The sequence below is a fragment of the Pezoporus occidentalis genome, unplaced genomic scaffold, assembly GCF_034315485.1.
Source record: "Pezoporus occidentalis ecotype Australia unplaced genomic scaffold, CSIRO_AGI_Poc_V1 ctg14, whole genome shotgun sequence".
Taxonomy (NCBI): Eukaryota; Metazoa; Chordata; class Aves; order Psittaciformes; family Psittacidae; genus Pezoporus; species Pezoporus occidentalis.
Window position 1 is genome coordinate 1897001 of NW_026913209.1, and position 144179 is coordinate 2041179.

General features: G+C 41.0%; 2 protein-coding genes across 9 annotated transcripts; both read right to left on the bottom strand.

Moving 5' to 3' along the window:
• Positions 1 to 517: 517 nt before the first annotated feature.
• On the bottom strand, positions 518 to 67840 carry GPR85 (G protein-coupled receptor 85). Of its 8 annotated transcripts, XR_009963021.1 has the most exons (4): positions 66775 to 67840; positions 8673 to 8814; positions 5938 to 6000; positions 518 to 664 (listed from the first exon to the last, which is right to left on the bottom strand). XR_009963021.1 is itself a non-coding variant. In XM_062609575.1 (3 exons), the coding sequence occupies exon 3, from the start codon at positions 64956 to 64958 to the stop codon at positions 63846 to 63848; it is 1113 nt and encodes a 370-aa protein (XP_062465559.1). In that variant the 5' UTR covers positions 64959 to 65133; positions 65313 to 65482; positions 66775 to 67522; the 3' UTR covers positions 62489 to 63845. The 8 variants fall into 8 exon arrangements, 5 of the variants coding, with proteins under 5 accessions (XP_062465559.1, XP_062465560.1, XP_062465556.1 ...); XR_009963019.1 differs by lacking the exon at positions 66775 to 67840 and having other exon boundaries at positions 518 to 1107; positions 8673 to 12625; XR_009963020.1 differs by lacking the exons at positions 518 to 664; positions 66775 to 67840 and adding an exon at positions 2296 to 2381 and having other exon boundaries at positions 8673 to 12625.
• Positions 67841 to 86340: 18500 nt separating this feature from the next.
• On the bottom strand, positions 86341 to 90034 carry SMIM30 (small integral membrane protein 30). Its single transcript, XM_062609558.1, has 2 exons — positions 89879 to 90034; positions 86341 to 89079 (listed from the first exon to the last, which is right to left on the bottom strand). Exon 2 carries the CDS (start codon positions 88998 to 89000, stop codon positions 88815 to 88817), a length of 186 nt encoding a protein of 61 aa, XP_062465542.1. The 5' UTR covers positions 89001 to 89079; positions 89879 to 90034; the 3' UTR covers positions 86341 to 88814.
• Positions 90035 to 144179: the final 54145 nt, after the last annotated feature.

Here is a 144179-nt window from a genome sequence, read left to right on the forward strand (position 1 = left end):
TCAGCTAAAGGGACCAGGAGGTGAATGGAAGCTGGGACAGAGGTGATGTGGAAGGGATAGGAGATGTGGAAGAGCCAGCTGATTTTGCACTGACTCAGCTGTATTTGTAATCAATTCCTCATTACTGCATGTAATTCTGTTCTCTTTCTGTATTTTCATCCCAGTTTCATATGATGCTTTCTGTTTACCTCATCTCCCCTTGAACAGCTTTTGATCTGTTTGACCACCATTAGACACACCTGGCAAGGCAGTCAGTTTAATGATCTTCAAGGATGTTGAGTTTCTACAAGGGGCCAGCACACAGCATGTGGTGCTCACAAAGCTGCCTCCTCCCTGAGATGAGCAGAGCAGTTCTCCCTGGCTCACACAGTCATGCAGGGGCAGAAGGTCCTCAGTGTGTTGGTCCCATTCCCATTCCCAGCCCCCTGTATCAGTGTGTGACAAGTGAGAGATTTAAGAAGTAACAGAAAGAAGGTGAGGCTAATGCAATTCAATTGTGAGAAAGAAAGAAGAAAAGTAATATCAAACACAGCCATTTATTCTGCTGCTCATAAATGGTTTCTTTTCCTTTTCCTTTATAAGAGGAAATCTTGCTTCATTTTTTTATTGTCTTCCCTGGCTCCATGTGAAATCCACAGACGCAGTAATCGCTCCTTGTTTCCTCCTGTCAAACAGAAGGTGACATCCTGAACAATTAAAGTTTTTTGTTCATAATACGCTGCAATGCCTAAAAGAAGAGAAAAAGGCTCAACTTTAAAATAGTCTGGAGAATGACAGGACAGTCTGCTGTCTCATAGAAAACAGGTCTTAATTTGTAGTAAAGTAGAAGCCTTTTCTTCTTGAAGACTATGAAATAAATTTTACCAGTCACCGCTTTTGATTTCCAGCATTAACACTTGCTGGGGGAGTTAATCTACTTTCTATTGTCCCAGCCTCAGATGATTAGTGGAATATCATTAGCTAAGACATTTTTTTGCTATTAGAAATCCTGTCCTCAATGAATACAACCCTTTCTCAATGAAGCTGGTCTCAGTTGTGCCCTGGTTCAGGCTGCCTGTTCCGTGTGTCACTCCAAAACCAATTATGAAGCTGTCATCAGGAGGCAGGCTGTGAAACAAAACCACACATACGCTGGTTACTCTCTGCACCTCAGTGCCCTTTGCATGGCTGGCTGCTCCAAAGCCACCTGACACGTAACCTGAAAGGCCAATTTTACTTATTGTTCAGTTATTTGACGTCTCAAACAGCTGAACACAGTTGTAACAATGAAGCTGTAATGTATGACATATAGAAAATAACAGCCCAGTGAGCAGATTAGTCCAACTCGGTTATGAACATTTGGAGACAAGCTTTCCTCTCAATTTGAGCATGAAAAGGGGAAAAATTGAAGTAACCTTGTATGAATGGCAGATGAGATGCAAGTGAAACATGTCGCAATAAATAAATATGCAGTTTGGGTTCTATAATTTTCCATTGCATTAATTTGTCTGCATATGTTTAGATCAGTAATTTAGACTGGAAATTAAGGCTGTTTATGGCAACTGCTGTATGTTGATGGAAATATCGTTTGATGTGCTGGATTTTAAAACCATGTCATTGCCTTTTTAAAAGTGCTTCAAAGTTAAATGAACAAAATTACTTTAACAAAATCATGTTTTACCACACAATTAAAACATAGAAGATGAAAAGTTAAAGGTCCTGCATATTTTATGCATAAAATTTAAATTTTGTAAGAGCAATTTAACTGACCCGGAATTGCTTTTATAGAAAGACACTGCCTGATGTAGTTGGAATGTTTTAGCCAAAATTGTGCTTTCTTACCATTCTCTCTAGTTTTTAATTCTACATTTATTAATATATGCACTAACTTAATATTTGGCATTTTAATTTTTCAGAGCCCAATTGAATCCGATGGTTACAGAATAAAAGCAGGAAACTCTGTGGGAGCCCTGAACTAATGTTCCTTTCTTACATACTGAACATACTGAAATTACAGATTTTCCTTTGTAGCACCCATGGACCTCTTCTGAATGAGAGCATCCTTTGCCTTGCACCTGCATCTGGGTGACCTTCTTTCTACCAACTGGCTGTCCATTTTGTCATGAGTGACCCCAAAACCTTCAGAAAACCTTTACTTCTTGGAGTGGCCACTGTTGTTCCAGTTCTATCCACGCCAAGGGTGGAGAGCACCTAAGTGAGTCAAGCTTTCTGAATGTCTTGGGTGTCCAAAGCAATCAGTGGAAATAAATAATCACGTCCTGCCAGGATATTCTACCTCAAGAGTGTTGCTCAGCCAAAACAGATATGTTTTGCTTGCTCCTAGAGATGAGTAGTAGTGGGAGGGCAGGTAACAGGAATACTTATTCCTGCAGTTCCTGGTGCTGTAAACCAACAGACTCCAAATGTTGCCCATGGTGGCATAGGGGGAATTCTGTCAGAGAGGGTGGGATTGTCTTCAAAGAGACGAGCAAGAGGGTGGATATTTGAGGGTAGAGAAGGAAACTTAGCACAGATATTTGAGGAAGAAAGCTAATAATAGGAATAATAGAACTATTAGAATGAAACTTCAATAGCTGTACAATTGAATGCTGTTTTTAAAGTAACAAGTAAGGCTTTGGAATGCTTACAATTTTATTTCTCCAGGAAAGAAGAGTAGAATGGAGAAAGTAAATTCTCATTAAATACAGAGAGAGCTCTCACCCTATGTTTTCAATTGCTGACTCTGAAGGGGTGCTTGGAAGAAAATGAAAACCTGAGTAACTATGGGGACACTTCCTGAATCCACATCTCCTCTTTCTAATTGAAAATCGTGCATGGCAAAGCCCTTGGCTGACAGGCAATGCTTGGAGAAGTAGCCACTGATTCTGACTGTCTCTGCTCTTGATTGCCTCTTCTGATATGCCTTACACTGTGCAATAAAACTAAACACATAAATAGGCAGGACTGCTAACTGGCCTGTAGATCCGCAGGCTGCGATTGCATGACTATTGCATGGTTTGTAAAGACACTATTTGCAATTGTTATCTATTACAGTGGGCACTGCAGTATTTATGAAGAGGAAACTGCAGAGATTCCTGTAGGCAATTAAGAGATATGACACTTTCAGTATTTCTGTCCAAAATTAGCAGACATTACTCCTCATCCTAAAGATTTGCTCCTTTATCTTTTTGTTTGTTTTACAGTGAGAAGTCATCTGTATATTTTCCCCTCTTTTTACACTTGAAGGCTCTTAAAAAATATCTGAACCTGTTTAAAATGTGGCTTGAGTATAAAGATAGGAAGAACTTGCATCAGTGCTTTGAAAATGCTTAGGGATGAAAGATTGTTTTCTAATGGATTAAACTGTCAGATTCTGGCCCCTACACTTAAAAGAAGCCGTATGATACACTTCCTTCCATAAACTACATTTTAAAAGCACTTGGAGCTCCCTTAAGCCATGATATTCCACAGCTTGTTCCAAAAGTTCAGTTTTGTTCAGATCTTCTTTCTAGTCCTGTGTTTAGATCTTCCTCCTAATTTCTAGGAAGTGAGCAATTAATAATCACTTGTTTTTGTGTCAGTTTGTTTTGTGACTCGGTAGTTCTTCACCCTTCCTGTTGTTTATCACTGAGTCACATCCTCTCTAAGCCTTTGGTCTAATTACCCAACCATTTTTTTTTCTGGTATGATAACCTGGGCTTCCCTAGTCATGCAAGCCATTTCCTCTGCATCCACCTGGTTCAAAAGTGGTGGTGCTGAGGACACAGTGCACACATGTAAGGAGGTTTCCATTTTGGATTTCATTTAGTCTCTTTCGATGAGCTGAATTCCCATTAGCAGTCGGTGCACTCTGGAGTCTATCTTCCAGTTTAGTTTCTCCTGAATGAATCTTGTTCATGTGCTGTATATCTGCTCTGTGATGTGAACCAAGGCACTATCAGCACTGATTCTCTTAAAAACCAGACTTAAATGCTGCTGTGGACAATCCCCAATAACACCACAGGGCTTCCTTGAGGAATAGGGATTTATTCCAGTGCCCTTTTCCAAAACTGCTTCCATTCTGTACTCTGATGGTCACATGTGATAATTGGTTGTCACCCTCCACTGCTATCTGTTATAATGAGCTCTATGGGTTTTTATAGAGAGGAAAATGCACCAATCACTGTAGGCAGTTAACAAATATGCCACTTCTTCCTACCCCAAAGGTCTCAATATTAGGTTTTTTCCTCATAAGGCAGTTAAAACTAAATCCATTTTTGATAGGAAATAACTTTAAAGCACAAGTACTAAAAGGAGAGATCATTTATACACTTGAAATAAATGTGCTTCTGAGGTTTTGTTTTAATGGTTTCTTTGTATTTTTTGGCTATTCCAAAATGGCGTTATTTTACTAGGATCTAAATATGTTGAAAGGCACATTAACCAAGAGAGGGGGAAAAAAGGAGCTATATATAGTTTTACTGTCCCTTTAGGGAACCATTGCTTGAGCTTCATTAATATGCATTTTAGCACAATCTAATTTACTCATATGGCTGGCCCCAGGTGTTTGGAAAGGCAACCAGAGGAAAATCAGATCATACTAAAATTAGAGACAAGAAATATTGAATGCCTTCGCTTTTAGGCCCTTGAAAGGCACATATTAATTATAACCGGATGAATTTATGAAAACTAATATTGTGAACAGCTCCAATAGTAATTATTTTTGAAAAATGATCTCTACCAATGAGTTTATTCTGATGAAAGTGCACAGAAAATGTTCTGTTAAAGAAAATATGTATATATTGCCTCCCCAAAACATTACATTTTTAGTGCAGTGCCCCTGTGGCACCCTTCTGATGCATATTTATTCACTGAAAATCACAATACAAAGCCTCATTTCATAATTGCTCTTTCTTGAATGGCTTCAAATGGGTCAGAGCACTAGATTTTCATGGATTTGTCTCATCCTTCTAAGGAGAGTGCATGTTTGCTGGGTTATGAAAAGCCAAGGCCAGCAGCACTGGGGAGGGAAAAGTGAGAAGGAATGGGGAAAAAAAAGGTTAAAAACCTGTCTCTGTAGAGTCTGATAAAGCGCTCCATGCTTTCATGAAGTCAGTAAGAAGCTTTGGCAAGCAAGTGCTCACAGCTGGTCTCTGAACTGCTAACGGGATGTGGTGGTGCAATAAAGAAGCTTTATATATTAATTTCCTAAGTGTCATCTTGATTCGCAGCAGGAAGCATAAGCAAAACAATGTCAAACACATTAGCCCTGAAGGTGCCTTTGGAGCAGCTCTCCGTGGTCTGCCCTTGCCGGGGTGCTCTGAACTCTTCAACTGGGGAGGTGCTTGCCTGGGGAAGAGACTATTTCAGAGCTAGTCTTTAGGGCTGGAACAGCCCGAGTTACAGCGGTAGCTGCCTGCTGAGGGATGATGCGTCATGGGAACACTCAGTCATCTCTGGTGAGGTTCTAATCTGAAATATCTGACCTGCTGATGATTCACAAGTAGTGAAACACCAGCAGAGAGGACAGTGACCACACAAATAGTAGTGCAGGGGCCCATATGACCTATTCTTGGAGAAGTAGTGCCAAATAACACGGCTGCTTCAGAGAGCCATTCCTACCCAGGAGACAGGCTAGAAGGCTTCGGAGGAGCTCAGCTCTCTCCAGGCTTCATGTATCTGAAGAGTTTTAGTCCTCCTGCTAGAAATGTGGTAAGAGACCCTGTTATTTCAGCTTGGAACCAAGTTTGCTTATTTGTAAAAAAGCAAAGGTACAATCTGTTTTGGACAGTGTGTGATTTCAGGAGAAACCACACTGAAGCACACTCACATGGAAATCATTGGGTATTTGTCAGATATACTGCTCATTACACCTCAGTGAAGCACTATGGACAAACGTTGCTTTGAGGTGACAAGCAGGGTGACACTGAAGGCGAATACAGGAGTGTGTTATTAAGATGGAGTTTAAAACGTACTTACGGAAAAGAATAGAGTCTTCACAGAGGGTGCCATTTAAGAACAGTCCATCTAAAGAACCTTCCCCTAAAGCAAAACATCAAAGAGAGGATAGGAAATACGTTTTAGGCTATGATTCTGGAAAGAAATTAAAGTCATATGAATTTCATTAAATCACCAAGGAGTTTAAGAAGAAATAGATTGAGAATGCACATGAAAAATATTGCAGTAAGAGAAAAAATAAAATACCCAGTGACTGAAGAAAAACAGAGAAATGAAGATGGTGAATAAAGGATAATTCATGAGTACCTCAGAGAAAGAGGTTACATTGGTAGATGGAAAAGCATACATATGGGAAGCAGATTTTGTTCCTATCTGACTGCAAAACCAAGTAAAGAGTATTCCCAGAACCACCAACCTGTGCATAAATACGATCCTTCAACCCTGGCAAACTAATATGGGAGCTTTTATGGAAAAAACATGGTTAAAGTCTTCTCTTTGTACACTTTGTTTTTGCGAGACTGAGCCAGTGAGCAAGTTTAGAGGAATGAAACAACTGCCTTTTAATCATTTAACTACCTGTTAGCAGCAGTACATGCTTTTGCAGAATGTCACCAAGAGCCCTTTCTCCAGGTGTCTCAGAAATGTTGCTACATTGGCAGGAATGTCCATGGAACTCCATGAGAAGTTCTGGCACTTCAGCACTCACCCATGTGCGACTGTAACCTATAGCCACGTGTGCAGGATGAGCCACAGCTCATGGGGTTAAAACCCCAGCAGTGAAGAGAACCCGGGAGGTGGAGCAGCATCCTGGTGCCAGCTGGCAGTGGGACCAGAGACCAGGCTCTCAGCAAAAGGAACTGAACAAAGCCAGAGCCTTGGTAAGTACCTCTCTATCCACTGCCTGCAAACCCTCAGCAAGACCCTTCACCTTGGCTGGCTGCAGTCATGCCTCTGTGGCCAGGCTGCAGGTTGGGGCTGAAGGAGCAGTAAGGAAAGGGAAAGAGGAGTGGTGTGAGGGTGAGAAGACACAGACCTGGGGCTAGGAATAGTGGCTGGGGTGTAACATGGCAAGGTTAGTGCTTTAATCCCAGGGAGAAATAAACTACATGAACAATGTTAATTATATATATTCCACGACTTTTAGATGAACTCACAGAAAGACAAGGGTATCATGAAAGCAACATTCTGCGTGTCTTCATTACAGTTGGTGATATGGTGCTGCTGATATAAGTGTTTCTGTACAAAAAATTAGTTTCACTAATCAGTACTTTTACCCAAGAGTGTGTCAACAGCTAATGGCTCAGGGAATTGTGTACATAAAACCCCAGATGAATCCGACCATGAATCTATGCTTACCCTACCCTTTGATAACTGCTTAAATGTATGTAATTCTGGATACTGTAGTTTTAGCTAAAGATGCACCACTAACATATACAGTACTTAAAACCAGGGATATTCAAGGCAGTCATGGTATGAACAATAAAAAATGATGGTTTCTGTTCGTTCAGACAGTTGAACTCAGGGAGAATTTATAAGAGCTGCCTCTACAACACACAGGGTGAATGCTGGAGTGGCTACTAAGGAAGAGGAGCATGAAGAAATGGTGGAACAGATAGGCTGTGGATACTTTGTCTTACACAGGTATGGAAAAGTTTGTACCTAAATTATACCATATTTAAACCTGAGTTGTACACATTTACTACTTGGGTAAGACATTATATGTCTAAAGTTAACTGCATATCTTGTGTACGTAACTGCATGATTTTGTCACAGATCTGGGAAAATTTGTTGGGTTCTTGACCTCACTAGTCCTGAGGAACCTATGCAAATTTACATCCATAAATAAACTATGCAGTTGTTATTATTAGCTAGTCATGCTTCACCAAAGTCTAAAACTCCCTGCTTGTCACATGCCAATATGCTGTGAATGGGTATTACCATGCTCAGCTGTAAACTTGGTGTCAAATGCATCTTTGCAGAGAGCATCTTTGTCCTTGCCTTACCCTAGAGATGTTTACAAGGTCAGTCTGAAAGCTCTCCAGGCACCTAAATAGAAGCACCTACTTCATTCAGGAACATGCAGAACCTACTTCCTGACAAAAGCCTATTGCAATCCAGAGTTTGGATGCCTTTCCACTCCAGAAGTTCACCCCTTACATGTGCTCTGAGAATCCTAACACCTAGAAAAATAGCACTGAAAATTGGAGCTGGAGGTCATCTAACCCTCTGCTAGCCCAAGGCTGGATGAGTTTATATCTGCATCTAGCCTGTTGCTTAAGGCTTCTGGTGATGGAGAATCTACTGCTTCCCCTGCTGAGCTGTTCTAGTGCATAATTACTTTGCTGCAAGAAAATGTGCATTAATATGTAGTCTATCTACCCTTTCTTTGATCAAAGGCTACTATTTCTTGTCTTGTCAGCACAGATGTGGGTAACAGATCCTTCTTACTTAGCAGCAGTCTCTGAGCTACCCAAGTTTCTGATCATGACCTCCAACAACCCTAAGTCTTCCTTAACCTCCCTTGCAAGTTCTGGATTTTAGCCCTTGTGTCATTCTCATTGCTGTCATGTTTTCTGTTTAGTTTATGTCATTCACAGAGCATGGTGCCCAAAACTCAACGCTACACAGAGCACTTCAGCTTAGGGCTCCCCAGTATTGAATGGTGGAGACAAAATCCAGAGGCTTTGCAGGCAGTATTGTTGTTTCATTCATCACTTGAATGACTGTACTTATGCCTGACTTTTGGGAGCACTTACCCAGGAATAGGAAACTCCAATTTCTACCCATTCCTGAGCATGTAGGTGTTTGGATCAATTCTGTTCCTGTACCAGGAGAATGCTTTGGCTTTTAGCTGGTTTAGGCAGCTCTGCTTTCAGCTGTAGTTGATCCGCTCTGCAGCTAGAAAACAAAGATTCACTGGGCAGAGGAAAAAACTCAGGAAGGAGAAACACAACAAAATGGTTATGATACTGGGATGGGAATGGCCTCTGGTGTTGATGAATTTGTATAGGTGGCAGTCCTCATACTCCTGTATTATCATTGTCAATCTACTCTTAGAAGTTATAAGACAGGGCAAACCTGAACAGGGAAAAAAATGTTGCAAGGGTTTACTCTTCTCTGTCAGACAGGGGCAGGACCGATGTGTTCAGGTTCCATCATTCTGATCCCACATCAACAGTGCCAGGTATGCCTCAACTTCATGGCAGCTGCAATAGGTATGATTTATATAGAGAAATAAAATTCAAGCATAAAAAGACTATACTTAAATACTTACAGGACAAAGACCAGAGCCTTAGTCATAATAAATTTACTAGGATCACATAACTGGACCTACCTTTCTTCAGAACAGCCTCGGAATAAGAAATTACTGAGTAAAAAATTTCCATTTGAGGCAACAGAAAATTATGTCACATATATCGTGTACGTATATATAGGCAGTGACACGTGTGTGTCTGGAAGAGAGACCTGAATTCTAACCTGAATTCAAATGCTAAAAATAGTAGGATCCTGCTTAGCAGAGGTGACATAAGAGACCTCCTTAATTTCCCATCTCCCTGCAATGCATGCTCTGTTTTGATCACCGGGACATCATCATGCATTAAAGTGTTTCCTATTTTGTTCTGCAGACATATCCCTATATCATTCTACCTTTTGGGCTAGTTGTGATCCTTTTGCACATCATCCTTATGTACTCAGCTAAGAAGGTTTATTCATGACAAGAGGAGGAATTACATGCTCGGTGTGGGCATGGGGTATGACTTACCAACATAGCGCCTTTGTGGAAAGCAGTGTTACTAATCTGAACAACGTAACAAATAAAACACAGTTGATTTGACAGCAGGATAAACAGAAATATTTTCATCCTCCAGCTATTGAGTTAAGAGGATGATTCCTTTTTCTCTAAAATCTGTAATTTCTCTTGATATTTCAGTGCCAATGGCATTGCTTGATGAAAGTGAGGTCAGATGTGCACAAAAAGGACAAGTCTGAAGCAAAAAATAAGTTGCAAAGCAATGTTTATAAAGGAGTTTAGCTCTCATTAAAGTGACTTAATTATGTAACGTAATTTTGGTACCAATCAGTTTCATAAAGTTGGATGAGCAGGCCATGATGGGTCTTCTCTCATCAAATTCCTACCACATTTGCCAGGATTCTGGACACACAGAGACTGTCAGGGTCCGCTGCTTCATGTCTAGGCAGCAGGCAGGTAGTGAGGGATGGTCTGGCAAGGACGGCAGCTGGTAGGCAGTGCTGTCTCCAATGGTGGGGAAAGAAAAACCTTGAACATAAAAGTGAATTAGTAGATGTTATAGTCCCTTTATACAACTGGGTGGGGTATGCTGCCCCAGGTAAGACGAAACTCCAGGTTTTCCCAGCATGGCACTGGCTCTGCATGTGAAACTGGGAAAATCACTTGCCTCCTCCAGGCTGCAGCTCCCTGTTGTGATGCTGCTCTTTGCCTCATCAGCCTGGCCTAAGACAAATCAGGACCATTTGTGAGGTGTTTGTATAGTGATGGGCGACATGAAAGGGAAGAATGTAAACCAGAGATATTATTTGTTTTACAAAATATTATTAAACAAACATTTTCTGCAGTGTTTTCAATATTAGGCAGGTTTAACAGTAGTTTGATAACTCAAACTGTTAGATATATAACTAAAAGTAAGAAAAAGACACAACTTGAACAGAAATTTTAACAGCATTTCCACTGCTGGAATGAGCTGAGAATCGATCAAAATGCCTGTAGCCCATGTGTAGCATCAATCAAAAACAGAGGGATGTTACCCAGCACCTGGGATGGACAAGTTTGCCACCAGAGGGAGTCGTGGGAATACAGTACAAGTGGTTGTATTGGCACAGGAAAGGTCATATGATATTTCAGCGATAAGGCTCAGCAAGCAAAGTTTTCTCTTTGCCCACAGATACTTTTCTACCAATTCAAGATGTAATCAAAATCAGCTTAATAGTTTGGCTTTTGGCTACATGCCTGGCTGCAAAATTTGGTTCCTAAAAATGCTACCTTGATGTTTCATACTCAACCTTCTTAATTTGTGCAAAGTATGCACTAGCTCAATAAAACAAATTTGCTAGGCTTGAATTTTAGGCTTGAAAATCATAGAATCACAGAAGAGTTAGGGTTGGAAAGGACCTAAAGATCCTCTAGTTCCAACACCCCTGCCATGAGCAGGGACACCCCACACTAGACCATGCCACCCAAGGCTTTGTCCAACCTGGCCTTGAACACCACCAGGGATGGAGCATTCACAGCCTCCCTGGGCAACCCATTCCAGTGCCTCACCACCCTAACAGGAAAGAATTTCTTCCTTATATCCAATCTAAACTTCCCTTGTTTAAGTTTTAACCAGTTACTCCTTGTCCTATCTCTACAGTCCCTAAAATACAACTCCAGAACTCAAAATCAAGATGTGCTTTAAACACCATGTACACTTTCACTGAATTAGTATAAAAAAATGTGGTAATCCTGGCAACTGCTTTGGTGGTGATAAAGCATATTACATCAGATTGCTGTAATGCCTCTGCGCTGCTGATAGGAGAATGAACTAAAGAGCATCGTGCAACAAATACTTTGGCTCTAGAGATCAGTAGAGGGTGGAAGAAATACAGCGTTGTTGTTACAGAATTATTCTTTGACTAGATCCAACTTTTAAAGAGGTATGGGATCTATTCCAAATAATACTGAAGTGCTTTATACTGCAAATATGGTTTAAAGGTGCCCTACAAGAAGTAAGAACAGAAGCTGGTAGGATCTGATGCTTCAGCAAGCAAAAGAAGTCCTTTAGAGAAGTCTGTCCACTTAGTGCCTTCTTTGGTTTTCCATGCTAACTTTAAGTCCCAGTACTTCTGGTATGTCCTTCAACATGGAAATGCATACACATCCGTCCCTGAAGTAACAAACCTATTACAATTTTAGGAACCTGTTCATGCTCATTAAAACCCAGGTTCCCATAGGGTTAAACTCTATGTCAGGAATATGAAGAATCAGCATACTGAGAAAAGCATCAAACAGCTGAGAAATAGCAATTTCAATCCCCGAGGGTGCCCACAGATTTCCTGCATTGCTATCTGGCAGGTAAGGAGTGGCATTTTGCATACATTATATATCATTTATATATGTTATATATATATTAATTGTTATTTTTATTATCTAAATATAATAAACCTATTTGCCTGTTTTTTTCCTGCCTGCTGCCCATTCCCCTTTCCTATTAACCCACTCACTGCTGCTTCTCTGTAGCACTTACAAATTTTTTCTGCAACTCTCTGCTAAACCAAGTTCCGTTTAAGGCTAGAGTATGTCACAGAAGAGGTACTGATGAGTCTTTCTGTGTTCTTCTTTTTCAGTATGAGTGAATGAATAAGCTTACAGATTTTCTGCGTTCCAGGAACTGTGACCTTTTTCATTCAACAGACCAAACATCCTTATGATCTTTGCAATTGCCATCCTCCTTTTCTCTTAAACTTACAATAAATGTGATGTTTAGAACTTGCAAAGCACAAACCAAACAATGAGGATCTTGGTTTCTGTTTTCCTTTTCATACCTAGCAGAATGGAGCTGATCTGGTAGCAACCTAATAACTTGTTAAATATGGCACATATAGAATGCCACCTATTCATAAACACAAATATAACAAGTAAAAAATATTTATAACATTTTTACTTTTACAACCTTTATACTTGCAAGAAATTTAAAAATAATTAGAAAATTTTGAAAGGAAAAAATAAAATGGAATGTATAATTTGGCTCAGTTAGGCTATTGATAATATTTGAGACTATTTGAGACTATATTGGTATTATCCTCATTCATTTTTCTGGGGAGTGAGCATGGAATTTCTTATAAGGATCCACAGAGGGAATTTCATTGCCGTTTGCAGAAGTAGTAGTGAAACTATTTTGCTGGTGATCATGCACTATAACTCAAGCAACTTTTGTAGGTGTTGGTTTTCTTGCATTTTGTACTGGAGAATAGCAGAATCTGCAAAGATGCATTGATCCTGCTGCACATTCACCAAACTTCACTCCAATAAACTGCTATGGGATGCATTTATATACATCACAGCTACTGTGCTTAGCATCCGTGGGGGCTTTTATAGGACATATGTAATGGAGATGTAGTGTTTTGACCTCCAGAGCTCTAGAAGGCAGATATACTTGTGGAGGCAAGGAAAATAACTTGGCTTTTCTTTAATATCAGTCAAAATCAATTCAACACATTCATCAGTGCTTACATGGCTCCATAAAGCAATGTTAAATACGATTATTGTCCTTACCTGCTGTCGTGGTTTAAACCCAGTCAGGTAATTCGTTCGCTCACTTCCCCCACTTTCTTGCCCTCCCCCTGCTCTCGGAGGGACGGAGAGGAGAATCGAAAAGAATGCAACTCCCACGGGTTGAGATAAGAACAGTTTAGTAACTAAGGTATGACACAAATCACTACTGCTACCACCAATAATAACAATGATAAAGGAAATAACAAGGGAAGAGAATACATCATCTCACCACCAGCCGACCGATCACTCGCCCCACCAGCCGACCGATCACTCGCCCCCCCAGCCCGACCAAGCTCCGACCGATACCTCCTCCAACCCTGCAGTCTCCCAGCCCTTCCGGCTCACTCCCAGTTACATCCTGGCCATGACGTGCTGTGGTATGGAATACCTCTTTGGTCAGTTTGGGTCAGGTGTCCTGTCTCTGCTTCCTCCTGGCTTCCCCTCCTCCCTGGCAGAGCATGAGGCTCACAAAGTCCTTGGCCAAACCAAAACATCCTTGTTATCAGCTCTGTTCCCGAGCTGAAAGTCAAAACACTGCACTGCACCAGCTACCAAGAAGGAGAAAAATGACTGCTACTGCTGAACCCAGGACACCTGCTCCTCTGGAAATGGAGAGGTATAGTCGCACCATTTTAAATTGTCCACATGGAAAACTGTGGCCTGTTTTAATTCACAGGATCAAAACAGCTGTTGAAACTTGCAACTGAGCAGGTATTTTGATGATTATTTTACTTTAGAACTGATCAGATAGGTTTTCGGTTAACAACTTTTGACTATAGGTTTATTCATTTTTAAGTGTTAGTAAAACATGGTTTTCCATTTTTAACAGAATTTATTTAAACTGGTTAAATATAATTAAGTACAAGTGGAGAAAAATGGCTCATTTTTATGAGATAAAGTTCTTACCTCAACTATCATTTTCATTCACTCAACTTTCATGCTAGAGGATCTGAATATATTTCTTCATACCAAATACTTTATAATATCCTTACATAAAAGATTACATGTTCCAACATTAAAAAATCATAGTACTTCAGTATAAACACAATTCCAATTTACATTTCTATCCCTGTTTGGAGTGAAACAGTGTGAAATATTACATTTTCCACAGGAATGAACATCCTGTTTTTTGCTTGTTTGAAAAATCACACTAAAACCAGTTTAAGCCTGAAAATGTTCCATATCCTGAACAAGGAGTTTATAAAGACATGTTTGGTGCCTTGTTAGCTTGAAGATAGTGAATTAGATTCTGTAAAACTCTTAGTTTAGCAAGTAGCTCTTAAAAACATGACTAGCCCAAATCCTTTCTCTTTAGTAAAATTTTAGGCAACAGAAGAACCTCAGGAACTGATATGTTGCTCCCAAAGCTAGCTATTTCCATAAGTTAAATGGGAAATATACAGATTAGGGATTTTTTGTGTGTGTGTGTTTCCTTCTAAGTCAGCAAGAAAAAGATGAGGAAGATGGGCCATCTCCAGAGCTGGTTAAAGAACCTCAGATGTCAGCGAATACATAGCTCTTTAAAGAAAAGAAGAATATTAAATAGCCTTTGAGCAGTGCTGCAATGTGACATTTTTACAGGGATCTCATTTTGAAAAAACTAAAGAGCACATACGCAGAAAAGACCAAGAAGAGTCCAGCTATTACTCTTTCCTGTCATCTGGAAAAGGTGATGACTTGTTAGTCAGATCCACAAGGAAAGCATGCCTCAGTAGACCCAAATCCCAGCAAAAGAGATATTGTCTGCTGGGCCTGTCTTCTTAAGTCTCCCCCTTTATTTTCAGTAGCATTTATCATTTGTAAGGCCTTGCTTCTATCTCCTTGGAAAATTAACCAAGATGTTAACAGATGAGAGAAGAATGAAAGCTCATGGGAGGAGATAGGAACACAGTCATAGATCTGCTCATGAACAGCTCTTGGACACTAAAAAGTAATTCCCACAGGCCATGAAGTGAATAGCAGTACATCAAACATTTAATGCAGGAAAAGTATTTCAGAAGTATTTCTACCCAAAAAGCTCCCTGGAAAAAAACCTCCATAAAGATATTTTCAAGGCATTCACTGTTGGTGTTTTCCGCAGGAGCCCTGAGCATACACAGGAGCCACTCTCAATTCTGGCAGACATCCATGGAGAGCCAGTGGCTTTCCTAGGACCCTGCACTGCTGCACTGAAATACTGCTGTCACACTGAGAGAGGCTCAGCTGGAGGCCACCTCCTATAAGAAGGACCTAAGAGAAGGGCAGGCTGGGCCTGCATCACTGCTTAGTCCCCAGCCTGGTGGAGCAGCGGAAGGTGAGCTTGCATTTGTGGTACAATTCATGTCTCTTAGAAGCACCACCCATTATAATACCATCCCTTACACTGATTGAACTCACATGGATGTATAATGCGCATATGGCAGATGCATGGATGCCCTAAAAATGTGTGCCCATTTTTGACACTGTTGAAAAGCAGACCAGCTTATTTGGATTCATTGCTGCTGTGTGAAACCATGGGTTTTGATTCTCATTCAGGGTGCTGTAAGGAGAAATCACACTGGAATTCATCTGAAAAGTGAGTAAATATGAGAAGAATCAGGCTCATTTTATGCAGTTATTTCCTGAATGTAGATAAATGCAGATCACCTCATGCTCTTTATAAATTGCATTATTCAGCTGATGTATAACTCCCTTGTGGAAAGCCGCAGTCTGCTGAAGTGAGTCTGGATACAGTCTCAGCTGTTTTAATTTGCCTTGCATCTGTTCACTCACAAAGATATTAAAGGACAAAGTTTTACAAAATTAAGCCTCTTGATGGCTTAAGGAAGAAAACAGTCCCTGGGTCTATTTGCTTAACTGAAGTGGCAACATCTTGTCTGTACACCTGGAGAGCTCTGTATCAGGGAGACTGCCATCCCTACTTAGAATGCAAACCCTTTTCTGGTTAGGTACCACCAGGGTTACTAATAGCTACATTTCTTCCCTTTGTTTGCTTGTTTTTGTCCTCTCCATTGTGCACTGTCTGAGCAATGATCTGTGAAGCTGCATTTGTTCACAAAATGAAACTCAAGTGATTTGGTTCCAATACAGCAGAAATTCTGACACCTTTACCTGCAAAAGAAGCGCTGTCCCAAGAGTTACAAAGCTGTATGTGGTTTCTGTGGCAAAGCTTGAGGCTTCTCAAGAAGAAGCTAGAAGCTTCCCTGTGTCTGATAAAGCCAATGCAGCCAGCTCTAAGATAGACCCACCACAGGCCAACACTAAGCTCATCAGCAATAGTGGTAATGCCTCTGCGATAACATAGTTAAGAAGGGGAAAAAGTTACTGTGCAGGAGCAATTACAGCCAGAGAGAGGAGTGAGAATCTGTGAGAGAAACAGCTCTGCAGACACCCAGGTCAGTGCAGAAGGAGGGCAGGAAATTCCCCTGCAGCCCATGGTGCAGCCCATGGTGAGGCAGCTCTGCCCCTGCAGCACATGGAGGTCCATAGTGGGGCAAATCTCCACCTGCAGCCCATGGAGGACCCCACACCAGAGCAGGGAGATGCCTAAAGGAGGCCGTGACCCCATGGGAATCCCACGCTGGAGCAGGGTCCTGGCAGGGCCTGTGGCCCTGTGGAGAGAGAAGCTCACACTGGAGCAGGACTGATGATCCCACAGGGGACCCACACTGTAGTGGGGGAAGAGTATGAGGAGCCTTCCTCTGAGGAGGAAGGAGCTACAGAGGCAACGTGTGGTGAACTGACCATAACCCCTATTGCCCTTCCCCCTGCACAACTGTGAAGGGAGGAGGTAGAGAAACTGGGAGTAATGTTAAGCCCAGGCAGAACAGAGGGGTGCGGGGAAGGCGTTTTTAAGTTTTGGAGTTTGTTTTCTCATTATCCTACTCTGATTTAGTTGGTAATAAATTAAGCTGATTTCCTCAAGTCGAGTCTGTTTTGCCTGTGACAGTAATTGCTGAGTGATCTCTCCATGTCCTTATTTCAACCCATGAGCCTTTGGTTATATTTTCCCTCCCCTGGCCAGCTGAGGAGGGCAGTGATAGAGCAGCTCTGGTTGGCACCACCACAAAAGCAAGTTAAAAATAAACAGAAAATGCTAAATATCTGGATTCTCAGTGTGGCTGGCAGTAGGGATTTGTAAAGCTTTATTTGTTCAAAAAAGCAAACAAACCAAGAGAAGATAGGCCCTAAATTTTGTGGTGTACTTCTAAGAGCAATCAACAAAACCCTTTCCACAGATATTGTCATATAGCTACAACTGGAAATCCACAAACAGCTTGCTGACCACATTAGGAAAAAAGAATATGACAGAACCCCATTAACAAAGCCTAGGAGTAGAACTGGTCAGTTTGTGTAATTTTCTACATTTAGAAAATTCTAAAGTAAAAATTTCATTGAGGTGAGCACACCAACGCATCAGAAGCCTTTCAGGATTGGCATAATGCAGACTATAAACTACAGCCAGTTAACTTTCCAAGAACCTAACTGGAGGAGACACCAAATACCAGGATTTGAAAACAAATCTCCTGGCATCTTTGTAGGACAAGTCTTTACTTACAGTCTCGCTTTCCAACCCAGCAACTTCCAGGGGTTCCCTCTCTATGCACTTCCCTAGGAAGATTCCTGCTTCTCACTACCCGTGAGCTTGACATGGTTTCTGTGTCCTGCTCCTTCCAAGTATCTCCTGGATTGTGCTGACTCCCTCCTACCTGCCCCATCCTGCAAACCCAAAGCTTCCTCCAACTGAACACACACAGCTATGCTCAAGCAAAGCAGTTTCTTTCCATCTTTTCTTCCCTTCCTCTGGTTTCACCTCACCGTCTGTGAGGTTAAACCTCTCTGCCATACAGCCACTGGATTATTTTACATAAAATTTACACTATACTGAACCATAAACTGTAAACAAACACAGATCAAACACCACAGATGGCAGAAAACAGGACAGGGAAGCCCTGTGCACAGCTGTGAACAGCCAAATATGCAGCTTCCATGGAGGAAGTACAGAGGCAGTTAAAACGAACTGGCATTTGAAGAAAAACTTCTATTTTCCTCCCCCAGAGCTCCCCATTGCCCAGCCACATTCCTCAGCTGGATGCACGAAATATTTAGCCTGAGGAAGACAAAAAAAAAAGAAGCATGATTATGGAGACACCACACTGAGAGAATATAAAGGTTAAGACAGAAATAGCTTTATAATCCAAAAACTTAGATGTTTTAATTTCCTGCGAAAACTTTGTATTTTAGTCTGAGTGTGCTTCAGGGCAAGCCAAACAAGTTTTTCATATATGTCGTGGTTTAAACCCTAGCCAGACAGCTTGTTCACTCACTCCCAGGGAGTGGTGCCGGGCTGAGAGCAATCGAGCCCCACTCCCCCTGGCGCTCTCCCTTTCCCTGCTCCCGGAGGAACGGGGAGGAGGATCGAAAGAAAGAGTGCAACTCCCATGGGTTGAGACAAGAACAGTCCAGCAACCAATGTACAGCACAAATCACCACCGCTACCACCACCGACAACAATGATAAGGGAAAATAACAAGGGAAGAGAATACAACACCTCACCCCCAGCCAACCAATAACTCACTCCCCCAGCCCGACCAAGCACTGACCCATACCTCCTCCAACCCCGCAGTCTACCAGCCCTTCCAGCTAACTCCCAGTTACCCCCCACCCCGGGCATGACGTGCTGTGGTATGGAATACCTCTTTGGCTAGCTTGGGTCAGGTGTCCTGTCTCTGCTTCCTCCCGGCTTCCCCTCCTCCCTGGAAGAGCGTGAGTCTCACAAAGTCCTTGGTCAGGGTAAACATCACTTAGCAACAACCGAAAACATCGGTATCACCAGCACTGTTCCCAAGCTGGAAGTCAAAACACAGCACTGCACCAGCTACCACAAAGGAGAAACATGACTGCTACTGCTGAACCCAGGACAATCTACAAATACATAGCCTAAGGCATACAAAAGCCTCTAGTGCCCTCTCAGATATCCACCAAACACTGTGCTCTTCCAGGATCGCCAAGCAAAGGCACATGGTAGTTGTGGCAATCTGACACGTATGTCTCACTGCCATGCACACTGCTCCTGCATCTTCATTGGAGAGTAGATGGGAACTCTTCCAGAAATAGAACTGTGTCTTGGCCTAAGGCTAGTTGGCAACCTACCCTTCATATACATTTTGTGAATGAAGAGGGGCCCAAGGCTCTATTTGAAAAGTTAGGTATCAAAACCCAGGATCTCTGAGTAAAAATTATGTGAATGACCCAGTTTTTCTAACCACCGGGAACCTACACTTCTGATTGCCTCTGGTGTATTATCTAGTAAACAATCCATGGGAAAAGCGCTTCACCAGTGCCTTAATTAGACCCCTTGCATTTAGGTGAGTTTTGGCAGGCATCCAGCTAGAATAAATTTTTTGCAAAGTTCTGATATTGCCAAGGTGGAATTTAGTTAGGAACATTTCATCAGCTCTAACATGTTTTAAACTCTCAGAGAAGTTTCTTCTCTATTTTGTTGGAAGCTGCCTTGGGTAGAGCAGAACAGAGGATAAGATGTTAGTGCAGTTAGCTTGAGACCCAGGAGAACCAAGTTCAATTTTCAGCTCCACCATAATCTTCCCATATGACAGCTCATTGTTTCTGCTTCAGTTCATCATTATTATTACTTTTGAAACAGAGTTGAATAACCTTATAGATTTCTTTTCAGACCATGAGTTGTTCAGGTTGGTATAGGAGTCACTAAATGAGACTGAATGGCCTAAAAATATGGCAGGCTAGAATGGGAAGATTATGTGTCTCTGGGAAATAGCGATCACACTGTTTCCTTAGGCAGAGCTGTAAAACATACTGAGGTATCAGTAGCTTGGCAGCTAAAGTACAATGGCTGGAGTGTTTAGTTAAATATCTGATAGAACCACAACAAAAAAAAAATCTTTAAATTCTTCTATATTTGCTATAGAAGAAAGTATCCAATTTTTGAAAGTACAATGTCAATGGCAATAGAGTATATAAGACATCTGAGTACATTATTATGTAAAAGTACATATAGTGAACCATTGCAGAAGCTTGGTCCAGATTTTATTGCAAGAAAACTCTCATTTTTAATATACTTACATGGACTTAACATGAATTTTCCAGCATAACCAGGTAACTAAGAAAAGCTGAAGCAGAAAAAAATCCAAAGACTCTGTGATCTTAGTGAATCAATGCCAGATCAGTGGGGCCTGAATTTCACTCACAATGTTGTAATTCTCTGGTCTCTTAAGTTGTTAGTGATAATGAAAGTGTATCAGACATGGATAATGTATTGGAAGGGTTTTCATTTACTCGTATCAGTGACCATAAAAATGTAGACTGAGGTTCAAAGTTCTGGGGTTTTTGGAAGGGCATAAAATGTTTCAAAGCCTTTAACATCTAACATTCCCAGGGTTAATGAATTTAACAATCCACTGTATTTTCCCTTACATCAGAGAAATGTTGCCAGTGTGTTTAAAAATTATTAAAAGTTATGTCTGAAACATGATTACTCAAAGAAGATATCAATTAGAATTTATCTTATTAACGTGTGAGAAAGGGCTGCAAAACCGAGTTTATTACAATGCAATTCACAATAAATAGATTGGTTTGGATTAGAACTGAAAAATGGTGATTGGAGATCCCATTCTAACATTATTTTTGGAAGAACACTTAACATAAAGGTGCTTGTCACTTATCAGTTGGAAAGAAATTTATTCTTAATTTTGAGGTGAAGGAACATAGGTAATGTTTCCTAGGGCAAATACTAATAACTGTCTCCTTGCCTTGTTAGTAACAACTGAACAGGTGAAGGTGCAGAAGTCAGCTTCCTTCCCCTCTCAGCTGTCCTTTGGCCAGTAGCGTTGTTCAAACTCTTGTTTGGAGAGCTTTCGGTGATGTAAAATGTGTGTCAGTGCTCTCTCCATGTCATTTAAAAGAGAGCTTTCCAAAAGTATTAGGCCTATTCAAGGATCAGACCCCAGATTTGTAGCTGATGCCAGATATTTTACATGATGCAACTTTGATATTTTGGGGAAAAGGATTTGTAGAAATCTATCTGTATATCCATGCATCCATCCATTCATCCTTCCATCCATCTCCTAGTTTAAAAATAAGGCTGACATTTCTTATGGGAGAATTATGGGCTGCAAATGAATCATATGGATGACATTTTTGTGCAGGAAAATGGAGGTCTAAAGCACTCTGAGACATAGTCTTTGGTCATTTGCATCATTTTAATGACTTTGCATGAATGTATATATTTTTATGCAAATTTAGTAAAAATAACAAACTTGTAACAAGTTTTGACCGTTTGCAGTTTGGCAATTAATTAATTTGTGAATTAATCTGCAGTTTTGATCTGTCCAATTACACTGCAATGGAACAGCATTATGTAATAATAAATTATGCCAGAGACCAACCTCTGGGACTAGTCTGACATTTCCATAGTTTGAGCATGGCTGAAGTTTTCTGTCTTACCTTGCATCATCAACAATGTAACTCTTCAAGGAACAATCTCAAGAGGAAATTGAGTTATATTTCTTCATTAACACCTCTCTCACCTTGTGGGGGATGGAATTAAAACCCATTCCATCCTTTTTTGGAGTTTAGATTACGTCTGAGAAGATTCTGCATTCCTTATTCTGCACCGGTGTCCTTCTGAGCCACATCTCGCAAGTTAATTTCTCACTGGGGAGTGGAAATGAAATTTCATATTTATATTCCAGTATTTCTGGTTTTGTCCTAGGAACCAGTCAACAATGATCTGCAACACTTACGGAAAATAAACCAAATCAAACAAACCAAACCATACAACATGATTTAGTTAAACAAATTTGACTCATCAAAAACCATGAGGTACTTACTTGAAGCTGGAGAAAATTGTTAGAGTAAGTTTCATAGGTGTAACTCTGTTCAGAAGATAGGTTAACAGTTACATACAATAATGTAGACAAGAGATACAGGAGAAATGCCTACTCTGCTGAATCAAAATAACAGGGCTTTTTTTTCTCAATATTTTACATGTTAAGATATAAATCATTCCACTCATCACCTAATAACAAAATTCTACAGAATTTGATTTGGAGCATATTTACAGATCTTTTTTTAACCACATGTATGGAATTTTTAATAATTTATTTCATTGCATTCCAAAAGTTTTTAGAATCATTTCAGTTGGACCATATTGATTATAAATGGTTCTCTTGGCCCAAAATTATACAGTTCTACAAGACTTGACAGCCTTATCAGTGACAAAAACACAGCCTTATTGACACTGAAAATGGGACACTCTTTGTGAAGTAACATGGTTTCATTAATGTTTGCTCCAGAAGAGCATTCATATGCTGTCCTTAGTCATGACTGACTTTCATTTACAGTGAAATGAAGAAACATAATATGGTGCCAAGAAAAACAGTAAAATTCATCTTTTCTTTGGCAAAATTGTCATTTTACTTACAGCTTTCATCACAATATACTTACAATTGAACTTGAGCTTACCAAGTTATCTCCAGGCTTTTGCAGAGTCCCACCAAGCACAGGTATTATGACCCTACACAGGTATTTCTACAGCAGGTAGCAGTACAAGGTGTAAGACAAAATAATGCAATAGAATGTAACTAGCAAAATGATGTAATTGTCCATAAACTCTTAAATAACAGTTGTTCTTAAATTTATATTAAAAATATTATAAGGTGCATAAATCCATCTCTTTGTAGGTGAATGCTCATACGTATGCTTTAATTTCAGCTTGTGTTTAAATCCTGTTGAGTCCAATAGAATTTATTACATGATTTCCTGGGCAGGAACCTGTAAGACGTGTGTGAGGGAAGATATGCTGCTATTGGAATTTAAGTTTTATTTCAATGGCAAAATATTATCAAGCAAATAAAACAAGTAGACAGCTGTAATGCTTATTGCTTTTCCTGCATAACCAATATCATGCATTATTTTTTCTTTTTCTGCCCAAAGACAAATTAATTAATATTGTTAATAAAAGCGGTGATGCATGCACACAGAACTTTTCATCTTCAAAACAGTTTTATGAGCATGAATTAAACTAAAAAGAAATGTGCTCCTTGAAAATATCACAAAACTTGTCCTTTGCCTTTTTGACATATTTTTTCAGACTGTCACATCTTGTGGAGTGTGGTAAATTGTTGGCATTAGCATCTTGACAAAGCACTCATCTGTAGAAATTTAATTCACTTTGGATAAGGATAAAAGAGAACTGGATTTTCCTGAGTTTTTCCAACCTCCATCCTAACCTGCAATACAGGAGTTTTGCACCTGAAAATCTTAGTGAAAATTGAGACAAATGATACCATTAACACTAACACGTATTTATTTTGTTACTATAATAGTAATTTCTGAAGATCATGCTAATAATTTTTTAGCTTGACTTTCAACCACCCAGGCAATTTTACAAGTCTTAAGTTACACTTAATAGGAGTTTTATTGAGTGAAACAAAGGTTGTTCCCCTCCTCTTAACATTTAAGAGAAGTTAACAGTTAAAATCAACACATTTAAGAAAAAGTTGCTCTCTTTCAACACTGGGAAAATGCTAAACAGTGAGGGAAATAGATGGAGTGTGGTGCCTAGGACTTCCAAGTATACACGGCCATGCTTTCCATTTTATAAGCAAGAGAAAACACATGGATGGAGGACTTGAACGTGGAGAGCGGCTCAAGGAACAAACTAGATTTCACGTGTCCGAGCTGCGCAACCAGAATATGACAGTCAGAACTAGAGGCTCTTCCTGAAAATGTTGACTCATTTTCAGAAGTGTGTGTTTTCCTCCTCTATACAGAGCATACTGTAAGATGATTCTATTTCCAGACAAACAGATGCCAGTAACTTAATTTATTCTTCTTAGATTTCACATCTTATACTGTGTTTGTGAAAGTTGTGCCCAGTTCTCTGTGCTGTTTTTGCTACTGCTATAGATACTCTAAAAATAACATATGTGAGAGTGATATTTTTAGTGATCATTTTAAAATACCTTGTCACTGGTTGCAATCACAGTAATAATGTTTTGGAGTGTTCAGATAAATGTAGATACCTTCGTGGGAGCACTGTTATCATTTAATAACAACATCCTTATAATAGAGGCTTTACATTTAGTGAGAGAAATGTAACATGCCAGATGTGAGAATGAGGTGAATTTTGGAAAATATTAACTTCCATTATTTTTCCCAAAAGAGGATGATAAACAATAATATGAAACTGAAATAGTCTACAGAAAGACAAAAAATGTCTGCTGCGGACAAAAGCACTGGCAAGAACTACAAATCTTAGACTCTGAAACCATTGTCTGTATTTCCTATCTTCTTCTCTACCAGGAACTGGCCATTTTAGGAGGGACGGAGGTTGGGAGATGTTCTGTGTTATTGGCAGGGCTCCTACAAAACCTTGATAAAACGTAGCTTTTGTCCCCCAGTGGAAGCCTACAGAGATTAGTGACACAGCTGCTGCCTGCCATTGCTTGGAGAATCAATCTCCCACCAAGGAGAACTACTAACATGCGGATGCAACTTGTATGTAAGCGCTGCTCCCAAGGGTAAATTGCTGTTATGTAAAATAAACCTTAACAAAGGTCTCCCTTGTGTGTTCTCCATCATAGCACAGTGTGTATTAACAGATCCTCTCTTTTTAACAAAGGGATGTCTGTAGCCCAGCTCTTTGCTTTATTGCCACGAGCTTCTAAATTAATTGAAGATTCCTCAATTCTCAGTATTTTCTTACTTAACAAAAAAGTGGTCATTTTCTGTCTTGAAAATGTCTGACATTAAATTCCTTTCCCATCAGTTGAGAGATACTTTTTGACATCTTTAAGCTATTGATATAATAATTTCTGACAGCATCAGTGTGCTTTAGCCATGGCATCCTGGAATGCCACTACTTCTAAAAATGTATGAGAATATGGCCATGATTTTTATAGTGCATTGGAGGCAAATAAGCACATGTATTTATTTTAAAGACATTTTAAATGAGTTTAGAAAATGCTGGTTGTACTTCATTTATTAGGAGAAAGCAAGCTGTTATTTCATAGAATAATAGAATCAGAATCATTTGGAAAAGACCATTAACATCATCAAGTCCAGCCATTAACCTAGCCATCACTAAACCGTGTCCCATGTGTAGGTGCCACACCTACACATCTTTTAAATACCTGCGGGGATGGTGACTCAACCACTTCCCTGGGCAGCCTGTTCCAAGGCTTGACAACCATTTCAGTAAAGAAATTTTTCCTAGTATCTAACATAAACCACCCCTGTCACAACTTGAGGCCATTTCCTCTTGTCCTGTCACTTGTTACCTGGGATAAGAGACCAACACCCACCTCTCTTCATCCTCCTTTCAGGTAGTTGTAGAGAGCGATAAGGTCCCCCCTGAGCCTCCTTTTCTCCAGACTAAACAACTCCAGTTCCCTCAGCTGCTCCTCATAGGATTTGTACTCCAGACTCTTCATCAGCTTCATTGCCCTTCTCTGGACCAGCTCCAGCACCTCAATGTCTTTCTTGCAGTGAGGGGCCCAGAACTGAACACAGGATTCGAGGTGCAGCCTCACCAGTGCCCAGTACAGGGGGATGATCACTGCCCTGGCCCTCCTGGCTGTGCTATTTCTGATACAAGCCAGGATGCCATTGGCCTTCTTGGCTGCCTGAGCACAAGCTGGCTCATGTTCAGCTCCATCAATCAGCACCCCCAGGTCTGTTTCCGCCAAGCAGCTTTCCAGCCACTCTTCCCCAAGCCTGTAGTGTTGCATGGGGTTGTTGTGGCCCAAGTGCAGGGCTTGGCACTTTGCTTTGTTGAACTTCAAACCACTGGCCACAGCCCATCCAGATCCCTTTGTAGAACCTTCCTACCCTCAAGCATATTAGCACTCCCAGACAATTTGGTGTCATAGGCAAACTTACTGAGGGTTCCCTTGTCCAGATCACTGATAAAGATATTAAACAGAAGTAGCCCCAATACTGAGCCCTGGGGAATGCCACTTGTGACCACTGCCAAGTGGATTTAACTCCATTCACCACCACACTTTGTGTTTGGCCATCCAGCCAGTTTTTTACCCAGCAAATAGTACACCCATCCAAGCCAGTTTCTCCAGGAGAATGCTGTGGGAGACAGTGTCAAAGGGTTTACTGAAGTCCAGGTAAACAATATCCAGAGCCATTTCCCATTGACTAAGCAGGTCACCTTGTCATAGAGGTGATCAGTTTAGTCAAGCAGGACCTGTCTTTCATAAACCTATGCTGACTGGGCCTGATCAGCAGATTGTACTGTATGTGCCGCATGATGGCACTCAAGAGGATCTGCTCCATAACCTCCCACAGCACCAAGGTCAGGCTGACAGGTCGGATCCTCCTTCTGGCCCTTCTTATAGATGGGTGTCACATTTGGTAACCTCCACTCAACTGGGACCACTGAGATTGACTCAGTGAGCACTTCTGCCAATTCCCTCAGTACCCCTCGGTGGATCCCACCCTGCCCCATAGACTTGTGTGTGTGTCTAAGTGGTACAGCAAGTCACTGACCATTTCCTCTTGGATTATGGGGGCTTCATTCTGCTTCCAATCTCTCTGTCTTACAGCTCAGGGGACCTGGCGCCCAGAGAGCAACTGGCCTTACTATTACAGATTGGGGCAGAGAAGGCATACTAATGTTATTTATAGAAATATTTCTCTCACTTACTGAGAACTGCTGTCTTAATGACACAGACCTGTGATTTTTGGCAGAGTGTTGAACCTCACAAAGATTAGGCTGAAAATATTCACATGCTGTTTGAAATTTGGGAAACCTGACTGTCTCAAAATTATGGTAAGTTCTGCTAGTAAAAAATACCATAGAAACTAGTTTGCACGCTGCTTTGCTTGTTTTATTTAATGCAACATTAAAAAGCTTGCAAAGGGACAGGACTTTTTTATATTGACAGTACCTCATCTAAATAAGAGTCGTGCAACCAGACATCTTTTTTTGTTTTATATAATTTTTTCACTATGTAATTTTAATAATTTAATTCATTATTTTTTCTACTGATTTAATTAACTCATTTTTTAATGAACAAAGTTATCAAGTAAGAAAACATGGCTAATGAAACTTGGTCTGATAACATTCCTATCAAGGAAACAAAATTCTGTGCATCAAAGAAAGTTTAGGCATTTATTAGGAGCCTGTAATCATCATAGCTTCTTGCCCATAGGAGCTCCATGAATCTGTGATATACCGTTATAAAATCACAAATCAAATCTCTCCTTGCTTTATATTACAGTGCACAATCCCTTGTATAAATGCTGAGTAAACAGCAAATTTACACTGTTTATTTGCTGCATCACCTTAGACATCAGAAAAGGCTTTGTTTAATTAAAACATTTCTAAAAATAAGTTATGGGGGATCACCTTTCTGTTTGAAATCCACTGCACTTTGGTGCAGTCATATGATTCTTTTTCCATATTATTCATCCCATCCAACACACTCCCCCATCCCACTCTGTGTAAAATAACTTTTAAACTAAATCACAGTTCCCAGAAATGTACTTGAAAGTCTCCTAAAACATTTCTTTTAGGAGAGAAAACTGTATCTTACCAAATTTCATCAGCATACCACTGCTTGTAATTATGCAAGTCTAAATGAACTCTTGAAAGAAAGTTGTAGACTACTTATTGCAGCAATCTGAAAGTTTGAGTGTTAAAAGGTACTATGAACTGATCACAGAAATTATTGGAAATGTAACTGCTTTACTCATGAGCTCTATAACAATGTCCAACAGGAGATTGAGACATTAATGCCTGCAATGACATTGTCGAACTTTCAGGACCGTAGTTTATGACTATGGCCTCCAGGCTGTGTGAAGTGAAGGACTATAACTTGGCAACATGCAAGATGTTTTTACATATACAATAAAACCCCCTTGACAGGGCTTCAGTCACCCCCCTCTTTCCCAATAGTCACTGTGTTTCTGATCCTCCTAATCTCTGTTTCCTTCACTCTGTGAAGGTTAGACAAGGATGTGGATTAGAAATATTGTTGATTATTTTCTATGCCTTTTTTAATGAAAGCTGTCTTTTTTTTTTTCCCCAGCTGTCTAAAATACGTAGTTTTAACAGAACACCTAGACATTTCTCTTGTATGGTTCCAACTAATCTAGAATCCATCACCATGCTTTTGCATTCCAGAGTATTCAGCTGCAAGTGCCTTAAACTTTCAAACCCAAACTCTTTCTCCCAGAGTCAGTAGTCCAAAATCGCAGCAAAAGTAGTAAATATATAAATGTCAACAATATCTCCTTTACTTTATACATAAAAAAAAATAAATTCTAATATATTTAAGAGGGAAGATCCTGTTTATTTGTGTTTGGAGCTTATGATGGAGTTGTGTTGTCACTACCATAGTAGGGTTATTTTTGTTTTCTTTTTAATTATTTCTTGCATTTAGAATGACCTTGAATGGGATTAAGTCTTATTGATGTGTAATTCTTAGGTTCACCCTTTGAATGTCTTCTTCAAAGAGCAGAAAAACACTTGCTCTGCTCCAATAAAGATTTTAGCAACAGATTGTATACCCCTTCTTGCACCTCCTCTTTTTAAACACTCACCTTGATTTATATCAATAAAATCAGATCTCAGAAGTACTTAACAGGTGAGACAATTATTTTTATCAGAACTTTGAAGCTGGGGAAATAGGAGCATGGGGTGGTGAAGTTAGTCTCAAAATCAGCCAGGAGATCAGTGCAAGGGCTGAGAACTCAAATTTCCATGTCCCAGTGCAGAAATAAGACACTCTCCCTACCTTAACATCCTTTTGAGTTTCACTGCAAATTCCTTGTCGACTGTGTGATTAGTATCCCCTTAATTTGTTATTTTATTTTAGCACTGTTTTGGACACATGACTTTAATGATGTCCACTTTGTTAGAATTAAGAGGTGCTCTGTATTCTCTGGTGAGCTTACAGTGTAAAAATGTGTAACTTCTTAGCAACACCACAAAACTTCTCAATTGCTTCCTTTAAAACTCTTTGATAGCTTAGCTCAGTTTTCCCCAAAATATGACCCATCAGAGAGTTCCAGCCTGCCTAACAGTTTTCCTAGCCCACAACCTATTCCTGTAGCCTCTTTTCGAAGCACCCGCAGGCATGAGTGAGGAGTGGGATGGTGGTTGACTTCACGGTTTTTCCAGGCTATGATGTGTTCCCAGCCTCCCTCGTTCCCTTTCTCCACAGCCCCTTCATCAACACATGACTAGATAGATGTGCCTCTATCACATGGCAAAAATGGTAACATCTCCCATTAAATCAGGGAGGTGTTTATGGAGTGCACTGGCAAATGTGGCTAGATGTTGCTTGTGTGCCATAGCATCTGATAAGTTTATTTCTTTCTTCACTCTTTGATGCACTTCTCCTGTGATACTGGTTCCTGTTGATGTTAGCTGGTATGGCACCTCTTTTACTTCTTAGATATAGGGCACGGTACTTACTGCTCCACTGTTGGCAAGGTGCCTCACATGAAAAATGTGTCTTACCGGATTTGCAAGGTAAATCTGATATGAAAATGTTTACTTGGCTGACTTCATAGAAAATAATAAATAAAAGTATTAAGTCAGATCTTTCATTTAGATTAATATTCCTGTCTGGTTCAGAGCACATGGCTTGTCCTTGGGTTCTTCCAAAAAAGTCCTAGTGCCTGCAAAAGCAATTCTCTACCCATGCTGGGCTTTAATTCTGCCAGACTTTTTACTCAGTACCTCACTTAGACACACTTAAAGTTTAAAACTTGCTTGAATGTTTTCCTTTTGATGCGTTTATTTCAGTCTGAAAGTAGGAAAATGTATATTTTTATTAGATGGCCTACTTTAAAAGATTGCTTATTTTAAAAGACATGACGCATTTTTCAGATAATCCTTACTCTCTTCCCAAACATTCCTCTTTCTTGGAAAGATTCTCATTCCCTTAGTTCTGCTTACCTCTTTACTTGCAAGTTTCTGGAACAGAGGAGAATTGCGCACTGAACTGGGAAACCCAAAAGACTCACTTTTGCAAATCACTTCTATAAACACGGATGGGTCCAGACATACATTAGAGTATTTTCCTGAATCTAATTTCTCTGAGAATTTTGTTTCAAAAGAGACTACAAGATCTTTCCTTTACATACAGACTTTTTCTGTAATTTACTGTACCTGTTCCCATTCCATCAATAAAAGTCAAATGATAATTTTAAGGTTAAAACAGAATTGAGATTCAGTATATCTAGATCTTTTTCTCATTCTAACAAGAATTTTCTCTGGGACTTTGCTATAAATCACTTGTCAAGTATGTGTATATCCAACACCACAGGCAACTACTGCCAGGAGTAAGAAATACCTCAGTAAATGGCAGACTTTCTTTCATGGCCTCATTTTACCCACATATAAAAGGAAACTAACATATTTTCTGGAACATAGATGTGGTTAATTTGCCACTGTCTGGGGAGAACTTGTGGAGCCTCCAGAAAAAAATATAGAAATGTCATAGAAATGTGGAAATGCAGAACTATTATTTTTTAGAATAATCATCCCTGTTTATAAAGTTCTATGGAATTTAGTAGATATGAAGTGACAAATGTTCCACATAGATTGCATGTTAGAAAATATTTTTTAGAACTTAGAAGGACTTAATGAAATAGTATTGCTAATATGCATTCTGTAGTGTTTTCAGAGCAAAATTACAGCTGATCTATTCATAGAAATAGCTGAGCAAGCTTAAGGAATAAGTTCTTCTTAAATTCCATATCACTTTTCCTATGAGAACGATGGAACCATGTTGAGATTTTTGAGCCCATAAGGCGTTTTGGGAACAATTCTGATGAAGATTTCTCACAGAAAAATACACAGATGGAAAGGTTTGTTATGATCACAGTTGGATGAAAACCATCCCAGGGATTTGCAAATGGCAGTTGGCATCAAATATGCAAATTATTATTCTGATGTACTATATCAGGAAATAAATTTGTTATGAGTTATTAATTTTTATAGATATTTCTTCATTACTGTTATTTGGCTTATGTTGCTTTTTTGGAAGTCATAAAATGACAAAGGAACCTTGCTATAGGGGATGAAATTACTCTCATCTTGAATGAACTTGGGACTTCGTACTTTCTCTTGTATCACTGAACTAACTGAAGAGGAAAATGGAAGTAGAAATATTCCTTCATAGAAATGACTACTACTTTAATGGTGTGGACATGGAATAATGTCAAAGATTGTTTAGGGATGAGTTATCGCTTCAGACACTTGAAATCTGTAGGACACAATGCCAAGCTACATTGAAATCTGCTATACTGAGATTTTATTACCAACTGTGAAAAAAATATGTTTTTTTCTTTCTGTCCTTAAAATATAACAAAAAATCTGCAATACTTGATGAGAAGAGACCTCAAGCCTGAAAAAAAGCCTCACTGGGGAGAAAAAAATGACAGTGATGATGCAGGGTTACATCTATAGGAGGGAACACTTAGGATCAGATCTTTAAGATATGACTATCTGTTAAATACACAAAATGTGAAGAAAACAAGAAAACTGACATTTCTGGCAACTGACATCATTGAAGAAACACAAATCATGGCATGGAAAGCTAATGAATCCAAGTCTGTTATCCTCAGATGTTTATCACAGTTCTTGAAATGAATGACTTTCAAGTAAAAAAATTTCCTTACTCTTTTGGCTGAGGTCTGTACAGTGTAGGCTTTACTAGGAGGCTGGACATACGAGTCAGAGCTTTGCATTACTTCTGGGACTGCCTCAGTCTAGACAGCAAGAAGTGCAACACTATCACCATCACAGTCACTGGGTAAAATACTTAGTCTTTGCAGAAGTCATCACAACTCTGTTTCCTTGACTTTCTCTGACCATCATAAGAGAGTTCTGGTTCACAGAATCACAGAATGGTTGAGATTGGAAGGGACCTCTGGAGATCATCTTGTCCAACCTCCCGGATCAAGCAGGGCCATCCCGACCAGGTTGCACAGGACAATGTCCAGATGGCTTTTGAAAGAAAATGGAGATTTCACAATCTCCCTGAGCAGCCTGTGCTGGGCCTCAGGTACCTCTACATAAGGTGATGTTCAGCCTGCGGTTCCCGTGTTTCAGTTTGTGCCCATTGACTCTGGTTCTGTCAAAACAGCCTGACACTGTCTACTTTACATCCTCCTTTCAGACATTTATATACATTGATGAGATCCTCCAGGCCATCTCTTCCTTAGGGTAAACACTCCCAGCAGAGGGGACTGAATTAGATGATCTTTAAGGTCCCTTCCAACCCAAACGATGAGAAAAGGGGGGAAATTAGAGACAACCTTCTGCTAGATCCCCAAAACATTAAGGATTTTTTTTTTTTTGGTAAAATGCAGCTGCTACTTCCAGAATAGAATGTGGTTGGCATGAAGAGAATCTACCCTACGATAGTTCCCCAGGCAACCCTGCAGCCTTGACATATGCTAAGAGAAACAGAACAGAGGATCGAGCGGACTGTGGCCAAGCTCTGTTATACTCCCTGCATGTGCAGGAACTTGAAAGTGCTGTGCACTGATAAACTGCCTAGCAGCTGCCAAACAAGGGAGTTGTATTTTTATTATAAAGTGAGAGCATTTTACACCAATAATTAACAAAAAATACGCATTTAGTTAAATAGGCATTTAGCTAAAAAATTGAAACTTGTGTTACTATGAAAAAGCCTGAACAGATACAAGGGCCTCCTAAAAGATCAGAAGACCTGAGAAACAGCATATGAAGACAGGCTGAGAAAATTTTGGCTGTTCAGCCTGGAGAAGAGAAGGCTGTGTGGACACCTCATAGCAGCCTTCCAGTATCTGAAGGGGGCCTATAGGGATGCTGGGGAGGGACTCTTCATCAGGGACTGTAGTGACAGGACAAGGGGTAATGGGTTAAAACTTAAACAGGGGAAGTATAGATTGGATATAAGGAGGAAGTTCTTTACTGTAAGGGTGGTGAGGTACTGGAACACGTTGCCTATTCCAGTTGAAAGGAAGTTGTGAATGCTGCTTCCCTGGTGGTGTTCAAGGCCAGGTTGAATGGAGTCTTGTGCGACGTATTCTAGTGTGAGGCATCCTTGCCCATGGCAGGGGGGTTGGAACTAGATGATCTTAAGGTCCTTTCCAACCCTAACTATTCTGATTCTATAATTTATGATGAGAATTAATAGCATGAGAGGAGGCTTTGGCCTTGTGTAGGTGGATTAAGAAAACTGGACTAATGAACCTCCAATCTGGAAGGGTTACCCTTGAAGTCTGGTACATTCTGAGAACACATGGACATCCATCAAAATATGGCTTCATGTGTCAGCAAAACATGAATAGGATGTCCTTTAGATGAACTATCCTTATTATACTCTCATTATAATACTAAAAAGCATACCCGTAGGTCAAAAGAACCCTTGCACAGGTTAAAAAAACCCTTCCCTGAGCATGTGTAGTAAGAAAATAAATAATGTAACTTTATGCAAATTAACTGATCAATCACTAAATGGTGGGAGGGTTACAGGGAGCTACTAACCTGAATTAGATTGGATTAACATGCAAAATTAGGAGGGAAGAAGTTAGAGAAAACTCCATCAGAACTGCTGGGATCAGTCAATGGGCTAACTTGTCTTCTCCCACATACGGAACCCTACAGTTTGGGAAGAACTATATTCTATTCGTGCTTAGTAATTAACTTTCACTGGCTTTTGTGTATGTTATTTCCACACTTGTTCTTGCAGTTAGTGTACTGTCAAAGGCAATCTTTGAAACTTTATCTGTCACAGATTTATATAACAAAAATTTTCAGCTGAGATCTATTTTGTGTGAGTTTCTGGAAACCTAAACAATTAACTTGATGGGTGAATCTGTTACTGTGAACCTACCGCTGTCCAGTAGAGCACCTTCTCTGACAGGCTAATAGGGCTCAAGGGTCTCACCTTTCCTGGGCCGTTAACAGACTGACCAAAACTATAGGTAGGAGGGTAAAATTCCCTCCTTACTCAGGTAAAACTCTCTCTTACTGGGATAGAACCTCCCATTCTATGATTCTGTGATCTCAGTCTTTGATCATAGCAGAAATAGATACTGCAGTTTCTTAATCATCCTTGTAGCTCTTCACTGGATTCCCTTCAGTATGCCCATGTCTCTCTTATTCTGAGGAGCCAAGAACTGGACACAGCACTTCAGGGGTGGCACTACCAGAGCTTAATGGAGGGGAAAGATCACTTCCCTCAACCCCCTAGCAACACTCCTCCTAATGCAGCCCAGGATACCACTTATTAAAGTTATGGGCAGAAAAGAGAGGCTAGCTTACAATTTAATTCAGCAATTTTGTTTATTTTAATTGAAATTCCTTTTGCAGACAGGAATTGAATATTTAATGTGCATTTTAGGGACATGGGTTAGTGGTAGACTTGGCAGTGCTAGGTTTATGGTTGGACTTGATGCCCTTAAATGTCTTTTCCAACCTAAATGATTTTATGATCCTATGATCAACCTTTGCCACAATGGCATATTGCTGGCTCACGGTCAGCTTGGTGTCCACCAGGAATCCGAGGTCCTTTTTTGCCTTCCAGCTTGTTGGCCCTAGCATGTACTTTTTCCTCCTCAGGTGCTGGACTTTGCACTTCCCTTTGATGAACTTCAGAAGATTCCTTTCAGCCCATTTCTCCATTCTCCCAAGGTTCCTCTGGATGCAACACAACCCTCTGGTGCATCAGTCACTCCTCAGGTTTGTATTACCAGCAAGGCTGCCAATGGTACACTCTACCCTATTATCCAAATCATATTGAACAGGATTGTACACAGTGTTAATCCCTGTGTACACTGATAGCTACTGGTCTCCAATAAAACTTTGTAGCATGAATCTCCACCCTCTGGACCTAGCTGGACAGACAGTTTTAAATCCATCTAATTGTCTGTGCATCCAGCCCTTCAGTTTCTCTGTGAAAATATTATGGAGCAGCCATAGTGCACTCCAGGTAGACAATATCAACTGCTCTTCCCTCATCTACCAAGCCACTCATTATAGAAAGGTATTATGTTGGTCAAGCATGACCTCCCCTTTGTGACTCCATGCTTGCTTTTGCCTATGCTCTCTCCCTTTGGTCCCAACACTCTTGCAGTTTTTCCTGCACTATTATAACAAGAAATTTTAATAATTGCTTTATTCTAAAAATGTTTATGGCCAGTAGCTCAGGCATTTTCCTAAAAAGAGACATGCAGCCTGGAGAGAATCAAAGAATTAGTAAACAAGTTCGATAAGTACTATTAACATTGCTGTAATTATATTTTAAGATACTAATAAACAATTAAAATGGAGTTTTATTTCCATCCATATATAGAAATACTATATATTATGTTTAATTCAATATGCTCTTTTTACACATAACTTTTTGCTAATGCTATGTAAGCTGAATTTCCAGGAACCCTGAGAAGTCTGGGAACCCTGAAGGAAGAATGTGTACAAAGCTATCTTGAACCACATGTGGAAAATTATGCAGGTCATTTAACGTAATCATTGAGCTCTTCATTTAACAGTGTGCATTAGGCATCGGCTGAAACCTCGTTTCCAAGTAAAACTGAATGTTCTGGTAAAAATGGTGAATTTTGGACTGATGTTTGAAGTACTTGCAGTCAATTTGTTTGTTCAATCTATTGCATCCCCAAGCTAAACCCTCCATTAGAATATTCAGAGTGAGTTAATGTGATGGTTTAGGTTACTTTCACAAAGGACAGCACAGTATTTTTAGGACTGTGAATTGAGATTGCCAGTTTCAGATTTCATTTCGACAGACTGAGCTATCTTCCATGTAATCACTCTTTTAAATCCTGAAATTCTTTTATCATAAGATCTGCTGTCATTTCCCCACCAAGAAGATCTCAGTATGAATGACTATAATATGCAGAAAACCATATTATTAGAATTAACATATTATTAGTGTTGGGTACTGTGAGGTATAATGAATGTGTGCAAATTTGTTTAGGTCAGTGTCAGACCACATGCACAGGATACTAGTGATCCCTGCTTCAGGTGACTCTGGCCTATGAACTCTGCTGGGTTGACTCCAGGGTTTACAGTTGTTTTGTATAAAACAATGATAATTTAAGGGTGGGTACAAAACAAAAAGAAGATATTGCATTATTTATTAGCAACAGTGACATGGTCTGTATGCTTCTTGATGAACAAACCAAGAATCTGTAATGTTTTGCTGAAGAAAAATGTGAACTCTATGTAGTCCAAACAGGACTATTTTCTTAATGACAGCAATTTGCATTACTTTTAATAGGATTTATTCTTAGTGCCTTGTAGCAGAGAAGGAAAGAAACATCCCAGCTCGTTCCCTAAATGAGTTCACAGGGTTGTATGTATTGTTGGTATTGTATAGGCACCACTGCAAAGCAAGGCTAAATTCAATGGCACTACCAAGAAGAATCATGGAGGAATTGTTTCAGTCCTTTTGAACATAAGCAAGCATTTTATTTGTGAAAATAAATCCTCATATAATTTTTGCCTGAGACAAGCCAAGGAGAAATATAGACTACTAAATGTGTTTTCTTGTGAGGAGTGGAGTGCAGCATCTATGATGGGTGCAGAGATGAATGGTCCTGCTCCAGCGGCAGAGTAGGGTGACAGCCTCCAGCTGCTGCTATTTTCTTCTCCACAGGGACAAAAAATGGGATTGGGTAACAGAAGCTGAGACACAGAAATTTTGCTCTGACTGCCTAAATTAATGATACCCAAGATTTGCCCTCTGAGTACCAGATAACACTGCAATTCCACAGAGCTTTCTGGGTATTTGGTCTGGTGAAAACATACATGATCAGAAGTCTTGGAACAAGAGCTATGCACCACCGCCTGGCTTCTCAGAAGCTGCTCTGCTAACCTACGCAGTGAAGGTGAGGTGGTGATGCAAAAAGCCTCCGCTATCAACATACAAAGCGCAATATAGAAAATGTGCAACTTAATAGTAACAGTTTTTCAGATGTTATTTCATGCTTGCTACGTACCCACACATAGGCTGGAGTCTTTGCATAACTTAGGCCAACGTCTTTAAGTTGTGTCAAAAAGCAGATGCTACTTATGAGCTTCGCACTGAGGATGTGTAGGCTGCATAGTAAAACAGCTAACCAGATAGCCTTAACTACAAAACCTTGCTAATTTGTGAACTGTCATCCCCTTTTACCCTTTTCTTATGTTTTATATGCTTTATGCTTATGCATTTGTAAAGATAAAGGAGATCAAGCCCAACATTTAACACAGTATCATATGGTGTTATTACTAGCTAAAATAAATGGAAATTATGTCACTGAAGGAACTGTACCAGAGAACTAAAGCTAACTGAAGGCTTTTTGGTATAAGGTTCTCCAGCTGCCTCTGTAATCTGACCACAAAATACTGCAAATATTGAACCATGTTAATTTGAAGAGGAATATGATCTGCACTACACTTACTTTTCAACAATTGAATTGAATAATTGTTGAAAACAAGTACTTGTTTTGAATGGATATGTTTAATTGGAAGAGACACCTGTATGAAATGCTAGCCTTTAAGAAGAACTAACTCTATGCCTTAAGTCACTGTAAGACGTGACTGCCAGCTGGTTGACTCTGAATTCCCTAGAGGAGATTTTATTTCTGAAGCAATCTTAACAACTGTATCACTGAAGTGTAGCAATAATCAAGATCAATGTTTTCATAGATTATCTCCTGTTGTTTGATAACCAGATAAAGTATCAAATGATTTCCTGCCTTAATAAGGAGCTACTGTAGAAGTAAAGGACTATTAAAAAAATTTCAGGGATGTTACATAAATACTCTGTAGTCCCTGACTATTCTGCAGTCAGTTTTATTCACTGCAGAAAATGCTTAAGGGGATAGTCTTGAGGTAGCTTCATAAAAGGTAAAAGAAAATACTATGGGAAGGCAGGCTACTGACCAAAGCTAGCCTTTCAGATGTCTGGGATATGGTCCAGAATGTTGCCGACTGTGATGGCACCAGCTGTTTTGCACAGTGAAACAAATTTTTCAAGCTTGCAGAAAGAAATAACATTTCCTTTTCTTATCGAATGATAAGGAAGGATACAACCTGTAGACTCCAAGTGGGAAAATTATTGCTTAAATTAGTGAAAGTGTCCCTTGATTAGTCTTCCTGATAAACAGGGCACTTTAACACCACCCTTTAGTTTATCAAGAGAGAACTGGGCAAAATTATGAATGAGAATAGGAATGGTTACAGGAATGTGGATGATTTGCCTGATTGAAGTCTGACAAACTAATCACTGCAACTCTGCAAATGAGCTGAAAAAATCCACCCCTGCATCAGTTCCTGCTAGAAAGCTGGAAAAATTACTTTTGTTGCATGTAGTATTTACCTCAATAATAACTTTTTTAAGCGCTTCCAGAAGAGTACACATCTGATTTTAAAATGGTCTGAATGAATAAAATGCATAATCTGTACTTGTATTTTCCTAAACAGAAAGCCCAGAGGTTATGCCAGTCAAATCATACCAGTCAAACGAAACTATTGAAGAGGGAGAAATAAATTACACAGAGAAATTATGTTCCTGCACAGTAGATATTATTGTAAAGAATTCTGAGTGGACTAAAGCCATGAATCACTTGTACTTCATGGTGAAGAGCATGAACAGCCTCACAGAATGAGTATGACTCTCAGTTTGCCTGAAAGCTAAAAATATTACCTGTATCTCAACCTTTAGATAGAGTGCCAAAAAAGCTGAGAGTGCTGACTGACTTCCAAGGCAAGGGGGATTTTCTTTACAATTATCAACATAATGTTGTAGGCTTTTATGTATATATATATGTCTTGCATATATAAATGAAAAAATGTTGTTGCAAGGATTATCAGCTATTAACTGGCAGAGGTGGAGGCTCTCTGCCTGTGGTAGGGAAGCGTTATAAAACCAGCCCCATCACACAGCACAGAGCACATGCCACCATATATAGTACTAATGTTAGGCTTGAATCCCACTTAGTAGACTTTTAATTGACCTGGTACCTTTTGAGGAATAAATATCTCTTACACTTTCCTAATATACTCACAACAGCATAGACAAACCTGTAATTCCACTGGCACAGAAGCTTAACCTGCATGAGGTAAGGACCTGCATCACAAAAATATTATTCCATTTTAGGAGCGAAATCCTTTGTGTAGAGTCAGCAGAAACAAAGATGAAAGTTTGAGTTTGCAGCAGAATTGTGATAAGACTGAGCTGAGTCATTACCTCTTGAAAATATTAATGTTGAGCTCTAACTCAAGTCTTAAGTTCACTTTGTGTCTTCCAGGAACTATTTTAGCTTAAAGCACTTCTCCATTGTGTGCTTTGGCTAAAAAAAGAGATCCCAAGATGATGAGAAACCTCAGAGAAGTAAGCAATCAGCCAAATGACCTGAATGGTGGGGTTTAGAACTGCTGCTCCTCTTGGATGCCTGTTGCACATGCACCATCTCACCATTACCCCTGCTGTATATGTACCCATGGTACAGCACCTGCATCAGGAATCCTGTCTAATCACAGGTTTTGCCTTTGTGGACAGGACTTCTCATCCTTGAAGTTCTGACCCAGACTGTGTTTGTCACTCCATGAAAACTTTTTCCCCACTTCAAATGCTGGCAGCCATGTAAGACTGCTCCGATGACCGAGCCACTGACAGTAACACAAAGAACACTCAGTACAACCTTTGTGGGATAGATTGTTTTATACAAGGCTGAACAGGGCACTGGCACATCCTGTGCTTGGGCAGGATTGAGCAGAAGTGTAAATCTAGTATCATTAAGTGACAGTAGTGCTGTCTTTTAATACAGAATAGAAGAAGCAATGGTGAAACCCAGAAGCTCCTTTGGTTTTAATTAGAGAAGCAAGTTGGGACTGGTTATAGCACAAAAAAAAAAAGAATCTTGAAGAAAGGTATGATAAGGTCTAATGTCATTTAGCATGACAGTGGCATAGAAAATGTAGGACAGAAGACAACTGTGATGTCTCTTTGTGTGTATATTACTAAGGACAGCTCTCAAAAGCTTGCCACTAAATGGATATTCAGGTTTTCCAGAGTTAGAATAGAATCATAGAATAGTTAGAAAGGACCTTAAGATAGAAAGGACCTTAAGATAGAAAGGGTTGGAAAGGACCTTAAGATCATCTAGTTCCTACCCCCCTGCCATGGGCAGGGACACTTCACACTAAACTATGACACCCAATGCTTTGTCCAACCTGGCTTTGAACACCGCCAGGGATGGAGCACTCACAACCTCCCTGGGCAAGTTATAAGGATGCCTGTAAAAAATTACCTGTTTAACGTTATCTGTGGAGATGGCTCATTTTTAATGGTAATGTTTTAAATAATGAATCATTTTCACAGCTGGGAATAAGCAAAGGGGTTTTCCATTTGGTTATTCATCCTCTTTATTTGCAGAAGCCATGTAGGAATTCAAATTAAATTAATCTGAAGTGGCTGTCTTTTAAGGTAGAAAAATGTAAACAACATATAAAATTATTCTCCTTATGGCTTAAGAAGACATATTCCATATCAAAGTAATACTAATCCTATATTTCTGCAGCTATCTTACTTTTTTCCCTTCAGACATTAGCCTGAGGAAAAAAAAATAGATTTGTTTTCCCATATGATTTGAAATTAAATATTAAGTACTTGATTTATCAGGAAATTTAAGGTGTTGTTTCCAAACAGTCCCCTTTTGCTTAAAACAAGTTTATTGCAGGAACAGAAAAATGCGTATTAGTCATCAAAAGCTGTTCATAGATGAGTTTAAAGTGCTATCAACTAAATTATTCTCATCATGTAGACTAAATTCCAGACCAATAATGCAGAGGAGAATTAGTGAAGGATGGATTAAATAGCCAGAGGTAACTGCAAATGAGGAAAAGTAATAATTTGCATTTGGTTTACAATATGAATCCATTGTAAAGGTTTGTATTTTCTAACTTTGTGTGATCCTAACCTTATTTTCGATACTGAGGCCAAACCTTAAAAAAATTACTCCTTATTTTAGATATGTATTTCATAAGAGCCAAGTCAGATCCTGAATATGTCAGGTTTTTATACTTCAGTTGTTATTGAGGCAGTGCAGCCTCCTAGTGTGAAGAGGGAAAGATGATTTTGTTGTGTTTTGTTGTTTTTTTTATGGGTGAGACATGAAAGCTATGTCTGGGCTGAGGGTGGATGTCCTCTGTGATGGAACTCAAGGTCCCTCTCCCTCAGCCCTTCACCTCAAGGAATATGCTAGGCTGCTCAGCAGCTCCCTTCCAGCACCTGCATCCAGGTTTCTATCCCTTTGGCACAGATAGTCAAGAATCCTTTTCTGACGCTTAACACCCACCAATTTTCTTCCAAAGGTGGAGTTAGTTTCATGGTTTCCTTTTAGACCAGCCTCTGTCTTCTGAAAAGCCAGTTTAACAGCATGCCTGCTCAGAAAGGAGACTTAAATTTCAGGCTCTCTTCAGCCTCAGTGATACTAGCCCCTACACTGACCAAAGGCAAAGATGGAGGAAACTCCTCATTCTTCTTCCTCTTTACTGATTTCACACATAGCCATGACTGTATGGAAAGCAACACACTGTCCCCACCTCTGACAGCCACTGTCAAGACCAGGAATCAGAACCAGTGCTCCTCCTGACGACGCAGTTGTAATACTGTTTAGTGCTCTGCGTTAAGCTTGACCTAAACCTACCTAATGCAGTGGGCCTGAGAAGGACATGAGCAGTTCATCTGTAAATCTTGAGTGGGTAAGGGCATGAGAGAAACAGTAAATTTTTCAGTCTGGGCAGCATGAAGTTGAATATTGCACATGGCTATGCACACTATTAGCAACACTGAATTTTTTTAAATCATCATAAACATGAAAATGCAGGTGTTGATAGATGTACTGTTGCCTAAGGAGCCAGGCACAGCTTTGAGGGCTGCACCACTGAGATATGCGCTTCACTTCCACTCAAGTCCCATGTCAGGTGCCTATGTTCTCTGTGGGTCTGTGCACTAGTACCTTCCTGAGCCACACAGGATGCCTGTGAAAGTTTTGCTCAGAAGGAAGTTGAACCTAGCTCTACAGCCTAGGCTAATACCCCCTAGAATGAACATACCTCTGCCTTAATAACATGTTCTCAGCAGCTGCTTGTTGCGACATCAGGATTCCCAGATTTTGGCTACTGTCTTCTGTACTGAGCAAAAAGCTACATTACTTCTACAGTATCGCTGTAAATTTATAGCTTGCAGAGCTTGTTGAAATCCTTTGGGATAAAAGGTCCTCTGTAGATGCAGGTATTTTATTAGTACTCAAGGGAAAATATATTGAAGTACAAGGTAAGTATCTGCAGGGTGCTAAGCAAAGGTTAACTATCGCTGCCAGTCAAACTAGGACAGTGACAAATGGCCCAAAAGGGATAGTCTAAGAGCAACAGCAGATGCTTTAAAGTTGGATGAAGCACTGAAAACAGACACCTGAGCCCTTTTGGTTTGTAGGGTCTTTCTTACACATAGGAGTGAAGCCACCAAGAGAGTGATAAGCTTGTTCCTCCCTCAGTATTCTCACAGCAAAAGAACATCAAACATTTACAACAAAACAGTTTGTACTAACGGCAGGGGAAGAAGAGCTGAAGGTCTCTATGCAAAAGAGAACACATTAAAGATTTTGGGGATTATGGGAGCATTTGCCAGCAGAGATAAAGCTGAGAAGTGCGAGTGTTTTGTAGAGTGTAAAATATGTGGTTTCGCCATATAATGTCTCTATTCAAAAATGTATTGGCTGTAAGTAAATTAGATAAGGATACAGCAGCTAGTATTGTGACAATGTTTCTTGTGGAGGCCAAACCTTTCTCATCAACTAAAAGCTTTGCCAGAATTGCTATTATATTTAATGAACCAGAAAGTAACATACAATCAGGTTAATATTCTTCCAAAAACTTCTATTATAGGCCACAGCTAGGGGAAAGGACACTGTATAAGTGACATGTGGCAGGAGGTCAATTACTGTGCAAAATCATTTCACCAGGTAATATTTAGTGCTTGAAACTTCATCTGGCTTGCACTGACTGGAAGGCAGCCTGCATGTGAAATGCCCTGGAAAATGCAGGGTTGTTTGCAGTGGGTTACTGCATTGCAAATGTTATCTTTTGCATTTTTGCTACTTTCAAGCTAAAAATCAGTGGTTTTGCCCTTTTAAGTTACAATAGTGTGTGTTGTCCAAACCTCAACAGTGTTCTCCCTAGGGATTAAGTTATATTAATGGAGAAAGTTAATTAAGATTTCCCCCCCATCTTCATTCTTACAAACCGGTGCACTTTTAGACTTAGTGCTGAAATATAGAAAAATACAGTTTCCCCAGGAATGGTGGCTTGACTAGACATGCAAAATATTAAATGGTTTAAGATACTTTGTTCTAATGAGATTAGAAAATAATTCTGCTGATAGAAATGACTAAAGTAGTGTATGTTAAATACATAGTTCAGATAAGCACCAACGTTCTAAAATGGTTACCTAATCTGACCTTCTCTATTTCTTTTGTTCACCTGGCACTGCACAGCAGTGACAGCAGTGATGGCAATGAGGGGCCAAGTCACGGGATCCTTTCTTTAATCTAGGCTGTCTAGGCAGACCCACTCATCCCAACAGAGCCCCAGCATTAAGACACTACATTTCCAGTCCTTCCTGTAAACATATCAGCCCTCTGAGGAATTCTGGTATGGTTGCTGTTTCATCAGCCCTTCTGCTGACCCATACCAGGCTGATCTTCCAGTTAAATACAACTCTTTTTCCCTGGATGGAATGAAACAATAGCCTCAAATAAAACAGTGCCTCACGCCTTTCAGGCTTAATAGTCTTTTCACAAACTTCTTTTTATTGTTGCTATGGGTTTCTCTAAATCTTTAACCACTTACCCAGCCAGAAATTGGTCACGGTGTTCTGGTAGCTGCCACGTCCACACCAAACATTCAAATGAAACCACCTCTTTACTCCTCCTTTTCCAGTTTAATACCGAAGGATTTCATTTGGCCCCTTCAGCCACACTTGTGCACTGGAAACTGGTGTCTGGCTGATTACCAGGCCAGTAAATCATTGTCGGAGTGATTGCTCATTAGTACCAAGCTCCTGATCGTGAAGTATGAGCCGATAAACTGATCAGAAATGCATAGTTTGCCTGTGCCCGCTCAAAAACACAATCCAAATTCTATCAGCGACCTGTCAGCCTCACTGTTTACTGCTCTCTCAATCCCTGTAAACTTTCTCAATAATGATTTTTTTTTTTTCCTCCCGGTCACTGATAAAAAAAGAAACCATCTGTAGCCAAGAGCAAATCCTTGAAGGCTGCAGTAACTTTTTTTTCTGTTTGATGGGGATTCAGAGACTACAGTTTCACGCTGGCGGTTACTTAGACCTCAGTAGCTTTAAACAGTTATTTCTGTATCCTGTTTCTTAAACAGAAAGTTGTACAAGTCTGGGTCAAATGATGTATCAAAGTGTAAGTATGTTACATCTCCAATATTGCTTTGAACAATTATATTTGTATTTTAGTCACAAGTATAAATCAATTAAACCTTTTCTTCCCTGGGATTAATAATTCATGAATCCTACCATGAATCTCATGATTTGGACTAATTACTGTCTAAGTTTTTCCAGCTGTTCCTTTATCTATCCTGATATTGATACCAGGCTACTCAGTTTGCAACTTCACTAAACCCCTAGAAATAGTCACCCAGAAGAAACTGTTTGTAGACAGTGGTCCAAAATTATCAGCAATGATTTTGGAATTTATCAGGTAGGCTATACCCCAGACACACACCTTAGCAAAGATCTATAATCACTGGGCTGTAACACCAAATTCCTCCATGCTTGCTTTCCTTTCAGTTTCATCAGTCACACAGTGCTGTTTAAACAATGACTCTACTTAAACAGATTGTTCCATAGTCTCATCCTGGGGCATGGAAGGATGAAATGGAAGGTTTGAATTCACTCAAACTGAGGAGGGATTGAACTATCAGATCTCTAATCAACCCCAGGGTCCTGTTTTAAAAGAATCAGCCTTCCCCAAGAGAGGATTTTGTGGTCTGGATCTTGGCAGGACAGGGAAGCCTTCCAGGACAGGACGTCAGAAGAGCGCTTTTGTGCCCATTGCCACTTATCAGCAAGCACTTTCTTACTTTGCTCAGTTTGTAGGCTTTCCTGTTTGCCCTCTGGTTAAGCACTTTCTTCCCATTAATTAAATATGCTTTCTAAGGATATGTTGTCATTCCTCTGAATCAACAAGTATGAAACAGTTGTTTATCTTTAGGCATTCCAGTGCCTAAATTACAGTCATCCCTATAGTCAATTTGGTTCTCTACTTGGTATTATTGAAGTCAAGGGTAAAGCATCATTCACTTTGCTGGCAGTGTGCCTAAATGATAGTCCACATCCTCATATGTATATTGATTTCATTAATGTCAGAGGACCTATAACAAGTAAGGACTTACTTTTAGCCTGTACTGGATAAATATTTTTTTTTTTTTTTAATAATAATGCTACTCTATTTCTAGACAAAAGTTGTAAATTGTTCTAAATTATTATTAATCTTTCATCTCATGTGTCACTAAAGTGTTGCATGTCCATATTTCCTAGTAAAATGAAAGCATAATTTAATAGCTATAGTTAAAATTATGCTTAATTTTGGTGTGTTTGGAATCTCAAGATTAAATTCACTGGGACCAATTCGATTAGATATACTGTAGACCTCAGTGAAGATGCCAGCTTCTGGAGAACAGCTATTAATCACTATGAGCCACATCATGTCCTCTGAGTTAGCTAAATACATACACAGAGCTGATCTTAAACTGATATCCTTGAGGACAAGCCCTTCCACTCCTTTAATGATTAGACAATGATAACAATGATATCAGTAAGAAAGCTGCACTTAAAATAAATTTAACTATCCAAACTTACAAAGGAACACTTTAGAGATTTTGTATCTGAAGGTATTTAAAATAGAAAATATCCTAAAGACCTCAAGTAAAAGAAAGCTGGCATCCACCAGAATGTGGCTGGATAACAGGAGATAGTTGTATAAACAATAGGAAGAAAAAAAGTCCTGCAGTGATTTCTGATCACAGGTTTCTGCTTTGGCAATCTTATCTGGGAGGACACTCAGAAATAAGAAGTTTAAAATTTTTTCAGTGTATCCATCTGTACACTAAATATAAAACGCCGTACACAATGAGCATGGGAGGTGAAGAGCTCTTCACCCTGGAAAGAGAAGAGCTCCCATTTAGATTTCTAAAATTAATTATTAATGAAAGAGTCGAATAAGTAAACTTCTGAATGCTGTATAGGAAATTTAGACTTTCTAATACAACAGAAGCAAAAACAAATGCCTCAGATCTCTCTGATCTATTTCTATTTCAGGACAGGAATGTAAGGACCAATTTGCTTTGTAAGTTATCTTCCAAAAGCCCTTATTCATGGTCCTAAATTCAGATCCTATCTCCTACCTAACAAGGACATGGGCTCCATAAACTTTGTATTCCAACTTTATTTCAACTTATATTCTGTGAAGAGGAAAAGGTATTTGAGTTCCACCTTCTGTGTCATAAATTTTACAAAATAAGGTTTTGGGAAAATTCATAGTTTATTAAGAGAAAAGCAGCTTTGAGTCTTCTTGATAACACACATGCAGATCAGCTGACCCATGCTATCGATTTGGAACTGAAGTGAAATTAAAACATGTTATTAAACTTACTCAGCTGTACTAAGGATGAAACCTGCTAATTATTATTAGCTTTATTATACACTGCAGTGTTGGCATCAGTATTTCTTAACTAGTCTCACAGGGTAAAATGTATAATCGTTTCTTTTTCTTCACTACTTGCACTGGAGTTAACTGCCTAAGACACACAAATTTAAATCTTGTAGTGCCAAGCTAGTTTTTATGCCCTGAGAAACACAGGGAGGAAATGTAAAATTTCTGTGTTGTGGTTTACTCTGGATGTCCTTTCCCATACATGTATCAGTCCTGCAAAAATTTATGGACACAATTAATTAATTGTAGCTAAGCAACTGTTTACCTCACTGAGCCTAAGACTACTAATGCTCTTACTTGACATTTTTACATTTGTAGTACTCTAAATTCAGTTTATGACATCTCTTCAGAATATCCCACTATTTCTAGAAGCTTGCTCTGCTGTCTGATTATTATTAGCAGGCTGGAAAAAAAATGTTATGCAACTTTTCTTCCTTTCTTCATGATACATTTTGGCTTTATTCAGTGCCCCACAAAACCATGGGGAAGCTCTTGTGGGCTTAAATAGGTACTACATCAAGCCCTGAGTGAATCATTCAGGAGTTCTGTTTCTGTGATCAGGCATTCTCTCGCCTGGGAACCACTGCTTCCATTTTCTTACCATTTCTGTTTGCTGCAATCCATTCCCCTTAGTCTACTGGTATTCAAATAACCTTTCTTTTGACTACAGTAACAGAGTCATTTATTCCCAAGTTATTATTTCTGTTCTTTTCAAACACTGGCAGCTACTATCCTAATAATATTGAACTGCACTATGAACTCCCCTCAGGAGGAAGAGCCTCAGGCACTTGCATAGGCTGCAGGCTGACTGGCTAGAAGCCACTTTGCAGAAAAGGACCTTTGGAATCCTGGTAGACCCCAAATTGAACATGAGCCAGCAATAAACCACTGTGGCAAAGAAGGCCAACAGTGTTCAGGGCTGCTCTAGGAGGAGCATTGCCAGCAGGTTAAGGGAAGTGAACCTTCCCTTCTACTCAGCACTGGGCTCAGTGCTGGACTCCCCAGTACAAAAGAGATGTAGAGGCACTGGAGGGAGTCCAACCAAGGGCCACTAAGATAACCAAGGGTATACAGGGAGATGTTGAGAGATCTGGAACTGCTTAAGGAGGGATCTTATCAATATGTGTAAATGCCTGACTGGGGAAGAAAAAGATGAGTCAGACTCTGCTCAGTGACAGGATAACAGGCAATGGCCACAAACTGAAAACCAGGAAATAACACATAAAACTATTGAAAAAACCAACCTCTCTTTATTGTGAGGGTGGTCAAACACTGGAACAGGTTACCTAAACAGGTTGCGGACCCTACACCCTTGGAAGCACTAAAAACCTGACACTCTGAACAACTCTAGTTTACCCTTCTTTGAGCAGGTGTTTGATCTAGATGATCTCCAGAGGTACTTTTTAACATCAGCTCTTTTTCGTCTTTAACAGAAAAATACTGGGTAGCGAAGGTATTGGAATGTGGCTCTTACGTCCTAGAATCCAATTCTGTGCATGTGTTTTACTGAGAATAAGATCTGCTATCAGAAATATCACTAATAATGAATTGTTACTGGTTACAGGTTGTATTTGCAAGATTAGGCTCTTTGTAAACTCAATAAATTCACTTCTAACAAGTCCAGGCTTTCAATTAAGGGATTGTTCTTTAACAGAGCTTAGAACAGGACTGCATTCTATATACACATCACTGGTTAGACAGGTTTGATGGAAGGAGGGAATCAATAATTTAAGTTCTTATAAAAATATGCATAAGTACATCACAGAGACTATAAAAACTTCAGGGGAAAGGTGATATTATTATTTAATGCCTTGTTGATGAGGTTTATTTTGGTAAGCTCTTGACAGCACAAGGTAACATATCATCTTTGCGTTGACACAAACACTATCAAAATGTGAAAGGATGCATAGCAGAGAAAGATCTGCATCTAAAATAGATTTTTGAGAGAGCAAATTATTTTTCTCCTTCCCAATAGCTTGTTGATTTTCTTTGTTAGAATGCTGCCAACACCTTGAAGCAAAATTAAAAAGCATTTTTATTATTGTATGTTATTCTTTCCGGGTCTGTTTAAAATACTCAATTACTTTCTGCCTTCCATTCAGTGCTGAAAATATTTGTTGCTGTTTGTGATGGGGTTGAATGTCGTTAGATTTCCATTGCTTTTGCAGTACAGATGCTTTCAGCGCTCATTGCACTGTGAGCACTGTGCTATTCATTTTCACATTGGAGACCAAGGCCTTTTTCTGGTTTTCTCTCCGATGTTCCTTGCTCGGTTTGCGACGAGAGTGATTCAGAAAGCTCCAGAGGGCAGTGTTGTGCTGAAAGCACCGGTTCTTTGGGCTCTGCCTCGATACTTCTTGGCAGCAGGAGGCCTAGGGTTATTTACTCACATGCAGACTTTCTTAAACGGCTTTAAGTCTTAATTCCACAATATCCTTGGATAGCCACATCTTACGACTGGGGTCCTTGCAATAAACAAATTACCTGTGCTTGTGCACATAACATGATCTTCAAGGCTTTTCAAATGCTAAGTCAGGTGGCAACAGTTAAAAAAGAAGTAAAAATTCCAGTCATCTTAAATAATGCTGTGCCAGATTCATCAAGCAGGATCAATGGGCTGGAATATCAATTTCCCTGCTTGTGTCACAGGAGAGAAAAGGAGGAAAGAAATAATCCCCACAACAGCTAAGGCAATGCTGTTCCCCTTCTCCCTTGGGAGTTCTGCAAAAGAGCAGCAGTTTTCAGTTCCAGTTAAGGCCTTACAGGAGCACACTGTGAGACAGGCTGCAGGGGAAGCATCAAATCACACACCTCTTTCAAGTATGGCCTCCCATACCTTCCCTCTGCCTCGTCCTGCCCTCAATAGAGTGTTCACCATAATTGCTAGCTGGCCTGGAAAAAACAGTATCATCAGATCCAATTGCCACTGACCCCAGTATTCTTTGAGAACCTTCTGGCTGCATTTATTGTGTTTTTTAAGCATGATTCATGTTTTCCCCTAAACCAAGCCACTTTGGCTGTGTCTAAAATGACCTCCCAATGCACAGAATGGCTGCTGATAAATGGTTACATTTCAGCAGCCTTTCAAATCACCATCCTTTCTCACCCAGACCTGCTTGCCTGCCTGCCCATGCATTTCTTTTGCTCCTTGTCCCAAGACCCCTTTTATCTCTCGTAGTCTCTCCACATGCCTCTGCTCTCTGAGAATTCACGCTACTCCTAGGTATACTGCCTCTGACATTGCAATTTTTGTCATCTGTCCTCCTCTTTCACAATGAAATCCAATGTTCATCTCCTCCCTCCCACTGCAATTCTTCCCTTTGCCCACCCTGCAGTGCCCACAGTTTATTCTTTCCTTGGTCCTCAGATACAACTCTTGCTGCTCAGTGTGCTGCTTGGGTTAGAGGCATGAGCAACAAGAAAGGTATGAGTATAGTGACTACTCCATCAGTTGACTAAGGACATGCCTGTACACATCCCTAGCACAGAAGCACTTGCTTACGCCCCAGATGTAGAAATCACCTTGGGAGTTGTGTGTGGCTTACAGCCATAGCTTGAACTGTTTGGATGCAAGCCTGCAGTCAGAAGGAGGAGGCTTTCAAGAGCTGGCATGCCATCTTTTTTAAACATGCCCTTCAAGCAGTAGCAATGGGACACGCATAACCACAGCACAGCTTGAACTCACCACAGGTATCCCAGAATACCAGTCTGGATTCTTTACTAGACGATATGTATAGGAAGGCACTATGGGATGGTCATTGTGAGCTGAAGCAAGAACCTATGTTGGACAGACCATCATGGAGCCTTTTGCACTTTAAGTTGCTCTTGAGCCTCCATACCACTGAACAATGGAGACAGACTAAAGACCAGATGATGCAAATGTTTACAGATTTAAGCAGTCCTGACAGGGTAAACCTGGATTTTCACCTGGGTCATACTCTGCCCTCCTCCAATGAGACACTTGGAAGCAAGCATGGGGGTATCAAATGAAACTAGCTCAAGACCTGAACTAGTATTTGCTGAATTTTTGTTGGATAGGGACAAATATGGTTGAGTTCTGCAGCTGTTGCCCTCCAAGAACACAATGTCTTAAGGCTGTCGCATCTGGAAAAGGAGAAAGGAAAAAACTGACAGAGTGGGGCAGTATTTGTGCAGACTGGACATTACAGATTTGCATTTATATTCTTCATGTGGGTGCTGGCAGAGGTCTCTACCCTTTGGAACTACTAAATTCCATGTGGATTTTGACGATCTACTAGATGGCAGGGTCACTCACTCCGACACTAGTGACATGGATGTCCCATGGATAGCCACAAGAGCTGGCAGGAATAGCTATTGACAGGCTGTTCAGAAGTGCCCGTAAGTGAAACGGGTTTTCAATATGCTCATGAGATTGTGAGAAATACATCACTCTTTAAACTCCTCATACAGCAGAGGGAGGCTTTGCTATCAGCTCTGTTGATAAACACATCCCTAGATTCGTGACTTGAAGATAGTGATGCACTCCATGCCGAGAAAGGGAGTGGAAAAGAAAGTGTTGCCACCTGCTTGTGGCTGTTCCAAGAGAGGCTAGGTTCGTCCGAACGGACACACATAGCCTCCATGGTGCTACTGTTCCCATAGGGTCATTATGTCTCCTCACTCAGGTTTTACACGGTTGAGTTCTAACATTGTATTAGTATGATTTGGTTTCAAATACTAAGATGTTAAAAGCAACATTGCCAAAGTCCACCTAACTGACGACAGCATTGCTACCTGACAGAAGTACTGGGTTTTTTTTTAATCAGGTATCAATACTTGTTTTTATTTATAAGATTTTGTGGTAACCCAGATTTGGAATTGGCCAGACAACTGTGACTTAATCATGTGTTAACTGCCAGCTTGCATTTTTGCAGGCACATCTACCCTGACAAAAGATTTTAATATTTAAAATCATGCAGATTATCTATTCAGCCCTCAGAAAACTCATTGTGATTAATTCAGTATCTGAGTTTCAGGCACTTCAACTGCTGACACCTTTCTTCAGGCTACAGAGAGACTTTATTAATTGTACTAAAAATCCTGTGCAAACATTTTAAAAATATTAGTACTCAGTGAAATATTTTTTTATTTGAGTATGTTACCATCTATCACTGTTGTCAAGAGAGTCTAGATCTCAGGAGTGTTTTTTTACTTTCCTTTCTAAATGCATTTTTATTCTAAGAGCCTGTGTTTATGCAAATTCATCAGTCATGTCTACTCAGAAATGCTTATATCATATCTGAGGTCAGGAATTCAGCTGTATTTAAATTATATGCCAGATGGATGGGCAATGCATACATTTCAGTTCCTTGACAACTTAATGAACATATCTCTTGGCAAGATGAGGTTATCTGAACATCCAAAACCATCTGTCACAGCTGTCTGCAAACTTTGGGGCTGCAGTCAGCAAAGTCAACTGTCAGCAATGGAAGCTGACCACCACACTGCCTCATCAACCTTTAACTGAAAAAACTCTTAACAATTATTTGCTTGCCTAGGGCGGCTCTGGCCATCTTACCATCGCCCTGTCAATTGCAGGGGGTAAATCCTGATTTATAACGAGTTTCAGCAATCTAGAAACATTACATAATTAAGCCTCTCATCCTTCAAGTAAGTTATATTATTAGCCATTTCATTCAACTGGCAAACAATGCAGAAAAAAAGTTTTCAACCCACATTTCCAAGCTGACCATTGATCTGGTTACCTTATTTTCGGAAGACTATCTCAAGATACTGTTGGCCCTAATCTTAAACAGTGGTCAGGAATTAGAACTTTTCTTCCCGGAATATTTTCAATTTCTCAGGAAGGAAAAGTCTGAGAAGTGGAAGATAAAATTTCCCACAGAAGGCCAAGACTTGGCTAACCAAGTTAAATAGAATATTCTTGATTGGCTTCACCACCTATACACCTGCCACATTGACACAATCTATACTTACGGGTGCTGCATTTTCTTACAAATACATTCACTAGTATCTTAAACTGGGAACCCAAAGTGTCCTTGAATTGCTTAAAATTAGTAGATAGCTGAAAAGTTGGCCTATATGAATCACCCAAGGTCACTCATTCAGTGATGTTAGTGCCAAAGCTGCAATGAGAACCTGGACATTACTGGCTTTCATCCTAATGGTCACTTCACCAGACCAAGATACCACCATTATGGGAGATAATGACAATAAAACACTGCAGTACTCTCAAATTGCACAGAAACTGCACTTTCACTGTTCCGAAAAGCTATCATTCAGTCTGAAAGTTACAAAAATTGCTGGACCAACATACTCTAAATACATAGTGTCACTTACAAAGAACATGTAGTTTTTCTTAGTAAAGTTACAAAAAAGAGCAAGAACATGAATGTAGAACAGAGACTCCTGTTAAGATGTTAAGAAGGAAAGAACAGTAAATAATAGATACTAGTCGGTCTTTCTTCAAGCTCCTACTGAACTCAGATGTAATACAGGCTACGAGACACTACAAGAGCACTGAGACCACAGTTGCCCAGAACTCACTAATGTTGGAATCGCTTGACACTGCTTCCTTTTGCCAAAAGTTAGCACAGTGTAATTGATAAGCAGCACCTATAACAGACAACAGCAACCCGTTCCTGTCTGGGTGACCTCACTGTTGGCTTTTGCCATCCTCCTGCAAGATGGCTGCTCATCACTTCTTTGTCCCTCCCCTTCCCTGACCGATGTCATTCCCCTTTCTTGTTATTATCATCCTTTCCATCTTTCCCAGCGTCCTCCATCTCCTGGAATCTCAGATGCACATTTCATCACTTTACTCCAAGAACATTCATCCAAATTTGGTATTTCTGCCAGCCTTCCCTTCTGCTATCCTCACCTCCCACCACCCTTATCAATAGCTATTCCTGACCCTCAGCCAATACTTTGCTGGTTTCATCACCTTCTTCTGTCCTCTGTCTCTTCCCATACAATTCAGGCATTATGCAATCTCTTTCTTAATTTGGTGGGGGAAAAAAAAATAAAAAAAAGGGGTGAGGGAATGACAAACCTATATCCCACTTATTCTGGCAGCTATTCTGCCATCTCTGCCACTCTCTTTAAGCTCCCTGACTGCAGTCACTACCTGGAGTCAGCCTCCTCGGCTTTCACCAATTTTCATTGAACCTTACTTTCAGCCTAACCTCTAATGACCTCTCTCCACCTAATGCTGTGTATCAGTAGCTGTATTTCTCCCTCAGCTTTGATGTGACTTCATTCTCCTCTTGGCCTATCATGTTTCTTTCTTTATCAAGAGGTTCCAATCTGCTCATGTTGACAGGCTATCACTGACAATTACCACTGACAATTAGATTTTCAAGAAACAGCCTTTGTACTTTCTCCCAAGCTGCTCTTCCCTTCTGACAATCCATCCCCCTATTTTTCAGTTCTTTTAAAACTTCATTTTTCATATATATCTCTCTCCCTCTCTTTCCTTTTCCCTTTCCTCTCTCCCAGATCTCCCCCTCACAAAGCCTGAATATGTTGGGATCTCCTTGCTCATCATGCTTATCAGCACTGTCTCATCAATTCCTTGGAATCCCACTTGCCTGGAATCCCATTTGTCTGCACCCATCTTGTGTTATCTTTTCATTGTTTGCTTTTAGACAGCGGTTGCTTTTTCACAGAACCTAATACAAAGGGGTAATTGTCTATGAAGAGGCTATTAAGCAATGTGGTTATATATAAATACAAATTACAGCAGGAGTTTAGATTTCATTGCTGTAAGAGCGTAGTATGAAGACCTTGTCATGAAGAAATCAGAACAAAAAAGCTTAAGAATGAGAAGTGGGCCTTAAAAACTCATTTCTTAGATATGCTGGGCATACAAGTGCAACATATACATCAACTGCATGGCATGCATCCATTGCCTTTAGAACATCAGGTTTATAGAACCCTGCCTTCACTGAAAGCAATAGGCATTTTATTACTTATTTCAGTATGGTCAAGGCTTTTCCATCTGAGTCTTACCATACACACTTTTTCAATATTTGCAAAGAAGCAGTCACGTAGAATATATATAACAATACCATTTCATAGTTACATTCAGTGACTAGGAATTATCTTGACAGCTTGGTTTCTAATTCTGTATTAGGTTTGAATGCTAAGTCTGACGACAGTCAGGTACCAAAGCCAATGTTTAATGGATCACATACATTGCTCATTTTTTTGTGGTGGTTTCACAGTCTCCTCTGAAATTTAAATGAATAAATTATTTAGCAGCCAGCACTTGTCCTTAGATGGCATAACTTAGATGTCAATACCACCCAAAGCAGCCACATTTGCCAAACCTGTCTTGCATGAAATGGGATGAGGATATTTGCATAAGAAAAATGTCAAAGCAGGAAATTAACCCCTTCAGGGGGTTCATACAATCAAATATTGCACTAATTGTTATTACATTAGCATTTAACTGATGCCAAAGGATCAAAATATTCCCACCAACACTGTGTTTACCAGTTAGACTGGTGGTCTTCCCGACTGGGAGGGGTAATGGGCTTTTCTGTGATACCACATTTAAGTTAGTATGCTAAAAAGCAAGTTTAACATGAAATTTTAATGCAAAAGGTACAAAACTGAAATGTGTTCTGCAGTACCAAAGGAAACAACAAATCTCAGCTTCTGTGACAATGTACCTCTTAGAGGATGGTCATCTATATAGAAGAGTCTCCACAAAAAATTATGCGTGTCTTTCTGGAGATGAACATTGGAAAGAGAGACTGAATACTGACTGGGGCAGACCATTTGAGCCCCTTGTATGTGTAAATGCTAACTACACTGAAGTACCAGAGTGAGATGCGGAAGAATTGTGAGGAGCTTCCACACCTATTTACACCCTGATGAAATTCCTAACACCAAGACTGGGCTGACAAGGATTTTCTCAACTCATTTATTCCCTTTACATGCATTTCTTTCCACCTATTAAGAACAGAAACTACTCACAGAAAACACTGAAAGAAAAGTTTCAAAAATTTGACTGTGACCAAATAACCCATCTGGAGGAAATCCTGAGGCTGCTGAGTTTAGTGAGTATTACTGCTACACAAGGTGTTTGGTGCAGCAGACAGCCTGAAATGTGTACTGCTTTCAGTCCACCCCTATGTGAAGAAATGGGGATAAGGACTCAGCTGCAGCACTACACCCCACCTTACTACGGATGCCCTTAGCACCACTTAGGAGCCTATAAGAAGGTTTACAAATGAGTCCAAAAACATTATTTACAAGTACATAGCATAGCAAGCTATTACTAAATGTCACTCTCCTTCACTGCATCAAGATTTTATACTCACTTACTGTATTCTAAGTGTGATACTTCGTGTCCTGCAAAGGGCTTGAGCTGTCCCTGTTTGGTGTCAACTACACTACATTATTTTGGGGAGTCTAAGAAAAGTTGCTCTCTATATGTGTGTGTGTATATATATATATATATCTATATATCTTCCCCTCTTGAAACCAATCAAAAGATTGCTTTTGCCCACAGACTATGACAGAAATTACACGTCCTCCTATGCCACGCTCTCACTGAGAACTGGTCAAATAAAAAACATAAACACTTATGTAAATTATAAAGATCTTGTAGTCTTTATTGAGACAATTTTCCACAAGAGAGGGAAAATTCTGCTTGAGTAGGAATTGTAGGAACTGAGCCAGTTACATGGATTACATATCAAATGGTACGCTACTTTCTCTTTTTCTTTTTTGCTTTGTGCCCGTCTTGCTGTAGCTATGACTGAATATGTTAATCAAAATCCTATAGAACTGTACTCATTTGTGTGTGTTTACTTTCTATGTACATAATCATCTTACAAAAGGAGCATTTCTGCTTTGTGCTAGATGTCTTACTATGTAATTTAAAGTTGCAGTTACTGAAATATCCTATTCTAGCAGTCCCACCACTATTGATTCTATTGCCCAGTCATTACAATAAATTATTATACATGACCTAAATATACATTTCCAGTCTCTGATGTCCAAAAAGTCCTGCAGTCAGAGAAATAAAATGTTCCCTGTGGTGTGCCCTAAGAAACTGCATTTAGTATTCCGGATCAACAAACAGGAGGATTTTCCAAAGTTTAAAGGCCTCCACAGAGAATTCAGAAAACATGTAACTGTTGAGTGCCTTGACTTAAAAAGCAGGATTTGTGTATCTGTCACACAGGAAATGCTTATGGAAATGAGGAAGCACATACACTGATATACCTGTCCATAATCAGTTCAAAGCTGCAAATATGTTTTACTATTAAATATGTATTTTAAAGAGTATACAAACTTGATTGAGCATAAAATCAAATGCTCAACTGGTAATCGGTGGGATGGGATGGAATGGAGTAGCTGAGATGGCATGCATTTTCCACAAAAACCCCAAATTAAAAATAAAACAGATCTCAGTCACTTCTGAGGGGCCAACAAGGCATGAAATATCAACCAGGTCACAAAAAAACCTGTTTACCTTTGAGCCTCTGCTTCTTCTGCTCTGTTTTGAGAAGATAAGCACATATCACCTGTCTGTAGCCTATGAATGTTGTCTAGGCATTCCTTATCTCTGTTCACTGCTGAATTTCACCCACTTAGTACTCGGAGTCTGCACAACCAAAGTCCAACTTAAACTCAACATGAAGAGGGTCACAGGGCTGTGATGGGCTGTGATAGGAGGTGGCTTTTTTATGGGATAACAGCAGTTTTTTAACTGGCTCATAAACAGGGGTGAAAAGTTTGTTGTATCCTCCAACCTGCTGCCCAGAATAGTCATAAAAATATCTGTGCTACCCTCTTAAACTATGTGAAGGACCTGATCTGCTGAGATAGTGCAAAACTTTATATTTTTAGCAATTTCTTCAATTTGCATAAGGATGTTAGCAGCCTGAGCTTGATGGTTGCAGAATGAAAATAAAAGGGCTCAGGAAATGCTGCAGTTAATGGTGGCTTGAAAACTGTATCTATACAACATATATGTACTGGGAAAAAGTAGGCAAACTGACAGATTATAACCATGGGTAAAATGCAATACATATATGACATGTACCATATACGATACATCTATTGCAAAGATAACCTTAACAGATCTATTTCTGGTATTTTTTCTCTCCCGTCCAAAATACTTGTATTTCAGAGCTTGCCTTTACATTCCTAAATTGAAACTGTAACATTCAATGGAAATAAGAGAAAGAATGAACTGGAAGCAGGTGATTGTTTGGGTTTTTTTTTGCATCATAGTCATTTACATTCTTCAGACATAAACTGTGTGGGGTTATTTAAAATGTGGCTACAACAATGTCACATATAGGTAGTGCAATAACTGAAATTCAAATGAATTATTTCATATTTGTGATTTTTAACTCCATATTACAGCAGAACTTGTCTTAGCCAACCAATGAAAGGATGAAAAAGAATATGCGTCTTTAACTGGATGGCTCTTTAATAAAGGTGAAGTAGACTTTTCATGAATTAGCACAGGGATAATTTTGAATAATCTCTGGAGACAGTAACTTGCCAAATATTTGGAGAAGTTTTGTTGTAGCTGATGCAGAGTTTGTTGAACATTATATCAGCTGAATTCTGGTTTTACCATTCTTGTGCTTATTAAATATAAAGCATAGTACAAAACCAGTGATGCAAAGAGTAAGTCTCTCACTGGGCTGCATCAGCCAACTCACTGTCTAAAGGCATTGTTCTTTAAACGCATCAAGTACCTAAAATCACTAAGTACTGAAAATGTCAATAATTGTTTTGTTATCTAAATTTTATGAAACATGTGGACATCTGCAGTTATTTTATTTCAAATGGCTGATGATTGTTGTTATTTATTTCCTCTTTAGACTATAAAAAAATCTAACTTATTTACTGTGGCACTCCTTTGATCATTGCATACTTATGTAATTACACAGTTCAGCCAAACTAAGAATATCAGAAAACCACTTCACTCTTTATAATGAGCAAACTTTAAAATTCACCCTTGTTTTTCCACACTGGCTACTTAAAAGACTTTATCCACTTAAATGGGCAGCTTCATCTTTTTTTTTTTTTTTTTTTGTCTAAATATAAAGCATGAGCTATTTTCAGACCACTCAAGGAAAGCCACGGTGTGTAATACCAAACTCTTTGATTTGTTGCTGGCATATACATTGCAAAATGTCATCTCCTGTTCTTAATGGTCACGGCCAGACAATGCTTATGATCATTACTGATTTGTATCACTGGTTTCTTCACACTCAGAATCACTTCAGTAAACACAAGCAGAGAACATACTGAATTTTAGTTCTGAAGAGTACCTCAGACTGAGCCTTCTCTTTTCCCTGAAAAGTCAATCAGATTAGCAGTATATATTTATGCAGCTCTCAATGAATATAAACTAGAAGGAAGTTGTCTGTGGTATGCAGAATTGTACAGTCAACTCTTGGTAGTCTGTGGGTGTGTAACCCAGGTTGCAGATTAGTAGTGCTATGCTAAAACAAAAAAGAAAAAAAAGGAAAAACACACACCATTTTTCTTTTCATTCTGACCTCACTTTCTACTTCAGCTTAACTTCACTCCTTGATAAATGTAACAAACACAGGAAGTCCTTACCTAATGTGCATATGCTTTGTATTACCTATGTTGCAGCTTTATGTGGGTTAGGATACTCCATTTCTCTTTTCAATAACTAAGAGTTGACTGTGCAACCATGAAAGAGCCCAGCTACCCAGCTACAGTTTTGACATTTGCTAAAAAACAATTGCTTGTCAAAATACCTAAATTCACCTTAAAAAGCATCAGAGTTACCCTTTATATTATTTTTTTAAACCCATGAGTAATAACAGCTTGCTGCAATACTGGACTTCTATTAATATAAGTAAAATGTTCACATGCTTGAAAGGCAAAGCAAAGACAATACAAGGGAACAAACTCAATGCGCTTAAAACGAGATCGAGTCAATGGACTCATCTGCCCCCAAAGACTATAGACTGATGGAAAACTATTTTATAATTAGAATTTGTAGCTGTACCAAAACCCTTGTATTAATTGACTAGCTGTACATTTTATTCATTTAGGGGGTCATTAGCACTGAATATGCTTTACAAAAATCATTTGCTCCTAAGCAATGCAACAATAATAGGGGTTTCTTCATGAAGGAGTTAGGAGAAGTTGTTTCCTGTTGCCCCCTTCCCCATTCTCATTTTAATCTGCAGAACACAAACAGCATCAGCTTCACAGCAAAGCCAAAAGACAGTGACACCCAGTGTGTCATGGAATGATGACTCCATGAACTACTAAGGCAGCTAGAAGGAACTGGTGGTCTCTCTGTCTTCAGGAAGGGAACGCAGACATTAACAAACCTTGGGAAGCTGCTGCAGGAGCTTATCTGCTGGGGAGGAGGGATGGCTGAGGCATTTTGTAAGGAGCAGGAGAAAGATAAGACTCACTATATGAAACATTTAATTTTGAAGAAGGATTGATGGAGAGGCTGTCAAAAGGCCAGTGGGGCAACAGAGGGCAGGAAAGCAACAGGGGCAGACAGCCTTTGCTCCACTGAATCTGTTCTTACTCTTTTTTTTTTTTTTGCCACCAGGAAAATTAAAGCTACTAACTTTACATTACCCATGAGCATACAGATATAAAATAGTATGACATTCTTTGCTGTTCTAAAAGAAAAAAGTAACCTACCAGCCCTGTATTTTAACTTTGGCAACAGCTTAACTCCTGTATCAAAATGAAAGCAAAAGGCTTTTCATACTGTGACACAACAGTGCACTGAATTGGAATAAACCTTCTTGCTCCTTTGAATTTATACCCTAATATGTTAGATTTGATACCCTGACTGGGATCAAAATGCCAAAACCTGCAAGCTGCTTTAATTCATGTATACATACAATTCTTGTGGGAATGTGTCTAAACTACTTGACATCCTGTGCCAGTGAGTTCCACTGAGTAATAACTTTGCATAAAATATTACTTCATATGTTGCTTTTTAATTTCCCTGAACATCCTCTTGTTCTTTTAACAACAGCGAAAATAAAAGGAAATACTTCAGTTGTTTGCTTACTGGAACAATTATAAAAATTTGCTTAAAAAATGTACTTCCCCTCTGCCATGTAGTAATAGAGTTGAACATTTTTGCAGCTAGCCGAAGGAATTCTATTCATATCAAAAGAAAAACATTTAGCAAAATATTTGCTTTCAGACTTGTTTACTGTTTATTATTTTAATTTACATCAGTTACTGTTTGCAAAATTTCCAGGGAAATAATTTTGAATTGCTTTTATTTTTTCTTTTCCCACTGCATAGTAATTACAGCCTTCTTAGTATTTCAGAAGTATAGTACTATAGAAATGTTAGGGCCTGCTTCTGCTCCAAATGAAGTTAATGGGAAAACACCAACTGACTATTAGGAGTTAGGTCAGGCCCCAGATATGCAGCTTTTGAAATTTCATAGTTGAAAATTTTCTGGCTAATCTTCAAAACCGACTACTTCTACAACTATAACACTATTTACAACTTTATTTATATGTACTTCTTTATTACAATATGTAATATCAATGTTCCTTGTAAAGGTTACTATTTTATAGAAATTAGACTGAAGTTATTGCCAATCAACCTTTTAATAAACTTAAGTGGGATTAACTTTCAGATTTTTTTCTCCACATACGATCCAGGTTTTATTCACTCTTGCTATCTTTGACAATTACTTAACTACCTTAATTTCAAAGCCTTTTTCAGTGTAATAAAAAAGTCCTTTTGGTAGAAGTTTATTGGTCCCATTTCAAATTATGTTCTGAAACATTCTTGTACTGATGAGGACTCATTATTTTAGCAATTTTTCTGTTTCAACACAGTATATAAAGCCATGCCTCTCAACCAATCAACCTCAGTATAAAAGTGTAAGTGAGGTCAAACAGATTGCTCACCAAATCTTTGATCAAGTTGTCTGATCATATATAGACACAACTCTCTGAATTGTTGCATATGTTGTATAATGTTATCATACAAATTTAAGCGTTTCCATTATTGACTGCTGCTTGTGTATGTCTATATTAACTTGCTGGTCATAAAAATACAACAAAGGACAAGATATACCAATACTGAATTAAGACCTCTAGTCTTGTCTCTCCAAAAATTAAGAAAAATCCATGTTCTTTGTGATTGACCAACTCATGATGTTGCGCTTCAAATATACACATTTTCCAAAATTAAACTGTGAAGTTAATGTCAAATACTGTGTTGTAACTTTAAATATAGCTGACATATTAGAACAGATAAATGGGTAATTATGATAAACTACACAATAGTGCTACTGTAGATAATATCATTTATCAATCCTGTGGTCCCCATCATTCATGCATTTACAGTTTGGGAATACAGTGACTGCAAAGGATAATAATTCATAATGGCTACATTCTCAGTACTTCATGCTACCTCACTAGACAAAATAAAAAAGGTTAATTGTATAACTGGAAAAATGTAAAATTTTATTCCAAGAAAATTAACAAGCTACACAGGTAAATTTTGGCAAATGCAACTTTATATTGAAATCCACACATCTGTATCTTAAAGAAGGAAAGACTCACAGACTCTAATGTTTTTCTAAAATACTAAGAAATCATAGTATATGCTTTCACAAGTTAAAACTTAAATAATTTAAAACAACCAATACACCAAAATGTGCAGAAAATATAAACAAGACTGTGCCTTCAGTAGAATAAATGCTTCACAAATTGTGCAAGATATCATACTAAGGCTGCGGTCTCCCCATGACAGCTGTCTTAAAATATAAACATACATCAACTGCCTGTGTTTCTCAGAACAAACTAGAAAGGGCGGCACACCTAGAAAAAAAAATCATATAATCCCAGTGATATGCATACTGATTTCGGGAACCACTGGAGTAAAAAGGAAAAAAGAGGACTAAGTGATCTTTCATGCACTCCCAAATGACTGACCAGAGTTATTGATTCAGTTTTCCTTGCTTATTTGCTTCAATGCTAAACAAAATGGAAGATACTAGATAACCCTTTAAGGCAACATGTGTTTATTCTGTATAACTGTTCAATTATGACTGGATATTATCATTAACGTTGCCCAACAGACTGATATCTAGCTTTTTAAAAAATATAAGAGTCTACTAAACTTTATACCAAATCAGCAAAAAACACAGAATACAGTTAAATGTTAGTAATTTCACTGTTAGGGAAAATGGTATTTAGAAAGAGTAATATATTGGGGGGGGGGGGGGGGGGGGGGGGAAGAAAAAGAAAAAAGTCTAAATCTGACCAAAAATACTGCTTTGGAATGCTCCCCAAAACTTACTCACAAGGCAAACAGATTTGTAAGTGTGATAATCCAATAATGCATGGCACATCTTTAATCAGTTACAGTACTTGAGTCCCCAGTTTTCAGTCTTTGCAAAACAATAATTGTATGAAATGTTTTAAAGGTCTTCAAATGTCTAAAATTAGTTTTATCAACACATTAACCTCATATCAACTTAATTTATTAAGATGTCCAATGCTAATTTTTTTGATGGTCTTATTTTATGTAGTGATATACACAGCATTTAGCACTGATACTTAGCACCTGCTACTTTCATTATCTAGATTTTAACCACATAAAGGAATTCAGGGCAGTAGTTCAGTCCTTTGTTCTTAATTACAAACCTTCAGCAGTGGTCAGCAGGAACATGTTTAGGTTTAAAACAGGATTAGAGGTGAGCTATTGCAAAGACTGCAGAATGTTGCCCAAATCCTTACAACTGCTGACATCCCATTCTTGATTTTCTCCTCAAGACATGGCTACAGGCCACAATTGCTTAGCAGAGAATGGTAGTGTTTCACAAGGCTAAAGATTTACAGATGCTCCCTCATATAACACAGTAAGGTTCCCTTGGTAACCTGGATTTTCTGCAGTAAAGAAGGGTTGTGCTGAAACAGCGCCTCAGCTCCCTGTTGGAGAAAATGCAGACAAAAGGATTGATTCCAGCTTGGGCAAAACTCATCCAGACAGCGGCCGTTAGAAATCCCCCCGGTACTACAGGCCCTCTTGCAAAAACTCTCCAGTAACAGGCTACCAAATAGGGACCCCACAAGGTCAGAAAGAGGAATGTCATGATGTAGAACATTCTGCTGATTCTCTTCTCCATTTTGAACTCATCTAAAACCAGTAGCCTTCTCCTGCCTGTGGTGTTCGCGTTTTGCCTGATTCCCAGCAAGGTTGGAGGTGTGGGACCCCTTCCAAATCCAGCCAGCCAATTAGCAGCTGCTTGACCACTCGCTCCAGGACCATGAAAAGTCCAGTTCTGGCTCACTGCTGCAACAAATTGGACTGGCTTCATTTTCCTGCGATCGTGAACAAAAAATATCAGCTTGAGGTAGACAAGCTGTGTGGCTAGGAGGATAAGGGCAAGAAGAAGCATAAATCCCAAGGAATCATTAGCCCTGAAGGAACGATGCTGGAAAGTGCATTGGTCTTCCTCCCTAATGAACGAGTAGGTGCCCACATCTAAAACTGGGGGGAAAGCCATGGCTACAGAGAGGGTCCACACCATACAGATAACAGCCAAACAGGTCCAGAAGGTCAGTCTTTTTGTATAAAAACGGTGGTGGGCAATAGCTAAGTATCTGGTGACGCTTATGCAGAATAACATGAAAGCAGTGTGAAAGCAGGACAAAACCCCCAAAAAGGCAATCACTTTGCAAGTAAGAGTCCCGTACGTCCAAGTAGAGCCATTTTTTACAGAGGTGAAAACAAATGGGAAACAAATTGCAGATCTGAGTATATCTGAGCAGCAAAGATCCAACAGGAAGTAGTAAGGAGCTCTATGCAAGGTCTTATCTTTGACTAGCAAAATGGAGATCAGAAGGTTACCCACCACACTGACTCCTATTATGAAACCCAGTGAAGTCAGTTTCAGAAAAGCTGTTAAAGGAGAGAGATTTTGTAAAATGTTGTCAGCTGCATGGCTGTAGTTCGCCATAGATGGATGGATGATATGTATATTGCCTCAGTCAAGTCTCATGATCTATATTTAAGAACAAGGAAAAAATAGATCCATACATCTTACTGAAAATGTAATCCACAAACAGAACTGATCTTGTGTCTAGTCATACAGTACATCCTCTTCTTTCTGATTTGTCATGCCATCAAAATATCTGAAAAAAAATCGAGCTATCAGTTCTTAAGTTAACAAGAAATGATGTCAGAAAGTGCTAACAAAGATGTTAATTTATGGAGAACCAAATGAAGTTGTAAATTTGAGTACTATTGTTTGTTTTTAAAAACCATGAGGCTTTTTATATATATATATATATATAGACATATATATACTTACTGTTTAGCATGATCGATTATTGGCATTTCACAGATCTGGCTTGTTACAGTTTCAGAACTGACCGGTGCCCCTTATATTTGGTAGCATATATAATTTTGCAGTTAAAGCCTCAGAGATTTTATGAATCAAAAGACTCCCAGTTTGCAAGCTCAAGAGCTAATCACTAACATCTTAAAAAAAAAAAAAAAAAAAAAAGAAAACAAAGACCGCTGATATTTTGACATTACCTACATTTATTTTATGGCTACAGTATTTGTCAATGTTTTAGAGGCAGCTACTGTGTTGATAGTGATCACACCCAAAGAAACCCTGCAGAATTTATGTTTTTAACCCAAGTCACCAAAGCACATTAATCACACTGTGTTAGTTCACGTATATTGTAAGAGAAACAGTATTCACGATCCCCTTCCCTTCCTCCTATAAACCATAATTTTATCATTTAAGCTCTCAAATAAACAGGTATACCAGACAGTAGATAGCACCGATGCTTTAGAGGCTCCCTCCCCCCCACCCTCTCCCTTTAATGCAAATCTTTAAAGCCTCAACATAATTCATATTAAGCAACGGTCAGTGTAAATACTGAGCAAAAATGGGCAATACACCCAAGACGTAATGCCCATCCTTTTGGAAGGCTGGTTTTGGTAATGCTTAAATAAACATATAATAAATTGATATTTATTTTTCTTTAGCTAATTAGGGCTCCGTGATTCCCACTAATCCTCCCAGGGAATCCTACCGGAACACATTTCATGCAATAAAATAGCATAAAGAACTGCCTGCTGCTGCTGGAGGGGGGTTTTGTTGTTGTTTTTTTACCCTCTCCCTCCAGAGCCAGGGACAGGAGCCACAGCAGCAATGATCAGGCTCCTTCGTTATTCACACCAAGTGTTTCCTATGCTACCTCGGGTGTACAAAGGATAGTCCCACTGAATCCCAGCAAAACCCTTCCATTCTTACCGTCCACAAAAGAGTCTGATTGCTGCTGTGTAAACAGAGGCTGATCAGATCATGGCATCGTTTTAAAGCCATGAAATCAGGCTCGCCCTCCCCCCTGCCGCCAGCCCCGCCGCTTCCCCTCCTCTGTGGAGCTGTCCCCGCGGCGCGCCGGCCCTACCTCGGCACGGACACACACTGGACACGGACACACACGCTCGCTCACACGCACACGAAGCCGCCCGCTCCCCCGCGCACGGCCATGCAGGGCTGGACTGCGCCGCGCTGCAAGGCAGCCCGGGTGCCGCTGCCTGGCAGAGCCGCATCTGCCGGAGCCATGCGGGAGCCTCCCGCAGCGGGGAGCTCGGGAGAGCGGAAGAGGCATTGTCTGAGCACACTTCCATCATGCCGCCTCTTTAGAAATCACCCCCCTCTCCAGACCCGCTCCCCGGGGGAGCCCTCCCCACACGCACCGGCAGCTGCGGCAGCCCTCGGCACCCCTAGACTGCCCCGGCCCCTCTCCTCCTACCTGTTGGTGCCGGAGATCCCCACATGCCAGAGCTGCGTCTTCCCGCCGGCCGAGCGGTCTCTTTTAGCGCCTGTTTTATTTCCCTCCGCCGCCTGCCATTCTTCTTTCTCGCAATCCTTTTCCTTTTCTTCTTCTTTTTTTTTCCCTTTTTTCCCCCCCCAGTACCTTAGCAGAGCCCCGTCAGCGGCTGGCGCGGCGCATGCTCACTGCGCCTCCAGCTCCGTCCTCCCCTGTCGCAGCGGCACAATCTCTCCCAGTAACGCTGGGGGCAAGGCAGCTTCGCGGCAGTAGAAGTGTCCTCAAGGGTGGGCAGGCGGCAGCGGCGGCGGCGGCAGCGGCAGCCTCCTCGGTGAGGGGAAGGAAGCCTCGGCACCGCCGGCAGCAGCAGCCTCCTCAGTGAGGGGAGAGCAGCCTCCGCGGCACCACGTTCCCATCGCGGTGCATAGCCCAGCTGGATTTATTGGCGAGCCTGGGCAAGCCAGCTTGAGGAAAGCGAGGGGGAAGCATTATGTCCTGCGCTCCTGGTTTATGCCTTTGAACTCCCCCTCCCGCCCCTTTCGCTTAAAGCGGGGGGCTCGGAAGCGCCTGCCGTGGTGCGCGTCGCAGCCTGTCTGGAGAGGGATCGGGTGGTTTCTTCGCCTGTCACCGCTTGGATCCTCCCGCTCGTCGCTCGTTTTCTTCCCTATCGATTCCCACCCGGTGAATTCCTTCTTCCTAACCCCTGAGCCGGGGGGAGGGGGCGGGTGTCCCTCAAAAGTACGGCGGTCCGTGGAGGGCGGATTTGCCGCGACGACACGGCGCTTCCCCCGGGGGTCCGCCGCCTTTCCCCTCGCAGCCGGCTCAGCCCAAAGCCGGCGCAGCACTGTCAGTGCGCTGCATGGCGACAGCGATGAGTTCCAGTGTAGCAGGACCCGCGCTCCCCCTCAGCGCAGGGCGGGCGCGGTGACAGCGGCACCCGCCGCTCACCGGTGGGGATCGGTACCGAGCGGCCCGATGATGTCATACGGGCCGGGGGCCGGGGCGGCGGCTCCGCGGGGCGGCCCGTGGCCTGTTCCGCGCAGGGGCCTGCCGCCGGCCTCCGCGGGCGCCGGGCCTGGCAGCGAGCCGCCGCGGTGGGACCGGGAGCGAACGGGAAGGGCTTGGGTACGGCTGGGAAAAGCACGTCCCTCCGGCCACCTACCTCCTTGGTTTTCATGGAAGTTTATCCGAGAGGAGTGGGAAGGATTGCCCCAAAAGTAATTGGCTCTGACTGCGAGGCAGCTGACGAACAGCTTATTTTGGGTCGAGAGATTTGGATTCAGGGGAACTTCTTCACTGGGAGCTTCCGCTCCAGTCAAAATAAATCCTTCTGCGGGATAGATTTATGGAGTTGATTCATAATGTGTGTCACATCTCTGAGACATTTAGTAGAGTTCAGGCATTTTTTCAGGCTGTTGTCAAAGTTCGGGTTCTTTTCTTTGGCACTTTCTAAAAGGCGTTGGAATTGGTGGCCAAACCACAAAATTAGCTTCAGTAACCGCCCCATCAAGCCCAAAGGTCTTCAGCCACTGGAAAATACCGTTATTTAAAACCCAAATTACACTGTTTCAAGCATGTGATTAGCTTAGGTGAAAATTATTATTGAACAGAAAACTCAGGGCTCAGGGACTACACGATTTTTTTCTTTTTTTTTTCCATTTTTTTTCTTCTGTAAATGTAATTGTGATGACTGTGTTGGGGATCACTGGCATTTTAGGTTCTTATTAAAGTTACTACCTCAAGCTGCGCTTTCATGTTACAGTCACCTAAGCTAAGCAGACCTCTCCAGCTATCCCTTTTCTATTGTTAAATATATGTACTCATAGTGACAAGAACAGTGACTTTAAAAGTCATTCTTAATGTTAAAATGTGAAGGACAAGGAAATGGCTACTAAGCCAGCAAGAACAGACATTTTAATGGTCTAATACAGCAAAGAATTCTCTGAATGCTATGGAGATCAAACACAATGCCAGTTTAGGAAGCAGATTTATAATATGTGGTACAGGATGGCTAAAGTATGTTCATGGTCAGTGTCTATTCTTATACTCTAATGTATGACTTTTTTGTGGAGAGTAAATAATATTACACCATCATTGTCGTAAAAAGATTCAGTGCAGTAGTTTTTAACCTTTTCTGTCTGTGCTTCCTTTTAGAGATGTCACAGAGGTATATTGCTGTATAACATTCAAGAACTTGAACTTTCTTTTAGACCTCTCATAGACTGCTTACAAGTAATCTGTGGTCTTCAGAATTCAATGTTCAGCCACTGGTTCACCATAAACCCGTTCGTCACCGTATGTGTAATCTGAGAACCGGTGCTGTAATTTTGTTCAACAAAATGTAGACATCTAGACTGAAGCGACATATAACTAAGCTAGTTTGCCATCATAGTCAATGGTGAGAAGAAGATGCGTTAGGGAGTGGATCATCTTATTCTGAATCACAAGTCTAAAATATGTCAGATGGATTGTACTCTATCTTCTGTATTTTAAGTCAAGACAAACCCTTGTTACCAAGGGAGATATTTCTGATGGAGTGTGACATAATGCTATGTTAAGCTGTTGTACTGGGAGCAGGTCACATCCCCCACAGAGGGAAAGAAAATCCAGGAGTCATGGGACAGGTCTTTGGGAGGTGAAGACAGATGTCAGTTAAAGGTGGTTCCTGGAAGCATGAATCAGAAAATGAGTGTGCAATTGGAAGGGGAGGAGGAGGAGAGCTATGGAAGGACAGTGAAGAGATCTGTGCTAGCTAGTTCTTCAGAATAGCTGGGCTAGAGATATGAAAGGTTCAGAAAAAAGTGTGCAGCAGCCTTTGTGGCAAGGATCAAGGGTAGCCCACAGAATTTTTTGGGGCTTTGGCACAAGAAAGAATCCTGAACTCTGAATAAATTGCCCACTACACTACAGTGTAAGGGGGCCAGCACTAAGGTGGTTTAAAAAACCCAGAAGACCTGTATGCTTTATTAGCATTTTAGATGAAAGTAGTGATTACTCAGAAAGTCAACCTTTCCCTCTTGTTTTTATTTATTTATTTATGTATTTTACTTAAGTATGTAAGTGTGCTTTTCCCCAAGAAGGAAAGCTCAATGGAGTGTAAGGGAAGTGTAGGCACAAGAACATTTCTGTACCCCATTAGAGCTTTTCTTAGAAAATGAGAGAGCCAAGACTATTTCCCTGATTTTCTGGTTTAGATCAGACATGGGCCATCGCCAGATTTGGGTAACTCCAGTGCAAAGTTACTGACAGTTCTGATACAGACCTCTTTCATTTTCTTCTGTTGGATTTATTTAATAAGCATGGCCTAGAAAGTAACTGGTGAAGTACTCAGCTTTGTTGGTGGTGACTGAGTATCCTGTATTCCAGTTGTAATTTTTTTCAATTTAGGTACTGTTTAAGAATAACCTAGAGACTGGGTTCAGTGAATTGTACCTACTAAGTCCATTCCCAGAACAGGATCACCTTACTGAGGAATCCTGTTTTGATATTCTTGGTCTTTGGTATCATCTGTAGATCTGGGCAGCTCATTTCCCTGAGGTGATGGTGATGCTTGGAAGCATGTGGCCAGGGTACCAGGAACTCCAGCACTGGGGTGGGGAACAGTTGAACACTACTGCACAGGAACTTTGTTGGTGTGTAAACAGCATTTTGGGTACTTGTCACCTAATTTCTTTATGTGCCTTGGAATCCTGTACCACAGGTGAGGATGTTGGGTAGGTGATTTATTGTTTTGAGCTTTTTCTTCAGAATGGGAAAGGCTTTTGAGAAAATTCTGAAACTGAGAAATCTCACCAGTTGAGTCAGAGACAGAGATTGGTCTAGAAGACAGGCTAGTGATGACAAGTAGCTATCAGCTGAAAAGATGGGGTGAGATGCTGGCTTCACCAAGGTCAATAACAACTCTCACCAATTTCAGAGGAATGAGGATTTCAGCATAGGACCAGAAGTTGTAACTAGCTAAAGTGTAAAATACTTATGTCCCTGTTCTCCTGATCATTTAAGTGATTAACATATTTACTGGCTGCCTTGAAACTTGCACATATGCCATGTCTACCCAGTCTGCATAATGCAGACTCTGAAGCACTGTAGGATTTTGCAACATTTCTGCACAACAGGAGAGATGCTCTGCGAGGTGTACCCACCTCTGTGCAGAGGCCAGCACAAGATTTATGTATTGCTTAAGAGACTGTGATAGATACTACCAAAGTACATAATTTTCAAAGGACTCAAGGAATTCTTCCAAGGGAAATTTCTTGCCTGTGCAGTAGATTTGTGCAACTTTGAAATAGTATTTAAGTAGGACTTACGTAATGCAGAGACCTGTGTGAGACCCCTGCACAATGGAGAATTTCACCTGCAATATATTTGGTTACTGTGCTTTGTAAAGTATTTACACAGTAAAGATGCTTGTTGGTAGTGTCTGGCTCCTGGGTTGACTTTCAACACAGACATAAATTTCACCCCACACTGAAAATCTCGCTAGTCTCTGGCCCAGTGATGTACGTTTCACCTATAACAAGATTGCATTCACGTGACTATAACAAGTTCTATGGATAATCATTGCATTTTTTTTTTTTATATTACTCTTTAGTCAGGTCCTCAGATGTTTTATAATTATTCAAAAAAACTTAATGAGGTATTTTAAAAAAAATGTTTCATGACTACCCTTTGAAACCTATTTTTTTTTTGTACTTAAAAGTTGATCTGTGTTGCACATTTACATAGGAATAAGTGAAGGTTTATGGGCAAATACACATAAGCTTATCTGCTAAGCATATGAAAAAGGCTTTGTCCTCCAGAGGAAGACCTCTGCTCTTTGTGACTCTAATGAGAGTGAGGCACCAAAATGCTCCTGTCAGACCTGTATCCTCAGGCTTCTAAACACCTTTTATCAATTGATATTCATTAGGACAGCATTTGAAAACCTGAACACTTCTTTTGCATCTAGACTTTGTAGATACACTGTTAAACCAGTGTTGTAGCATTACGTGCAGCTATTGTAAAATTTTCATAGGGTGGACATGTAAATACTTGACTTCAGTTGCATATCAGGTAGGTAGAAATGCAAATGAACTTCATTATGGTTTTGAATAATTACCAGTGTTAAATTGCACTGCTAATTACTTGTGCCTGCAAAAAGATCAGGTACGTTTTTCAATTGCTGGACTCCACAAATGGCTTTATATATATATACACACACACATATATATGATTGAGAAAGAGAGAATAAAAGAGAATTAGAGGGGCAAATCAAGGTTCATATGCAGTCTTTGCTGTTGTATGCATGTTGTCCTGTACTGAAAAATTACCATATTGCTTGTTTTCACAGCCAAGGTGGAGTGTTAACATGTAACTTCAACAACATACAGCCAGTGACATCCGCAGTGAGACAGATCAATGGCTGAGCTCCACAGAAGGAAAAAAGAAATTAAAAAAGGGAAAAAAAAAGGGGGCATCTTTCTAGTATCTGAACAAGAAGGTCATAGGATCGCAGAATGGTTTGGGTTGGAAGCGACCTTAAAGCTCATCTAGTTCCAGCCCCCCTGCCACAGGCCTTCCATTCCAGATTGCTCTAAGCCCCATGCAACCTGGCTTTGAGTACTGTCAGGGAAGGGGCAGCCACAGCTTCTCTGGGCAACCCGTGCTAGTGTCTCACCACCAACTTCTTCCTAAAATCTAATCTAAATCTTCCAATAGATACACTTGTTGAGGGAATATTTCTGGATGTTTGAGAATATTTCTCTAATATCACCATGTTGGATCCCTCATAAATTCTATATATAATAACAAAATACTCAGAATTTAATCTGTGAGTAATTTGTTTAGCTCATTTTGGAGCTTTGTGGGTTTTGCGGTGTTTGGGTTTTTTGTTAGGTAAGCTCTATCTTATATTCTGAGCTTGCAGTCTTGTTAGTGGGAAGTATTGAGATTCTTTTATCCACAGTTTTTTTAGTTAATATGGGCAGCACTGTAGAGATGCCTCAGTAAGAGGGTCTGTAGTGGGGTCCTGAGCTGCTGACCTGAGGACACTTGCTGTTATTCTCTGAATTCCTGAGGAGGAGAAAGAACCTCTTATCAGAACATTAAGAGAACATGGACCAAGCTTCCTGAAGTTCCCACTATATCCAGACTCTCTGCTCAATTTCTGTGCCAGAAAATCTGTTGGTGTTTTGGTAACTGCATGTGGAATGGGAGGAAAAAGACTTTCTTCTTTCTCCTTACAAAAAATACAATACCATTCCTTGCAAATCTTGTAGATGGGATTTGTTGAAGCATGCGCAGACGCCGGGAATAGTCCTACAGAAGAAGTGATTCATTTATTTAATGTATTCTCATCTGCAGTTTAATTAATCCAATTAATTGTACATATACATTAAAATATGTCTTTCAGCTACTGTAAATACCTTCCATTCATTGATTTGTTTTTCTGTGCATGACATATGATAATGTGAACACATTATTGTGGTACAATTCAGCAACCAAAGTGGTTGAAAGCAGCAATGCTGAGCACAGTTAGGAATTCGTGACTCAGTCACCATAGGTGCAAGGCATGACTTTTGCATGAGTCTCGTCTGACCAATAATATGAAAACAATCTGGTGAGAAACAGGTGGACAGTCTTTCAACATTATGAAGCTGAATTGGGAGCACTGCCCAAGGGCTGTGCTAGTGACTTCCTGACTGATGCATGGCTAAGCCTCTTTGCTGACTGTTGTTCTCATATCTTACCTTCTGACACTACCAGCTATGTTTGGGTAAAAGTGAAGCATCCCCAAACAAGAGATTTCCAGCCAATGCAAGTCAGCACCTCAAATCTCTGGTATAGAAAGTTACATTAATTTACACCAGCAGGGGCTCTGTTACTGTGATTTCAGAAGTGTCCTCTATTAGCTTTAGAAACTGATGATGGACAGAAGTTTATGGATTTTTTTAAAGAAAGGAAGTGTTTGGTTTGTGTTGATTACACACCTCACCCCTTCTCAGATACCATGTTTGACAGTCCTTTTGTCTGTGCTATTTTAACACTTGAGTTTTGAATAAAACGCTTTCTCAGAGGCTATGTAATGCTTCTGGTTTGCCTTACTACATGGAAGTACAGGACTTGAAATCAGCTAACCAGTGCTGAAGCACACAGCAGCTCTGCAGTGTCATCATCATTAACAGTGCCAGTCACAGCATTCAAGAACACTTTTTTCCGATCACCATTACAGACTCCAGTGGAACACTGTGTAGCAAAATGAATGGGGTAAGTGACATTACAGAACAGAATGCTTGCCTTGAGAGAGGAACCTGAAAATTACTAGGAGGCAGGGGAAGGATGATTTCTTCCAGCTGAGCTGCATCCAACAGTTTTATGCACCTGATATCAAGTCTAGACAGCCTCATGTCTGAGATGCACATGACTACATGAGTTATGCAAATCTACTCTATCCCAAGCTCTTCCACAGTTTTTCAGCGTGTATGGATATGGGTGGAATGCTGCTTTGGCTGACAGAGGGAACTGTCAGGCTGGAAGGTATTGCTCCCATCTCTTTCTGTGCTGTTCGCTCACTGGAGATTATTAGGCCATGGCTGGGGCCTAATGAAGGGAGTGATTATGGTCCATTATTTTTCATATACCTTCTGTCATGAAGCTATATAATGACTAAGTGAATTTATGCACATTGCCTCCCCTTCAGTGTCTTTTAAAGCTGGAGGCTGATTTTAGTGGTCAGATACATGAGCAGAGAGGTCTCAGAGGCAGGTGAGGTTCCTATAAATTTTGTGAATGTAGGCATTGGCTGCTTGTCCCAACAGATTACCTTTTTCCCTTGCTGTTCTTTCATGCTGGCCATGCTGATCCATGCCTTAGGCTTCAGCATATGGCAATTCAGCTGCTGGTGAGAGCTGGCTATGGCTTGGAGTCTTAATCCCTCCCCAGTTTGAACCCTGTGTGACCAGGCATGGCTACGCTCAGCTGTGCCGCTGAACAGTACATGGGATGTATCACCGTGTTTTTTCTATCTAGGGGCAGAATGGCAAGTAGCAAGCACAGCACTATGTTAGGCCCAAAGATCATGCTGATTTGTTGACAGACTACACACACCGTTCATTATCAAATGGATCAACAGCCATGCTGCAGTGCTCATAGAAATATTTGCATGACTATTCTTAGTGTTTAGGGATATACGTTAACCCAGACATTTTTGTAGAGCTGAGATAAAGAATTATTTCCATTTTCTGCCACCTTTAAGGTTAGGTTAGAGGTGAGCCATGAATGGAATGTATGTTGTAAGATTAAAGAGATTATTTGGGCAATAGCATTTTCTATTTCTAGCAATATATTGAGAGGGGGATCTAAAAATAATAGGATAAAATAGGATAACTGTCACTGACAGATTTCAGAGAACATTTAGGCTGTGCTCAGGAAAAACAGTAAGTGTTAATGTTAGAAATATTTGATTTTGCTGATAGGACTGGTTCACATGAAGACGTTCGGCTTCCTACTAATTTATTGAACAAATTTTAAGTTAAGATAGAATCATAGAATAGTTGGGGTTGGAAAGGAGCTTAAGATCATCTAGTTCCAACCCCCCTGCCATAGGCAGGGACACCTCACACTAAACCATGTCAAACAAGGCCTCGCCCAACCTGGACTTGAACATTGCCAGGGATGGAGCATTCACAACCTCCCTGGGCAACCCATTCCAGTGCCTCACCACCCTAACAGGAAAGAATTTCCTCCTTATATCCAATCTAAACTTCCCCTGTTTAAGTTTTAACCTGTTACCCCTTGTCCTGTCACTACCGTCCCTAATGCAGAGTCCCTCCTCAGCATCCGTATAGGCCCCCTTCAGATACTGGAAGGCTGCTATGAGGTTTCCACGCAGCCTTCTCTTCTCCAGGCTGAGCAGCCCCAGCTTTCTCGGCCTGTCTTCATACAGGAGGTGCTCCAGTCCCCTGATCAGCCTCGTGGCCCTCCTCTGGACTTGTTCCAACAGTTCCATGTCCTTTTTATGCTGAGGACACCAGAACTGCACACAATACTCCAAGTGAGGTCTGACGAGAGCAGAGTAGAGGGGCAGGATCATCTCCTTGGACCTGCTGGTCACGCTTCTTTTGATGCAGCCCAGGATACGGTTGGCTTTCTGGGCTGCGAGCGCACACTGAAGCCGGCTCATGTTCATTTTCTCATCAATCAACACCCCCAAGTCCTTCTCTGCAGGGCTGCTCTGAATCTCTTCTCTGCCCAACCTGTAGCTGTGCCTGGGATTGCTCCGACCCAGGTGTAGGACCTTGCACTTGGCATGGTTAAACTCCATAAGGTTGGCATCAGCCCACCTCACAAGCATGTCAAGGTCCCTCTGGATGGCATTCCTTCCCTCCAGCATATCAACCGAACCACACAGCTTGGTGTCATCGGCAAACTTGCTGAGGGTGCACTCAATCCCACTGTCCACGTCAGCGACAAAGATGTTGAACAAGACTGGTCCCAACACCGATCCCTGAGGGACACCACTCATTACTGGTCTCCAGCTGGACATTGAGCCATTGACCACAACTCTTTGCGTGCGGCCATCCAGCCAGTTTTTTATCCACTGAGTGGTCCATCCATCAAATTGATGTCTCTCCAATTCAGAGACAAGGATGTCATGTGGGACAGTGTAGAACACTTTACACAAGTCCAGGTAGATGACGTCAACTGCTCTACCCCTGTCCATCAGTTCTGTAGCCCCATCATAGAAGGCCACCGAGTTGGTCAGGCAGGATTTTCCCTTAGTGAAGCCATGCTTCACTAAACATGTCATCGAGCACCTTGTTGATTTTCATGTGCCTTAGCATGCCTTCCAGGAGAATCTGCTCCAAGATTTTGCCAGGCACAGAGGTGAGACTGACTGGTCTGTAATTCCCTGGGTCATCCATTTTCCCCTTCTTGAAAATGGGGGTTATATTTCCCTTTTTCCAGTCATGAAATAATACTGACATGTACAGTATAATGACTCTGGATTGATTTAAAGCTTTGTAAAGAAAATATAAGTTGTTTAACATACACTGCTGAATGATAATTACTTTGTATAAAATTGAGGCAATGGATTAAAGTCTATAAAGTCTGAGATGGAGAGTGAACACTGACTTTGCAAGCAGCTAGTATGAATATATGTTCTACTGGTGAGCTTCAGGTCTTATGATCTAGAAAGTGGACATACTCTTGGATATTCCTGTGTACACTTCAATGTAACTAATTTGATACCTAGAACCTAGTGTCATGGTCCCATTTTGCCAGTTTGTTGGATATTAACTATGAAATGTTCTCATTTATATGTAGAACAAAGAGAAGTAATTTCAAGTTTTATACTTGCAAGGATGCAGACATCAGTCTATCTCTGGAAAAAGGTCATCTGTTAAGAAACATGACAGGTCGAATTCTGCAGATGCTGTCAGAACAGCACTATGATGGCACAGTAGGAGGAACTGCATGAATGCAGCTTTATGATGCAACCATAAATGTAAATTTACTTCTGCACTGCCTATTCCATGGTGGTATGAAAGAATGAATGTTTCCTTGAAATGTCACCTACAAAACTAGTCAACCTAATTTTAGCAAATGGCAATATCTTTTTCTTAATTTGACTAGGATTTGTACATAGTTAGGCAATGTTTGAGTAATAGTATTTAGAGAAAAGGGTAAAAAAACTGAGCAGGAATAGGATGTTGCACTGTACTAGATAAGACACTGTGCTGGCAGGAGAAAACACATGGTATCTGGTCCCAGCTACCTAGATTGTTTAGTGCTGGTTTTGCTTTGGGTTTTGGTTGACTACATGATGTTAGATTATGGAGCTGGGACCAGGACCTCAGTCATGATTTGTCCACATCCCACTCTCCTGTGCCATTGCTTTTACGTTTTTACACATAGAGTGTCCAGGATAAAGAGAAGAGCATCCTTTCTGGGATTGAACCTCCTGGCACACCAGGAAATTCTTTTTTGGAGGTGGGAGACTGGGCTTGAATTCCAGGTCTTCCATTCTGTGTGACTTAATTACTAGGTGATTATGGAAAAGGTGATTATGGAAAAGGTAGGCTTACTGCAGCATTTGTGCATTCTCTGGGCTCAGCACTGCTGCTGATGTACCTAACCTGGACACACCTCTCAGACCCGACTCTTCCAGGGACATTGCTAGGAGCGAGACATTTAGGTTATGCTCTATCTCACATCTGGAGCACAGAGATTCTGCACTGCACACTCTTGGGCAGTTCTGCACATGGAAAGCTTGCAACCTCAGGTCCAAAGTGTAAACGTCAGCTGAAAAGTGAACACTGCTAAGTCTTGCTGTTGCTTCAGTGAGTGGTTTCTGGGTCCCTTTTTTAGAGGGTTTATGTCCTAAATCCTGTTCAAAGTCATGTTTTAGATACTTAAATCATCTCTTAAGCTCTTGCAGTTCCTCACTGCAGAGTATTATTAAGCTGCAGTGAACTTACTCACTCTACATTATTAAAATAAAATGTGGAAATAAGGGATCTAAATAATATTAATCTGGTTTTCATAATATCGGGTACGTACCTGGACATAAAAGCACTCTTTTGATGAGTGAACACAGCAGTCCCTCATAGTACAGTATAGTAGCAGTAGCCAAGTAAAACATACCTGTTGTGTAATTCTGGGCTGCACTGTAAATTTGGTATTAATGTAATGCTTCAAAATCTAACAGAACATTTAGTTGATATACTGTATCTCTCTATTATGTATAATATCTCCTCATAAATAAGCATGCGTAACAAAGCTGGTGATTTGAGGAATTTATGTAAAACTCATGAATTCTGTTTGATATCACGAGTCCTCAAGATAGATCTGTTTCAACCTGCATGCTCTATATTGAAAAGAGAGAAGGTTTTTTCTTTCTTTCTTTTTTTTTTTTCTTTTCCCTAACCTTTTCAGTGCATTCAAATTTCAAAGGAACTGCCACAAGGTCAACCATGGAGCATAATGGAATGCTGACAACCTGAACTCAAATGGAAGACCTTCAGACAAAAAGAGCTGGCAATTGCTCAGAATGATTTATTTGCCCAGGTGGGTTAGTAACCAAAACACAGATCACATCTTGGGAAAACTTAGTGATGCTGAAAGAGAAGTAGAAGGTAAAAACAGGAAGGTGACTTAACGGCCATTCTGGAGTAAGAAGAAATCAGAAGAAAAAACCTGTTGCAGGAATGCAAGAAGTTATTTTCTACTGTCAGAGGCAGACAGAGGCAATTGAGAACATAGAATCAGTGAAACTGAAGGCTAGATTTAAATGCACTTTTGACCAGTTTAGGCAAACCTAGTTAGATAATGAATGGAGCTACACTGAGATGTTAGAGAGAGCTAAAGTTATAGTCTTAATTATGAAACTTTCAGACTTCTGCTTCACTTGTCAGTCTCGAAATACAAGTTTGAACCTACTTAACCACAACAATTTTAAAGTGAGGTAGGTTTTCAGTCCTTAAACCCTTTACTTAAAAATCTGCTAAGTTTGGAATATGGATATTCAAATATAGCTCCTAATGAACAGATAAAGTTAAGATACTTTTCAAACCAGAAAATAATGCTAAATGCTTTTTTTTTTTAATGTGAAAAACCTACATGTTAAAGTATGACTAGAGGTTTCTGAAATTGAGATATACAAGAAAGAATATGAGGATGAATAATTACTTGTACTAAGAATATGCTGAGACGTTAACAAGTGCTAAAATGAAGAAAGAGATACAAGTCTAGTAGAATTTGACTCAGCATTATGGTTAAAGGCTTAGGTATGCTGTAATGTGAATAAAAGTGGATTATATAGCAGTTTCAGGAAAGGATTTCCAAAGTGTCTCTACCAGGGGATGGTGAAAGATTTGTTCTGGTCTGTTCAGTGCAAGCTTCCTAGAAGGAACTTTTTGAACCAATGTAGTTTATGGGCTTCTGTTATTTCTGTTGTAAGTTTACAGAAACATGCGTACTTACAAAACTCTTTATAAATGTCTCAGTTCCATGTAAGGTGCATATTTCTCGGTCTTTGTAATAAGACCAGAAATAGCTACTGTAAGCAGGTGGCAGGGATCAACTGGTTCAGAAGTGAAAAAACCCAGTCTTTCAGTCATGAAGCTTACTTCCTTAGCATTTATTTCTTGTGAAAACAGAATGCAGCTTTTGCAAACACAGGACAAAAGGAAAGCGGGTTTTCAACACCAGATAATGAAAAACCAAAAGCTCCATCCTATAAGAGGACACAAAATTCCTACCGAGCAAATGGCTCAGCTACTACTGCATGAAAGAGTGTGTATTTAAGGTATATCTGTCAGTGCCTCTTCACTCTGTTTCTATGACATTTGCTTCCCAAGGCCTGTATTTTGCACTAAATCAGGCAATTTTTATTGTCCTGAGTTAAGATGGTTGGCATTATGATATATTAAGGCAGCAGTCTAACAACAGTTGTGTACAGCCAATTTCACATTATTTTGGTAGTGTGCATAAGGTGATCACATGCTCTACTTTCACTATTGGAAGGTCAGTACTCCTTTTAGAAGGGGTTTTAATTCTTAATTCCTATTAAGTCTATTGGGAGTTACGCAAAATTTATGAAAGTTCAGATTTTGAGTGATTTACATACAGCTATAATATTTTCCTTGCTAACCCTTCTGAAATTGAGAGCATGTAATCCTTTTTTTCTTACTGGAATTTCATTTTTACTTCTGGATAGGGAACAAAAATTCACGAAGTCCGTCTCATTTAGTACCGAGAACCTCATGTAGACTTGGCGAAGGAAGTTCTTGAGGAAGAGTTTGACATAGACACAAAGTAGATTGCTCGTTACTGAACTGATAATAACAAGGTAGAAAGGTAAGCTGATGTACATCAGATGTGTACAGCACGCATATATTTAAAGTGCGTGAAGAGGCACTTTGTATTAGTATGATGTCCTTGAGAGTAGGCTGTTTTGTGGATTTCCTTTGGCCTTGGTTGATAAATCTTGGGGGATAAGAGAAACAATGGAGTCTAAATTGAATATACAAGTTCTGAAGTGTATTTGTGGAATAAAAGTAGGGGGAATATTTTTTTCTAATATTTATTAAGATGTAGGTCAAATAATTTACTGGTAGTGGGCTGAGAGAAAAAAAAGACAGCATCTATTTTAAGAACCAATTTAGATTTTCACATAAATGGAAATCAAGAATAATTCTACTGCATTACACAGAAGTATATAAGGGCTGGTGCAAGGTCAGAGTGAAGCCTCCTGTTATTTCTGTTCAAAATGAATTTAAATCAGGATGACTGCACTGATTTCAGCAATTTCAGGCTGTTTTTTTAACCAGATGAAAATTTGGCATTCAGTTATCACAGTAAGTAATTCAGGTAATATTTTCCCAAGGAAAGAGATGGGGATGGAGCCTAATGTGGCTGCAGTTCTCCATGAGCACCATCTGGTGCAAGGTGCACTACTGGTCAAATGACAGGGACCCCTCTGTCCTATCGATGTAACTATTGCATCCAAACCCATATTTTGGGTTTGACCTTGTCCTAAACTCCCACTGATACCAATGGGAACTATGTGTGCAACACAGTCTTTTATTCAGGCTGTCAAACCTTAATATTTTCAAAACATTGACTTGGGCAGGCGTTGAGATAATTCACATTTAGGGCTTTGCACTGAAGCACTTGAATTCCGTTTGGAGTACAGTACCAGCCCCATAAACCCATCTCTAAAAATCCCACCCTGAAAAGAGGATTACTGTATATATGCCATATTTGCTCCCTTTTTTCCATAACATTTTAATGCCTCAGGGATTGAGTTTCATTAGACGCAGTGGGAAAATCCTGGTACATCTGGTTTCCCTGTGGTCTTACATGATGGCTGAACAGCCTCACAGCTTTTGTGGTCAGGTTCCCTATGGGTTCACACTGTGATTAGATTTGTTCACCACAAATATATCCTTGTTTGCCATAAAGATATGAGTGAATTGAGCTGCTGTTTATGCATCCCATTTGCAACTAGGATTTCATAGAATCATACAGTAAATTAGGTTGGAAAGGACCTCTGGAAGTCACCTTGTACATTTCCTGGCTTGGTCTCTTCCCAGAGATGATTTCTTTTTTCCCCTTTTGTGGATGGACAATTTACAAATGCCCTTTCAGCTGACAGAGTGACCTCTGCTTTCTTACTTCTCTCAAATGCAAGGACTCACCCCAGCCCACACACATTCCATATTGTAAAAGATCATATGCAAGTTTTGTAAAAAAAAAGTGTAACATAAAATACTAAACTTTGAAATGTGAAATGTGGCATGGAAAAAGGTTGAAGATATATAAGCCACACAGCTATTCCTGAATGTCTAAACAAGTATCTGATCACCTGTCTGACTTCTGTCACAGCAGGAGATGATGGATCCATGGAGCAAGAGGGTAACAGTGGCCTGGGCATGCATTTGGTAACCAGTGAGAGTCAGCTGTCACTTCCCAGACAGGATTTGAGGTTATCCAGCTCCCTTTGCATCAGGACAGCCTGCTGCCATAACCCTGCCGTGGGAGATGGTCGTGGCAAAGTTGTATGGGCTTCAAAGGACACAGTTTGGCCACACCTTTATGAGAGCTTGATTTCATTTTAGGACAATAAAATTTTTTGAGCTGACTTCACTGCGATTTTTACCAAGGCCATAATTATTACTAGATAACACTGACCTGGTTTTGGAAGAGCACTCCCTACATATTTTTAACATAGAATAGTTTCTTTTCTGGGATTTATGTTTTCTGTCTGCAAATACAAGAGAATGAAAAACAAGACTATGTGGCGTTTATTGCTGAATACCGGTTTCTTATTGGCAAGTGCTCCGGATACACAATCAGTGTCTTTCATTTTTATGAAAAATGAAAAGAGACTTAGGTGAGGCCCATTGCAATATTACTTTTGATGAAAAAGGACTTTTGGGTTTTTTTTTGCAGATACAGACTCTAGACACCATAGATGCTATGCTGCCTCCAAATCTCAGATAGATAGACTTTTGGAAGCTGACCACACATAGCCTTTCTGAAAAGGTCCAACTTTAAGAGGCATAATCATTCCTTGCTAATCATGCAGACACAGAAATAAAGACATACTATTGAGAAAAAAAAAAAAGAGTCAACAGGGCTTCTGCTGATCCTCCAGATCATCTGCATAGATACAAATAAAGTTTAAAACTGCTACCATGTTACTTATCAGGAATCGTGTTTGTTAGGTTAGAGTCTGAGACACAAGTTCAGGTATTGACTGTCATTTCCATAGCCATCTAAGATCAGAAAAAAGTTGGCAGAAAATGCCCTTGAACAGTTCTAGAATTAATTAATGACATTCTCATTTCACAGGGGGTTCATGCAATGGAAAGGGAACATATTTTGATAAAATTGACAATTTTCTTCACTTTAATTGTGCCAAGATTAAATTTGGTAATGTTTTAGGACTGCTGCTTTTTTTGTGAGCGGGTAGAGAAGGGATGTGCAGTTGGATTACTTATTATTAGTATCATCACAATGTGTGCAAATAGCTGCACAAACAGAGCAGAACAGAAGAAAAAGACAGACCTTTCTCTAGTAAGTTTTATAAAACTATGTCAGGCTGCAGCATTTTGACTCCATTCAAAAAGAGAAGGTGATTTTCATGCTTTTCTTGTACTTGCAAAGTGAAGAGTAGCAGTACAAAGGTGTGTGCAAACATTTTAGTGCCTTGAAAGAATGGCAGCTGGGAAAGCTGATAGTAGTGCTGCTTCCAGTTGAAATTTCTGAGACAAAGACTAGTGAGTAGGAATACAACCAATAAAACCAACAGGAAAGCTCAAACAGAACACAAAACTTTAACCAAAGACAGCAGCAAGCTCTAGTTTTACACAGTAGCATGCCTGGGGATACAATTCATTCTTCCCTGCCTCTAGTGGTCGCAACTCCTAGGTCTACTGGATACCACACCACCTTCAGGCCTTCACTTCTTATACAGGTCTCTGCTCATGAAAATCACCTTTCTGCTCTAATGAGATGAATGATCCAGAAACAAAAAGCTATGCTGTCTAGTGTGCCTGCACCTTAATGTGACAGAGCCTTCCACGTATATTCAAATTTCATTTGAATGAAGATGGAGCTGACAAGACCAGTACAACATCTGGAAAGGTTTTTAATATTTATATAATTTTATTGTTCTTTTACTTAAAAGTAGATGTGCTTTTATGGTATTTACCATACCATAGCTTGGTATGTAAATTCCAGCTTGCTTCCTGGAAAGCTTGCTTTCTGAATATTGGAAATGTAGTATTTAGGTGCTACTCTGTATTCATGTGAACTGAAAATCTTCATAGTTTCAAAACTGCTTACATTCTTTAACAATGTAAAGCTTAGTAGTGGTCAGTATCTAACGTATTAACAACTCATCCCTTACAAGTTCTGATTTCAGCAGGAATTAAGTGTTTTGGGTCCTGTGCATCTTCAGAGAAGGGCCACAAACATGATCCAAGGACTGCGAAGCCTCCCATGTGAGGAAAGGCTAAGAGAGCTGAGTCTGTTCAGCCTGGGGAAAAGAAGGCTCAGGGAGACCTTATCACCATGCTCCAGTATTTAAAGGTGGCTACAAAGAAGGCAGAGTCCCTTTTTACAAGGAGTCACATGGAAAAGACAAGGGATAATGGGTACAAGTTACTTTCAGGGATATTCCAGTTGGACACAAGAGAACAATCAGCCATTGGAATAATCTCCCCAGGGAAGCGGTGGATTCCCTGATGCTGGACACTTTCAGAATTCAGCTGGATAGGGTGTTATCTGGTCTAGATAATTTTTTGCCAATAAAGGTTGGACCAGGTGATCCTTGAGGTCCCTTCCAACTTGGTATTCTATGATTCTGTGATTGGTTACATCAATCTCACCCAATATGTTTCTGCATTTGTTTCTGAATTAGTGGTCTTAATTTTCTAATCAAGTGAACAACCTGTATTTCTGTTGACTTCGGATCATTACTAACAATTTGTTCAAGTGTAAACTGCAAGGACAAACAGATCCAAGCCCTCCTTTCCACCACTCTTAACAACCTCTTGTCACTGTATCAGTTGAGATCTGCCAAACCTTTCATCAGATGTAAAACTGAATGGAAAGGTTACTTCTGTGATATAGTAATTAAAGCACCTACCATGGTAACAGACCTATTATGAATCATCCATTTAGTCATGTTTTATGTTATTACAAATGGTAAGCCCAGCTCCCTGCTCCCTTCTCACAAAGCCTGTGTAAACAGCTTCATGGAAAGAGGAATCAAGGCTTCAGGCTTTATCTAGTCCATACACAGGAGTCTCTAAGCTGGTCCAGGGGCAGCTCTCATGGGCAGGGACATGGTGGCCAAGAACCATAAGCACAACACCCTCCAGAAATCATAGTGAACATCCTGGATATATGACCTACTTCCTGTGATACCGCTGCAACTCAGTGATTCTCCTTCTACTTGTTCCACTCATCAAAGGATACAGTAGGGTTGCAAACATTAATACCTGTAAGCATATAAGGGTTCTAAGACAGAAGGTGCCATAGAACTGCCAAGTCTCACAATAATGTTAAAACAGTACCACTGGCAGCAGGAGAAAGGGTTCACAGCAGTTCCTTATCAGTTTTCATATACCCAGGGAAGCGAGTGCATTAGGGACCGGGTGAAGTGTTTAGAGTTTTGGTCCCACATACTGTTGTACCCAACAGAATAGCAATGCCTAGCTGGTGTGTAGAGCCTGAAGGTACACCATGAAGAGCGAAGGGTTTCTGACCATTTACAAAGGGACTGTACACTGACTGTTAAATGTTTGTAGGATGGCTGGTTTTGAGCTACACTATTAAAGCAGATGGAAATCATAGCAGTCAAAAGCTACTCATTCATGACTTGAAGCTTTCTTGCACTAATTAGAGGGTAGGGTGTATTTGTTAAGAGGTAGGCATTGTCAGGCTGTCTTGGCTTTCTGCTCTAAAGACAGCCACTAATGGTATTAGTTTAGCGTGCAGTGAACTGCTTTGTGTACTAGCTCAAGTCCCACATGAGCTAGAACTCTGTTTTCATAAAATGCTGGGATAAAACAAGCTCTTTTGAAGCCCCCAAAATATATAAATGTATAATTTGAATAATTGTAAAGCACTAGAACATAATTTTTCTTTAGAAAAAAAGAAAATGGTCCTTTATACCCTTGGATTTCCAGCTAGAAAACTGCCATAAATGGCTCTTGTGGTGTAAAGGCAACTACATAATAATAATGTTTAAAAATCACATTCAAAAGGAAAAATAAATACTTCAAGTTTACCTTGTACCAGAGAAACAGGCTTCTTCACAACGCAAGCTGCCAGTTTCAAAGTAAGGGGACCAGCCCCCTTGAAGTGCTCTGAACTAACCGGTATTGAAATGAGATAAACAAGTAACAGGACTAAAAGGCCACATTAGTTCGTAAAGTCACCTAACATAGGCAAAAGTATATAAGAAAAAAGTATTTAATATAAGTAATTTAAGCAGTTTAATTTCCTGTCATCCCGATTTTCCTTTTCATAAGAATTACTTTATCAAGCTGATGACAAATCATACATGAAAGTTTATTAAGACAAAAGAAAAACAGGGGTATCCGATTTTACACTCAAGCCGTTAATAAATGTGAGTCTTTAACAATAAAGCTTCTGTCAGAACCCAGGAAACAACACCATTACACTGTGCAAACACCTTTCAATAGAACATAGAGCTTCGGGCAAAGAACACAGTTCCGCATATCCCTGTCGCCTGATGCTAATTACTCTGCTAAAGCTTAGCTCTCCTGCAACCAAACTATTACACAGCTCTGCAATACTACTGCCAGGGATCTTTTCCAATGTAAAGATAAAAAAGTCTGCGAAAAGCTGCTTGTGATAAAATTTATTCTATTGAGAGAGCAGTATTTAATATTCTTCTGAAAAATTGGCAAAATTCTCTAACTTTGGAAAATATAAAGTTAATGGTGTGGTGGTTTTGTGGGTTGTTGTTTGTTTTTCCCAGGGTAATAGTTTAGCCAAGCTGGAACATGGATGATCACACTTTATGTGTGCTTGCATCCACCCAGTCAAAAAATCAGATTCAGGATCATCTACTGCTGCTAGGCAGCTTTCAAAGGTGACACTACTGGCTGAAGCTCTTCTTAGGGCTGTAAATTTCACCTGTATATAGTACTTGTGCACTATGTCCTTTTCTGCCTTTTGGAAGTCACAAAAAGGGTTCAAGAAGAGCTATCTGGCAAGACTTAAATCTCATCAGAGTAACTTTGTGACCATTATTATCCCTGTCACTTCAGAGCAGAAACCTACATTCTTGTGGCTTGCTGGGTAGAGTCCTGTAGTTTTAACCCCACACAATTTCAGAAGCTTTTGTTTTACCTTCCTGCCTCCATTAACTATGAGAGGGGTATAAATTGCAAGACTGAAATCACCAGGGCTTCCGTCCCCTCAGAGGTTGGAAAGCAAAGTCAAACCAGTCACAAATGACATACAGAAATCTTATGATTTGGATTACATGATCTGCCCACCCACTACAGCCCTGCCTGACAACTCCTCTAGCCATTGTGCTTTGTGCTCTATTGAACAGAGACACAGAAGAACAGTATCAATATATGTGGCACTGCATCACGTTTAACCTTCTTCCCCAGCTCTTAAAGATAAAAGCCAAGATTTCTAGCAAAAATGGCAGCATTCACACCACAAAATCAGAAGGAAATTCTGTGAACTGTGGAAAGCTCACCTTCCTGTGCTCCTTATCCTGCTGCTGCTACAGACTGCGCTCAAGCGGAAGCTAGAGCATCCTAACAAGCCAGAGGGACTTGTGGTAGACATTTCTTGGCTCTGCCATCTCACCTTTGGTACTTAAAAGAAAGAAATGGGTCCTGTATATGCTACTGAGTAGTCTTTCAACCATACACCATACAATCTGACTGAGCATGAATAGAGTAAGACAACTTGCATCAACCATTTTGCATCAGGATTTTTTACTTTGGTTTTGGTGCTGATCTTTTGTGGAACATATATGCATCAGTCAGATAAGAAGCCTTAACAGTTAGCTAGCAGCATAAGTTTGTCATGAGGAAGACACTTAAGAACAATGGACCTGTTAACTAAACCCAGGATTTTAACACAACATTTCCAAAAGAAGTACATGCACAACTGTCTCATTATAATTCTAATAGCCCCCTAATGCAGAAGTATTACACATAATTCTCATTAAAATAGGTAACTTCTGTTTTGGGGAAAAAATTACAAACACCAAATGAAATAAGCCTTAAACCTGGTGTGCCTAATAGAAAGCCAAGTACAAAAAAGTAGAGACAAACCCCATATCCCTAATCCAATTTATGTAGCCTTACATGTACTTTTCTGTGAAATACACATTAAAGAAAAATACTGGTTCTGTTCTTAAGTGTATCTACTTGGTAACCAGAATACAGGCTACAGGAGAGGCATGTTCTAAAATAAGTGAAAAAAAAGGTTTAAATATTCTCTGAAGTCTCATCCCTGTGACCTGTTAGGTGTTAACTGTCATTATGAAGAATGTGAGCATATGCACACAAGTCAAAGCAGTCTGCTCACTAGCTATCTAGTTACAAGTACTTCCAAAGCTCTGTCATTCTGACTGGAAGATTAACAGCTGCATCCTCCTGATTAACCCTTGAAACCAAAATTGAGGAACTTGCTGATGGTCTCCCACACATGTTCCATTTATAAACATTTACTGTGAACCACTGTGGTTTTCCTTCCCTGTTCAGAAAGTTCTTATCCTTCTCTAAGAAAGTACTTAATCACAATTAAACACAAGCAATAGAAAATCATCTTACTGTCACAAGGACAGATCCTACAAATCCCTTTTACTTGTACAGTCTTGATTCTGCTGCCTTGCACAGTAAGAGGGGTTTGCAAAAATATCTACTACATGGTTTCTGAAAGTCATCCAGAACCAAAGCTTAGTCTCACACCCCAGATCTCAACCCCAAGCCATGTTTGGAAATGCAATTCATCTGAGCATCTTCTTGAAATCACTGTTGCCCATTCCTTTTCCTTGCGTACAAGCCAAGGCAGGCACAGAATCCAATGACACTGACGGCAAGGCCTAGTAGGAAGGCGATGGTATCTCCTGCATCCAGGGCTTCAGCTACTGGCAGCAGCAGCAGCAGTGAAATGAGGACCAGGAAAAGTTTTGAGGTGTTCTTGGTAGAAGGCATATTGATGGCCAGCTGACCCCAAGGGGAAGTTAAAGGAGAAAAGCGGTGGAAAGCTTGGAAGCAGGTATTTCAGCGTTATCTACAAAGGAAAGCAAAAGGAACGTCTTGCTGAAAGCCAACCAATGTGACTGATGTATTACAAATACCTTTGTGGGACTCAGGAAATTACGGTTTTATCTTCACAATTACAAAAGTAAATGACTTACTAAATGAGAAAGCCACGGTGGGATTGCTATCTTGTTACACAGCTTAGTGGAAACTAATCTTTTGGAGCCCTACCACGAGTTAAAATCATACCCTTCTCTCCTGCCTGCAGCCCACTGTGCCTGCTGACTTCATGTTGTGCTACATGGGTCTTTTCTACCCGCTCTTCAGGGCTGGGCGGCTGCTGCACACCACTTACCCACGCCTTACAGAGCTGGACATCCCCGTGAGCACAGGGACACCACTGCACTCCGGCGGGGATCCGAATTTCACTGACAGCCCCTCCCCGGGTACGCGTCTCCGAGCACACCTTACTGCGGGACAAGTATTATCCTTCCTGTTCCCTCCAACTTCGGCATGCCGCCGGCACCCACCCGCTCCGCAGCCGCTTTTGCCGCAGAAGCGGCTCACTGGCGGGGACACACGATAGAACCCCCCGCCGAGATGCTCCACAGTGGCCGAGGCCGCCTGGGCCACCCGGGACAAGCGGCTTCTCCAGCAGCCCCCATCGGGGATAGCAGCGGGGCTCTCGCCCGCATCCGGCCGGCCCACACTGAAGGGGCCGCGAAGCAGGGAGGCACAGACCCGACCCGTCCCGTCCCAGCGGCGCTGGGCTGGCTGCGAGACGGCCGCTCCTCGGGGCAGCCCCTGCCCGCACGGCGCCCCTCAGTCACCTCCTGCCGCCGGCTCCGCACTGGGGGAACCTTCCCGCTCCGCGCCGCCCGGGCGGACCCTCAGCTGCGAGGGTCGCCGGCCCCCGCCGCCTCACCGCGTTCCCGCTGCCCGCCAGCGGCCATGACAGGAAGGGGCGGTGGTGCGGCCGGGGGCGGGCGTGACCCGGCCGGGCCGCCTCCCGCTCCCGGCACGCACTGCCGCCGAGGCGCCTCAGCCGCACTGCCGCGGCCGGCACCCGAAGGCGGCCGTGGTGCTCCTGTGCAGTTCGGGCGCTCAGCTGTGGGCTCGGGAGCGCTGCCCGCCCGGCCGGCCTGGGCTCGTGGCGTGGTGCCGCCTACGGGAGCACCGGGCGGCGTCGTGGTGAACCCCAGCCTAAGGAGCGTGTCGGCAGGCAGCGGGCCCGTACTGCGGCTTAGCTGACTGCAAACCATGGCGGCTTGGGCTGGTTGTCCCTAGAGATTTCACTAAAACAAATAGCACACGTTACCTTTAGCTGGATTACAGGCAGTACCTGCTTCGTTTCACATCTAGGCTGTCCCGCAGCTGTGATAAGGAGTACTCTGCCATTATAACCAGTTCCTGCTCTGAGGAAAGCAGTCTGGTGCCTTGTAAAACAAGCGTCTAGGACACAGAGAAATGTTACCAGGTATTACCTGGGATCACCCCAAAGCCTAAGTCAAGCTTGTCTCGATTTTTATCCTATTTCTACTTTGGACAAAGCTGCTTGCAGAAATAATTGTGTTACACTGTTCTGTTACATGGAGTGGGGTTAAAATGGCCTTGTAAATGCTGCAGCATTTACAGTTTTTATCTAAGTGGCAGAGCTCAGTTTTTATCTAAGTGGCAAATGTGTGCCTAAGTTTGAATATAAGACCTGTAAGCTGTTATGAATTCGAAGTATGTGTATCTTTGGAACGCTCGCAGAAATAACCAGAGGAAACGGTGCTAATCTGATGTCAAAATTGGCCTAGAATGTGTAATCCATTACATCAAGCATTAATTCTGAGTGAGAAGCCAAGGTCTCACAATGTTAACCAAGACTTGTGCAAGAAAACCAACTTTTGTAAACATTTCTCTTAAAGAAAGTGTTTCCAATGACCTTCTTAAAAAGCAGTGGAAACCCAGATTGTTCTACATACATATAGCCTTGCCTCTGTGTTATGTAATTTCACTGTAATTGCCCGTCAGCAACCATTCTTCATGCTTATAGGAACTTCAGAAATTTGAGGGGGGATGTTACCATTGTGCTGATTGTTATTCTTTCATTAATGGCCTTCCTTTCCCCATCTGTCTGTATCCATCAGCTGTCAATTTTATTAGACAATAAATGTCAAGGGATAGTACAGTCTTTTTGCTCCCTTTTAATACCAAGTAGCATAAAAGCATCTTCATTATGAGCAGTAGTGCCTAAGCTCTGTGTAATACAAGTAGTAATGAATATCAGTATAACTCATAAGCATCCTTTTTTGTTCCTGAGACATCTATTTAATTTTTTCAGATCTGAAGTACTTCATGCTTCATGTTCAGTTCTGAAGGCATTTTCTCAAGAAACTGATGCCAGATAAACTCACTGGAGAAAAATCCTGAAATTCCTAAGAAAGATGTCATATCATGGAGGAAAGTAATGCTGCAATACCTTTCCAATACAATCCCTTTCCTTAAGGAATCACAGATAAATTGTAACCCAAACAGGCCCTGAAGGGTGGCAATTTGAAGTGCTGGAGATAGGTGTTATCTTAGTAACTGTTGTCATCTTGGACAGCAGTCCTTGGCACCCTGGCTTTCTTTGTTCCTGGCTTGGCCTATTTACTGCATCCTGCAGTACTGACAGGTAAATGTTACACTGTTCTCCAATGCCAAAAATGTTTAAATCATCCCTTTAAATTTTGGTGCTGTATTTGCTGTCACCACCACTTACCAAATAATATATTCAATAGTTGTCCCACAAAACTCATGTGAGGGGATTGAACAGTGATTCTCAAGTTCATCTTTTACAACTAGAAATGTCAGTACCAACAAGCTCTGGCATCTTTGGACTTGAGTGTTTTGAAGGTGATGAACGTAAAGTCCAAGGGGAAGATTGGTCTTCACATACTATCTCTTCTCTCTTCTCAACAAACATGCAAATTTATAGGCAGTTGAAATGAAAAAGAGAACTACAGTAGAGATGTGGAAAAATATTGATTGTGAGATATATAATTTATTAGTAATATAATGGAAATGCCATTGAGGGCTAGAAAGCAGTGCCATCTGGGGATATTTCTTTCGCTTATTAGCTCTTTCAATGCCGTTTCATTTTGTAGCATTGGCTTCAGAAACAGTGCTGCTTTGAAAAAAAGCCAACAAAATCTAAACAGTGAAGGAGGCTCTGTCGGGTTTTGTGCTGTCTGAATAGCAGAGAAATGTGTATTCAGCTTCAAGCTCTGCCATCAACTTCCTTCATCACCTCAGGCAAATCTTCCTTTTGACCTATCACTGCTTTGATTGCTTAGCTCAAGCTATTATGTAACTAATATTCTGAGGAAAGACAGAGAATTCCCAGAGCTGAGGAGCTGAAGCTTTGTAAATTTTGAGCACAAGGCTAAGGAGGTGTACGTGAGAATGGAAACTGGAAATAAAGTGCGCTTTCTGGAGAGGAAAATGTTAGGAGATAATCAGCAGAGCAAGGCTACACCCTGAAGGAGGCATTCAGTATTTTCCTTCCCCTCCTCCTTGCTTCATCTGGTTTTGAGAGCCATTTGTTTAGTGCATGACCACACTGATTTGAGAAGCTTTCTGATCAGTCTTTAGACTTCAGTTGTACTGCTGTAATGAGAAATGCTAACTCTGATTACTGATAAGGCATTGACTGTGGGGCAGAGATTATCACTTCTACATCAACATGCTCACCCTTGAGCTACTTTTCCCTGCTGATACCTAATCTGACATTTTAGCTGTCTGTCACTATGTCCTCATGTCTTCACTCACAAATCTACATCCAGTCTTTCTCATACAAAAACCATGACTTGCTTTATTTGGATTTTGCTGGGTGCTTCTCTTTCTTTGAGAAAATAGTCTCAATCTCCTTTGCAACCACCTCATTTGCTTCTGCAGAAAAGCCAGTTAAAATACAGCACAAATTACTTCCGTCTTTAACCTTTTCCACATTGACTTCTCATTCTGCTGTCACACAAATGTTGACTTCATCCTTTCTCTTCCTTCCTCTCTCATTATTATCCCCTCCCTTCCTATCACGTGTCTACTTCATCCTGTCTTCTTTTTCTATTTCTTAAAGTCCGTAAGTTTCTTCTCAAATGAAGGTAGTCACAGACCTTCCCTGTCATGAAAACACCAGTTGGATTCCCTTCCTGTAACTATCATGTCATCTGTTTCATTCCTCTCATCTCTAACCTTTCCAAACCTGCTATCCAAAACTGCTCTAATTACATCCTACATCTCCTTCAGTATGGTACATTCCTTCCTCCATCAGCTAAAGTTGCTCATGTTACTGTCTCTAGTTATCATCGCAGACATGAAGGCCTGTGTTTCATTGTTGTCTCTTTGACTGATAGACTGCTTTTGAAACTCTCATTCCTCTTCCCAAATCCAGTAAACACTTAGCCCCCCTTCCCCCCATTTCCTGATTCTTCACTTCTGTTTCTTGAATCTTTAGTGCCGAGTCCTCCTTTTCTGCTGCCAAGAGTATGCTAGGCTTCCTTCCATGTTTTTTTCTCTTGACTCTATAGACATTTCTTCTCGCTGCTGTTATCAACAAATACGGCTTTGAATACCATCCATAACTCATGTTTTTATTTGTCTTTATTTTTATACCCACGTGATGGTGTTGAGGTCTTACTGCATGTAGCACAGCAGCTCCTAGGCCTAACAGTTCTCTTCTGACTGTTATGATCTAAAGTCATGTCCTGACAATTATTCTTGCCTCTTGCTGTGACCCCTGAAGCTTTGTTTATTCAAAGTGCTGCTGCGAAGGGGTCTCTCTCTGGTCTGTAATTTTTACCATGTTCCCTCACTTCTTAATCCTCTGGTGTTGCGTCTCCTCTTTTTTATTGAACCAAGACAATTTTCTTCTCAGTCCTAGAAGCTCTTTGCAGTATAATCTTCCTTCATACTAGCTTATCTTATTGCCATGTCAGGAGGTTAACGTCTACCTTTCTTTTGTCACCCCTGGCAGACTCCTTTTGATCCCTCTGAGAAGAAAAAGTTACTTCTTTCTGAGGGCATGGAAAGGCTTACAGAAAGAATTGTGCCACTTTATGATAGAAAATTCTTTCCTTTGGTAGCACATGCTTCCCACTGTCCTTTATACAGACATGAAAAGACAGGATTAAATAGCCCAGTGATTCCTTTTCCCTCAGTCCTTTGCTCCTTTAGACTGGCAGGAGATCTCCCCTGCCCGCTGGAATCTCTTTGAGTTCTCTTGCCAGCACTTCAGAGATGTCTCTGTGCAGCACTGGCTGGAGCAGAGACATGGAGGCAGCTGCCAGCCCTGCAGAAAAAAGCTCTGGAGTTGGTGCTGGCAGGAGGCAGGAGCAGTGAAACTGCAGGAGTGAGTGCAGAGGATGCCAGCCAGAGTTAAACACCCATTGACTGACTTCTCTGCTGAACTCTGCAGGAGAATGTGAGCGCTCCCCATAAGTAATGGCAAATCTGGGAATTCCCTATGATTACTGTGAGTGCTGTCATGCTTTTTCTGCATTATGAGGAGCAGACTCCTAGGGTTTTGTAGAAGTAGATACCTATTGCAATGATACATCCAAACTCCTTTCAGCTTTGAAGAAATAAAGTCGTAATCCAGTTGTCTTAATTTCAGTCTTTGTACTAATGTAATCTGTTGAGATGTTCACACATTATTCTTCAGTCTTTCTTTCCACAGGTATGTTGAATATTGTATATTAGTCTGTTTCTTTTTGAGGAAAGTAAGTTATTGTACAAGTTCAACACGGGCTCTTCTCTCCACAGGGCCACAGGTCCTGCAAGAAGCCTGCTCCAGTGAGAGCTTCCCACAAGGTCACAGCCTCCTCCGGACATCCCCTGCTCCAGCCTGGGGTCCTCCATGTGCTGCAGATGGAGATCTGCTCCACCATGGACCTCCATGGGCTGCAGGGGCACAGCTGCCTCACCATGGGCTGCACCACAGGCTGCAGGGGAATCTCTGCTCTGGGGCCTGGAGCACCTCCTCCACCTTCATCTGCACTGACCTGGGTGTCTGCAGGATTATTTTTCTCAGACATTCTCACTCATTTCTTCAGCTGCTGTTGCTGTTGCACAACATTATCCCCCCCCTCCCTTTTTTTTAAATAAGAGTATTAGAGAGTGGTGAGGGACTGGAACAGGGTGCCCAGAGAAGTTGTGGATGGACGGCACTTTGAGCAACCTAGTCTAGTGGAAGGTGCCCCTGCCCATGGCAGTGGGTTTGGAACTAGATGATCTTTAGGGTCAGTTTCATTCTATGATTGTATGATGTAACTCACCAGTGCTGAGTAGAGGGAAGGATCACTTCCCTCAACCTGCTGGTGATGCTTTTCCTAATGCTGTCCAGGATGCTGTTGGAACACAGTATGTCCCTACACTGCTGCTATGCTCTCCAGATTCTACACTGATCTGAGGAGCAGAGGGGTTTTGGAGTAATTTATACATCCCTCAAGAGCTGTTAAAGTTATCACACTCATTAAATGCTTTGTGGTTTTGGGGCAGTAATTAAATCACTCTTTCATGTAGTACTTGCAATGGGCCCTTCAAAAGGCAGCTCAGTATTTTTGCTTATCAGCTCAGAACTTGCTCTGAAGGAACTTTTTTGACTGACTCAAATCTTTTAGAACCCTTTTGTCATGGTCCAGTGTCAATAGCCTGCTCAGAGACCAGGCTGCTTGGTTGTTATGCATAAACAGTCCTGCCACAAAACAGAGGTTTATATAACTAAAGATTTTTATGGAAGTATGTGCAAGGCAAGAAGCAGTTAAATTAATGCACAGAATTAAAAAATGCCAAAGCCTTTAGAAGGAAAACAGGAAAGTGTAAAAAGAACTGAGCTACATGGAGTGAAACTGAGGGTGAGACATGCTGAAGACAACCAGAGAAGATAATTAAACTCTTTAAAGGAAAAAGAGTCATAGTTGCATACAACTGTATTGAGAACTAATTATAATGTGTCAGTTCATCTTGGATGTCTTTACTGTTTCTGAGCTTGAATTCCCTATCTAAAGTATTTTCTCATTGATATGTACTAGAATTTTCCCTTTGCCTTCAGGGAGGCTGTGATCCCACCTGTATCTGAAAAATAGAGGCAGTCATTCCTCTCAATATTGCCAAAATTTCATAAATTTTCTGATGCACATGCAGCAGTTCAGTGGTGGTGGTAAACCCACATGAAATCCTATAAGTAATTACACTGAAAGTCATTTATTCTAAAACTAAGAGCATTTGTTTGGTAAATGCTGAAGGTTTGCACTTGCTAACAAATTGTATTATCTTTGTGGAATGTATTTCCTATATCTTATCTTATTTTGATCATAGAAGGCCCTAAAAATACTTTGTAGAATACAAAGTAAATCTGGATTATTTCAATGCCAGTATAAAGGGAAGGGACATCATTCATGGGGGGCACATTTAATGAGCCAACTGTCCGCTTTCAATAGCCTGCAACTCATTCCAGCATTTGGTTATTTGGCTCCATTTTCATGAGCAAAACAGTTTGAGTTTCACTGTTGAACTGAATACACAGCTGTTGTTACAAAAGACACCGTGATTCAGGAAAATGTAACTGCTTAATGCCTTTGTGTTTCACAGATTACACAAACTTTTAAAGGAAAATGCATTTAGCTTCTCTTACCAGTCTGAAAATTCATTCAGTGAGAAATATCACTCATGATGTGTAAGCTGAGAAATATAGTTGTAAATACATGTAATTAAAATTGACATATCTCACCTTAATGGCTTCAGTGACTAAAGTGATAAAAATCTAAGACACATGAAACATGGAATCTGTATATATTTTATGTGTATGTCTAGTAGTAATATAAATAATAAAATAATAACAGCCAAATTAGAGCACTCAATCCAAACTCACCCACCGAAGTTACTGTTGGTTTGTTTTTGTTTTTTTTTCATAGATTTTAGTGGATTTTAGGTGATGTTTAAATATTAGCTTTCGTGCATGGATTTCACGGCATGTTAGAAAGGACAGCGGGGGATGGTCATCCCTATTTTACAGCTGGAATAATCAAGATGAAAGATGGAAAGATGAAACTAGTTCCTGAAATGCTTGCAGAAGATCAACAGCATATTAGGAAAGGATCCTGTGCTACCTTTTCCTTGCCACTTCTGTTCCCACTGTACATAGTGGTAACTTCCGGAGGTTTCTGTGGAAACAGGAAAGGAAAAACCTTTTGTGAAAATGTGCCATCTCTGTCAAGATGTGTGGAATTTCCTGCCAAAACCAGAAAACCCATGAATGTCTTAGGAGATGTCTTTTGCAATGACAAATTTCAGCCTTTTCCATGCTGACTAGCCTTATGTTCTAGCCGAGATACAAAGATGATTGTGATGAAAGCTGTAGAGATAGATACTTACGTCCCTATTTTCAAAATTTACTGGTGGCATCTTATATCACAAAACATTTTATTTTAACAACACTCAAATTCAAATGGGATAGGGGTTACTTCACTTTGAGGGCTGTTTGCTGTTTTGTGTAATCACGGTCCTTTCTCCAGAACAGGAGTAGGGAAAATTACCCATTTTATCCATTAGGGAGATGTCTGTAAATATGGTTGCAGTTGTTTAATCTGTGGCTAGGAACTCATCAGTATCATCAGGACAAAGCTCAAACTTTGTCACTTTGGTGAAATACCCAGTGCTTATGATAATATAAACATGTAAAACATGCAAAACATGCATACTCAACTGTGTGTTTATATTGTTTCTCCAATATATTATGTATTAATTATATTTACATTTATAATTATATGATTAGTAATCATAATTAATTGTAATTATATTACATCATATTGATATTATGCATTATATGTATAATATATGTTTATGTTGGTTTTATAAAGGCATATAGTGAAAGGACGAGTGGGAATGGCTTAAAGCTGAAAGAGGGGAGATTTAAATTAGATATTAGAAAGAAACTCTTTACTGTGAGGGTGCTGATGCACTGGCACAGGTTGCCAAGAGACGCTGTGGCTGCCCCATCCCTGGAAGTGTTCAAGGCCAGGTTGGATGGGGCTTTGAGCAACCTTGTCCAGTGGAAGGTGCTCATGACAGGGGGTTGGAACTGGATGATCCTTAGGGTCCTTTCCAGTCCAAACCATCCTAGGATTCTAAGATTCTGTGATACGTATGAAAACATATGTACATAAATATATAAACACACATACTCCTGTTTCTCTTCTCTCTTAGTCTGAGCAGTGTGACAGTCTACATATTTTGGCTGACATTCTGTGAAACTCTTAATCCTGTGCTATGCTGTATGCATATAGGTGGTACTGTGAGAGTCAGTGAGCCAAGTGTCCTGGGTTCAGCAGTAGCAGTCATGTTTCTCCTTCTTGGTAGCTGGTGCAGTGCAGTGTTTTGACTTTTGGCCTGGGAACAGAGCTGATAGCGATGTTTTGGTTTGGCCAAGGACTTTGTGAGCCTCATGCTCTGCCAGGGAGGAGGGGAAGCCAGGAGAAAGCAGAGACAGGACACCTGACCCAAACTGACCAAAGAGGTATTCCATACCACAGCACATCATGCCCAGGAGGTAACTGGGAGTTAGCCGGAAGGGCTGGGAGACTGCAGGGTTGGAGGAGGTATGGGTCGGTGCTTGGTCGGGCCTGGGGGGCGAGTTATTGGTTGGCTGGTGCTGAGGTGTTGTATTCTCTTCCCTTGTTATTTCCTTTATCATTATTATCATTGGTGGTAGCAGCAGTGATTTGTGTTATACCTTAGTTACTAAACTGTTCTTATCTCAACCCGTGGGAGTTGCATTCTTTTCAATTCTCCTCTCCGTCCCTCTGGGAGTACGGGGAGGGAAAGAAGGGGGGGAGTGAGTGAACGAGTTGCCTGACTGGGTTTAAACCATGACACCAAGTCAGCTGTTTAAATCAACTTGTGCTTAATTGTGTTAGGAGCAGCACCTTCAGAGCCTTGCCAGGTAAAGCCCTAAAAGTGTATCCCAGCAAATGAACAAAGCGGTAAGTTCCTGTACCTGGCATCCCACTTTTTGATAAGGCTTTTCCAAGTATTAAGGTTGGATTTTTAGTGTATAGAGGCCAGGTTTTATGCCTCAATGTTATGTACTGTTGCACACCTCTGCACACAAAACAGCAATGTCTGTTCAGACAAACTTTGGAAAACACACAAACATGTAGAAAAGGCATCTACATTAAAGACCGTTTGAAATTAGATTTTAATGTGTAATGCTTTTGCGGATGTGGAGAATAAACTCCTAAAAAGGGGTAACAGATTACTGAGTTTGAAACCAATTTTGTCTGACCATCTGCATTCTAATGCTTTTGACTAAATTATAAACACATTGTCTATCTGTTCCCATTGCAGAATATCTTGAAAATATTTAATAGGTGGTGCTAATTGCTTGTATTCATAGTCTCTGGGGACTCCTTTTGCCAGTATCCGTCATCTTCTGGAAGTGTCAAGCACTGACGGATTCAAAATTTATTCTGACTCTTTTATGACTTGCAGCCCAAATAGAGATAATAAGTCACAGTTTCTCTTCACCAGCCTGTAGTAATGTAGCCTCTTATTTATCCATGATTGCAGGCAATTAGAAAGCATATATCCATTAGTCTGTGTTATTTCAGAACACAATAGCTCTATGCAGATTGGTTTAGACATTGCTTTCCTTACAAACATTGACCTTCTATTTCATGCCTTTTTATTTATTTTCAATGCATCAGAAAAGATTTATGCAAGTGATGGTGGGGCCATAAAAGAGAAGGTTATATGGGTCAAAGAGGGAGATGACAGGAACATGGACCGGTATTTTAACAGTAGGTGTAGAGTGAAAAGGTTGGGTTTTGATTTAGAGAGAAAGCTATGTCAGGTTCTGTTGATGTTTAGGTGCCTGCTGGAAAGTGTGGGTAGAAGATTACACTGCAAGCCACAGATAGCAGTTTTATACTTCATACTATGAGAAGGAAAGCAGAAGACTGGTTTTGATGATTGTTAAGATGTGAAGCCAGGTGGAGGCCATCTAAATTTGTTGCTGTAAAGCAACAATTTCTGATTAGTTCTGTAACTTCCATTGCCACTGGACCAGGTGCCTTGCATCATGTACTGAGGCTGTCTTGGAAAATCCCACAGAACTGGGATTATATTGGACTACACAAAAGAAGACTGAGAGTTAACATTTTTTTCCACCCTCAAGGCTATGGCAGTCACTTAACTTTAACAGGGTAATTGTCAGCTGAGTATGGCTGAAAGATGAATGCTGGTCCAGGTGGGATTTGAATTAGTACACAGATAAAAGGCTGCATAACCCCTTAGCAGCCACTGAGAAATCCTCATTCCTGGTTTCACTGCTCTAAAGGTTTTCTATAGGGAAAAGTCAGCAACTGTTAACTGAAAGTTCTTCATACTGTAGTCTTTCATTTTGTACAGGATTGTTTTTTTCTATGTGCTTAGACTAAAAACCTCAACAGCGAGTCATTGTGACGGTAATGCATTTGTTGAAAGTTACAGTGTGCAAAAACTGGTTTTAGGAATATGAGGAAAGTTATCTGCAGTATTTAATAATCCTATGGTGTTTAGCTTTATTTGTAATGTCTCTGCAGAGTGTCAGTTGTCCTGCTGTCTACATGAAGGACAAATGATAAGCCCTTGATGTCAGTTTGAGGTAGGAAAAGTGTGTTACTACCTGTTAGCATTACAAACACTAGTGAATGACTAATAGAGAGATCAATGCTTTGGCCTGCATCTGGAGTTAATGTGTTGAAGAAGTTCAATAAAAAGTCTTTTCCCCCACTTAGCTGATATTGGAACCCTAACTTATTCCTGGAATTGGAATGCATTTATTACTGTTTGTCGTGGTTTAAACCCAGTCAGGTAGCTTGTTCACTCACTCCCAGTGAGTGGTGCCGAGCTGACAACAATCGAGTTCCATGTCCGTCTCCCCCCACCGCCTCCCCGCACCGGGGCTCTCCCCTTCCCCGCTCCCGGAGGAATGGAGAGGAGGATCGAGAGAGTGCAACTCCTACGGGTTGAGACAAAAACAGTCCAGCAACAAATCACCACCGCTACTATCAGCTACAACAATGATAAGGGAAAATAATAAGGGAAGAGAATACGATACCACGGGCCAAGAAACGAGTCCCACCCGGAAGCCCTGTCCTTCCGGGTAACTCCCAGTTACCCCTCACCCCGGGCATGACGTGCTGTGGTACGGAATACCTCCCCGGCTAGCCCGGGTCAGGCGCCCCGTCTGCTTCCTCACAGCTTCCCCTCCTCCCTGGCAGAGCATGAGCCTCACAGAGTCCTTGGTCAGGGTAAACATCACTTAGCAACAACCGAAAACATCGGCTTCACCAACACTGTTCTCAAGCTGGAAGTCAAAACACAGCACTGCACCAGTTAACACAAAGGAAAAACATGACTGCTACTGCGGAACCCAGGACACTGTTTTTCTTTCTAACAGTTTTCTAAGTATCTATTCTAAATTCAGGATAATTCTGAAAGTAGAATAAACCTTACTGACTTGCTTGGTTCACTTCCTCCAGTTGACATTTCCAAGCTGATAAGATGCAGCAATCATACTTCCCTGATGATTTCAGTATTACACAAAAGCATACTCCGTAGCCTTTAGATGCAGTTGACCTTATGATGAGATGAGTAATGAAAGAATTAATGTTCTTTAATCCTCCCTGTGATCATCTAAGAAACAGAGCATCTTGGACGCTCCTGTCTTATCTCTTTGTGTTTACTCTTTCTGTGAATTACTGAACTGAACTCTGGTGTTTTCAGTGTGTCAGTTATGACATCTGATTATGAGTGACTGAATCTGAACTAAAGTATTGATGATTTTATCAATAACAATAGCAACTTGTTGATGGAGAGGCACTAGACAGTTAAAAATCTCAAACCTTAAAAGCACTGCAGCCATAACTTTGGCAAATATAGGTCATATTCATCAAGAACATTTAGGTCCTATATATTTCCGTTAATACCTCTCTCATCAGTTCTACCTGGCTGTCTCTTAACCCAGAAGTGTCTATAGTCTTGCCACGAGGCATGTACAGAACCATCTGTGAGCTGACACTGCTCCGTGGTTAACAAGCTGTCCATTAATCATTCAAGACAGATGTTAACTGACAGCCCCAGAAATAGGATCCTCAGTGCAGCTGGCAGGGTCTCCACTATGTCAGTGTTGCCCCAGACTTTGGCTGTGCTTGAGGTGTGCTTCAGCTGGATGTAGCCTTCACCACATCCAAGAAGCGAGGTGTGTAAATGCCACTGCACGTACAGAATAGTGTGCTGCATGGAGCAGCAACTTGTACACAAAGAGTTCAGCTTCAGATCTTTACTCAGGCCTGATCTAAGGTAGGGACTTGAACTTGTGTTTCTGAGATAAGACATGAGCGTCCAACCTGCTCTGTTTCTTAGGAAGTCAAAGCATCCTTAGATACAGTAAGACATACAGTTTGGTGTTCCAGGCAGAAGTAAGCAGGTATCCCTGGAGATGTCAGCTGTTTTCCTTGATCCCAAACCTTTTTCTTGTGCAATCAGCTCTTATGTGGCTTCTGAGGATCTTGTAGAGCAGAGAATCTCTGACCTCCTCTTGCCCTGCACAGTGCATGGCAAAGAGAGGCTCAGGACTGTGCTATTTCAGGGTGGAATTATGATCCAACTTGGCCTGGCAGTAATGGCAGAGGGCTTAGATATATGGTAATCAACTTCCTGGCATGACCAAGAATGTCAGAGAGCTAGGCACTGTCTAAGAAACATGCAGTATCCTCCACTTGTGGCTGTGCAGTGCTGGGGCTGCTGCCAGGGGTCAGGCTCGGTCTGTGTTTGGCTCCATTCAGCAGTATTGACCTCCAAGGGCTCTGGTGCACTGCATGCACACTTTCTAAAGGGGAAGCTCAGTGTTTGAAAGCGCTATTGGCCAGTGTCATTTTTTCCTTTTCCTGCTGCCAATTAATAATAAAAATAAAGATAGCAGTAATACGTTGTGCCGTTACAAATACATTAAGAAACACCAAAATAAATACTGTGCTAATCATATTTATTTAATTTTTGATGTTACTGGATGAATGACTCACTGGTCCCTTAGCATGGCAGGTTTTGAGGGCAGCAGGTCCAGATAACTGTTAGTGCAATGGCCAATTTGCTGTACTTGGTCCCTGCTGTGCTTGGTCTCTGGCTGGTTTCCCAGTCCGTCCTCCTCCCAGATCTCCTAAGCACCTTTGTCCATCTTTCATATTTGTCTGCTGAGAATGACTGTTGTATAAGTCCTGGGGCAACCTCCCAAGAAACAGTCATTGTGACTGTAGTTTCTCATTACAGAGATGAACGGTGTTGTTTTCAGGAAGTGGTGGCAGCTCCTGGAATACTGATGGGCTTTTTTTAAAACCAAATTTGTATCTTTCTCTTCCTGTGGTTCTTTGGTGACTGACACTGTTTTCTAACTGTGCAGGTGTTTTGTTTTTGTTTAGTGAAGTGTCAGGAGCTGTCAGTACATGATTCATTGATGTCATTTTGTGATTACTTTACCTGTGCAAAGAATTATAAAGAGCCATGAAGGCTGCTATGAGTGGGGAGTAAATGGAAATGCATAAGCACCAGAAGGAACAACAGAAAAATAGCATGTGTTGATGACACCTGTATCAGCACATCTTCAGGATCTCTATGCATCTATGTACAGATTCTCAGGATACCCAGTTCAGAAGTCAAGAGACACTGAATAAGCCCTAATAACTGATGGAGGAGAAACAGGAATTATATTTGCTTCCTAAGGAGTACAGGAAAGGACATCTAAAACCAGCATGTCATCACCAACCCAAGAAAAGCCCAGAAAACATGATGAGGACTCAGTAGCTGGCATCCCTCATCTTCTATATCACCCAAAACAGACAGGCCAACTACCTCACTACTGGCTTATTAATTTAATGTTTTTCATTCTAGATTGGGAGTTAACATAGACTCACTGTCATATAGGAAGTCACATATATAGTTTAAAATTGCTTAAACTCATGTCCTCAAAACTATAAGCCTATTGTCAGGTACTGCTCTCAGATATAACGTATCTGGCAAAAGCAGATTTGGCAGGAAAAAAGCCTCAGTTAACTGGAGCTGTAGTTGTCTCAGGGTAATGTAGTAGAAATACCTCACTTTTGCCAATCAGTATAAAAATTCTAGAAATCTAAACTAGTAAGATATCATGGCATTAACACTGGCCCATTATTTTGATCATTTTCTGGTAACAGGTCTTCTGTACTCCCTCTGGATATGTTTATGGAGTATTTAATTGTATATTTATTTTCATTTTACTTCAAGACTGATGACTTTTAGGTAGCTTGTATAAGTTCTTGAGCTTTTCATTAATACCACTGTCATATCCACTGTGTATCTTCCTGTAGTTGAACTTTTAGCCTACCAGTACAGAGGGTTAGAAAAAAAACACTGATGGTTCTTACAAGAAATCTTTGTGATTCTCCTTATCTGTTGAAGCAGGCCCAAAGGTAGCCTCAGGTTACTATGAAACTTTGTTGCATTCTGTATTATTTAATTCTTTCAATCCCAAATGCAGAATGTAAATTAAGTGTTGCTTTTGTTTAGCAGTTAAACAGGTTTTGTACTTTCCTTCGCAGGAAAATGTCCTTTATACAGACCTCATAATAAAAATGTTATATTTTCTGATGAAAAGCCTTGGGTGCCAGACTCCAACCCAACATCTTCCCAAGATGTTTAACACTCGTGCAACAAGTTTTGATATTTCTAAGGACATTTGACAGGTTCTTGGAGGTGCAAATGCCTTAGAGAAAATATTTGATAAATATATTTGATAAATTTGATAAAAATATGAGCCCTATTCCTTGATACTGTAACCTGTAGGTATTGGTGATGCCAAATTCTGTGTCCTGATTTTGTCACAGCTGGTAGTGAAAAGGCTCATGCTGACTATGTGCTTTGTGAGCAAAAAGTAACTGGAGAGGTCAGTGATTGCGCCCTCCCTCTCTCCCTCTCAATATGGTTATGAGTGAAGTGCTTAAATGCTTCGTTTCAAACTGCTTTTTTAGCACACTACCCAAGCCTGGCAAATGCAGCTTTACTACAAACATTCCGTCTCCATCATGTGTACCTGAAATAATGCTAAAGTCACTGATGTATTTGTAGACTCTCCTTACCTGATCAGGCATGAAAAAATGCAGCTCCCATGACTACTAAAGAGAGTGCATAGCTGCTCATGCATGTGAAGACCCATGGACTTTATAAGTCTCTGGTAGGACACAGAGAAAACCAACCACCCACATCCTACCTGGCCTCCAGAAGAAGGCAGCATCTGGCCAGTGATGTGCTCTGCCACAGCTGATTGAGCAAATGCCTGTACTGAATGCCAGCTGTGAAGTATCATACTGCTAAAAGCTTGCCATGTTTCCTGTATCCTGTTAGCTTTATGGCTGCGCTTTGGTCCCTTAGTACAATGGGCTGTGAGAAAAAAAAAAAAGCTTTGAATATCACATCAAAGCTCCCTTGCTAAGAATCCAGGCCTTAAAAGACGCAATCCTAGCCAGAGAACTAGCAGTAGATCTCACTTTGTTCTTGGAAAAAAGCAGTTTTTCCTTTTCTAAAAATTCCCAGTCAGTTAGGACTTTGATGTCTCAGATGGCTGACCCTCAGCTGGACCTAGTAATGGGCAGGGAGCTGCACTCTGTTCCAGTCTGCATGAGGTTATTATGTCAGCTCTGGATGAAATGGAGAGAGTATTTTCCTAGGAATGTGGGAACGGGGATCCAGAAGTTGGCAGTGAATAACAAGGACTATACAATCTGTGTGCCCAGATGAACCCGGGGTCCTGGGCAGCAGGTCTTAGTTCTCAGACATCTCCATTGTGTATCCTTGCTCATGCTGCTGAGAAAGACCTGTGGGAAATTCTGCAGAAAGGTCAGAAATGTAAACTCATAGATAGAAGCAGCGTTGCTGAGACAGTTGAAGCAGTTGAAGGAAAATGCAGCATGGAAAGGTGTAAAACTTTACAGGAAAAGTCCAAGGAGATTGGTGAAGGGTTAGTCCAGTAATCATAGGGACATTGAGTTGAATCATCGTTGTTATCAGTGTCAATGGAGCTGGTCTGGAATGGCAGCTCAGCAACACTTACGATCCCTTCCAGACAGCTGCAGAAGATGAACCCTCCCAGCTTGCAAAAAACCCTTTTGGGCTGGTGAGCATACTAATGTCTAATAGTCATTATAATATAACTGCTTTTTACTTTTAACCTTATATATCCTGCTTGCAGAAACAGTGCCCAACAGCAGGTGTCCAGACAAACTGACCCCCAGAACAAAACATAACAGCCAAGGGCACAAAAACTGGAGGTCAAGTGATTGTGGGAAAAATGGTGACTTACTGCTGTCAATTTTCTAGGCATCAGGTTATGAAGAACATAGACTTAGTGAGTGGTTTAGCCTGGAGGAGAACTGAAGGCAGGGAGACACCAGCAGTTTTCCACCATAGCCAGGAAGGGAGGTAGTAAGGAATCATAGCAAAAATCCCTCTGCATTAGGACACTGTGTAATAATCCATAGTAAGATACTTTTTCTTGGTTGCACAGCAAAAATCACCAGAGGAAGGTGTTTTCAAGAGACTCTGACCAGTTCTGTCGCAGGCTACATAGTGGTAGCCACAGAGGGTCTCTAAAGGGTGCAGAAAAGATACATGCTTAAGCATTTTGCAAAGTCCTAGCAAAGGGAAATTCATATTCATAGGGAATACACATCATGTCTTAACTGAGTGTACTGCCCACCTATTCAAGGCTGGCAAAATTTCACTCTATTTCCTACAGATGGTTTCCCTGAGGCTTTCTACACTTTCTTGGCAAATCTTTTTCTTGATATTAGTTAGTTACTGACCCCAAAATTAATTCCTGTGCTTATTTAGCTACTTCTTCTAAAGGCTATTATCTTACATCTGGAGAGTCTCCTGTAGGAGATTTGCATAGCTGACTTAAAACTGGTTCTTCGTGGTTGCTAAAATTAAACAGTATCTGATTGCTGAGTATCAAATTAGAATCATAGAACCATAGACTAGTTTGGGTTGGAAAGAACCTTAAGATCATCTAGTTCCAACCCCCCAGCCATGGGCAGGGACACCTCACACTAAACAGTGCCACCCAAGGCTCTGTCCAACCTGGCCTTGAACAATGCCAGGGATGGAGCATTCACAACATCCCTGGGCAACCCATTCCAGTGCCTCACCACCCTAACAGGAAAGAATTTCCTCCTTATATCCAATCTAAACTTCCCCGTTTTAACCCGTTACCCCTTGTCCTGTCACTACCATCCCTAATGCAGAGTCCCTCCCTGTCGTGGTTTAAACCCAGTCAGGTAATTTGTTCGCTCACTTCCCCCCCCCCCCCCCCGCCTTTCTTGCCCTCCCCCTGCTCTCGGAGGGACGGAGAGGAGAATCGAAAAGAATGCAACTCCCATGGGTTGAGATAAGAACAGTTTAGTAACTAAGGTATAACACAGATCACTACTGCTACCACCAGTGATAATAATGATAAAGGAAATAACAAGGGAAGAAAATACAACACCTCAGCACCAGCTGACCGATAACTCGCCCCCCAAGCCCAACCAAGCTCCGACCGATACCTCCTCCGACCCTGCAGTCTCCCAGCCCTTCCTTCTTACTCCCAGTTACATCCTGGGCATGACATGCTGTGGTATGGAATACCTCTTTGGTCAGTTTGGGTCAGGTGTCCTGTCTCTGCTTCCTCCTGGCTTCCCCTCCTCCCTGGCAGAGCATGAGGCTCACAAAGTCCTTGGCCAAACCAAAACATCGCTATCAGCTCTGTTCCCAGGCCGAAAGTCAAAACACTGCAGTGCACCAGCTGCCAAGAAGGAGAAACATGACTGCTACTGCTGAACCCAGGACACTCCCCAACATCCTTATAGGTCCCCTTCAGATACTGGAAGGCTGCTATGAGGTCTCCACGCAGCCTTCTCTTCTCCAGGCTGAACACTCTCAACTTTCTCAGCCTGTCTTCATACAGGAGGTGCTCCAGTCCCCTGATCATCTTCGTGGCCCTCCTCTGGACTTGTTCCAACAGTTCCATGTCCTTTTTATGTTGAGGACACCAGAACTGCACACAATACTGCAGGTGACTTCTCACAAGAGCAGAGTAGAGGGGCAGGATCACCTCCTTCGACCTGCTGGTCACGCTCCTTTTGATGCAGCCCAGGATATGGTTGGCTTTCTGGGCTGAAAGCGCACACTGAAGCCGGCTCATGTTCATTTTCTCATCAACCAACACCCCCAAGTCCTTCTCTGCAGGGCTGCTCTGAACCTCTTCTCTGCCCAACCTGTAGCTGTGCCTGGGATTGCTCCGACCCAGGTGCAGGACCTTGCACTTGTCATGGTTAAACTTCATCAGCCCACCTCACAAGCATGTCAAGGTCCCTCTGGATGGCATTCCGTCCCTCCAGCGTATCAACCGAACCACACAGCTTGGTGTCTTCTGCAAACTTGCTGAGGGAGCACTCAATCCCACTGTCCATGTCAGTGACAAAGATGTTAAACAAGACTGGTCCCAACACAGATCCCTGAGGGACACCACTCGTCACTGGTCTCCAGCTGGACATTGAGCCATTGACCACAACTCTTTGTGTACAGCCATCCAGCCAGTTCTTTATCCACCAAGTGGTCCACCTATCAAATTGATGTCTCTCCAATTTAGAGACAAGGATGTCGTGTGGGACAGCATCAAACTCTTTAACCAAGTCCAGGTAGATGACGTCAACTTCTCTACCCCTGTTCATCAGTTCCGTAGCCCCATCATAGAAGGCCACCAAATTGGTCAGGCAGGATTTCCCCTTAGTGAAGCCATGCTGGCTGTCACCAAGCTCCTTGTTGATTTTCATGTGCCTTAGCATGCCTTCCAGGAGAATCTGCTCCAAGATTTTGCCAGGCGCAGAAGTGAGACTGGTCTGTAATTCCCTGGGTCATCTATTTTCCCCTTCTTGAAAATGGGGGTTATATTTCCCTTTTTCCAGTCGTAGGGAACTTCATTTGACTGCCATGATTTTTCAAATATGATGGACAATGCAACCAAGGCTGCCCTGAGGCATCACATTTCCAATGAGCCCTTCCCTGTTGGTGAGCACGAGGTCAAGCACGGCACCTCTCCTTGTCGGCTCCTCTATTACTTGCAGAAGGAAGTTGTCTTCCATACAATCAAGGAACCTCCTGGATTGCTTGTGCCGGGCCGTACCGTCCTTCCAACAGATGTCAGGGTGGTTGAAGTCACCCATGAGAACAAGGGCCTGCGAGCGTGAGGCTTTTCCTATCTGTCTATAAAGTGCTTCATCCGCAGGTTCCTCTTGACCAGGCGGTCTGTAACAGATCCCCACAGTAATGTCTCCCATAGCTATATTCCCTTTAACCCTGACCCACAAACTCTCTGTGGACTGCTCACCTGTCCCCAGACAGAGTTCCATACTCTCCAGCCTATCCCTAACATTAAGGGCAACCCCCCCTCCCTGCCTGCCGGGCCTGTCTTTTCTAAAGAGCCTGTAACCTTCCATTCCAACACTCCAGTCATAGGAGCCATCCCACCATGTTTCTGCAATGCCTGTTACATCATACCCCCTTAAACGTGCCCACATCTCTAATTCCTCTTGTTTGTTCCCCATTCTATAGGGATTTGTACAGAGGCATCTGAGCTGAGCTCCAGCTGAAGCCGGCTCATTGGCTGGAGCGGCTGGGATATCTCTACATTGCTCCAAGCATTTATTATAGGTTCTGGCAACTGACTGGGTGTGTTGGGATGGAATGATGCCTCCTCCCCCAACACATCTAGTTTAAAGCCTCCTTGACCAGTCTGGCAAGCCTCCTAACAAAACTGCTCTTTCCCTTCTTTATCATCAGACCAGCTCCACCAGCCCCCACCACACCTGGCCTACAAACTTGGGTCCCGTGTTCAAGGCACCCAAACCCCTGACTATGGCACCACCCTTCTAACCATTTATTAACCTGGCTAATCCTCCTAGCTTTTTTTAGGTCTTCCCCTGTACCCTGGAGAATTGATGAAAAGACCACCTGAGCTCCAGAGCCCTTAACCACCTTCCCCAGGGCTCTGTAGTCCTTCTTTATGTTCCCCAGGCTACTGCTATCTATATCGCTAGCACCCACATGTATCACCAGGAGTGGGTAATAGTCCGTGGGACTTACTAGAGCAGGCAGCCTCTCTGCCACATCCCTGATGCGTGCCCCTGGTAGGCAACACACCTCCCTTGAGACGGGGTCTGGCCGGCAGATGAGTGCTCCTGTCCCTTCCAGCGTAGAGTCCCCTACTACTACAACCCGCCGTTTTTCCTGGCAGCACCAGTAGAGATCTTTAGCAGTGCATCAGCCGGCTGTTTCTGGTGCAAATGTGTTTCCTCATTAGCCCTCTACAGGAGAGCAAAGAGGTTCTGCGTGGGGACAGGGGATTTAGGGGGAAGCCCCTTGCTTTTGGTTGTCCTTTTCCTCCTTTTTTTGTTTGTTTGTTCTTTTTTGTCACTAATTCCCAACTTCCCAGGTTAACGGCCTCCTTCTTTCCTTCATGAGGCAGAGGTGAAGCTCGAGGCCCCTGCACAGTTTGGGCCAGGAGCAAGCATTCCTGCTTCCTCTCAGCTTCCCTGACATCTCGCAGCCTATTGACAGCATCCCGCAGCTCAGCCCCTGCTGCAGGAGGACCTGCACCAGGGAGCACCGAGTGCAGCCCTGCCCATTGTGCACCCTCCCCTCACCAGACCGGTGCAGGCACTCTCCTCTCTGCACCCCGAGCTCTGCACCGCAGCCTCCCCTCTCATCGGCTCTGTCTGGGTGCCTACGCTGCCACCGCCGGGGCAGCCAGAGCAGAGCTCCCGGACCGGGCCCTGCTCACAGGACGAGTGCTCACCGTCCCGCTCGCCTGCCCGCACAAACTGCCTCGCCGCGCTCCCTGGGGCAGGTTTTTACCCACTCGGGGCTGGTGCCGCTGCTCCTGGCTCCGCCCCGTGTGAGTCAGCTGCTGGCGTCAGCTGAGCTGCCGGCTCCTGGGCAGGTCCTGTCGAGGACTGGAGGCTCCCTCGGTGGCTCTCGAAGCTCTGAGTTGAGGCTCCTGGACGCTGATCTCCCCCCCGCTCCGGTGTTGAAGGCGTCCTCTCTCGAGCTACTCACCTCAGCAATTGAGAAAGAAATTAAATTCTTATGTCTTAATATTTCTCTTTATCCAATAACTACTAATAATTAATGTTGCTAGGTATTAGGGACTGTAGTGACAGGACAAGGGGTAATGGGTTAAAACTTAAACAGGGGAAGTTTAGATTGGATATAAGGAGGAAATTCTTTCCTGTTAGGGTGGTGAGGCACTGGAATGGGTTTCCCAAGGAAGCTGTGAATGCTCCATCCCTGGTGTTGTTCAAGGCCAGGTTGGACAGAGCGTTGGGTGACATGGTTTAGTGTGAGGTGTCCCTGCCCATGGGAGGGGGGTTGGAACTTGATGATCTTAAGGTCCTTTCCAACCATAACTATTCTATGATTCTATGATTTAAGATGCTTACATTGCTATCCCTTGTTATTGACTATTAGATAAACTTCTGCAAGTTATTCTTGTCAATTTACAAGTACAAATTTGTTTTTATCTATGTTGATCTTAAATCTTGTTGTTCTTGACACTTCTTTCAAATCCCTGTCATCATCTAAGACTTAAGGAGGAGTTACTGATACGCAGATTCACTCCACAACTCGTTAAAGTTGTAAAGTAGGTATGCTTTGTTCAGCTGAGACGCATGGGGGATAGTTCCTCCAAAGGCATGTGTATCCCAGTGTCATTTTCCCTTTACATTTATTCTCTAAAGTGTTACATATGCAATAGGTAACACAACACATCTATACATATTCATAGCCTTTTCCCGCTTCATGTTATAATGAGCTAAAGCTTCCTTCACGCCTGCGCAGTGCCTTGTGGTGGTTGTGGGCAGGGGTCTCGAGATGAAGTAAATGACTCTTCCTCACTCTTGAACTTTTCACCTCCTTCACGTCTTGCACACACGGTCACTAGTCCCCTGGCTTTGGCTCAAACCACAGTTCCAGTCTCAGCTGGGTCTTAACCAGATGTGTGGTGTTGCAAGTGCAGACTTTGACCACCAGTTCCCCTTATCTGATGTTCTTTCCTTTCTTACACAAGTTTACATTAAACACCAGCTGCACTTTTAGACAAATACTTATTGTTAACTAAAGAGATTGAAGATAATCAGAAGAATAACATAGGTTTAACATTCAGTTATTAATTCAGGCCCCCTATCATTAAGTCATCTTTTTACGTTTGTGTGTATATCCACAAAAGTAAATTTTAGACTAAAAATGAGTGAATTTATTATGAGCTTTCTAAACTCAGATTCTGGATTAAATGATATAATTTAGTGCCAGGAAGGTACTTCTCTTTTTAAACTAAATTGAATAAGAGAAACTCCTTTTTTAGGCAAAAAGAATCACTGGAGGTGTTGAGGGTGCCAAGTATGGTATGTAATAAATCCTAGTGCATACAAAGATTCAAACCAATGGTCCATTTTGATTCTTCCAGAATGGTGTTTTATCTGACCAAAATGTTTAGCATGTTTATGTTGCATTGCATTGACTTAAAATCAGGGAATGCATTTGTTTTAGTGTGAACTCATCAATATGAGTTTATTAGCACAATAACTATTATGTACTAGTTGTCTCATTTATGAGAACATATTTTCATGTTCTTAGAATCCAATATAAGATCTGCAGGCAAGAGAATGAATATACTTTATTAGTAACTAAAAGTCCCTGGAAACAAGGTGTCATACTGCCAGCAGAGTATGGGGGCAGGACAGATGTGCAGATTTACCAGGACAGGGAAACAGGCTGTAGCATCTCTCTCGTCATGGCCCAGGGATCTGAGCTTCTCTGTCACGTTATGTGATTCACAGCCCCTCAATTTACGCTGCTTCTAATCTGAACTTAAATTCACAGATAAATGCAGTTATGTATAGTTTGTAAAATGTTTAGACTTTTTTAGATTAACTTTGTGACATACAAGAAGTTTTCTAAATGTGATTAAAATATCAAGTGCATTTGGGTGTTTTCCACCAATAACAAAAAATCTGTATATGAGCTCTGATCATTAGATTATCTTGCTTTTCAGGTTTGTGAATAGATGTTATGCCTCCTAAAAAGAGAAAGGATACTGGCATGACAGTCAGTAAACCCGGATCATATTCTTTTTCCATGCCCTTGACAAGTCTTTGTGCCTCAGTTTATTTTCCCATTTCTCACTCCTAGAGTTTATAATCTCTTTGGGACAGGAATTGCCATTCACTACATGATGGTAGAGTGCCTTACAGGACAGAGCTGGCACTGGGAGTATTAGGTGAACTCTTCATATCAGGAAAACATGCAATTCAAATTTAGCTGCAAGATCCTCCTAAACTTACCTGTAAAAAACTTGTTCAGCTGTTTTTACTCAGAATATCATTGCTTTGTATATATATGTGTGTATATAAATATAATAATGGGTATATACATACATAAATATATATACAGATACATATTTAAAGAGACATACTATTTATAAAATAGTACTCTCATAAGCAGCTCTTCGGTGTTTTTTGCTTCCTTGGTATGGCAATACTGTGTGCCGATAAAATGTCAATTTATGCACCTGTATCTCATTCTGTCTTAAAAGAAGAAATTATCAAAAAACATTAAATATAACAAATACTTCATATTTAGCAAAAATATGTCTCTCTGGTTTAGAGACAAGGACTTGAAGAGTTCAGATTTCCTAATACCTATGCTTTTATAAAACATTTTAGAGATCTAGTGCTCTGCCTTTCTTTACTCTGTGCCTCATTGTCCCAAACTGGGGTATCATGTCCAATTGCAGTCTTACTTCACAGTGGTCCACATCACAGTGGCAGATGATAATGTTTAATACTGTCTATAGCTTTAATTGATGACAATGCTCCATGTAGGAGTACATTTTAGAGCACTGAGGATGGACCAAGGATTCATATTCTCCAGGGAGCTGATTAATTTTAAACTTATTTCTTTCCTTGTGTCTATATTTAGTGTAAGAACAAATCATTTTCATATAATTTTCTGTTCTGGTTACAATCTTAAGGGTGTCAAGGGAATGGATAAATGGATAAATGTTCTGCTATTTTCTCTTTATTATTATAATTTTTCTCACAAGATTGAGAAAAAAGGGAGAATATAATGAGAATAAAAATGCACAGTATTGAAGCATTAAAATTTGGTGATAATTCATTCCTGTGACAGACTACAGCAAGTACAGAATGCAGTGTAAGATATATTCATTCTTCCAAGAAAATGTGTAGAAGGAGTAGGAAATGGTATAAAAGTAATTTATTCTTATGACAATCATCCTAAGGCAGCAGTCTCATGTTCTCTTAGAAATGTCCCTTGTGACAGCATAGCTGCAGATATTTTATTTAAAGGTACTCATCAGTTCAGATCTATTTCTAATGTATGGAAACAATACTGGGTTTTGTGCATAGGTCATTAATTCTGCTTTAAGAATATGAATATCAGGTTTTTTGTCAGGCTATTAAAAGAAAAAATGTCTTCACTCTGAATTTTTAGATGTTCACATTGCTATAGGAGTTTTTTATGATGTCATCTAGCAAAACTAAAAACAATGAGGTTTTGGCTTTTCTCTGCATGGGTTTAGTTCTGAAGAACTGTATTATTTACAATAATGAGAATAGTAATGGTTCAATTTAGAACTCAATTTAATCCCACTGCAGCCACTGAGATATGGAATGATAGAGGACATTTCTTCCTAGCAATGTTGGCATGAGATCTGTGGGCTTGAAATATGTCCCTTGAAATTACATGTCCACACAAAATTTAGCAATAGTAAACACTCAAATAAAAAGCTATTAGAGCACAGAGCATTATCTTTTTTCCTAAATTGTTTCAATTGAGTTTAATAGAGTTTTACTGAGCAATTGCCCCAAGAACTTTACAGTTTGGTGATTAACCAATAAATAGCATGCAATAGATTTTAGTTTTAGACAGTATTTCCCCCTCTGTTAAAAATCTCTAAGTGCTCTGCCAGGAAGGTTTAGACACTAAAAATGCTGTAATTGTCCAGGGGAATGATGTAGTTGCTCTATGCTCAGCAATGGTGGGGATTGGAGGGTGTTTTTTTGTTGGCAGACAGAGGTTTGCACAGACCCTGGAGTAAGAATGAAGGGGTAGCTGAGCTTTCCTTTGGACAGGGTATCAAGGAGCTAGAACAAAGGTGTTTGTAGTGTGTATCGAACAGCCAAAGCCTACCTCAGAGTTGCATAAAAATATTGTATTATCTCACAAATGGTTGTCATGAGACTGACTTGAAAGAAATTTAGATCTAGTCATATGTCACCCTGAAGGATCCATGTAGTAAGGTATTTAAAGTAGCTAAGATTAGAGTAGCTTCATTTGCAATTTAAATTTGCTACAGACTATTTTTTGAAAGCATATACAAGGGTCCTAGGGTGTGAAGTGCAGTTCGGTAGGGAATTATATTTGAGCTTTATTAAAGTAGTATTTCTCAAACTATCTTTTGTCCATATCTCTCTTTCTCCTGCATTTAGTTTTTAAAGGAAGGCTGAAATGTGTATACACAAACACCACTCTGCACCCTGCTCTGATTTCTGCCCATGTAGTCCTGGCGCAGTGCTGCTCTGGGATGCCTAAGCTGCCTTTACCACTCTTGGTCAGTGTCTGCAGGCAGAATGGGCTCTGAAGTGGGTCCAAAGCCAGCACCCACACAAGAACATGCTGATATATTACACCTAGGTTGAGCAAATTAAACCCAGTTTACATAAAAAGGGACAGGACTGAAGATCTGTGCTGAGGGGTAGGGAAGCACTTCCCTGTAGCACAGAAGTGTCCAAGTCATGGCAGGAGCAGGGGTTGAAATGTGCCTGTCCTGGCACCACTACCAAGTTTTTAGATATGCAGGGGCAGATCCCTCTATCCCCAGTGCTGTTCTTGCTTCTCTACTGTAATGTGAATGATAATTATGCCCAGTTACTATCCAGAATTGCTTCAGATAATTAATTAATAATATTGTTCACTGTTTTTAATGTGGTCCATGTATTATTGTTATTATTCTTTATAACCAATACGTTCTTTCAGCTACAACCCCCAAGGGTCAGACTTGTTCAGTAAACAAAAGCAGAGCACAGGCAGTAAGTAAAGCATTAGAGAAAGTAAGTAATGCATTAGAGATCACAGTAAAGATAACTCAGGACAAACAATTGGCTCAGGAGCCAGAGAAAAACATAATGAAAAACAGTAAAGTGAGAAAAGGGCATGTAGCAGGACACAATGTTTATCCCCCAATTATAGCAGCATGCTGTTTAGTTTGGTGACAATAAAACCCATGCAGAACTAGAATGCATTTCTTTTCCAAGAGAGAATATGCTTGTGTTAAGAATAAATGATCACTGCTTTTTAACAGTGCAGCAATCCTGATCAGATGCCAGCATGAAGACAAAAGAGGTTGAATTTATTTAACCTCTCTCAGGTAAAAAAGGGGTCATATACAGCAAACCCTTAGACTTCAGATTTCAAATGGCAGTGTCTTCTATAGAGTTAGCAACAATGCCAAACTTCTTTCAGTCAGCTACTGGCATAGAGGAAGGAACTAATGACCGTGAGAAAACGTTAGGCATTAGAGCTTGGAATTGATGGCCTTAATTTCTTGGTAGAGATTACATGCTAGTAAAACAATATTTTTATCTTAAAGCTTCTCTAACAACCTAGTAAAAAGAAAATTCAATAATAAAACTCCACATCATGCTGATTGTATTGCCAATAATAATGAAAATGTTTCTGTTGTTCTTTGTTTAAGTAGGTTAGGTATCACAGTGTCTCTGCATAGAAGTTGCCAGCTAAGTGCATTTTTCTTTTCTGGAGACCTGTCAAAACCTAACACGACAGTATGTTCCTTCTGTGTGAGATGAAACAGCTACACTGCCAGTAAGAATATGTCAACACGGTAAATTTTTGCCTCTCTGGAAGTGGGCAGCTTGATGATTGCAGCCTGATTGTGACACTGAGGAACATTCCTGTCGAGTCTGCTACCTCAGATCAGAGAGAAAACACAAAGGTATGTCATCCTGGATAATCTTTTAAAGAGTTTTACAATGCAGACAGTGGTTTCCCCCTCTTGAAAGACAAATTGCGTGTCAGAGGTGTCGCTGTGCACTGAATAACCTGTGCGGTGGGAGGATGCTTTTATCTCTGTTCTAATTTAGTTCTGGTAAAACAAATGCATGCACTGAGTAATTAGGATTTGCCCTTCCTGCATAGGTCCTTGTTAGAAGGTTTGCAGGTAGGTCTCTTGCATCAGCAATTGCAGAGGCATCTCCCATATCTAAGCTGCTACCTCCCTGCAAAAGCAACATTGCTTCTTTTAGCAGGTCTGTCACTGCTGTGATGCTGTGAGCATGTTTTCATTGCTGCTATTCATATTTTTAAGCTACTTTAAATAATACATTTTTCTAAGAAAGGCCTCTTGGAGGATATTAGAAATGACATTTTCAATGTTACTTTTCAAGGAATACAGTAATAATGTGTTGTGGTTTAGACCAAGCCAGTAACTCAGAACCACACAGTTACTTGCTTGTTCCCCTTCTTTTTCCGATGGCTCTTGGTGAGATGAGAATTGAAAGACTGTAAATCTCATGGGTTGAGATAAGAACAGTCAGTAGCTAAGGTATAACACAAAACCAGTACTGCTACCACCAATAATAATAATGATAAGGGAAATAACAAGGGAAGAGAATACAAAACTAAAAGGGGAAAAGGAAAAGAAAACAATAAACACAAGTGATGCACAGTGTAATTGCTCACCACCCACTGGCTGATACCCAGCCCGACCTGAGCAGCTACCTGGGCCTTCTGGGTAACTCCCCCACAGTTTATATACTGGGCATAACATGCTGTGGTATGGAATACCTCTTTGGCTAGTTTGGGTCAGGTGTCCTGCCTCTGCTTCCTCCCACCTTCCCCATGCACCTCCTCACTGGCAGAGCATGAGACTGAAAAGTCCTTGATAGGTGTAAATATTACTTAGCAACAACTGAAACATGGTGTTATCAGCATTGCTCTCAGACTACAGCCAAAACCAAAGCTGTGGAGGCACTTTTTACTTCAGCCACAGAAATAGTGTATGGTGGAAGTATGGCCAAGTAAGAGCAATCTGAAGACAGTCTTCATAATCATGAAGACAGCTGTGTGGAAGCAGCCCCCATAAAACTCAGTGCTCTTGTTTTCCAGATGCCATCTCTGGGAATATTTACTATGGTTGTGGCTGTATCTAAATATGGGGACAAGGATGGGGTGCAGAAGTATTGGGAATATATTGCAGTTTCTTGCTTTAAAAAAAATCCAGAGACAAGATTTTCTCCCTCCAGATCTGATGTGGTTTAAAATATCATGCTGCCCTTTAACTTCCCAAGTGATGCACTAAAAGCATATAGCACTGTTGCAGTAAGAGGGATAAATATTTTATTTCCTTGTAAAATATCATTCATGGGAGAAATGTTTTCCTCTTAGCTCACTGGGGACAGCAAAACTTTGAGAAATTTGCACAGTTGTTCACACCTTTACACAACACTGGCTTTGCTAAGGGCTTTTCTACAAAATGGCATGGCTTCATATTGTATGTGACATAAGGACTGCTGCATCTCGGAGAGGTGAACACCCCATCAAAAAAGTCACAACCTGCAGACATTGTAGAAAAAGCCGATATGTCTGCACTTGTCACTCAGGGCCTTACACACACACTTTAGGTGCAGATTATAAGAGTGACAGTCTGCTCCTAGAAATGCGTTTTTGCAGCAGAAGTTGAGGCTCATCATAGCCAGGAGCCACCTCACCCTGTAATAGGAGTTATTGTATCCACTGAAAGGATCCCTGATCTTCAATACCAATTTTCTCAATGGAACAGCTTGATTTCCTCCCACTGTGCTTGCAGTAGTTTTAAGACTGAGTAAAAGAAATAGCTTTTATTTCAACCATCACAACATTACAGAGATCTCTTTCAGTCTTGTTCATTGTTGCTGTTAAATTCACATAAAGAGGCAATAATAGGACTATTTTTTTCAGAGCAATTTACAGCTGTTGAAGGTGTGGGCCTCAAATGTGCACTTCTGACATAGATACCACTATCAGTGTGCTCTGTTAGAAGCTAAAAAAGTTTTATTTTTCTCCTACTGCTTTGAGCCTTTAAGGGAAGTGTGTCCATTTCAAACCAGTTTGGAATAATTCTTGAAATTGCTGGAAATTTCTCCATTTCCTTGCCTGTTCTTCTTTCTCTGAAATTTGTATACATATGCTTTTGAATATTCATATTTACTCTATTTTTTAGGATTTGTTTGAGAACATCTCTGTTGTACTTCTCATGTTGCATATTGCCAAGTAAATTAACTAGAAACTACCTTGTTCTTTCTTAATTTAAGTTTTGCTTATAAAGCCCAGCCAGTTCTGAATACTAGCAGGCGTTTGCTTCTCTGCATAATGTAGAAATCATCAACATATTTAAATAAGCTCCTAGAGAAGTTACATCAGCTTTTCTGAATTTTCTAGTGGTGGTTTGTTAGCTGGCAGCAAGACCAAAGCAAAAACCTCCTAGCCTATATTTATTTCCTATATTTATTTTCCCCAGGATCATAATTGTTGATATATCAACATTTAATTGGTGGGGTTTATATATTTATGTATCATCAGGAAGAAATTCCCACTATTCATAATCCAATCTCAAATTCTTGTCCTTCTTCATCATTCTCAAGAAACAACAAGCAGTGGCATTTTGTATCAAGACCATAAATGTCTTAGTCAGGCTCCTTACTATGGGATCTTTATTTGAAACTGCACTCTTACATTTTCAGCTCAGTGCTCTTTTGTCCAATAATTAATTTGGAAGTCAGTGACCTCCTTTTTTGTAGCTTCCTCTTCAGCACTTTCTCCTTAAGCCAGCTCTTTTACCTTGGTAAGTCCAAATCTCTGTAGCCCTAAAGAGGACATTCAGCTGGCAACATTTCTTTTGTTGTCTGGAAAGCGTTTGCTGATTTTTACCTCCTCACTGTGAGGGAGTTGATTTCAAAAGTTTAACTGCCTGCTCACCACCCATTGCACTTTAAAATATCTTTTTTGCTAAATGCAGAATTCAAAGCAGTGTTTTTAACATTATTGTATTTACGGAGGTCATAACAGGAAAAGAATCATTCGGATAGCTATGAAAACAGTGCCTGCACCATTTTCCTCAAAAGTAATTCTGTACTTTGTGGCATATTTTAAGAATATCTAAATCTCTTTAAAGAAGAGATTCACATCAGCCCTGCAGAGAAGGACTTGGGGGTGCTGGTCGATGAGAAAATGAACATGAGCTGGCAGTGTGCGCTTGCAGCCCAGAAAGCCAACCATATCCTGGGCTGCATCAAAAGGAGCGTGACCAGCAGGTCCAAGGAGGTGATCCTGCCCCTTTACTCTGCTCTCTTGAGACCTCACTTGGAGTATTGTGTGCAGTTCTGGTGTCCTCAACATAAAAAGGACATGGAACTGCTGGAACAAGTCCAGAGGAGGGCCACGAGGATGATCAGGGGACTGGAGCACCTCCCGTATGAAGATAGGCTGAGGAAGTTGGGGCTGTTCAGCCCGGAGAAGAGAAGGCTGCATGGAGACCTCATAGCAGCCTTCCAGTATCTGAAGGGGGCCTATAGGGATGCTGGGGATGGACTCTTCATTAGGGACTGTAGTGATAGGACAAGGGGTAATGGGTTAAAACTTAAACAGGGGAAGTTTAGATTGGATATAAGGAAGAAATTCTTTCCTGTTAGGGTGGTGAGGCACTGGAATGGGTTGCCCAGGGATGTTGTGAATGCTCCATCCCTGGCAGTGTTCAAGGCCAGGTTGGACAAGGCCTTGTGTGACATGGTTTAGTGTGAGGTGTCCCTGCCCATGGGAGGGGGGTTGGAATTTGACGATCTTAAGGTCCTTTCCAACCCTAACTATTCTATGATTCTATGATTCTATATTTTGAATGTTTCTGTGGAACTTAAACTACTGTTGAGCAAGTGTTGATTGATTACTACACGAACAGGGCTTTTGGCAAGAATTAAGCTTAACATTGGCAAGTTGCTTGATAATTATTAAGAGTGTGAAAACCAACACAAATACATTCATTTTGCAGGGAGCTCAATCTCAAACCACATTTACAGTTACATGTTCCTCTTGATAGTGATTCTAGAAGAGAGCTATACTCTTTAATATGAAAAAATAAAATTAGAATTGGTAATGTTTACAGCTGAATAACCAAAGGTGTTAAAATTGATTTCAAAAGAAGGTAACCAATATGTGTAGGAGGTCTTAATCAGCTGCATTTGTTGCTAAAATGCTTCCTTTCCTTTCTCTGTAGCAATTCTGCTATGATATTTGTTGGAAGAATTTCCGTTTTGTCTTCAGTGACTTAATTATAATTCTGTCCAGAAGTTTCAGTGAAACCAACCATTTACAATTTGGTATGGGTTTGGTTTTTTTTTTTCAGTTAGGAAAGAGGAAATGCATTTACCAAGTGAAGGTGGAAGCATTTTCATCTTCAAACAGAAGGAAAATTTTCTTTCTAGAATCCCAAAGAAAATGCCATGAAAATATAATTACACAATTTAAATGTAAACCAGTATCTATTGTTATGCTGGTATCTGCAAAAAAAACCCAGGATGTAACACTGGTATCCAGAAGTTCTCATCTTGGAGAGCCATTCTAGGGAAAATGGTATCTGGACAAGGAAATTCACCTGTTGTTTCTTTAAGGCAGGAGTCTCCAGATCTGTTGTAGCTGCATCTCACTTGACAACACATCAGTTATGTCCAGCTAGGCATAACTTCCTATGTAAGGGCTGCTCCCGCTTCTGGTTTCCTCCACCTTCCTCCACCCTCTGTCTTCCTCTTCCTCTTGCCCCAACCAGTGCCACAGTCATGTATCAGCTTGACCCTGTCATCACTTACTCACAAGTGAGGAAATTTTACTCTTGGGAGAAATTTACTGCTGTACAGATGGAGAATTACATACTCCTAGTAAACATGCATTTGGGGATCCAGGCTCATAGGATATGAAAGGCACTCCATGATTAATGCACGTTAATGGGTGTCACACTGCTATAGCATCATTAGGCTATCTTTAAAACAGCCTGTTGCTCATTGAAGGCTCTTATTTGTCAGTTTTACCTGGAATTCATAGGTACTCGGTCTTTTGCCATGAAAAAAATTGTAAGGGCTGTTTTCCCCCCACAAGCTTGACATTCTAGTTTGAGACATATTAGAGCCATAGTTTCTTTGGGAATAGAGGAAAAAAACGATGAATGTTGTTTGGAGTTTTTTTGGGGGATTTTTTTTGTGTAGTGTGGTGTTTGTCTGCATTTGCCTTGCTCAGACATTCTTGTCTGAATGTCTTAAGGTCTGGAGATTTTCAAGGCAATCTAGGTCAACATATGGATTTTAGAGAACTTAGAAAATTTGATTATAAACAATAAGGTCATCTTGATGTTTAATGTGATGGTGCTATGAGCCAGTGAAAGCTTCTCTATTAATTCATGGAATGTATATATAGGTGTTGTATTTTGAAAATTCAGTGTGTACTTCTGCACCTGCACATGAGGATTTTGATTTGTATTTCCACCTTCATTTAGATTACTTAGAAGGTAATGTTCCCTTCAGAAATCACTGTGTTCTCTTCAGAAAATGGCAGCTCTGGTTTGACCTTCTTTAAAAAGAGATGGCATAATTGTAGAAAAGGGCATCAGCTGGCAAATTTTATATATATATATATAAAAGATTAGGTGAGAGTGTCTTGTCCAGGAATATTAAGTTTTCCGAATAAATGGGATAACTGAAGTATTTTCATTAGGAACTCAGCATCAAGGATCATGATAACTGTAGGACCCTAGTTTATGTGCAGATGGGTGATTTCCTTGATCATAGATTCCCATCTAACTGGGTTGGGAGACTTGAACTATGAAATATTGAATGACATGGAGAATAATGCAGCTGCTTATGTAACCACATTACACCTTCAGATACTACTGTATCTCATGTAGAGCTCAAAATCTTAAATGCTTTGACTAGAAAAGATACTCCTGTGAATAGTTTAAGGCACAAGACAATGGGGCTAAGATCTAAGGAAAAAAAGTACAGTTGTGTAGATTCTTGTGCTTTTCCATTGAATTCCCACAGTCTACCATGTGTACTGCCTTCAGAACCTAGCTCTCTCCATGCAATGACATTATGCATTGTATGTATTAGCTACCTGCTCACCAAGTACATAGTTATGACATAATATATATCAAACAACAATGACATTATTTTAATAAGAACACATATTAAGACTTGCACAAGTTCCAGTATTTATCATGTTTAAATTTTCAGACCTTGCATGAGTTAATTCACATAGGTTGGCCATGTAAAGAACAGTTTGACCTGCAATATGAGGGCATTGCTGCTGGGAGAACAAAAAAAGAAGTGTAGACATGGCTTATGAAAGCAATGTTCAAATCCAGACTGGTAACACAACCCAGGCTTCTAGAGTTGTATTTATAATTAAATTTGGGAGCCACTTCATAGTCAGATGACAAAGTGCTGAAATGTGGAGACGTGCAAAAAAAAAAAAACACCACCACTAATTCTTATATAAATGAAAATTACAAAAGGTTTAAGCTCATCTGGGTACTCTTTATATTTTTCCAAATTAAAGACAGAAAATCATGTTTGCTTAAGAGATATGTTCAGCTTTTGTACTTGCCATCCTGAAATCTGGAATGCTTTTGCTTGAGAATATTTTGTCACCAGTTTTATGAAGTCTTACAGAATTATATGTTGCCCATTATGCATAACAAAAGCAGTGGATCAGCTAAGTGTGGTTAGAAATTCTGAAAACAAAACCGACAAAAGGCTCAATTCTCTTCCAGCTTTACAGAGGGGCTCCTTTGATTTAATAGATTTGTTCCCAAGTAATTGGGGGCAGAACTGGGGCAGAAGGGCATACTGGGAAATTCATTCTCCTGCCTTTATAAATAAGGAGCTGATTCTGACATAATGTGATACTTGCATAATAGATGATTGTCACATATGTTGCAAAACCCACTATTGTGCCTTCCTCTGTATAAGGCTAGAATTGAGCCCAGTGTTTCTATTTTAAGCACTGAAATACAGAGTCTAATTAGTGATGTACTTATGTATTATTCCTACACCAGAGAAATAACTCTTACAGAAGGCTTGCACTTGTGTAACATATGTTTATTTAGCCTTTTGTAGCTGTATTATCAAACTACTGCTTTAATGGTCCAGGCCATGGATTATTAATTGAAACAGTAAAATAAGCAATCATCTTTGGTTGCCATAGCAAAGCTACCCAAAATATAGTTGCTGAGGAAACCATACTGAGAATATACACAATATATAACCTAATAATGTTGATATACAGCTTTAAGATTAAGAGGATATAAAATATACTTGTGCTCTTGTTGGGACTTTAAATATTGAATCTGATAAATGCTTATTAATTTCTTGTTGAAAGTCTTCCTATTGCGTGTAAAGATATAGCTTACTTAATGATCTGGTATGTTATGTGTCTGACAATCCTTAAACTATGTAATGATTTTTTAAACAAATCCTGCTTCATTAAGGGAAGAAATAGACTTTGGAGAAAGATTATAAATAAATGAAAACTGAGCAAACATCACCATGACAAATTCTGCTTTTGTAATACAAATGAAAAGCTACAACAATGAGAAGAAGAATAATTGAAAATATAGTTTTGCACTGCAGCATTGTGTTACTTTATTTTTTATTGTCAGAAAAGGCTAGAGTGACCTGCCACATCCAAGATGTGTTCTGTAACATGTATCTTTTCTGACAAAGGCATGTATATAACCCTTTTTGATGTGCTTCTGGTAGGGAGGATTTCAGAACATCCCCGTGCAACCTGTTCAAGGGCTTTGCTCCTTCACTGTTATTAAGATTTTCCCACTGTCTACCACAAATATTTATTGCTGCAGCTTAAGACATTTACTTCTTGTCCTGTGTATCATGGGCAGACAACAGAATATTTAATTCCTTTTGTGTACATGAAGGTTGTTATTGTGTCCCCAAGTTAGTTGTATCCTATTTGATTGAATAATCACGTTTTTCTATTTTTCTTGAATTTTTACATTTGATGCTTAGATTGTTACAACTTGCTTGGAATTCTGGGCCTGGAAGTGAACCCCATATTCCATCTGAAACCTAATCAATGCTGGAGAGAGCAAGGAGATTATTTCGCTTGTCTTCACATATTCCTAATTATAAATCCTGGCATGGCTCTTTATCTTCTTCTTGGGAGTAGGCCATTGTTCACTCACATTCAGTTTGTGATCCACTGTGCCCTAAGATCAATTTCTACCTAAATCAAATGTTGTGCATCCCGCATTTGTGCAGGCAATTATTGCTAAGAATAGAAGCGTACATTTATTCATGGTGACTTGTTTCCTGTTTGTCAGTAGATAATTCTTTGTTTGTTAAGAATATTTGAGCAGTCATGATGCTAGCCAAGATACTTGCTAAAAAGAGCATAGGAAGCCTTTCTCTTTAATCTTCGGACTCTTAATAAAAATGTTGCTAGTGCTGAAGCCAGGACAGACTACAGTTGACCCTCAATACATCCATTTATTTTTGACAGTTATCTACTGTCAGCTGCTACCTAGCCTCTGGTTGTCCAACTTGTTTTACATCATGCAGTAGGAGATTGAGCAAGACCATATTTCCCTAACTTGTGTATGACAAGCCTATCCTGCTAGGTTTCTTTCCCCAGTCAATCAGCAGGCTGAGACTTCTCATCTTCCTCCTTCTGCAGATAAAAACACCAAGGGAGTCCAATCTTCCTAGTCTTTAATTGACTATGGCTGTACCTACACTCTTTTATTTTCTTAACCTTGAATAAACCTTCCTTCAGTTGGCTCAACTTTCACCATATGCTGGGTCTCCAAGATGCTAACTTGGTACTGAGTACACACGGTGACTTCTCTTTATTTGCATGCTCCTAGTGAAAAAGCTATATCCTTTAACATTGACAGTGAGTCATGTGAGATTTTCCACAAAATATATGCTATGAATATTTAGTCATGTCCTTAATCATGTAGTAAGATTTCCAGCTCTTTTTATTTAGTTTCACATTTCTAGCCAAGATATGAAGACGTTTAAGGTATTTAGCAAACCAATTCACCATCCTCTCTCTTTGCTATACCCTGTTATGGATAGGACTAGATTTTTCACCTCTGTTTAGACTTTTCCCAAGATTTTTTTTGTTCTGTTACAACCCCTTCACAACAGATTAGTATGTGATATGGGGAAGATGCTGCCTTTGCCCAGCATCACAGAGAAAAAGATGCCGGACGGAGTTGTGTCCTTTCTGACAATGCTCCTGCCTAATTCCAACCCTTCAGTTATTCCCTAGGACCTTGCAAATATTCCTGTCCTGGGTTATGCCAGGGCTGGGAAGAAGGAGGCTGATGAGCGAGTGGGGCTGGGCTGTAGATGTGAGTGGGACAGCCCAGTGCCCTGTAGATCTCTAGCTACAAGGCAGGTCTGAGGTCCTGCTAGGAAGTCCAGGAGACAGGTCAGGGTCGTGATCAAGACCATCAGGATGCAAGGCTGGACACATGCAGAGCTACAGGGTGCCTCCAGAAAGCACCAGAGGAGCTCAGTGCCAGTCCCACCTCAGAAGAGGCCTGGAGGGAGATTTTTCATGGCCCTTGGCTGTTTTCTGTGAAACTGGATGCCAGGTTACCTTAAGCATGGGCAGTTAACCCCTGGGATCACTGCTGTCACTGTTGGTTTGGATCTCTCAAATTTACATTACAAAGTACTCTGTAAACTAAACTTTATGAGCTCATTAGGAAAGAAAAGAAACAAACACAGCTACAAGTGCTCAATGCCCTTTGTACAGACTAGTTTAACTAGTGTGAATTCACTAATTCATCATGTAATTCATGACATTTCTAACTCACAAGTTCTCTAGTTTGTAACTCACAACTTGTAACGTGCACTTATGAGCAAAGTAATTGCCTAGCCAATGGTGAGAGTGCTCATCCTTCCTCCTCTGTTACAGTGCAGGGATGCCCTGTACCACATCAGGAAGCATGAAAGCCTCAGCAGTTCATCTGCTGTTGGATCCGCTTCATAAACTTTTTTGGTAGGCTGATGTATTGATACCCTCCAGCTTGGAGGTTTGGTTTATCCTATTTCTGTGAGTTAGCAGATTCTGAAGAAAACTAACCTGCAATCAATATGCAAGGACTGTGGCTGCAGGAGACAGCAAACTGCAGGTGGCAGTGGCTGTGTAAGGACCTTCAGCCCTTTCTGGCCACCATGTCCTGCCTACATGTTGCTATCACTTTGACCTAACAGCATATCTCAGGCCTTGGCATGAGCCGTGTGTTAGCAAAAACCTGAGCAGGAGTTGAATGAAAGTCACATCTATAGAGAAAGACAATTAGAGGGTGGTCAGGTCATCGATACCCTGTTGGTGCTCCTGAGTCTTGGCAAGTTATTTATGGCAGTACCCTTAGTGCTCTTGGGGGCAGTGAATAAGGGACACAAAATCCTGAGACATCTTTTAGTTACTCCTAGAAGGTGACATAGTTCTTGGTCCCCAGAGTGGTATACAGGATTACATTGAGGCAGGCATGTGTACTTTAAAGCAAGTTACATCACACAGAAAGCTGGTCATCCACAGACTCATCAATAATTTTAGCTGGAGTCTTCAATAAGGATTTTTAGAAGGCTGAGTTTAGGAGGTTGGACAGATTTATTGCCTTAATGCCTCCTAAGCAAACCCTGAGTAGTCTGGAATGGTTCTGGATTGTGTCAATGAGTGATAGATTAAAGATTCCCCAGGTACTGTGTACAAAGCGACACTGCTGACCTGAATGGTTCCTTGAAAGCTATTCTGGTGTATTGTGTCAGTGATCCACAGATAATAGGTCTCTGGGGGACTTTTGAGCGAGGTTTTTCAATTCATGAGGCAGTAAGGATGCTTTGATTTGCCAAGTCTAGGCAAACTTTGGCACATCTTGAAGCATATTTGAGGGGCTTGAAGCAGCATCTCACAGACTTTTATTGAACTTGTAACAGATTTAAAGGGGGAACAGTCAGGAAATGCAGTGATTCTGGACTGGGGAAAGGCATGAGTGGGAGGGAAATCATGCAGTGCTCAGCCAAAATGTTAACTGTAGAAACAATTTTCAGGCACAGAGGTAAAGAAAATGATTTAATATATTTCCAAGCCTTGCAATAGCTGCACAATATTGTGTCAAATTTTCTGACTTGCTGCAGACTCACAGTAGAATATATTTACATTCTTCTGCTAGAGTGAGAAGTAATCACACAGTAATTTCACAAGCAAACCTAGAAACTTTAGCAGTTCTAATTATTGAATGATAGGAAGCATATTGATAGTTTTCTTTCATGTAATTAAAAGACAGCAGAAGGAAAATTTCAAAATTAATTGCTACAGTTTCATGCAATGATGGGGTATGGAAATAGGAAACAGCTTTGGAAACTAAAATCTGTCAGCAGAGGAACTTGATACTGAAAAAGGCTTATCTTACATAAAACATTTCTGCTTATTCAATCCAATTAGCATGGCCTCTCAAAACCTTGCATTATCGCATAGTTGTGTTTTGTTTCATGTTTGCATTCTCCCAAATTTTGTATTTTAAAATTTGTTATTAAATAAGAAGAAATACATTTAGTACATAGCATGTTCTCATTACATTTTAAAGATAAGTCTTTTATCAGTAAACCATGGAATTAAAAAGGCTTCATCCTTTAGAGAAAGATGATTCACAATTTAAACCCCAGTGGATCATTAAATGTTTTTGCTAAATTATGTATTTTCAGGAACATTTAGAGACGCAGCTACATTTTATCAACTTGTGGATGATAGTTAATGAATACTGTTCATGAATTCTTGTTATTCATGAATTCTTGTTATTCATGTCTGGATCCTTGTTTACTCAACTGAAACAAGATTACTTTAGAATGTGGGCTGAGCTCACTAGCCTTAGTTTGCATGGACTGTCTTTTCAAACAAATTTCTTATTTTTGAAGCGTGCTGGTTTTTGGTGAATTGTTATGAATCCAAATGTGCTGCTTAGGCTTTACTTACACATCATTATGGTACCCCTTGAATGTTTTAACAAGAAATGTAATAACTATTGTGCCTTTAAATAACAAATGACAATTCAGCAGTGTATCCTTTCCCAGTGGCATACCAAGCATCTTCTGTCAAGCCAAGGATGTGAATGACAGGTGTCACTCTTCCTTAGTATCCAAAGTGGCACAGCCACGATGGTACACAATACTCATGTCTAGTCAAATAAGGCATTTAGTTAACAGGTGGCCTGCAATAGCTAAAATAGATGTGTGGGAAAGGTTTCATTGAAATGCATGCTGCATACCTCTTTTTCTAATCTTTTCCCCTTACATGAGCACTTTCTGTTCTATTAAATTCTATATTAAATGACCTATAAGAATTACAGCAAGAGGAAATTATTCTCACTTATCACATTACAGAAATGCAAAGCTTCAAACAATAATGTGAAATTATTTGTCATGGTAAGTTTCTTCATGTGAGGCTGCACTTACTGATTTGAATTCTTAGTTTTAAGGTTGTGCCTCTATTACATTACCAGTTGCAGGTGGCCTAATTAAAACCAAGACTTATTAAGAGTCGAGTGGGAAGATCAAATCATAATGAAGGAAATATTATGAATAATATATAGTAATTTATATGCAGCAGAAGCTAAAATAGGTAGGCAAATGTTGAATTAGTTATCCCAAATTTAGACAGAGCACATTCCCCATTTTCCCCCATTTGAACCTTGAAAGGACCCAGCCTGCCATACACCATTCATGTCTATTGTAGCCTCTTTACCTCTTTATTTCACTGTAGTCCTGTTGTACTTTGGTGCATCTAGTTATCTAATTCTAATTAAAGGAATCTATAGACTTTAAACAGTTCAAGCTCACATACAGACAAAACACTCACTGAAGGCTCTACACCTGTCCCAGGAAGGATGCTAAGAGATAAGATAGTTTGACAAAGGTAGAGCACTTAAGAAGAGTGACCTTAGGCAAAGCACAGAGCTGGCATTTGCTCCATGCACCTGTCAGTTTGTAATGGTGACTGACATAGACTGGGAAAGAAACACATTTCAAAATAGAAACCAAAATAAGTGCTTCAGTGCTGAAAACCCAAACTGTGCAGAAGCTGTTTGTTTGATGGCATGCCACAGAGCCTGCACATGTGTTGGAAATGCATCTGTCTCATGGCATTCTGAAAAGGATTGGAAACAAAAGAGAAGCATCCTCATTACGTGGCATGTTGCATCCTGTATCAATGTTTCAGTGTGGTGGCAGTTGTATTAGAGCCTGTAGTAGTGACAGGAAATACAAATACAAAATGCTCTTCATAAGCCTTTCCTTACCTTCTTAAAAAGAGCATGAGATGAGGAAAGTTGCTCAAAATGTACAGAAAGGCAGATTGAACTCTATCAAGAAAATGATGAAAAGTTGCTATTCAGTGCAGTGGTTTAATGCTGCAATATGTTTTGCACTGAACTTCTTTCCACAGTTTTTTGTCTTTTCAAGATTTGTTGGATATAGTCCTGCAAGGACACCTTCAGGTAAAAACTCATGTGACTGATCCTCATGTAACTATAGTTAATGGTGTCAACATCTGTAAGCAAAGGCTTACGTGGTTGCAGGATAAGGAAAGTTTACATTTGTCTTAGATAACACTATGTGCCACAAAAAGCCCTATGGCTTTTCACATTCTTTTTATTTTGCAAATATGCAGGTATTAGCATGATGATCCAATGACAATTCATGCTATAAGACATTAGCATTCCATCTGTGCTACACATAATCTGAAGAGATTTGGGGTGGGGGACACACAGTGAAAAACAGTAGAATTCACTTCTATGTGTATTTCATTTCACATCTCCTAGGCTGTTTACTAGCCCAGGCTTGCTTTCAGGATCCCAGGGGACTTGCTCTCCTTTTTGTCAATGACATGAAAGGAACAGGGCACTTCACAACATACGATTGTTTGATGTTTGATAAAATCAGCCTTTCAGCCTCAACTCCCATTTCTAAACCTGATGCAGAAACCATATAAATTGCTCAATGGGCATTAAGTAAACCCTGAAACTTTCTCTGTAATCTCTCCTAATTTCTTTAAGGTCTCACCAGCACTTCAAGAAGTAGAAATCTCTAATTCTGACAGGAGGAGAGAATTGGAACAATTAGAAAAAGTGCAACCTAGAGTATACATATAAATCAGCTGGATGTCTTTGAGACATTAAAATCCCATGGGTTTGGCAAGTTGGGTCCCTTTGTGTCTAGACCCACATTTATGAATTCTGGGGCAGTTTGCAGAGCCTGTTCCTGTTTTGCACTTCTGTGACATAGAATCGTAGAACAGTTAGGGTTGGAAAGGACCTTAAGATCATCAAGTTCCAAGCCCCCTGCCGTGGGCAGGGACACCCCACACTAGACCATCTCACCCAAGGCTTAGTTCAGCCTGGCCTTGAACACTGCCAGGGATGGAGCATTCACAGCCTCCCTGGGCAACCCATTCCAGTGCCTCACCACCCTAACGTCTGTCAAGCCACCATGGAACACACTTTGTCCTGCATTTTAGCAAGAACTGGGGAAGGGGTCTCACACTGCGGTATGTATTGTACACATTTCTACAGTAAGAAATGTTGGATTACTAGCTTCTAACCAGCTGCCAAGTGTCTTTCCCTTTTCTGTTGACTGGGATTCTCAGGATACAACTGTGCAGCGTAAAGCATGCTTTGTGGAGCCGTCTGGGTTAGCCTGGAAAGCAGGAGTATGTAGCTGTGCTACACTGGTTCTCCTCCAGAGCAGATATATCTTGTTGTTAATGAGCATTAAGTATACACTACTGAGCACAGTACTGTAAAAATCATATCTCCTGTATATTATATAACTTTTTTTTTCTCTCCACAACATTAAGTTCTGCAATACAGATATATCTATCCATAGGATTTTAAGCACAGAGTGAGGGCTCTCATGAAAAGTCACCTGGAGTATTGTGTACAGTTCTGGCGTCCTGAAGGACATGGAACTGTTGGAGCAAGTCCAGAGGAGGGCCACGAGGATGATCGGGGGACTGGAGCATCTCCGGTATGAAGATAGGCTGAGAAAGTTGGGGCTGTTCAGCCTGGAGAAGAGAAGGCTGCGTGGAGACCTCATAGCAGCCTTCCAGTATCTGAAGGGGGCCTATAGGGATGCTGTGGAGGGACTCTTCATTAGGGACTGTAGTGACAGGACAAGGGGTAACGGGTTAGAACTTAAACAGGGGAAGTTTAGATTGGATATAAGGAAGAAATTCTTTCCTGTTAGGGTGGTGAGGCACTGGAATGGGTTGCCCAGGGAAGTTGTGAATGCTCCATCACTGGCAGTGTTCAAGGCCAGGTTGGATGAAGCCTTGGGTGATATGGTTTAGTGTGAGGTGTCCCTGCCCATGGCAGGGGGGTTGGAACTAGATGATCTTAAGGTCCTTGCCAACCATTAATATTCTATGATTCTGTGACTGGCCTGAGGGAGCCTGGGCAGAGTGAGCATCTCAGATGCCCAGTTTCCTACTGGCCTTACTGGTGGAAAAGCTTTTCTTCCACTAATAGTTGCAGACAGCATTTAATAGAAATAGAGTGCCAGTAAAAATGCAGTATGTTCTTATTTGTAATCTTGCTTTTCCATTTCAAAAGGAAGAAAGATACTTGCTTAGAGAAGGCATGATGAACTGGCTAAGGAGCACAGATAGTTTCTTGGCTCAAATGCAAAGGAGGAAGCAGTATGATGACAGTTACATATTTTAATAGATTCCCAACAAAGCTTTGGTGGTAAGGTTATTATTTACTCACCCTAGCATAAAAGACTGTTGAATGCATTTTGAAGTAACTTTCAAATTTGTTCTTTCAACATGGTTTGGATGCATGGTTCAGATATTTCTTAAGAAAATGATTTCACTAAGCTGACATAATACATACATAACAGCTGCAGAAAATAATTGAAAAAAATAACATTAATCCCTTACACAGAGAGAAGATCTTTTGCTAGGAATCAAACAGAGAAGACTGCTGCCTCTTTCATCTTTAATAACTGAAGTGTGGCCCCTGGAGACTGAAGGTCACTGCGTGTAATGTTTCACAATGTGATATGCAGTCCCAGCATATAATGCTCCAGCCTCATCTCATGGGCAGATGGCAGGAGTCACAGGTACAAATACACAAACTTTACAGTTTCATGCTGTTTAGATCAAGATGAAATGGTATGTGATGGCACCTGTTTTCTCTGAAGTCTTTGCAGATATTTCCTCTGCATTAAAGATGAAAAGACTCATAGCTCAATAGACTGTTAGCCAGCTTTCCTTTTTATTGTGATTGTTCTGTCTCTCTCTGTCACTCATTTCTCCCACCACAAATACATTTTGAAGTCAATGTCCGATTTCCCCAAATTTCACTGAAGTCTCAAACATATTAAGCTCTTAAAAGTGTCAGAAAAAGCAGTCGTTGAGTAAAGGAAAGACATTAGAATCAAAGCCCACACTGGGAAACACCCATTTAAATGCCTGCACTGGCTATATAATCTGAGCAGTTACTTGTTCGCTTTGGGCTCTGGCTGGCCAGGAACCCTGTGCACAGGTCTGCCTGGCTGCAGTGCAGCGCAGCTGGGGAAGAGCATAATCTAGGATAGAAAAGGGAGCTGGGGGCTGGAGGACAAGAGCAAAGGTGTGGGAAAGGAATGAGTACAGTGCCTGGGGACCAGAGACATCTCAAGGGCCAGAAGCCTGCATGGTGTGGGTAAAACATCTCTGTGGAAGGTGGGACCAGGAATATACATTGAACTATAATTATAGCAGGTTAGTCTGTGGAACATGCATGAAACTAGTTCTGCTATATATAGAACCATTTTTAAAAACTACAAATAGGCACTGTAATTTGGGGACTTGTACCTGCCCTGTTGAGCATGATTTGACCATATCTATGCTAAGATGAAATTCCTAAATGAAGCTGATATAACTACAATTCATTATAAACACTCCCCATCCTCAACAGGACAGGGAGCTAAAATAAGATGAAAAGCCCAGGCTGAGATAAGGACAGAGAGCTCACTCCAGTTACTGTCACATACTAAGCAGACTCCCCTTGGGGAAGATTAATTTAATTTATTGCAAATTAATAACAGAGTAGACTTGTGAGAAAAAGACAAAAACTAAACCACCTTCCCTCCTTTCCCCTTCCTCGCAAACTCGACTTCTCTCCTTTGTCCTCTACCTTCTCCTGCTCCCAGTGTGCAGCGGGATTAAGAATGGGGGTTGCAGCCAGTTCATAACAGCTCATCTCTGCTGCTCCTTCCTCCTCATGCTGTTCCTCTGCTCAGGGGTGGGGTCCCTCCCATGGGATGCAGTACTTCACTAATTTTGTCAGTATGGGTCTCTGACCTGGCTGTCTTGCAGGGCTGTTCCTCACTCGTTTGTGGTCCCAGATCCACCCTCTGTCAGGGTTTTTTGCCCTGTCCTGGGTTCCGCAGTAGCAGTCGTGTTTTCCCTTTGTGTTAGCTGGTGCAGTGCTGTGTTTTGACTTCCAGCTTGGGAACAGTGTTGGTGAAGCCGATGTTTTTGGTTGTTGCTAAGTGATGTTTACCCTGACCAAGGACTCTGTGAGGCTCATGCTCTGCCAGGGAGGAGGGGAAGCTGTGAGGAAGCAGAGACGGGGCGCCTGACCCGGGCTAGCCAGGGAGGTATTCCATACCACAGCACGTCATGCCCGGGGTGAGGGGTAACTGGGAGTTACCCGGAAGGACACGGGCTTCCGGGTGGGACTCGTTTCTTGGCCGGTGGTATCGTATTCTCTTCCCTTGTTATTTTCCCGTATCATTGTTGTAGCTGATAGTAGCGGTGGTGATTTGTTGCTGGACTGTTCTTGTCTCAACCCGTAGGAGTTGCCCTCTCTCGATCCTCCTCCCCGTTCCTCCGGGAGCGGGGAAGGGGAGAGCCCCGGTGCGGGGAGGCGGGGGGGGGGGAGACGGACACGGACCTCAATTGTTGTCAGCTCGGCACCACTCACTGGGAGTGAATGAACAAGCTACCTGACTGGGTTTAAACCACGACAGTTCTTTTTGGCGCCCAACGTGGGGCCTCTTCAGCACGCATCACCTCCTCCTCTGGTGACATTCCGAAATCTTTGCCCTCTGGCCAGTCCATGATGACTTCTAGAATGCCTGGACGACTGGGATTTCCTATTCGAGTTCGTTGTGTAATTAGTGCAGCCCATTTACTCCATGTAGCATCAGTTGCATGATGTGTAGAGGAGACCCTGCCTTTGAACATCCAGCCCAGCACGGGCAACCGGGGTGACAGGAGGAGCTGTGCTTCAGTGCCAATCACTTCCGAAGCAGCTCGAATCCCTTCATAGGCTGCCAGTATCTCTTTCTCAGTTGGGGTATAGCTGGCCTCAGATCCTTTATATCCCTGACTCAAAAAGCCGAGGGGTCGACCTCGAGTCTCCCGTGGAGCTTTCTGCCAGAGGCTCCAGGTAGGACCGTTCTCCCCAGCTGCAGTGTACAGCACATTTTTTACATCTGGTCCGGTCCGGACAGGTCCAAGGGCTACTGCATGAACTATCTCGTGTTTAATTTGCTCAAAGGCTTGTTGCTGCTCAGGGCCCCATTTAAAATCATTCTTCTTCCGGGTCACATGGTAGAGAGGGCTTACAATCGAACTGTAATTTGGGATGTGCATTCTCCAGAACCCCACAGCACCCAAGAAAGCTTGCGTTTCTTTCTTATTAGTTGGTGGATACATTGCTGTTATCTTGTTGATCACATCTGTGGGGATCTGTCTACGTCCATCTTGCCATTTTATTCCCAAAAATTGAATCTCCTGTGCAGGTCCCTTGACCTTACTTCGTTTTATGGCAAAACTGGCTTTCAGCAGGATTTGGATTATTTCCCTCCCTTTCTCAAAGACTTCTTCTGCTGTATCGCCCCACACAATAATGTCATCAATGTATTGCAGGTGTTCTGGAGCTTGCCCCTGTTCCAGTGCAGTCTGGATCAGTCCGTGGCAAATGGTAGGGCTGTGTTTCCACCCCTGGGGCAGTCGGTTCCAAGTGAACTGGACACCCCTCCAAGTAAAAGCAAACTGTGGCCTGCACTCTGCTGCCAAAGGAATTGAGAAAAATGCATTGGCAATATCAATCGTGGCATACCACTTGGCTGCCTTTGACTCCAGTTCATACTGAAGTTCTAGCATGTCGGGTACGGCAGCACTCAATGGTGGTGTGACTTCATTCAGGCCACGACAGTCTACTGTTAGTCTCCATTCTCCATTAGACTTTCGCACTGGCCATATGGGGCTATTGAAGGGTAAGCGGATCCTGCTGATCACCCCTGACTCTCCAGTCTACGGATCAGGTGATGGATGGGAATCAGGGAGTCTCGGTTGGTGCGATATTGCCACCGGTGCACTGTTGTGGTCGCAATTGGCACTTGCTGTTCTTCAGCTTTCAGCAACCCCACAGCAGAGGGATCTTCTGAGAGACCAGGCAAGGTGGACAGCTGCTCAATTTCCTCAGTCTCCAAAGCAGCAATACCAAAAGCCCACCGGTACCCTTTTGGGTCTTTGAAGTACCCTCTCTTGAGGTAGTCTATGCCGAGAATGCATGGAGCCTCTGGACCAGTCACAATAGGGTGCTTTTGCCATTCCCTCCCAGTCAGGCTGATTTTTAAACCACGACAGCCCTTTCTTAAATCTGTTTCCCTGAGGCACCACCTTGACTGAGGGTCTCAGCTGTGCCCTGTGGTGGGTTGGTTGGAGCCACTGGAACTGGCCATGTCCAACATGGGGCAGCCCCAGCCTCTCCTTACAGAGGCTGCCCCACAGCTCTGCTGCCAGCACCTTGACATGGACACCGAGTGTCCCATAAGGGGCTTGAGTACTTAAATACACCTAAAGATACACCGGCACAGGTTGCCCAGAGAAGCTGTGGCTGCCCCATCCCTGGCAGTGTTCAAGGTCAGGTTGGACGGGGCTTTGAGCACCCTGGTCTAGTGGAAGGTGTCCCTGCCCATGGAAGGGGATTGAAATGGGATGATCTTCAAGGTCCCTTCTAACCCAAACAGTTCTATGACTCTAAGATGCAGACTTAACAACAAGCTTCAAAAAAAAGATGCATTCTGAAACAGTTCAAAGAACAGCAACACCAAATGGAAACAAAGTCAACACTTTTGTAACTATTAGGCAAAAATTCAGGAAAAGAATACCCACAACTGCTAGACCACCAAGTGGCTGGGCACAGACTTCCGGGATTATGTGTAGAGTCCTAAAATTTCAGACAATTACCTGAGACTAGAGACCAACCAGACTGCTGTGGACCTTGCCATTGGCACTTGTCTTTCAGATATGTTAAGTGCATGCTGCCCAGCATGAAATCAAAGGCTAGCTCTTAATGCTGTTTGCTTCAGCCTCACTCTTTATGAAATGGATGTGTTGACGCTTCCTTGTTTCCTTAACTTTGTAAGGTTCCAGTCCTTAAATGGGGGGGGGAAGAGTTTGCCAGTACAATAGGCATGGTATTAATTTTAGCAGGTGTCCTACCTATGTGATCTGACTCCCCTTCTAGATTGTGATTTAGACATTAGTCTCAAATTGAGTTCTAAGTGAAAGGCTGCATTCAGCTGCTTAAACATGTTTGTTTATGGCCATTTAAGATACTTTAAATTTCCAAGACATCTGCAGGGAACTTTTACCTCAAACATTCTCCTGGAATGGCAATGGAAAGTGAAGTGCCACACTGAAAGACATCTCCAATGGTGGTCAGGCCTACATTCAGGCAACTGAATCTGGCCTGAGGTACCTGGTATCTTCCCTGGTACAAATGAAGGGAAAAGGTGTTTGCCTAACTCTACAACCTGCTGCTGTGGTGGCTGGTTCATGTGCATTGCAAATCAGAAAAATACAATGAAAGTTTTAAAATGCTTTAATCTTGATGCAACAGTGGTGTTTAAGTCTTAAAGGAAGACTGGCGCGTATCCCACTTGTATAGCACTGGCTGCACAGGCTGCTTTGCACATCCCACTTGTGAAGCAAGAAGATGTGATGACCTGCGGTGGTGGTGGATTTAGGAGATGAGAAAGACTGAGGCACAGGGTGAAAATGTCCATGTCTCAGATGAAGAAGAGGAAGGAGCCATGGCCGCCATGGAGATGCAGGGGCTCTCCTGCCTTTGGTTCTGTCTCACAGCAGCCTTCCAATTCTCATAGCAACCTTCCAGTATCTGAAGGGGGCCTACAAGGATGCTTGAGAGAGACTCTTCATCAGGGACTGTAGTGACAGGACAAGGGGTGGTGGGTTCAAACTTAAACAGGGGAAGTTTAGATTGGATATAAGGAAGAAATTCTTTACTGCAAGGGTGGTGAGGCACTGGAGCGGGTTGCCTGAGGAAGTAAAATGCTCCATCCCTGGTGGTATTCAATGCCAGGTTGGACAGAGCCTTGGGTGGCATGGCTTAGTGTGAGGTGTCCCTGTCCATGGCAGGGGGCTTGGAACTAGGTGACCTTAAGGTGCTTTCCAACCCTAACCTTTCTATGATTCTATGAGGTTAAAGCAGCCCAGTAAAGCACCAATCTTCTGATGAGATCTCAGTGCTCAATGGCAGCTCTCCCCTAAAGTTGATGAAAAGAAGACTAGGACTGTTTGTCTAGTTTTGTGGATATAGACCTAGGGTGACTGTGAATCACTTACACATATGAAATAAATATTTCTAGAGCATTATAGAACTAATTTACTTATTTCTCTTCAAAGTTATAGCATGTGAACCATTATATTATCAAGACAGCAGACACCAGACAACATTTGTTGCACCAAATTGCAAGAACAGGAAATAATAGAACATGTGTTCACAGATCAATGGCATGAAGGGAACTTTTACATTCGTCACAAATATGAATACAGCAATTCCAGTTGAATTTGGATTTCTTTGACATACTGATTTAAGAGAAACTACAGAAACCTGACAGTGCAATGGCTAAATGTTCTCAAATGCCTTGATTCATCTTTAATATACTTCTTCATACTGAAGAACAAGTTTCCCTTACAAGATGGATGTGTTATAACAGATGTTCTTTGAGTCACTATCTTAGAAATGCTGCAGGCAAAATGTGCAGTTGTACTCTTGGTCAGGACTCAATACTGAAGTTAAGGCTGCTCTAAAATTTTGCTGCAAGAAGGTCACATTATGGGACAGTAGCCATGTGTTGCACTGCCATTCCAATTTATCTTTTTCCCTAATTCATTGTAAGAAGAACTTGTGAGTGATAGTGTAGTGCCATTTGATCTCTCAGGTCATCTCACTAACAAATTACTTCAGGAAGGAATCAGACATAGAGCTTATATTTGCACTCACTTTCAGCAACCATAAGTGATTTCTCCTTTAGGTGTCCCATGGAACAGGAAGAGTTAGTGTCAGACACCAAATTGCGATACGTATCCTAAGGATTTGAAGCTTTCCTTAGACAGAAATATTGTATTGTAGAAGATTGTCAGTTTGCTGTTTTGAAGATGGTGGAGGAATTGAAAACTTCAGTATATGTTTTGAAGAGGTTTTACTGAAGCTAATCTAGGATAGCCTTGAAAATCTTTGCTGCCGATTTGCTCTTCAAAAGGGAGCATGAAAAACTTCAGCACTCTGCACTCTGGATCATGCTATTTTTTGCATCTGATTGTTAGCTGTACAGCTTCTGTGAGTAGGGATCAGAACCACTCATTCCTACCCTGTCCTAAATGAGTGCCCTATTCACAATGTCACAGTACTGGCATCTTCCTTACTTGCTCATCTTTTGATCCCATGACTCCTGCTGCCTAGGTTTTAGGCTGACTCGACTTTGGCAGGAGGGATGAAGAGCAACCTGAACCTATTGTTGTGTTTGTCTGCTGGAGAAGTTTAAAACCTGTCAGCTGGAAGGGAGCCTAAAATACATTCTCCACTTTCTTTGCGAGTGACCTACCCACAGTGCTATTCTGAAGAGCACAGAGAGCAGCACCAATGCCATCACATCTCCTCCAGTCCTGGTTTCAAAAGTAGATGCGATCAATTAAGCAGCTACTACTGGAAGAGGATTCTGGCTCTGTAGAGGGATGGGATAATAAAGCCAGTCCCTTCCAGGTGCTTTGTTTTGGCAATCACTTTTTGGCAGTACTTGGGCAGCATCTTCTTTTGTAAGTGGTGCTTGAGGTGTCAGACTCCTATAGTTTCTTTACACAGGAGTCCGAAGGTTTGAAGGTACATAAAAGTCATGGAATATATTAGGAATGAAAGTTTTTAATTATGTTGGACATTCCCTAGCCTATTGCCATCAGTGGTAGAGAAGTGACAGCAATATGCATGGGAATGCCAAATGTAATTAAAAATGTTGTTTTCAAGTAGAATCTGTGATTTTTCTGACACCTGCAATGTCGCAGTCTTTAAATGGATCTCATCTCACTTGAAAGCTGACAACCTACCTGTGCCTCAGGAGGAGAGAATCAACTGGGATGAAATGAGAACTGCGCCAAATCTTTGCTCTTTGAAATTTGAAGTATAATGTCTCTGAAGCCTGAAAATGTGCCATTCGCACGTTCTGCAACTGGCAGTAAGCTGGGACAGTGTGTTTTGCCATGGCACACAGATAGTGCTGGCTGGTTGTGCCATAAGCAAGACAAAACCTGAAGCTCTCTGCTTTCCTAGTGGAAATGAGAAACAAAAATGCTATACAAATCCCCTTCTAATTCTCCATTGACAGGTATCAAGTTTTTGACTGGGTGTGGTGGATGTCCCAGAGGTGTTCCATGGGCTCCAGGATGGGGTTTATCACACCTGATTTTAGAGGAAAGTAATATAGACAACTGTCTGATGTAGTCAGCCTTGACTCCTGTGGTAGTTAGTAGAGAGAAATGGATGCACTTACAAGGCTTAAGTTGTCTGAAACATTTTGTGTGCATACTTTAGCTGGGAGAAGTCACACTGCAGAAGAACCTATTTCGCCTCTAGAAACAGTAACATAGAATCATAGAATAGTTAGGGTTGGAAAGGACCTTAAGATCATCTAGTTCCAACCCTCCTGCCATGGGCAGGGACACCTTACACTAAGCCATGCCTCCAAAGGCTCTGTCCAACCTGGACTTGAACAACTGGACTGAACAGAGCATTCACAACTTCCCTGGGCAACCCATTCCAGTGCCTCACCACCCTTACAGTAAAGAACTTCTTCCTTATATCCAATCTAAACTTCCCCTGTTTCAGTTTGAACCCGTTACCCCTTGTCCTATCACTACAGTCCCTAATGAAGAGTCCCTCCCCAGTGTCCTTGTAGGCCCCCTTCAGATACTGGAAGGCTGCTAGGAGGTCTCCACGCAGCCTTCTCTTCTCCAGGCTGAACAGCCCCAACTTCCTCAGCCTGTCTTCATACAGGAGGTGCTCCAGTCCCCTGATCATCCTTGTGGCCCTCCTCTGGACTTGTTCCAACATGTGCAAGTCCAACTCAATTGCAGGTGTCTACATTGTAAACTTTTACAATGGTGAATCAGATGGATCTAACACCATGTCTGTGTAAGTGCGATATCTTCAACCAAACTGGTGGTGGCTCAGCTGAGTGTTCAAACTGCATTAATCTACAGTAAAGTCACTATATATGCTGGAATCCCTCCTGATCTAAAGTTACTCTGAGTATGGATTTAACCTTTTGCTTTAAATTCTTCTACATCTCATATAATCACTTGCATTTTGTCATAACAGCGCCTCAGAAGAACTTTGGATGATTTTGTCTTCTTCCTTTCTTTTGAGAAATGTTAAGACTTGGTTAAGATATTGCACTGGTTGAACTTAGCAGGAGTGCAGATGAGAATGAGGACCCACGGTGGCATAATAGTATTTTTCTGGACTTTTGAGCAGAAAAGTTAGGATGGGATTAATACAGTTACCCTGGCAGCTTGAACGCTGGCAGGGAAGAAACATCACTCTTCTTGGTGACTTATATGCTGGTGTAGGAAGGTTAACTTGCATCTCTTCAGTTTCAGCCCTGCAAAACATTCCTCCAAGGTTGCTCTGGAACAACAAAACCTTATGAAGACGTATCACCTCCCACAGCAAAAGTTGTATTTATGCTGGTGCTCTAGACACTTCAATAGCAGTAATTTGGCTCCTGTTTAATATTGTTCAAATCAGACTGAACTGTATTTTTCAGTACTTCTGGGTTTGTAGACATATTTTAGCCATTTAAATATTGCTGCAGGGACTTGACTGAATTTTGATTATCAGACAAATTTTAATACAGGAACCAGAATTAAAGTTTTTGTTTTCAGGTGGTAAGATTAGCTCTTTGGCTGTTTCTTGAATTGCATAACTTCTGCACCATCTGACTTGCTAACGAGCTTGTCACCTACATACATTAATGCCAAAGATCTGATGTCAAGGACACATACCATGTTGGTACAGGCTGTGCAGTCCAGAAGCTGATACGCTTGCTCTCTGGGGTAGGCATCTGTCTACCCAGTGTAAGCAGCATGCCCTGCTGTCATTCCATAGGGAAAAAATACAAAGTGACAGCTTAACAAGAACTGAAATGGTGAGCGAGGAATAACAGAGCAGTGGAAGAGAGAAAAATATAAAATACAGCTCATTTTAAAAGCTTCTTATTTCATGAGAACCCAAATTTAAATGAGTATATTTCTTCCTACCTGCTTGCCAAAGAAAATTAAACTCTTGTATCAGAGAATGGGTTTGTTTTACAGAGAAAACAGTTCTATTATGAATTCATTTCCTTCTTAGTAGAAAGTGCCAGACAGAAATTATCACTAAAGCAATACTTTCACTGTTTCCAGAATATTTCATCAACCTATCCAACTAGCTGAAGAGGTCAGCAGGTTGTAACCTACAAGATGTGAGAAAGGACTAAATGAAAACATGGCAATTTAACAAGCCAATGTCAGGGAGGGCTGACTAGCTAAGAGAACAAGAAAGGAGTGCCGGATCCCAGCTTTTGCTGGAAACTGTTTGGAGAACACTAGGTCAGACCCAGGTCCAAAGATGGAAGTGAAAGAACTGTGGCTAATCATTGTGCAGAATCAGTGCAGTTAGATTACTGGTGAAGGGAAATTGGGGCAGTTATTAAATACACCCTGACATAGAATAGATTGGGGTTTGGTTTGTCTGTTTAAGGAAATCATACTGTCTGGACCATTTTCAACTCATCTGGCTTCATCAATCATTCAGTCATTCTAGCCTTTCTTTGACATTCATTTGGTTTTCGTCTTACTTGCAGTTTCTTTTAGTACTAAGATTTGCTGATCATTACTATTTTCTTCTTGATGCCATGATCCTACAAGCCTTTTGCTTAGGCCTGCAACCCAAGATTTATCCTGGCTTCATATTGACCCTGCTCAGAAAAGTTTCTGAAAGTGTGGGAGAGCTTGACTCCATCCTCTGCCACAGGTTTAGGACAGGAAATGGCACCTGATTCTCTCTCTATCACTGTAGCATTCATTCCTTGGGGTCATTTTCTGTTCCAGCAGTTTTATCTTAAAAGCCTTTCCTGCCAGCCTTCTTCTGTGGATCAGCAGTATCCTCAGCTGCATTCAGTGGTTTATTTTATGTGGCTCTTTTTGGTGATCTCTGTCCTCTTTGAGCAAAACAGTTTAATTTCAGTGTAGATATAACAAGGAAAGCTTTATTCAAACATTTGAAAAAGCCTGGCTGCAGTATCATGGTGCTCAGCATATGGAAGTAGGCAGAATTTGTCTGCTTTCACTGGAAAAAAAAACTCTTTTCTGCTGTGGTTAGACTACCACCAACATTCAAGTCAGCTAGTTAGCGAAGTATAAGCTACAACGACATCAGTCTGCAACTGTAGTGCAGAAATACAATTGATGTATGTGAACAGCTGACACACAATGCTGGATTTATTTGATATTATTGGT

Bases quoted from the DNA above. Each gene is read 5' to 3' on its own strand.
- GPR85 (XM_062609576.1), bottom strand. From the start codon at position 64,958: ATGGCGAACTACAGCCATGCAGCTGACAACATTTTACAAAATCTCTCT.
- SMIM30 (XM_062609558.1), bottom strand. From the start codon at position 89,000: ATGCCTTCTACCAAGAACACCTCAAAACTTTTCCTGGTCCTCATTTCA.